Raw genomic sequence first — 144,179 nt, 5'->3', positions numbered from 1 at the left:
ATTAATCAAAAATTAAGTGTATAAATTACAAAATTAAAAGTTTAGAAATGCATTACTTTTATGCATGATATTTCTAATCCAATTCTAACTTCAATTCCTATACTTCAACTAAATCAATTTTTGGTATTATTCAAAATACTAATTAATCTAATTGATAATAAAATTAATGAATGAGAATTTTGTCATGCATAATAAGAGTATGATGAGTACTCTTATGTATTAACTTTCAATTAACTATGCATAAGTTAATACTTAAGATGTAGTAACTAGAGAGAGTAGGTATAATTAGAGAGATTAGGGTAAGAGAGAACACACCCACATCCTTTCTAAAACTAATTGAATCTTACTAATCCATTAGAGAGATTAGATTAAGAGAGAATATACACACATCTTTGCTAAAACTAATTAAATCTTACTAATCCATTAGAGAGATTAGAGTACTTTCTAAAACTAATTCAATCTTATTAATCCATTAGAGAGATTAGAGTAAGAGATAACACACACACATCCTTTCTAAAGCTAATAGAATCTTACTAATCCATTAGAGAGATTAGAGTAAAAGATAACACACACATCCTCCCTAAATCTAATTGAATCTTACTGATCCATTAGAGAGATTAGAGTAAAAGAGAACACATACACACATCCTTTCTAAAGCTAATTGAATCTTACTAATGCACTAGAGAAATTAGAGTAAAAGAGAACACACACACATCCTTTCTAAAACTAATTGAATCTTACTAATCCATTAGAGAGATTAGAGCAAGAGAGAATACACACACATCCTTTCTAAAACTAATTAAATCTTACTAATCCATTGGAGAGATTAGAGTACTTTCTACAACTAATTGAATCTTACTAATGCACTAGAGAAATTAGAGTAAAAGAGAACACACACAACCTTTTTTAATACTAATTAAAGTTTACTAATCCACTAGAGAGATTAGAGTGAGAGATAATACACACACATCCTTCCTAAAGCTAATTAAATCTTACTAATCCATTAGAGAGATTAGAGTAAGAGATAATACACACACATCCTTCCTGAAGCTAATTGAATATTACTAATCCATTAGAGAGACTAGAGTATGAGAGAATACACACATCATTTCTAAAGCTGATTGAATGCTTAATTAATATGTACCTTATTAATCCACTAGAGTTTTTGCTCTCTTAGTGGTTTGTGGATACCTTCTCTCTAAGAGAAGTGGCAACACTTCGTGAGTGTTACAGAGTCAATCTATATGTCTAAAGTGTGAGTATGGATGTTTTATTTATAGCAAAAAAGAAAAACGTTCAACTTTTTTTTCAAAAAAATTAATATTTTTTTATTTTTTTTATTTTTTAAAAAAATAATTTGTTTTTCTAAAATTCATATCTGCGTATTTGGTCCCCTTGTGGTACCCATCAGCTTGACCAATTTGTCCTCATCATCAAGAGATAAGGCCACATAGCCCCCCTCATTAAGATTAGTCCCACTTTGACCCCTCCTATTTGAGTCCAAGTGAGTCCATGTGCCTTCATGTGTCATCCATGTGTATTCTTTTGACTTTATAATTATTTTATTTATTTCTTTAATGATAAATTACTTTACATTCTTAAGTTAAACTTTACAGTCTTAGAATAACCTTTACAGTAGTAAGAGAAAATTATACAATCAGTAAATAAGTCTTGTAATAAGTTAGTCAGTATTTTGTATAGCTAAACATGTCAGAATTTTGTAGCATAAATTTTAAATTCTAGGTTTTCTCAGCCTATAATCCATAATTTGAACTTGAATTTTTTATATAATGAGCGATGGTTGAAAAATTCAAATGCATAATAGAACTTGTGTGAAATTCGGAAGTAGAGACCTTACAATCTCCCCAACTTAGAGTTTGAGATGCCCTCATCTCAAGAACAGTGAAGGGTAATCCTTAAGAAGGGTTGTCTCATCTTCCCAAGTAGCATCTTCTATAGGAAAATCCTTCCATAAGATAAGATGTTCTTTGATAGATCTATTCCTAAGCTTTCTTTCTCGAGTTTCTAGGATAGTATCAGGTTGAAGCTGTAGAACATCTTGAGCAGATAAAATGATTTTCTCATCATCAAGGACATGGTCATGGTTATGTACATAAGGTTTTAATAGACTTACACTAAATACATCATGCACTTTGAGATGGGAAAGAAGTTTTAGTTTATAAACTTGATCACTTAGAACCTTGATTATTTCATAAGGTCCACAATATCGGTAGCTAAGCTTCTTATACCTTCCGAGAGACAGATTGCTCTTTTTGGGCTTTACTCGTGAGAAAACTTTGTCACCTTCTTTGAAAATTTGATCAAATCTTTTCAAGTCTGAGTACTTATTTTGTCGATCTTGAGCCACTTGAATATCCCTTTGAATAGCTTTGGCTTGAGCATCCATTTCTCCGAGCATTTTCTTTGAGGCTTATACCCTTATAGTGGGGTCAGAAAAGTCAGAGGTGATAAGACCGTAAAGAGCATTAAAAGGTGTCATTCCAATACTTCTATGAGTAGAGGAATTGTATGCATACTCTACCAAGGGTAGGTATTGAATCCTCTTGCGAGGTTCTCTATTGCAATAGGCTCTGAGGATGTCTTCAATTCTTGATTAACTCTTTTAGTTTGGCCATCAGTTTGAGGATGATAAGCAGTATTGAAACATAATTGAGTTATAATAGCTTGAAACAATGGTACCCAAAACTTTGAAGTAAACTTGGCAAGATGATTGCTGACAATCCTCTTGGGTAAACCATGAATATTGAAAACCTCCTTCACAAACAGACGAGCAATATTTTAAGATGTAAAGGTTGTCTTGACTGGGATTAAGTGAGCCACCTTAGTAAGCAAGTCAACTATGACCATGATTGAATCATAGACAGCTTGAACAAAAGGATACCCGATGATAAAGTCCATGCTAATACATTCCCGTTTCATTTGGGGTATATCTAAAGGATGTAGTTTACCTAGCATCTTTAGTCTCTCCGCCTTAATCCTTTGACAAGACAAACACTGCTTGACATAGTGAAGGACATCACCCTTCATACCTTGCCAATAGTAACTTCTATGAACTACATTGAGGGTTTTGGCATAACTTGGATGTCCTGAAGTTGGGCCATCATGTGCTTCATATAGGATAGCATTCCTTAGGGCAAAATCCTTAGGTATGCATAGTTGATTCCTATAGTAAATTTTCCCATCTTCTAAGGAGTAATGTAGAGGTTTAGGTTGATTTGATGATACCCTCTCTTCACGTAGGATACTAGCAAGCATCTAGTAATCTACATCTCTGACACAGCAGCATTCGAGACCTTGTCTAAAATAGGGTTGTTAGCCATGGAAATTGTCCCCCATCAAAGCTTTACGGCTTAGGGCATCTGCCACAACATTATCATTGCATGGTCTAAATTTAATATCAAAATCATATTCGTGCATGAGCTCTATCCATCTCCTCTGTCTCATGTTAAGGTTAGATTGGGTTAGATCCACTTAAGGCTCTTGTGATCTAATTGGAATTTGCATCAAAATAGTAGATAATGTCTCCATAGCTTGAGAGTGTGAATAACTACTAGCAATTCTAAATCATGTATAGTATAATTCACTTCATGAATCTTAAGATTCCGAGAAGTGTAAGCTATAGGCCTTCCTTCTTGAGTAAGGACTCCTCCTAATGCAAGGTTACTAGCATATGGGATCACTTCAAATTCTTGGGTGACGTTTGGAAGTTCTAAAAGAGGTTCTGAAGCAAGATACTCCTTAAGTTGTTTGAAGCAAGCTTTATGTTGTTCTTCCCAAAGTATCGTAGCTCCTTTCTTTAGCAAGTCGGTTATTAGTGGTGTAGCTTTAAGAGCATAGTCCTTTACAAGGATCATGTACCACTCTGTGATACCTAAGAACCCTCTGACTTCAGTTTGTGAAGTGGGTTGAGGCCATTCCACAATATCCTTGACTTTGTCAGGGTCAACAAAGACTTCTTCGGGTGAAATGATAAACCCTAAGTAACAGACCTTAGGGGTGAAGAAGGTACATTTGCTTTTCTTTGCATACAGCTTATTTTGGCATAAAAAGCTCTAACACTTTCCTAACATGTCCTTCATGCTCTTCCTCTGATTTGGAATAAATAAATATATCATCAAAGAATACTAGGACAAAATTGTCCAAGAATTCTCTAAAGATATCGTGCATCAGACGATTGAAAGTTACAGGAGCATTTGTAAGTCCGAAAACCATCACTGTAAATTTGTAATGACCATAACGAGTGTTGAAAGCTGTTTTGGAGATATCAACCTCCTAGATTCAAATTTTATGATAGAAAAATTGAAGATCGAGTTTTGTGAAAATTTTGGCTTCATGTAGTCTATCCAGTATCTCGTCAATACGAGGAATTGGATATTTATTCTTGATGGTAACCTGATTTAAGCCCCTATAATCTGTGCAAAGTCGAAGAGATCCATCGTTTTTCTTTTGGAAAAGAACAGGTGCACCCCATGGAGACATACTAGGTCGGATAAACCCTTGCTCAATCAATTGCTTGAGCTGCTCCTGCCTCTGGAAGTGACATATTGTACGGTGCTCTTAAGACTGGTTCACTCCCTGGAAAAATTTTGATTTCATTCTCTACCTTCCTAGTAGGTGGTAGTTCAGAAAGTTCTGCGGGAAAAACATCAGAAAATTCTTCTAGCCACATTGATTCAAGATTGAAAGAAGATTTTCCTACTTTGTTTCCTACTTATGTAACCCTTTCAAACAAAAGCATGCAGTGTGAAAGATGGTGTTGATGGGTGCTTCAAGGAACAAGTGTAGCACATGTGATATCAAAGGACGTTGTAATAGCTTCAATGTTTCCAAGAAGGGTTGTCGATGTAGAAGCTTCTCGACTCATACCTCATTGTTCTTAGTGCATGAGTGTCTTTTGGACTTCCTTCTCCATTTCACCAGACTTAGAATACATCTACTTTATGCTCACCTATACCAGCATGAGTGACACAATGTGATTATGCTTAACTCTTCCACTTGAGTAGTGCCTAGAATAGCTAAGGCGCTTAGACCATAGAGATTATTACTTGAAGCTTTGGGACTAATGCCTCACTCATTTCTTGGCTTAGCTTCCTAACTCTAACTCTTATGCCATGTGTTTTTCATGGAGACTTAGATGTACTTGTTCAAGTCCAGAAACCCAAGTCCATAAGTTCTTGGAGATTTAGGCCTCTTTCATAGTGTTGGTCTATGGATACCACCATTTTGTCTAGTAGGCTAGCATACTTTGGCTCCTCTTGATTTGCTTGTCGTATGTTGACACTACTTTGTGAAGTTGGTTCTACGGTTGTAGTAGGGAGATGGAGCCTTTGCCTTATCTCCTATGTGAAGCGGTTGTCAATGTGTGTGGATTCTTTGTGATTGATTTCCCACTAGAGATTTTGGAACCCACCTTGTTGTTGGTCGTTGTGTGACCATATTTGTCATTTTCTCTTCTGCTTTGGCTTGATGGAGACTAGGCTTTGGTATCCATATTTGATTGTTTCCATTATAGAAGTCTTTCTTTTGTAGTTGGATACAAGGTATATATCTAAAGGTTGCATCACCCTAAATTGTGATTGGTTGTTGATGGCTCTTGGTTGTCCTTGCTTACCTTTGGGTGGATCCCTTAGGTACATGACTAATCTTTGTTGTTCCAGGTTGAGCTACAACTTTTGGTAACCATATTTGAGTGTTACCTTCATACAATCCTTGTGATTTAGGTAGCTTATCTAGAATCATTCGTTGTTGCACCTATCTTTGTTGGGTAGCTTGGTTGAAGTCTAACTTTGATACCCATATTTGCCACATTGCTTGCTTCTTTAAAGGTCCTCGCTTTTGTCATTCTTTGCATTTGTGCTTTCTCCTGATTGAGTTGCTTGTCTTTTGTTGATAGCTTGGCTTCCTCTTTGCAAAACTTATTTCATGAGGTGGGTAAGTCCAGGCTATTATCTTAGGCTTTTTGGCCCAAAAATTCTTATTTGTGTGAAAGTAGCCTTGAGTAGTGATTGACTCATTTTATGTGACCCACCCAGTGACCTTTGGTTGTCTTCCCCATTTCTCCCAGATTCCCTTTATAGCAATGGCTACTTTGGGCCCACTATCAAGTATTGTTATCATTTTCAACCCTTTGTACTCTAGTGGTAAGGTGGTGTTCCCTTCTTCTCCTTTGCAATAGTCACCCACCTTATTCACTGGTACATGCTTTACTTTTGGTCTCTCGAATTGAGTTTTACCCATGTTGTCATCTAAGGGGATGTCTTGATGAGTAATTTTCACTCCCATTCTTTCCAAGTGTTTGCCCATCTGGCCCCATAGATGCGGTATAATTTTTAGCAGCTCTGAGAGATAATCTTGCACTGTATAGGAGAAGGCACCAATTCATGCAAGCTTTTGGTATCCATCATTTTTGGTGTGGCTTTCTATTAAGAAGGTACTACTCTAACCTCAGATTTTGCTTCGTGTTCTCCTATGAAAGATGAAAAAGTCTGTAGAGTGTGTGGTTTGCTCTCTTTAGATACTATAGAGGCAGCATCTCCGTATAGAGATTGTATGTCTCCATGCAAAAATTCATGTTCCATGTTGATCGTAGGGATAGGTGTTGATTGTAAAGTAGCACTACCATCTTTGTGGTTTCTAATTGTATCCCACAAGGATTGTGGCCATGGATCATCCACTTCAACAATTGGCTGCATCTCATGAGACTTTGCCTCGTCCGTAGTGTTTGCCACTACCCTCGTATCCAATGGTCCCTTGTTTGGTTTGGTTGGTTTGCCAATTTTGTTTTCTTTTTGTGCGCTTATGTTCTCCTTTTCTAGTACATGCACTACTTGCTTAGGGATTTTCAATGTTTATGGCTCCATTAGAGCTTGAGTTTTCTCCATGAGCCGTTTGCACATTCCATCCGTTTTGTTTCAAATTTTGGATGCGGATATGTTAGCAATCTCTATTCTAATGTTTGATTGAGTTTCAATCTTGCCTCGTAGGCTTGCAATACAGGATCTAATTGCTCATTAACTTTTTCTACCACACCAAACCTCGCAATGAAGTTTTGGATGATGTTTCTTTTTCTATTCGTTTCCTATTTTCCTTTTCTTGTTCAATTGCTCTTTGATTTGTTTTGCTTTTCATTTTGTCTCGTTTGGCTTTCCATGATTTTCTTCCAATCCTCACTGATAAGTCCTTGATTTTGGTTTGAACCTGTAATTTTTGTTCCCCCTCAATAGGCATTTTTGGCAGCTTCTTGTGCTTTTGTCCGAGTCATCACCTTTATAGGAATCGTGGGTTAGATCTATCTCAGATCCACTTGAAGAAGGCATCACTGCTACAACGTTCATTGTTTCTTTCCCCTTGTTGTTTGGATTCTTAGCACAGTGTTGGAGTAGATGGTCTCTTCCACAACCGTTACAAAATCCAAAGATTTTTGAATGTCGACCCTTATTTAGACAACCTCGTGCCCAATGGTCACCTCCACGATCATAGCATGGACCTTCTTGTTGCATAGCTAGTGATCCAACCACGGGTTGTTCTTGTCTAGTGAGGATGGTCTTTGAACCATACTCTTGATTGGCTATGAACATGAGCATATTCTCATCCATGGAATACTGATTTCTTGTGGGTTGTGGCACATGTGTTGACTGAGTGTAGTTGACTACTACCCTATATAGCATCATTCACAACATGTGGATGTTTCCCTAGCATACGTTGTGATCTTGACTGAGTGTTACACCATGGGATGGGGTGATCCCCTCCACATATGTCACATCTTCTCATGGGTTGTTGTTGTTCATTAAGGCTTTGTCTGTAGCCTTGGTGTATTCTTCTAATCACCTCCTCAATCACTTGATCAATGCTTGGTTCCGTAGGAGTTTGAAAATCTCTCTTTGTTGTGGATTCTCTCTTCAGAGATGAGGCACCACCAGTCACATTTTCTACGTCTTTTGTCACCTCTCCGTAGACCTTACAATTATCAACTATATATAGAGCTTCCCTAGTGACCTACTCAAACGTCGTGCATGCTTAAAAATGCAAGTCCTTTTTTAGAGTCTTGTTCTTTAAGCCCTCTATAAAGAGAATTGATAGCCTCTCATCTTGTGGTGGTTTTCTCACAAAACATCTCTCTATGTACTATTTGAAGCAAAGCAAAGCTTCCTTCACTTTCTTGTTCTTCACCTTTTGTTTGAAAGCGTAGATCTGTGACACTGAGTTATGCTTGATTCCCCTTTTTGAGAACTCCTCTGTGAATTCCTGCAAGAGTTGTGTTATGTTTGAAAAATCATCTCTGTTTAGTGGTTGGAACCACGTCAAATCCATCCCTTCTAATGTCAACCCAAATCCCTCATACTGAGTATAAAAATCTACAATTTGTTTAGCTCTCAAAACTTGCGTGAAGAGTGAGACATGAGTGTTGGTGTAAAAGCAATGTGCCTTGCGTGGTCGCCCAAGTTATGGGCACCTACCCACTACTCACCTTATTGGTTGTACATATATACAACAAAAATGAGCTCCTTACTTGAGTCTTGCTCCACACACACACGGTCTACTCTCTCCCTCTCCCCTTCCCACACGCACGCATGTATTTGTGCTCACTCACTCTTCAACTGGTATCAAAGCTACAATGGCAAAATAGCACGCACGACAACTTCCCAATGAGATGCAAAAGCGCGGAGATCGGCTATGGTAGCTTGAGATTGGCGGCAACAAATGTCAGATCTTACGCAACAGAACCGGATTGGGGCTTGATCGGATCACACCGTGTGCATAGCCCCTCTTGAGGTTCAAGGGAATCTCGAGAGCTTTAGCTTGGCATCTCTGTAGAAATAGGGGAATCTATAGGGAAAAGAGCTAGGAGCTTGAAATTGAGTGTGCACTGACAGTGGTTGAGCACCGTGCAAGGGGCAACCAAGCAGAGTCGAGCTTGCAGGCTTGGGGGCTCCTCTGTTGCTACTAACAGTGTTGCAACTGATTGGAGAGAATCAGACATACCACTGATAAAGTGGCAAAGATAGCATAGAGCTGAATTCAATATATTTTTTTTACTCTCGCTTGAGTGTGTGTAAGGGGGCATACACACACACTTCACATACTGTCAAGTATCAATTGTGTGTGTGTGTGTGTGTGTGTGTGTGTGTGTGTCAGAGAGAGAGAGAGAGGGATAGCAAGCAGGATTCCCTTTATTGAGTGGAAAGATAGAGCAAGAGAAAGAGTTTTGAAACTCTCTTGGTCATGGCAAAACAAGTGATGATGCATGCACTCTTGACGCACGTGCATACACACATAGGCATGTGCAAGACGGGCGAGTAAGCCCGAATGTTCCCCAGCATCGACCCAATTTTTAGCATGGGTGGTTTTTCCTTGGCTTTCGGTGGCTCGGCATCGATTTCAACACCAATTTTGGCGGCTACGACATTAGTGTTTTTCATCCTTTCGACATTGGCGGTTCGCGATAGCTCTTGGCATATCAGAGAGCTACAACATCCCGGTTGAGAGAGCTTCTCCCGGACGACTTCTTCTTGATAATTCTCTACGGCTTTGCATTGACGGCTCGGCTTCAAGTTTGACATTGATTTTGGTAGCTACGATTACTGCAATCGCTTTCGTCCGGTGGTGGAAGATGGCATTGACCTAGTTTTCTTGACTTCGACATAGCGAGAGCGAGCGAGAGCAATTTGGCTCTGCTCTAGTGTAGCTTGCAAGTGACTCCCCTCCATGCCCCATTCCGTAGCGGATCTGCTCCGATGATTTTCCCCAGCATCCCAGCCTCGACACAGCATTTCAACTTCGACAGTACTCCCAGTTTCCAACTTCGACGGCATATACTGGCACATAGCGGCTCCAACGGTCCATTTTAGAGCACTTTTTCCCGTGAGCATGGCTCTCGGACAGCGATTGTGACCACAAGCAGCTAAAATTTCCAAATGTTTTCCTTGCAGTGAAGACATGTATGATTGTGTGGGGCATTTCCAAAGAGCAGTTTCTAGCATGAGTTCGTGCGGTGTTATACTATGTATGCATATGCACATACAACTTGAGCTAGCTATAGCTTGTAGATAGCAGTTTCATATGTTTACAGCTTTTTTAGATAGGTATAGGTCCATAGAGCAGCTCGTTCAGGAGTGAACAAGTTTGCCAAGGTTTTGATAGTGCATGTATACTTTTTGTGGATCTGTTTACTGGGACACCGAGTGTTTGTATGCTTTATATGGTATTCGTGACATTTTTTGAGCTTTCACACAATTTTCAAGGAAAACTTTGTCAATTTTTTCCCAGTTTCTTGCCATAATTTATGCATATCTGCAATTTTACTCTTTCATGGTTTAGTGGTCTAGTTTGACTCCCACTTTGACAGTGATCGAGTCTTCACTCTCACTTTGACAAGTTTTGTCAGCTTGGACACAGTTTAGTGTTCTTGTACCCACTCTGGCAAGAGTGAGGATTGCATGTGCTTGTGTGGCTATAATTTTGTCAGTCACAGGTTTTTTGCAGATTTTTACAAGCAGTTTCTCTTGTGGGATGCGTTTTGAACTATTCTACTCTCTACTTGCGTATATGGTTATGCGCTTTACGCTCAATTGAGCAGTTTGTCCCAGATTGTGTGCTTGCAGAGTTTGTAGATTGTGGATTTGGTTCTATGCATATGTGAACATCAGTTTTGATGCAGTTTGATCATGGTTTCATGATTGTGTAGTGGTCCAGTTATCTCCCACTATGTTGCCAGTTTGGCATGGTTTATGGTAGAGATTGTACTTGAGTTTTTGATTACTTTATAGGGGATAATTTGCCATATTTCTCCAGGTTTTCTTGCCATATTTTGGTTTCTTGACATTCACTTATGGTTGCAGACATGTGTGATAGTTTAGAGTCTACTGTGATGACTCGTGAGAGACGGCAATCTCGTAGTTCCCGATACATGCGATGTTGGCATTGTGGTCACACAGGGCACATTAGACACCATTGTTTTAGATGTATGAGGCAACAACAAAGATCTATGTGTAATGAAGATGAGGTTTTGACACATGCTATAGTGGTGGCTTCATATGCCAGTGACGGTGATGTCATGTTTGCCTTTAGTGGTCCTCCTGATTACATGTCTTTTAGCGGTGACACTTCTCCACGTTGGTTGTTAGATGAGGATGCAATTTTCCACATCACCCCGCATTGTGGCTGGTTTAGCACCTTCTCTAGTGGGAGCTTTGGTTGTGTACACTTGGCCAATGGTTCAGTGTTTGACACTGCAGGTGCAGGAGATGTTTGCTTGTCATTGCCCAGTGGTGCATTATATACGCTACAACCTGTGATCCATGTTCCTCACCTGAGACAGAGTTTGATCTCAATGAGATGATTAGCAAATTTTGGGTGTCAAACACTTCTTAGAGAGAAATCTTTCTAAATTCATTACAGTTCATTAGTGATTGCTAGAGGAGCCTGCAGTGGCCTGGTATATCCCATGCATGTGTCTGAGGTTCGAGACGGCATGTTCTCAATTTTGTTGCTAGCAGGCTTTGAGTGAGAGGCGAGACATGTCTCCTTCGTGGCTTCGCAGGGTAAGCTCCACCATGCTCACGAGATAGAGAATTTAGTTGTGCAAGACATGCCAGTAGACTCTGTAGAGACAGAGGTAGAGCAACAATGCTCTAATGAGATAAAGCAGGTGTTGTTAGAGTATGTGCAGGTAGAGGTAGAGCGGGTATGCTCTCTAGAGACACAGGTAGAGATGACAAACATGGGGTTCTTTGATATGCTCATGCTAGAGGTTGATGAGTTGGTGCTAGGACGCATAGTTTCACCTTTGGGTGAGAGGGACGTAGCCATCCCAATGTCGGCATTGACACATCCATACACGATGGTGGGTATTCTTGATGATGCAGTACATGCACATAGCACAGGGGAGATGAGTTGGTGCTAGGACGCATAGTTTCACCTTTGGATGAGAGGGATGTAACCATCCCAATGTTGGCATTGACACATCATTACATGATGGTGGGTATTCTTGATGATGCAGTACATGCACATAGCACAGGGGAGGCAAGTACAACCAGGTTTGCACAAATTTTGTCATTGTTTGGGCATCTCATGTATGACCTACTAGTGTCCAGGCCCGACCTAGCAGCTGCAGTGGGAGCATCTGCAATAGAGATTGTCACTCGTACCGTGACTGACACTAGCATGATGCATAGTGGAGTTTTTTAGACCATACAAAGTAGTCTGCAGGATTTACATGCAAGATCTAGAGTGGGTACGCATGCTAGCCTACCACTAGAGTTAATATGGGTGCATGTAGATCGATTGAGCGAGCTAGTGGGTGTAGATTGAGAGAGTATCTCACCAATTTTCTTTTACATATTAGTAGTTTAGCTAGTAGGACCACTTATCAGCACAATCCCCTTTAAGTGGAGATTGTTGAGGTAAAGGCATTGTGCATTGCTCAGCCGCCCAAGTTATGGGCGCCTACCCATTACTCACCTTATTGGTTGTACATATATACAAGAATAAGGAGCTTCTCACTTGAGTCTTGCTCCACCCACACACGGTCTACTCTTTCCCTCTCCCCTTCCTGCACGTACACTGCACCATGCATTCACTCAACCGCACACACACACTCTTCAATGAGCAAATGGATCCCCCGACCCATTGTACTTTGCTTTGACACATTAATCTACTTGATATGGTCTCATTTGTCATGGTTCAGTCACCAATCTATCTAGTTTGGAGTCTCTTACAAAGACGTCTCTCACTCTCTCTTCTCATCTTGGAGAAAATACTGGTGGAATCCTCTCTGATATATGCTCTGGCATCGTCTTGGATCAAAATTATGTAGAGATTGGATTACACCTTTATCCATACCTTTCTAGGTTAAATGGATCAACAAGTTTGTACTCTCATCCATACTCTTCTTGAGGTAAAGAATGCCTCTCCTCTATATACATATCTTTGAACTGAGTAGAAAACCTCGGTGGTGGATGATTTGTCATGGTTAAGGCTCACTCAAAACTCTCAAGGTAGTCCCAAATAATTTCAACCGGATTAGTGCAACTTATATCCCTTATTGCCCCTAGTCAAGTCTCTCAAAATCCAAGTCTTTGTGTATCTTTGGTCTATGGAAATTGGTTTTGGGGTACCCTATTGCTCGCAAGATTTCTTCCTGGCTATCCTTGACTCAATTTGGAGTTGTCTATCAAAAGTTACAATAATTTTGGTCAATTGTACTGGAAACAACACTCAAAACAATCTCAGGACCATGACATAGGAACTTTGGCTTGTACCTTGGGCTCCATAAGGTATTTTTAGTTTAAACTTGAGATTTGAGAGTATAGACATCTACAAGCTCATAAAGTTAGATACCCCCACTATGAAGAGGTACACGAATCGTAGTCCATGACCCCCTATCAAATTTTTACTCCAACTTTTGATAGTATGTAGACCAAGTCATATGCAGACTCTTTGTCAATTTTCATCAAATTCTGAGATTGGGGGACATGGATTGTGATCCATGTTCAACCACATTTGGAGTGGATCTCTTGGTAGCTCGTTACTCACTTTGTCCATAAGCTAAATCTCAAATATTTTTAAATTTGGACATGTGTTGCTAGGTCAAATTCCCACATTGCGGGTTTCAGTGTGTCACATGTGTTGATGTCTTTGAGTCCAAATTTGTTCAATGTTTTCCAAAACTAGACTTGGGGATATATTTCCTTGTGTATGCACTACTGATCTAGAAAATTTCAAATCAAGCTATCACCATCGGTACACGATCCATGTTTAAAGGCCAATTTGACTTTTCTTAGTACCATCAGGTTCAGCATGATTAGTAGATGCTATGGTATCACAAATTTTTGGATTTGGACCTCGGGATTGAGAATTAGGTCAATTCTTAAACTTTGTCAAAATGCTTCACAATTTGGGCTTTTAACTTGGTTTTTAATATATTTAAATTCAGTTTTGAAATGACAAGTACACTCATTTTGACCTACTCTAGCTATGGTGCAAATCTGGTCTCAGCCTATGATAGGGAGACATGGATCGCGATCCATGTACCCTATGTCAATGCAGCACTAAAACTTGGTACGCAGCTTGCTCTTGGTCCCTTGATGCTATCTATATGGTTTTTGTCTGACTTGATTAGGTCAATCAAAAGTCAAGCCCCGGGGGCTTGTTTTAGCTGTTTTTAACCTTGAACTGTTTTTGGCCTTTTTAGTCGACTTTTTGAACATGTTTGGCGATCCTTCTTTTGGATGTTTGGTTCATAATGGTCTCTGCTACATGCTGGTATAGTTTCTGTCCAAAAAATCACATGGGGGACATGGATTGTGATCCATGTTCTATCACTTCTAGACTTGAGATTTGGTGAGCTAATAGAATATGATGTTTATAGCCTGCTCCCCAAAAAAAAAATTTGAATTTGGATCAGTTTTGACTAACCAAAGGTGAAATCTTGACACTCTTGTGATACTTTTAGTAATGTTTTTTTTGCTCTTTTGACCACTTTTTTCAACTTCTTTATCCTTCTTTTGGGAAAAGTGTTTGTCTATATCTCAATTACCTAGTACTCAAATCTCCGTCAAAAATCTTGATGGGGGACATGGATCACGATCTATGTTCCATCGGATCTGGACACCAAATTTGGCATGTTGATTACTTGCAATATCAGTAGTCTACTCCACGCCTTATTTTTTAATTTGGAGCACTTTTTGTTAGTCAAAAGCAACTTTTTTTGTCTGCCCTACGGTTTTTGACTAGTTTTTGTGTTTGACACTTTTGACCAACTTTTTTAAGTTTTTTGCTATGGTGCCATTTGGAAAAGTTGTTCCAAATGGTATTATCTACCTACTAGTCAAATGTTAGTCCTAGATTATTAAGGGGAGCATGGATCGTGATCCATGTTTGGAAACATTTTGACACCAAGTTTAGCGAGATGGTTGTCAATGCCCTGTAGATGCTATGCTCAACTTTTTTACAAAAATGGTCTCAGGGGGACATGGATCGTGATCCATGTTCCTCCACAGAATCTGGTCAAACTTTCGAAATTGCTTCTAAAGAAATTGCTAATGCCCTTGATCAACAAACTTTTGAACTTGGATCAGCTTTCAGGTCTCTACCATTAGATTTTTAGAATTTCATAGTTGTGGTTATTTCAACCAAAATGTGTTTTTTATCCTTTTTTGTCATGATCTTTCAATCCAAATTTGATGCTTGTAGTTTCTATTACCCTACTCCTAAGTACTGAAATGAAACATGAAATAAAAACAAACAAAACAATACAAAATAAAGTCAAAACAAAAAACGGAACAGCACTCTGAAGACATAAAGAAAATTGAAGAACAAAATAGCAAGTCCCTGACTTCTAAACTCTACGAAGCACTATTGGAATTAGGGTTGCAAGAAAACACACACAACTTGGAGAAGACGATGGAAGCTCAAGGCACACAATAGAGACTGTATTACTTTGCGTACAATGGAAAGATAAGTTAGCCCTAGAGTGATGGACATATATACAATGCACGGGGGAAAAACCTCCTAGTGAGGGAAAAAATGCCCCGGCGGTCCTAAGTGTGTTCACACACATCACTACCACATGTATATGGTAAAAAATCCCCCTTGGAGTGATGCAGTGAATGAGAGCTAGCATATAGAGTAAAGGGAAGTGCCAAGTTGTAAGGTCTCTACCTTTCTAGCTGCAGAGGAACCTACTTAAAGCTTTAGGGAAAAGCATTGGACATACAAACAAGTAAAGCACTATCTCAAAAGCAGTTAAAAATGGTAATTTTGGAATCTTAAGCACAGCAAACCCAGGGCTAGAAATTCTCAAAATTAAGTTCGGACCAAAACTGACCCGGCTAGTCCTTCCGAAAGATTCAATGTAAATTAAATTATGAAGAAAAATTGAATGGTTGCAGTAATCATTTAAGCATAGACTTTACTAAAGGCCTCGCATATATTTTACAGATATTTATCATATATTTACCAATTAAGCAAAAATAGGTCAAAATATAGTAGATTTGATTTTTAAAGCGACGGGTGATGGGAGGGGTCATCACTGACCTTCCATGGACAGCAAAAGCAGCAGGGGACGCTAGGGGATTTGTGGGGCTGCCTTGGGATGCAAGCTACTACCATTTCCAGCATGTGAGTACCCAAAAATCTATAAATATCACCCCTTGCTTCACAATTTTACTCAGACTCAAAGTCCTAGTCATTTCTCTCTCGCTAGAGAGAACTCTACTCAAAAATCACTAGAGGGCAAAAACTCTAGCTGATTATCCACGGTAATTAAACTAATCCCTTTTCAATTAGCAAAATTATGATAATTTACCTCTATTTTTTTAATTAATCTAGTGAATTGAGAAGATTAATTATTTTTAATTTATAAACTACTCTCTTAAATCTTAATATTTTGTTGATTACTTAGATTAAGATTAGGGATATTAATCTAATTAATTATTAAGTCATAGTAAGACTGAGATTAATCTTTTTTGTCTTAAATTAAGGATAATTATATTAATTAAACCTAAATTAGTATAAGATAATTATCAGAATTGGATTAGACTGTCAAAAAGCTAGAAAAATTATCTCTTAATTAGTTTTATTAATTAGGCAGAAATTAGTTGTTTTATATCAAAATACTGATTGGAAACCTACTTAATTAACTCAAAAATTCTTAAGTTAGTTATCACAATTAGGAAATACTATTAGAAACACGAGGTAAATTATTCATTAACAGATAATTAATCTAAGTATTTAATTAAACTAAAATTAGCTATTTTTAGCTAAAAATAACACGAGGAAATTTGTAAATCATGCTAGATAATTATGTGCTATTTATTAGAGTTATTTTACATGGTAAAGAAGCCGTAATAATTATCTTAAGGTTAGAAAATTAATATAGATATTTATCTAAGTCAAATTACACTAATTCTAGTTGAAAAATAAAGGGGCAAATTAGTAAATCATGTTAGATAATTATGTACTATTTATTGGAGTTAGTTTACATGTAAAAAAAAACCATGATAATTATCTTAAGGTTAGAAAATAAATATAGCTATTTATCTAAGTCAAATCATACTAATTCTAGCTAGAAATTACAAGGAAAATTTAGTAAATCATGTTATATAATAATGTGCTATTTATCAAAGTTTGTGTACATGATAAAGAAGCCGTGATAATTATCTTAAGATTAGAAATTTAATTTAAATATTTATCTATGCCCAAATAAACTAATTCTAGCAAAAATTAAAAAGAAGAAATTAGCTAATTAGATTAGATAATTATATGCTAATAATTAGAGTTAGTTTACATCATAACTAAGCTGTGATAATTATCTTAAGATCAAAAAATATCTTTAGCTATTTATATAAACCAAAATAGACTAAATATAGTTGAAATTAAAAGAGAAAAAATTAGCTAATTGTGTTATAATTATGAGAGCTAGTTTACATTATAAGTAAGCCATGATAATTATCTTAAGGTCAAAAAATTAATTTAGATATTTATATAAGCAAAAATATACTAATTATAGCTAAAACTAAAAAGGAGAAACTAACTAATTAAGTCATATAATTATACTATAATTATCAGAGTTAGTTTACATCATCAGTAAGCTATGATAATTATCTTAAGATCAAAAAAATATGTTTAGTTATTTATTTAAACCAAAATAAACTAATTATAGATAAAATTAAAAGGGGAAATTAGCTAATTAAGTTACATAATTATGTTATAATTATAAAAGTTAGTTTACAATACAAGCTGTGGGAATTATTTTAAGGTCAAAAAATGAATTTAGATATTTATCTAAGTCAAAATAGACTAGTTATAGTTGAAATTAAAAGAAACTAGTTAATTAAGTTAAATAATTATGTTATAATTATTAAAGTTAGTTTACATCATAAGTAAGCTTTGATAATTATCTTAAGATCAAAAAATGTGTTTAGTTATTTATCCAAGTCAAAATAGACTACTTATAGCTGAAATTAAAAGGGAGAAATTTACTAATTAAGTTAGATAATTATGTTAAAATTATCAAAGTTAGTTTACATTATAAGTAAGCCATGATAATAATCTTAAAGTCAGAAAATTAAACTAAATATTTATCTAAGACAAAATAGACTAATTATAGTTGAAATTAAAAAAGAGAAACTAGCTAATTAAGTTAGATAACCATGTTATAACTATCACAGTTATTTTATATCATAAGTAAGATGTAATAATTATCTTAAGGTCAAAAAATGAATTTGGATATTTATTTAAGCCAAAATAGACTAATTATAGCTGAAATTAAAAGGGGAAAACTAACTTATTAAGTTAGATAATTATGTTATAATTATTTGAGTTAGTTTACATCATATGTAGTCCGTGATAATTATCATAAGGTCAAAAAATTAATTTAGAGATTTATCATAGTCAAAAGAGTCTAATTTTAGCTGAAATTAAAAGGGAGAAACTAGCTAATTAAGTTAGATAATTATGTTATAACATCACAAGTAAGCCATGATAATTATTTTAAGGTCAAAAAATTAAATTATATATTTATCTAAGTCAAAACAGTCTAATTTTAGTCAAAAATAGAAGGAGAAAATTACATAACTAATTTTTATATTTACAAGATAATTACTAGAGTTATGAGATACCATTATCTACGTGTGATAAATATACAATAATTAGTTAGTTAGTTTAATAAGTTATAATTGATCAAAAACCTTATTTTTATCTAAAGATTAATTAGGATAAATAGAATCTATTGTCAAAAGTCTCTAGAAAAATTATCATAAGCGTAACCATTGGTTTAAAGCTGAGGAAAAGTAATCTTTAAGAGGAAATGAATATAACAAATATTAAGCTTAAAACAAGCAAATTTCAAGCTTAATAAAGATGGGGAAATTAGAAAAAAGATAAATAATTTTATTTTTAAAATATGGGAGATTAGAAAACCCTTAAAGAAGCTAGGATAAAGTTATCTTGTCCATATAAGCAATTAAGAAATTATTAGGTCAAGAAATTACCCTCTAGGACTACAAATTTAACCTTAGTTCGGTTAGAAAGAGGAATTACATTGAATACAAAGGTTAAGTCAAGTTTTTGAATGATTTACCTAATAAATAGACATCCTTTTTTTATAAGAATAAGAAGTCATGGCACCAAAAAGGACCTGAGCCAATCCTCAATCTGATGATGAGGGTAGTATTCCTAAAAGAGCTAGAGCGTCACACGACGACGAGGCCGGGCCTAGTAGTAGACCTACTGACGAGAGCGTTCAGGCCCCAATGCTACAATAAATTCCTGATCAGTCCCAAGTGGGTTTTCATTATAATTTAAGTTTTGAATAATTTAAGTTCTTCTTTAAGTAATGACATTGCATACATAAAAGAGCGAGTATAGAATTAGAAAAGGTGAAATTGGCTTAAAAATAAAAGGCATCTTCCAAGAAACCAACGTATACTTGTTTGTAAACTAGGAAAGAAATGTTTGGATTAGCCTGGACTGAACTAGGAAAGATATGTTTGATCATCGTTAAGACAGCTTGTCTCAAGACACCTCCGACTCCTTGGTATATTTTGATGAATAATGATGGCTTTCCAACCACAGATAAGTCGGTTACCCCATGAACAATGAGTTTCTACTCCGTGTCATGTCTTGATGTTTCTACATAAGTAAGGATACCGTTTTTATCCTAGGGGAGCCGCCCGGTTGTATGGGCAATTGGTTTGGTGTATGGGCACCTCGAACCTTCGGTGGGGGTTTATCCACCCCGGATTGTGAATAAGGAATGGGTGTCTTTTTTTCACCCTTTGGTGGTCTTGAGACAAGAAGAGTACTGGTCATGGTTATTATGGTCAATGTTTTTGATTGACGGTACCCTATCTTAAGTTTAAAGATGTATGTTTGCTAAAAGAATGCTTTTCAATGTTGTCTTTAATACTTGATTGAAGGAATCGCTGTGATGAAAACTTAAAAGGAACCATTATTTTAAATGTTAAAACAATGTGGTATTAATTTAAAAACAAAAGAATCATGTGTGAGTGCGGGGTGGTAAGTGGGGATTGACTAAGGTTGTCAATCATGGACGGGTGGACATGATTGGTCAGGTAATTATCCATCGCTGCGCACTGAAAAAATTTAGAAAACTTCTTCACTTGGAAGAGGAGTCCACCAGCGGCTATGCCTTCACATCTGTTAGGGTGAAAAAAGCGTTGGTTGAGGATACCTTAGCCCAACTTGTGGAAGTTATAGGGCCGAAATAGTTTTGGACTTTTAATATGTTGTTCCATTTTCGCTACGAGACAGGACTAGGTCTTCCTCTAGGCTATAGACCCAAGCCATTGACAATGGTAAAGGTCTATTCCTTGAATTTTTCTTGTTTAGAGACTCTGATTTTTATTAGGCCTAGAGACCTATCAAGGACCCCATCCCAATTTTGGTATTGGTGGGTTGGGGATCTGACACATGCCATAAGGACATGATCAATCCACAAAGGGAAGTAAGCCCAAAGCTTTTGGAAAGCTTCGAACTTCTCACGAGACAATACCTTTGTGAAAAGATCTACAAGGTTGTCTTGTGTTGGCACATATGCCAAGCTGACCTCTCCTGCGAGAGCCTCTCCCTGACATAGTGGTAATGCACCTCAACGTGCTTTGTGCAAGCATGAACTTGGTTCCTTACAACTGCCAATGCGCTCTGACTGGCAATGTAGATAGTGTTGGTAGTGTCCTGTCAAACACCCAAATCATCCATAAGGCGTTTGAGCCATACACACTCAACCGCAATTGTGAAGACTGCCCTGTACTCAGCCTCACAACTAGAAGTGTCCACAGTAGGCTACTTCTTGCTCAACCATGATTTGCATGAGCTGCCAAGCAACAAAAACCACTTGTGGATACTTGTGTGTCGAAACAATCAGCCCAATCTGAGTCCAAAAAAGCATGCAAATCTGGCGGCAATGATTCCCCCTTGGGATAAAACAAGCCAAGATGTAAAGTGCCACTCAAGTAGGAAAAAATCCTCTTGTCAGCCTGCCAATGCTTGGACCCTAGGCTATGTATGCATGAATCTGCTGACCTGTGAGACTGCAAATTGTATATCCGACCTTATGTTGCATACATAAATGAGGCATCCAACAGCAGTTTGGTAAAGAGTGACATCTGCAAGATCACCAACATCATGAAGACTCAATTTCAAACCTGTGATTATGGGAGTGGCGATAGGTTTGCAATCCTCAAGTCCAAACTTACATAGCAATGTCTCTATGTAACTTTTCTGACACAAGGCAGTACCCAAGTAATGATGCAACAACCTCAAATCTTTCACCTTGAAATTAGCATTCAAATCAGCCTTAAATTCAGCAATATGTCTCTCATTTGGTCCAATGATCAGCAAATCATCCACGTAGAGAACCACAATGAGAAGTACATCACCCTCATGCTTTACATACAATGTGGTTTTTGTTGGACTGTTACGAAAGCCTCATTTGGCCAAATGAGTGTTAGTCTTCTCGTACCAAGCACAAGGAGATTGCTTCAACCCATACAAAGCTTTGTTACATTTGCACATGTTATCCTCTTGTCCTTTCTTCACAAAACCATGAGGCTCTGTTACATAAACTTCCTCAAATATGTCACCATTCAAGAAAGCAGTAATAACGTTTGATTGATGTACATCCCAACCAAAATGAGCTGCCAATGCACATAGAAAACGCACAGTAGTCATACCACAAGTGGGAGCAAAAGTATCTTCATAATCTATGGATTTTTTCTGTGCATAACCCTTTGCAACAAGCCGAGCCTTATAGCAATCAATCTCACCATCCGGATTGCGTTTCAACTTGTAAACCCACTTTGTACCAATGGCCTTTTTGCCAGAAGGCAACTCACATAAAGTCCATGTGTCATTTTCTATAAGTGCATCATATTTTGATTGCATGGCAACCATCCAATTTTTTAAATCATGTGCTTCATCAAAAGACAAAGGTTCCTCAACATCATGTAAGCTAGACACTGCCAAAGCATAACAATCTGATGCATAAGATGCATGGCAAGAGCTTTAACGAGTGCGACTAGACAAAGGTGCATCCAATTTACTATCACGCAATGTATGCACCAGCCATTTTGGAATACCTCTAGCTTGCTCATTTTCAGTCCTTTCCTCATCAAGTACATCATGTACATCTGCATCAGTAATAGGATGATTTGTAACATTTTCAGAAACCCCCATAGGTTGTACTTTGCCTCATTGGAATTTACATTCAAACTTCCACCATTGAAAAGAGACAACAAAGTGTCATAAATGTCTTGTGAGCTTGCATTACTATCTCTAGTACATGACAGCAAGGGCTGAACATAATCTTCCACAACAACATCCCGTGAAACCAGAATACGCTTTGTTTGTGGATGATAAAACCTATAACCTTTGCTTTCAGCACTATAATCAACAAAAATACATTTGACAGCCTTATCATCCAATTTTTTGCGTTGTGTTTGTGGCACCAAAGCATATGCCAAACAACCAAAAACATGCGTGTGCTCAATAGAAGGCTTTCTATCATGCCAAGCTTTCATACGACACCTGTTAAGTACATAAGTGGCACACATGATGGCCTCAAGCCAAAACAAATGCAACAAAGCTTGACTTTTGACCATACATCATGCCATTTTCATAAGTGACATGTCAGCAACACCATTTTGCTGAGGCGTATAAGACACTGTACATATACTCCCCCCCTCAAACAAAATGGAGGGTGCCCATAGTACATTTCTAGACATTTTCACCCATAGCTAGAAATTGTTTGAAGCACATAAACACTTTGAACTTTGCCTTAAGCGAACACACCCATGCATGCTTGGAGTAATCATTAAAAAAAGTCACGAAGTAAAGGTAATTGCCCAAGGATGGAGTTTGCATGGGCCCACAAACATCACTATGCACAAGCTGCAAGCTGCATGTGGCCCTAACTAAACCATCCTTAAGAAATTTAGAATGCTGCATTTTACCCAAAATACAGCCTTCACAAACATGTTTGACAGGTGCTTCAAGAGGCGGCAAAGAAGCAACCATATCAGATTTCTGGAAATGGAGCAAATTGGCAAAATTCACATGTCTAAAACGTGCATGCCAAAGTTTTGAATCTGAAATAGCCTTTGAATCCACAACTACATTTGCAAAATTTTGCCCACACTTGTCATACAAAGTGAGCTTATACAACCCACGGCATAAAATGCTAGATGCAACAATTTCATCACCAAAACTGAGATCATGAACTCTACATCTATCATCCACAAATTTGACTACAAGACCAAGTCTAGCAAGTGTAGATACAGACAAGAGATTCTTCTTTTGGGGGGTCTCTTTTGACAGTCTTCTTTTGGGGGTCTGTTCAAGAGGCCTCCTAAGCTCTCTCTCTCTCTCTCTCTCTCTCTCTCTCTCTCTCTCTCTCTCCTCTTGGAGAGGAAGGGAAATCCCATAAGTGCAAAGTTGTTGAGTAACTTCGGCTTGAAAAGCAGGGTTGCCCATAGCTTTCTGCAACCTAGTAACGAGATAATTGGCAAACATGGGAGCAACATCACTAACACCTTCATGTGAAAAATCAAAGCTATCAATGTTCATTCTACTCTCTTGGTTATTGTCAACCATTTAACAAAATTTGTGAACGTACTTAGTGTATGCTTTGGCAATTCAAAACCTTAGTTGCCACTCCTCTTAGCCTTTGAAAATCGGCTCTTAAGTATCTACACCCATGGCTCAAAGTGGTTAATTATAGAGAGTAGTAGAGTGGGTCTAATATTGCAAACTTGTCGAGGGCTACCTCCTTTTGGACTTCTTATGGATCAATAATGGTAAAGCCATAGGCAATTCTAAAAAGACTTGCCTATGGTAAAGCCATAGGTAAGTCTAAAAAGACTCCATTATTAAGTCCAAAGCTCCCAAGATGTGCACCATATCCCACATAATGGGCTCAACAAAACCGATAATAGATCTTAGTCCCACTTACCCTAATATAATTAACAAAACCATTTATAGGCTACTTAATGACCTCTCTTCTTAAGCAAGAAAAGAGAAACCAAATGCTCTGATACCAATGTAATGGAATTGGCTTATTAACTTGAGAGTAACAAAAATTAGAGAGAGTACTTTTGTGAAATTACTTTGTGAACATAGTGGGTGAACATAATTGACGGTAGAAACATAAACATAGCATTTACTTAACTTGGCATGAACAATACTTTTGCAAAAGAGAGATTTTAGAGAACATGAGAATAGTTGAGGACTGGATTTATGTGGAGCCGGTCCCCCCTCCAATAGGCATTTGTATTATAGTTTCTCCCATCAAGAGAGACTTGTTACAATACAATATTTTTGTTCCTTGTGACCTACATGATGCAATGAAGATGGAAAGCTTCATGCATCACGAGCATAACATAAACTTTGTGGACATCATTAACTATCCCAAGCCTCAATCCCAAGACCTCAAACACCTTCGAAGGTGGAGAGAGCTAGTAGGGAATGAGGGTAGGGAATAGGAAGAAGAAACATTTCATAGGAGAAAGAACTAGTTCCTCACTTAACATCACTCTTCTTGCTAGCATACATAATACATAGTAATGAAGATGGAGAATATGGAAAGCTTAAGCATTGAAGCATGGCTCTTGGTTGGATTTACATTCCATAGCCAAGAGTGTTGGTGTAGGCTCTCAACCTCTCTACTTGCTTGGAGAAGGAGAGGGAGCTTGCACTTTGCACAATACACAATGAGAGTGTGTGTGTGTGTGTGTGTGTGTGGGGGGGGGGGGGGGGGGGGGGGGGGGGGGGGGAGAGAGTATACCCCTCAGAAGGCCCTTACTTGCTTTGGTCGACCCCCCCTTGTAGCTCATGCTTGAAGCTCATTGGACCCCTCCAAGCCTAGACAATCACAAGCAACAAGGTTAGCCTTGGGACAAGTGTCCCCTTTGAGAGAGAGGGCTTGATAAATGCTAAAACACTTTATTAACTCCACTAATTGGAAGGCCAACCAATAGGCTTTAGGCACACCATGAGGGTAACCTAGCTTGGGGCTTGACATATGTCCTACTTGCCTCTTGGGCAAGGGGTGCCCTTTGGGGGAGAGAGTGGTCAAGCAACCACCCCCCCTTCTTGCATGGCTTGCCCCCTCCTTGTAGGGGTTTTCTTTGACTTTTGTGCCACCTCAAGCCCCTCAACCTTGGGCCTAGTTCTCACCACAAGCTTGGCCCTTAAGCCCCTCAAGCTTGGATTGGGTTCTCACCTCAAGTACAGCCCTATCATCTCAAGCATGACAAGCATCTCAGTCATCAGGCATGACAAGCACCTCAAGCTTGGGCCGGGTTCCCACCTCAATCACAGCCCTAGCTTACCTAAGGTCAAAGGACTTTGAACACTAACTATTGGAGGTCTTCAATGAAGCTAGACCTAATGTCTTTATGCTCCATTGGTTAGCCTTTCTCTTTAATAGACCATCTCTCATTTGGGCCCCTTTACCATTGGCCCCGTGTTGAGATAGATCTATAAGCACATGTCTATATCCTAACCCTTGTTCCCATTTATTCTCCCACATTAAATGATCACTTTAATATGAGAAAATCATTTGGGGTGGTTAGATATTAGATTTTATGACATTACCTCTCTCTTGAAATCATAGTCGTCCTCGACTATGAGGTAGAAGAGATAAAGCCTTAGTCATTAGTCAATCTTACCTAGCGGGTAGAGGATCCCTTTTTACCCTACGACATCTTTCCAAGATGGATGACTAATCCATTTGGTGCTTGGGAGACATAGCTGCCACAAGCATGTCTGCTCTTTAGTCCATTTCGTTCTCCCAAAGTAGAGTGACAAATTCTACTTGGTGTTTCGTCATCACAAACATGATTCTAAGCATGCATACTATTTAAATTTGTGCACAATAAAAAGAGAACCAATATTATAAGACAAAAACATTGGTCATTTAAAAGAAATTTGTACATGTGCTTACTCTAATGTAGCATTGTAAGCATTGACAAGGTTCATACTATCCTTAAGTTGTATTCCTTGCATCCATCTAGCATCTTCGCAAGGTAATCCATGGTGTTTGAAAATTTGTGATATGAAGAGAGTTGCCATTTAGTGTGCCTTAATAGTCTTTTTGACAGGAATAAAGTGTGCTTGCTTGTTAAACCTGTCGACTATTGTCCATATTCCCGTATTCCCATGGATAGACTTGGGTAATCCAAAGATGAAATCCATGGATATACTCTCCCATGGTGAATTTGGGATAGGCAATGGCTGGAGTAATCTAGGTTGCTTCCCTCTATCATACTTGGTCTTTTGGCATACTACACATTTTGAAACATACTCTTGTATGTCCACTTTCATGATAGGCCAATAGAAATATGTCTCTACTCCTATGAGAGTAGGTTGAATGCCTCTATGCCCCGTATAGAGAGGAGCATGGGATTCAAACATTACTTTCTCACGAAGGGAATGGGTAACACATAGCCTATTTCTGTGGAGAAGATAACCATCTTACAAGGTGAATGGTTCCTCTTTCTTTCCCAAAGCAAGGGATGATATTATGTCTCTAAAGGCAGCATCAATAGCATACTCATCTATCATAGAAGATAGATCATTGTGAGTAGCTATAGACATCGCATTAACTTTTGGTCGTCGTGAAAGTGCATCGGCCATTTAATTGTGCTTACCAGCAATGTGAGCAATATGGAAATTAAATTGAGAAAGAAAATTTGCCCACCTCATTTGTTTGTCAGAAAGCTTGGTTTTCATCATGAAATACTTGAGACTTTGGTGGTCGGCTCGTAGAATAAATGGAATCCCCAATAAGTAGTGTTTCCATGTGTCTAGGGCATGTAGAACATCTAAAAGCTCTTTCTCATAAGTGCCCAAGACTCGTTCATCCATATTGAGCCTTTGGCTCTCATATGCTATGGCATGCCCTTCTTGAAGCAAAACTGCTCCAAGACAATCACCACAAGCATCACATTGGACCTCAAATGGCTTTGAGAGATCCGAAAGCATGAGGAATGGTTGGGAAGTAAGCTTCTCTTTGAGCTTATCAAAAGCATATTGCTCCTTAGCGGTTCAGACATACTTAACGTTATTCTTAGTTAAGTCATGTAGTGGTCCTACTATTTGACGGAATTTTGCTATATAGTATACACACATACTAATAAAGCTTCTTAGCTCATGTAGATTCCTTGGATTAGGCCATGCTTTTATTACCTCTAACTTCGATGGATCCATACAGATACCATCTTGAGAGATAATATGACCTAGGTATTGAATCTCTTGAAGGAAATTTTGCTTTTCTTTTGGTTGAGAAAAAGCTTGTTTTTCCTCAATGCTTGAAAAATCACTTGGAGATGTTGCTTATGTTCCTCCAAGGACTTGGAGTAGATGATGATATCATCAAAGAACACTCCAGTGAGTTTGTGGTAGGGTCTAAAAAATTCTCCATTAGACGATTGAACATGGCCGGTGCATTAGTCAAGCCAAAAGGTATGACTAGATATTCATAAAGACCAAACGTTGTGTGAAACGTGGTCTTTAGGATATCTTCATCCACTATCCTTATAGCCATTTTTAAGGTCAATCCTACTGAAGTAGATAGAGCCTTGTAGCTTATCAAACAGATATTCTACCCGAGGCACGGGAAATCTATTTTGGATAGTGATATGATTTAGTGCTTGATAGTCCACACACATACGGTATGTACCATCTTTCTTTTGTACTAAAAGGACTGGAGAACAAAAGGGAGAGGAGCTAGGCCTCACCATCCCTTTGTCTACCAATTCCTATACTTGCCTCATGATCTCCTCTTGTTGAGATTGAGAAACTCTATAAGGAGGCTTGTTAGGTGGTGAGCTTCCTGGAAGGAGCTCAATGCGATGGTCATCATCCCCTCGTTTTGGAGGTAAGTCCATAGGGATATCATCGATAAACACATCTTGGAACCCTTTTAGAAAATTAGGCAAGTCTAACTCTTCTTGATTCCTACTATTTACATTTGACGAAACATTAGGATCTTTCAGGGATTCTTTGACAAAAATCATATATGCAGAAATTGAGCTCTTTATTGATATATCAAAAGCAAGAGGATTTACTAGAACGACCACACTCACTAGCATCTATATACATTTTCTTTCCCCTATAGGTGAAGTAGATTCTCCTTTTAGGAAACTTCATGTTGGCAGCCATGCGATCAAACCATGGCGCCCCTAGGATAGCATCCTCATGTTGGAGAGGAGAGATGAAAAAGTCTTCTTTGTCGACATAGCTTTGGACATGACGCCTCAACTTCCCACTTAAGGGAGTAACGGAGGCTTGGTGTCCCTTGAAAGCTGTGTCAGTCGTTACAATGTCTCCCATCTAGAAAGCTTGAATGCCCAACTTGGTGGACAACTCCGTTGATATGAAGTTGTGAGTAGAGCCAGGGTCAAACAAGATGAAGGCATCATGCTCCCTTACCTTTCCCCAAGCATAGGAGACTGATGATCCTTTGCAATGAGCATCCTCTTTTGGAGCTTTAATGGTGGAAGCCCTAGGAGTCTCGTTGCGAGAATTTTTCTTGGGGCAAGAACGATAGCCATGTCCTTCCTCCCCACACTTAAAACACTTATTGTCCTTGTGAAAAGCTTCAAGCTCTTCAGGAGAGAGTTTGTTTTTGCCTTTGTAAACACCCTTCTCGTTGGAAGATTGTTGTTGTTGTTGTTGAAGTGCCTTGGAAAGAATTTTGGGCATTGGTTTTTCTTTTTGCATCATTTTTATCTTTGTTTTCCATGGGCTTGGCATTTTGTCTAGCCCCTTTTTGGAAATTGATGTGTGAAGCAACCACGGTGTGATGGATTACTTCGGTGATAGAACCAGGCCATTGAGAGTTAACATATTCGGCCATCTCTTCATGTAATCCCACACAGAATCATTGCTTTTGCTCGACAAAGTCTATCTTTTGGAAGACAGTAGCCTTGAGATATGAATCCTATTACTTGTCTACATATTTGTGGATAGACTCATGGGATAGAAGCTTCAAACTATGCCATTTGGTGAGCACTTTGTCCTTTGCAGCGCTTGCAAGGAATTGCTTCATGAAGTAAACTCGTAGAGTTTTCCATGTCTTTGGGGCTTCATCGTTGCCACAAAGGCTAGCCCACAATTGACAAGCCATTTTTTGGAAATGCATAGCTACATGGCGTAGCTTGGAGGACTCCATAAAGCCCTTGCCTCCAAAGGCCGCATCAAGTTGCTAGATGAAGGCCAACACTTTGTCAGTAGCACCAAAGGTGCCATCATAGGTGAGAAAAGAGATGCTCTTTCCTCCCTCCTTGAACTTCTTGAGTGTGACCTTCTCCATGCAGGGTATGATTTACGATGTCCTCCCCTCTTGTATTCTCTAGGAGAATAGCCATAGCTTTCGTCAGAAGATGAGGAAGGTGAAGAAGAAGGAGAAGAGGGTGACCTCTTTCTTGCCCTTTTATTCCTTTGTTTCCTCTCTTCCCTTTCGGAATGACAAGGAGAAGGAGTGTGTTGATCTTTTCCTCTTGGGAGGAGTTGGTGGTCGTCTAGATCGTTGTCTTCGTGGAGCCACATCTTCAGAGGAGCTTAAAGTTTCATTGCTTTCTTGCTCTTTGGATTCCTCCTCTAGTATGGGAGAGAGTCTTCTTTTGGGGGTCTCTTCAAGAGGCCTCCTAAGCTCTCTCTCCTCTTGGAGAGGAAGGGAAATCCCATAAGCGCAAAGTTGTTGAGTAACTTCGGCTCACAAAGCAGGGTTGCCCATAGCTTGCTGCAACCTAGTAATGAGATAATTGACAAACATGGGGGCATCATCACTAGCACCTTCATGTGCAATCAAAGCTACCAATATTCATTCTACTCTCTTGGTTATTGTCAGCCATGTTAACAAAATTTGTGAACATACTTAGTGTATGCTTTGGTGATTCAATACCTTAGTTGCCACTCCTCTTAGCCTTTAAAAATTGGTTCTTAAGTATCTACACCCACGGCTCAAAGTGGTTAATTATAGAGAGTAGTAGAGTGGGTCTAATATTGCAAACTTGCCGAGGGCTACCTCCTTTTGGACTTCTTATGGCTCAATAATGGTAAAGCCATAGGCAAGTCTAAAAAGACTCCATTATTAAGTCCAAAGCTCCCAAGATGTGCACCATATCCCACATAATGGGCTCAACAAAATCGATAATAGATCCCAGTCCCACTTACCCTAATGTAATTAACAAAATCAACCATTTATAGGCTACTTAAGGACCTCTTTTCTTAAGCAAGAAAAGAGAAACCAAATGCTCAGATACCAATGTAATGGAATTGGCCTATTAACTTGAGAAATTACTTTGTGAGCATAGCAGGTGAACATAATTGACGGTAGCAGCATAAACATAGCATTTACTTAACTTGGCATGAACAACACTTTTGCAAGAGAGAGAGTTTAGAGAACATGACAACAGTTGAGGACCGAATTTATGTGGAGCCGGTCCCCCCTCCAATAGGCATTTGTATTATAGTTTCTCTCATCAAGAGAGACTTGTTACAATACAATCTTTGTGTTCCTTGTGACCTAGGTGATGCAATGAAGATGGAAATCATTAACTATCCCAAGCCTCAGTCCCAAGACCTCAAACACCTCCGAAGGTGGAGAGAGCTAGCAGGGAATGAGGGTAGGGAAGAGGAAGAAGAAACATTTCATAGGAGAAAGAACTAGTTTCTCACTTAACATCACTCTTCTTGCTAGCATACATAATAGCATAGTAATGAAGATAAAGAAGATGGCAAGCTTAAGCATTGAAGCATGGCTCTTGGTTGGATTTGCATTCCATAGCCATGTGAATCTGCAGTAACTGACATACATGCATCATGGACATCAGGATTATAAGTGCACTCCGCACTGAAAGCCCATTCTGCATCAACATCAGCATCACAGTCTCCTTTCACAAAAGACTCAACAATAGCTGCATTTGTAGTGGAACCAGCATTAGTAGTGGAGCCAACCTCTTTCTTTTTAGCATCTTTGGCCTTCAGCTTAGGTCACTCCTTGATCAAGTGATCATTAGCTTTACAATATTGGCAACGCATCTTCTTTTTGCCCTTATCACCAAAATTTCTAGACAAATTGCTGCCAACAGAAGCATTACGAACATGTGATTTTCCACTCGCAAAAGAACCACAAGTGGTTGCATTACTGTTACCACCTTTCCTTTGAGCAGCAATAAGGCCTCAGTTCTGTCTAGTACCGGTTTTTTTTGGAAAGTGACTCTTGCAACAGCAATGTGCATAATGCATCAAACTTGACAACTTCAAGATTTCCTTGGGCCATAAGTCTCCAAGTACTAGCAAAAGGCTGGTAAGAATTTGGCAAGGCATCAAGAACAGTCTACACAAGGAAACTGTCTGTAATGACTTCACCTGTAGAAATAAGTTGCTCATTGATATCCTTGACGTCAGCAAGGAAAGTGTCCATATCATCTTCCTCATGCATAATCTTCGACTCCAACACTTTACACAGCAATGCAATTTTTGCCTCATTGCAACTTGCATAAAGCCTAGCCAAAATATCCGAAGCCTGTTTTGCAGATTTCACTGAATAAATGTGAGAAGTAATAGTGTGCTTCACAAACAACGCAATCAATGCATGAGCCTATGCATCTTTTACATCCCAACGAGCTTGTTCTGTCGTAGGCAAAACAACAATAGAAGCAATCCTTGCAGCAAGACCTGCAACATCCTCAACATCGCCTACATCCTCAGAACCAGGACGTACATCAATGCCCTGCACAATATTCCAGACACCCTTTGACAGAAGAACATGGTGCATCATGTAAGCCCACATAGGGTAATTGTCTCCATCCAATCTGTCCTCAATACCAAACATCTTGAACACATATGTGTTGTTGTCGACAATGGCAAATGCCTACACCTGACGTGAAAACTACCCGAAAAGAGGAGAAACAAAGTGAGAACAACACGTGCTACATAGCACAAATCATAAAAGACTATAAGGGACCTATTATGCAGAAAATGACACTGATAAAAATTCGGCACAAAATGACAAAATAGCCTGTGCAATGCTAGCAACCTGTAGTGAAAACAGAGGCCGAAATGAGCCTAAATCAGAAATCTAAGTGAATTGTGCTCTTAGAGCTCTCCCATAATATTTGTCAACACGTGAACACTCGCTAAAGCTCATTGAAATCAGATAAAGGAGCAGGCGGAGGAGTTCTAAATTTTTGTGTTTGTGTGTTCATGTAGTGCTTTCTTCTTTATTTTGTTAAAACCACTTCCACAAAAGTATATGTATACCAATTAGGTGATTTCTCAATGATCTACTGGTAATTTGTGTAGTGTTTGGTAATCTTCACAAATGGTGCGTGATAAACAATGGATGAATTTGATGTTGGTGCAATGAAATCCTTTGAGCTAAAACAAACCTATGTATAGGACCAGAAAAATTTTGAATGAGACAAAAAATACCTTTCCTAAATAGCCAGAATTGATAAGTACTACTCCTTGAAGTCTATTTAGGCAAGGCCAACCATAAGCCCTGGACTCTTAGCAATTTTGCACCTTGCTCCCCTAATTGAAGGGATCTTGCTCACCCTTATCAATGGCAGGGCAAAGATGCTGTGAGGAGAGTCTTACCATACACCGAGCGAAATTTTTCAAGCGAACCAAAATCCAAGTGAATATTTATACAACATGGGCCCATCTTGCCCTATGTGGTGTGGTGTAGGCAATTGCTCCAATTGAAAAAACCATGAGGAGCTTGCCTTTAAGAAAACTGGGAAATTTACACAAAGTCTTATTGTAATTACTGGAAAAAGCTTCAAATTTTAACCCAGAAACAAGGAGAAATTCAAGTTTTCCCTTATTTTCACCGGTTTGGAAAAATGTATTTTTCTAGTCTTGCTCTCTCTCTCTCTCTCTCTCTCTCTCTCTCTCTCTCTCTCTCTCTCTCTCTCTCTCTCTCTCTCTCTCTCTCTCTCTCTCTCTCTCTCTCTCTCTCTCTCTCTCTCTCTCTCTCTCTCTCTCTCTCTACTAATTGTAAAAGTGAATACACTTTTCTATTTTAAAGGACATCGAAGATCTTTAAAATAGAAAAGTGTATTCACTTTTACATTTAGTAGAGAGAGAGAGAGTAAAAAGAAAACTCTATTCACACTATCGATCTATCCTCAAACAATGCTATCTATTTGTCATATTCGATTACAAAAGGAATCTTTCTAGTGGAAGAAAAAGCGCCTGCAACCGATTCCCATGTCGCCTTTGCAACCCCACGCTTCTTCCTCACTTTCCACCATTTGTGTCTTGCATGTTTGAATCTTGCTACACCTCCCTCATATTATGCTCAACTCCCATGTGGCTCGTGCACGCCCTCCAACAATGCATACTCAGTCCAAGACACAAACATGAGGTTTGAGAGGGAGCCCTACAATACACCCTCACGTGGGAAAGAGAAAAAAATGTGCTTTTCCTACTTCTTGCACTGTTGCGCGACAATGTCATTCACCCTATATGTCGCAGAGAGGTTGCAACACACTTTTGTGAGGGCAAGGCAAACAAAAAACATCTCTTCCACCTCATGTTGGTCATTAGGCACAACAAAAATCTCCGTCTCTTTGTATGGAGATCCCAATGCATGGCATTGCTCCCTCTCTCTCCCCCCTTCACGCGACACCTGCGTGTTTTCCCCCACCAAAACTTATAAAACCAACCTAAGCATTCACATTCCCTTTAAATGCATCTCCAAGCAAAACTTAACTTTTGGTTTCTCATTCACAATAATCAAGTGGGAATCTTTGTTGATTCTCCCTAATAAGACTAGAAAAAAATGTTTTGCAAGTGTCCATTCATACCACCTACTTGGTCTAAATTCACTAGAATTCATTAATTTCTTAGGGATATTCATAGGGAATCTACGAATTGCAAAGGAAAATTATTGCACGCATCTGTCATCATCATAGCCTCCTTGTCTGCAGGAGCTCTGCACTATGGCTTGTCTGCCTCCAGCCTGTTCTTGCATCTACCTGTGCGAGAACTTTCACCCATTGGTCAAATGAAATAAGCTTGACAAGTGACAGACTAGAATCTTTTGAGGCATCAACAATTGTTTAAACCTGAAGCTTCACTATCTTGGATACATTTCAACACAAGTAGTGTAACATTTAATGGTCTAGTAACTTGTGTGTAGCGGAAAACAGCATGAACATAGTGAGCATTTCATTAGAATAGATTCCTAATGAGAATAACAAGAGTGCTTGGGTGGAGAGAGCAACAAAAAGTTACAACATCTAGTTAGATAGCATGAACAATACTTCAAAAGAGAGAGAAATTAACTAGATGCTATCTAACATCTAGTTAGATAGCATGAACAATACTTCAAAAGAGAGAGAAATTAAGCTATTGACAACAGTTGAGGACCGGATTTTCATGGAGCGGTCCCCCCTCCAAAAGGCTTTGTATTATGGTTTCTCCCATCAAGAGAGACACTTTGCAATACAATTCTTTGTGTTCCTTCAATACTAGCTAGTGCAATGAAGATGGAAACTTCAAGCACTAAGCAAAACACTTATTAAACACAACATCAATTCCCTCACGGTCTCATACCCAAGACCTCACACACCTTCGAAGATGGCGAGAGCTAGCTGGGTATGAGAGTAGATTGAGAGGAAGAAGGAGTAGTCTTACGAGAAAGATGTACATCTCCTCACATAATCACTCATATTATCATAGCTTAGCTTAGTAATTAGCATGGTAGAGGAGATGAGCATGCATTGAAGCTTGGCTCTTGGTTGGATTTGCATCACAAAGCCAAGAGTTGTTGGTGTAGGCCTCCCTTCTCACAAGCTTGGAGCAGGTGATAAGCTTTCCATTAAAGCTTGAGAAGAGAGAGAGAGTCTTCTTACTCCACACATAGACTAGTGTGAGTGTGTAATGCAATAATGCCTTGAGAAAATCAATCCCCCTCTCTCTCTTGGTCGACCCCTCTTGCTATTTGCTCATGCAGACACCCCATTGGACCTCCCCAAGCTTAGCCAATAGGATTTCAGGAGCATAAGTGATAGCTTTCTGACATGTGTCCCCCTTTCCCCTTTTGTGAGAGCTTTAGGTAATCAATAAATGCAACTGAACTCTCAGTGGACCCCTTTTCCTCCTGGCCAATAGGAATCAGGAAAGCCATTGGGCTATTGAATGCTCATTGGACCCCTTGGGAGGCTGTCCAATATTCCTCTAGAGAGCTTAATTCTTATTGGTTCTTTTATTAAGTGTTTTTAAATTGATTAAACTAGATTTACTCTAGCCTAATTCTCATTGGTCCACTTCTATGGCCATCTAATAGAGATTGAGTACACCCTGTGGGCATCTAGGCTAGGGAGCTGACATGTGTCCCTCTTTTCCTTTGTGTAAGGGTAGCTTGTGTGTGTGTGTGTGTGTGTGTGTGTGTGTGTGTGTGTGTGTGTGTGTGTGTGTGTGTGTGTGTGTGTGTGTGTGTGTGTGTGAGTTTGTCTCTCATCCCCTACTTCTTGGGATTGCCCCCTCCTATATAGGACTTGAGAAGACTTTCTGGGACACACACAAAGCATTCAACTTCCCTAGAGTTTGACCTTTGGACACAACCTTTGAATTTTGGAACCTTAGCATTTTGGAAGTCTTAATGGGTTGAACCTTAGGGTCTTTTTAGCCCATTGTTGCACCTTGCTCTTTTGCAGATGGCTCCCCCTTTGAATCCCTATTTTCCCTCCTTTGGATCCCTACTGTGGCCGGTCTGCCAGCTTAACCAATATTCTAGCTTTTTCTCCCCTGGCACTTCCTTATATTAAATGATCAGTTTAACATGAGAAAATCATTTAGGAGAATTAGATATTAGTTATTATGACAAGTAGAGAACCAAAGGAGAGGAGTTCCATAGGGAGAGTAAGACCTTGGGAAAGGGAGACAGTATGCAAAGATTTTAATAACAAAAGTTAGATTAACACCTTTTTGACGAGAAGAGTAGACAGACCAACATAGATTATACAGAGAGTAACATCTTTTTGAGTTTTACAGCCCTGAAGATAGGGCCTAATCCTAACTGAGATATTTGGAAAGACATTCTCTAATTCTCTAGCAAGTCGTAATTTCTCCAAAATCAAAGCTCTTTTGACTAGGTCAGAGCAGACCTTCATTCTTGCTTTGAGTTTTCAAGTATCCTGGTGGACAGAAATATATAAATAGTGAAAAGACAAGGCAAAAAGGACCTTAGAAAGAGAGAATGAGAACAGTTAGAATAGAATGGTAGTGCTAGCAACCTTTCACCAGTCAGGTCAAAGGGGACCACTACGACTGTGTGATAGCACCCTTGCCTATAAGAGTATAATAAATTATGTTGTAACATGCGCTAAGACCTAGAACTAAGGTTTGAGAGAGACAAACAAGTCAATCTCTCTTTTGCGTTTATTGTGTGTGTAGCAGTTCTAAATATATACATACATGCAAAAGAACAAAACTTGTTCACAGACCAGAAATTATAGGTAAATACAATGTAATTGAACAATAATTCATTTGTTGTTGAAAAATATATTTTGTACAAGGTAGCGAAGAAAACAAAGTATAACAAGGGAGAAAGTAATCCCCAATTTTGGAGTGATGCTGATGTAAGGTAAAAGATAAGCCTCATGTCATCAACCACGTCGAGCAGTATGTTTTTATCAAAGAAGGTAGCCCTCACCTGCACCCATAGTAAACAAGAAAACGCTCGGTTAGCAATTGTTACTGTGTACAGGTGACGCATGGGCATCCCAGTTGTTATCCATGTCCCAATGAAAAAAACAACACTTCTCACAATGTATTTGTAATTTGATAAAAATATTAGGAGTATTTTTAAGCCAAGTTCTTACTATACAAAAGTCTTTGGTATTTTGCAAATCTTTCTTAGAGAGTGAGATTCCCATAGTAAATGCTACCATTTATCAAAGCATTTTCCAAATTTTCAAAACATTCCAATGGCTATCTTAAGTTTAAAAAGTTTTAAGGAGGTTCTTTTAATCAAACTATGTTCAACACTAAATCATTCTTAAAACCGCATTGGGAGAATTTTACCCCATATGAGCAAGCACAAGTTGGCTTGAGACAAAACATCTTATAGTAGGCATCGGTTTTTTACAGCTAATCAATTTCAACACATCTCATGAAGTGTTAGAGGATATCCGGTTACACATGAACCATGTCAAACCCAGATTTTATTTCACTAATAGAGCTTGAATGGTTACTGTAGCATTATAGAGAAAGCAACGCCATTAAAAAAAAATTCCAACTTTCTAAGGTGATGTCTTCAAAGAAAAACCGACACAGTAATGTTCAGGTCTCTGGAAACCAGCAAAATGACCAAAGGAGTCCCAGCCCATATGTCTAGAATTTGCAATTATCCCTTTATGATTTGCGAATTGATTCAATCATATTAACTGCCATCATCAAATACCACAGTCTCTTATCTTATGTCATGTCCGACATATATTTTTTACAAAGCCTGTTACATATTCCATTTTATTCCATGCTAGAATATAATACAAATTCCTTCCCCTGTTACCAGAAAAAAGAAAGCGACAAATTTATTCTTCTCGGTATGGAAAATGAAAAAGTACAAAAAATATGTATTGATAGTGTAGGCCAAAGTGCTAAAGTTTGAATCACAACTAGACCAGGCTGGCAGGTCTGAGCACTAAGAAAAGCATTAACCCAAAACCAGCACAAAGAAAACCAGAGAAAAGTTAAAGTAAGGCTAAAAAACAGGGACCAGCAAAAGCATAGTCGAGAACCATCTCTTACATTAGAGAGTACCCATTAAACCATCAACCCATATTAGATATCTAAACACTAGCTGGAGATACCCAGTTTTATACTCCTTGTAACCGCATCATGCGGGTAAGTGATCATCCTCCTACACACTAAAATGATATGAAATGTGAGCAAATAAGGGCAAGTTTATAAGATTAAAGCTTAGAATATTTTACAGCAGGGGGGCCAAACCATAACCAGGCAAGCAGTAACCGGCAACCATATGTCAGCAATACCATGCAAGTGGTGAGCCACAAAAAAGGCCAGATATCTTACGGGTAAGTGATGTAAGGAGGTAAAAGTGATCAAGCTCAAATATAAAAATACTACATCATTAGGGTATGTGATGCTTTTCAACCACTACAAATCTTTTCAAGAACTGGCAACACCTCAAAAACCAGTAATCATACGACAGTGAGCTTCCTATTTTCTTAGAGAATTTAGTGGAAAAGATCCCTCGAAACCGAGCATCACATTCGATCTTAAATTTGTCCAATTAGCCAGATTAAACATACCAAGATTGACTATTTACTCAAGTTTTTCACAATCGTTTTAGACAAACCAGCCCCGCACATTCTAAACAACCGTGATGTTGTTTATCCCTTAAGAAACTATTCAAAATCTGGCAGTACCTCAGTACCTAGTACTCACTCCATAGTGAGCAACTTCATCGAAAAAAATCGCCTAGAATCAAAGCCTCCAATCTATCACAAAATTGTTCAATGAGCAGGAGTTAAAACCAGTACTCATTCCATAATAAGCAACTTCATCGAAAAAAAACCCGCCTAGAATCAAAGCCTCCAATCTATCACAAAATTGTTCAATGAGCAGGAGTTAAAACCACCAAGCATGCTATCTACTTAAGTTTATCACAATTATCATAATAATCTTAACTAAATCAGCCCAACCCCATCTAAAAAGCAAGCTGAGTGACGACCACCACAAAAAATAAAGCACCTATAAACTCGGAGGAGATGACAACTCCACCACAGCTTTCTCCTTAATTTTAGGCATGTTGTAGTCCCCACAGCTTACAATTGAGAACTCACAGGCACAGAATAACAAATGCTAAGTGAGTCTAGTACTCACCTGATCCACATCAGAGTGGGATTTATAGAGGACGAATTCCAGCCGTAGGTGATGGGACCCGACTTTAGTCAGACTTCCCTGCAATCATGGTATCTCTTACAGCCCATGTCTCTAGGGATTTTATTAGCACAAGATCCGTGAATTGTGAGCGCAGTAGCCGCGTGTCTGTATACACTCCATTCATATGTAGAAGGTAGCGTGGGACAAAGCAGAAGTACGGGCAGGTTTAAAGTTTGCAGGCGATATTACATTACGTAAGAAATGCTACACAGGAGTTAAAAAAGGTTAGGGTTTATAGGTAGCAAATAATAACCAGCTTGAAAAATTACAAAAAAAGTGGCTTCAATGAATCCCATATTATTTACTACTACTAGTGAAAATAAGAGAAATAGTAAATGTGTGGCAATAGCCAGTTTGGACACTTCAGACTATATTCAATGCACGGCTCGAAAAACTTCTTATGAGGTAAAGCCTCCGACTCTGGATGGTCGCAGACGAACAAATACTAATAGCACCGACATTTTTTAAAAGACTATTATCGATAGGATGGCCAAATGGGTACGTTCTTAGGAGAAACATATGTCGTGAAAACAAAAGGTGAGTTAAAGCGTTACGGGATCCAAAAAGAGTGGGCAAGTAGGGAGGGTATTTAGTACGGATAGCCACTGAATAGAGGTTGCAATGTGGGTTATATAAGACAGGCGTATTATACCTCAGAGTGCATTGTAACAGACTTGAGCAATTCTTATCACACCAACAGTTTACAAGTTTTTTCAATAGCTTGTCTTAAGCTGTGTCTTTATACTTCATCAGCTATGACTTACAATCAAGAACAGGTATTAGTGATATCCCTTGCTCATCTGCAACAGTCAAGAGACTCCATCAAGAGAAACACCATACTCCATTATGAGTGTCTTCTATTTTCTCAATTAGGAACATCAGTTGCGCAGACGAAATGGTGGACATATCAAAATAGAGTAACATGGGTGACCCTTGGCGGTCGAGAACACTTCACGAACAACATCCATCCGGCGAAGGTAAAGGAAGCCCCGAGATTAGGGCCACAGTATTATTATGTGGGACATTTAATGAAGTGTGGATTTTTCGAGCGGTTATATTTGCTAGCACAGTTTCTACCACATCATAAAATATATTTGTATCCCCATTTTGGCCTACCCTTACGAGGATATTTTAACCAAACACTCCACACTAGGGAGTTAAGTGTAATTTTAGTCAACCGTATCTTACCTTTGGCTGAGCGTCCAAACATGTGTTATTATTGTGACAGCTGTCTGTGTGATCATGTAATGAATGGGTTAATTGAGATGTAATGGTGAACAAAAAGGAAAAAAAGGAAAGGGGTTTTATAGACTCTAAGCCATGCTCTTTCTGTCCAATTTTTCTTTGTAGTGAAGCATGAGTAAGGACCCATGCAATTTTGTGTGTGTATGTGTGTGTGTGTGCGCGCACGCACCCACCCATTCCCAAGCACCATAGTCTAAGAGGTAGTAGACCCATAGAATATAGGCCTACTACCTCAACAAGAGAGAGAAAATTTTATCTTTCGGAAGTAAAAAGGATTTCCTTCAAGAAAATACTTACTCAAGTATCTCATTCTAGTTTGATGAGACTAATCAAGTTCTGCAGGTCAAACTTAAGGCCGGACTATTTATGCATTTTTTAAGGAATTGCAGATACATGCAACAAGGTCTTTTCTAAGAAACCCAATATTGATAAACTTGGTAATCAGAGTGTTGATTTCTTCATATGCTGGAAAACTGTCTGACAAGGCATACAATATAATAAATACCATTCCTAGATATGTATGTAAGGAATTTTAAAGGGTCTATTGCTTTTCGTTTTTGTAAATTCAGAAGATTCGAGCTTGAGATTTTCTCTTTTCTAGAAGAAACAAGTATAAAAACTACCCAAGAATGGGGGACTTAAAAGTAATTTCGATATTCAAGAAGTGAGTCCTAGAGACAAACCATTTATCAAGCCTCATTATTCTATCAAAGTAGGTAGGTTCAATATTAAGATAGGTAGGATATATCTCTCTAAGCGTTTCGTCGAACGTGGGATTGTTAAGGCTACACAGCTCGTCCATAAACTCAAACGTATGAACAAAGTGTGAGAGTAACGAAGCCCTGGGAGGGTCACTCATCATTTTTAAGAGCGATTGGTATTTGAAGTGACAAAGATGAAGATTATACATAACAGGAGAGCAAGAAAATCCCCTTGGGATCCCTAAAAGTTGTTTGTAGCAAGTAATCCATATTTGGAGACAACAATTATTAGGAGCCAAAAGATATATCTATATAGATCATCTTCTCTAAAGACGACACGTGTCGACATTTGACATTTTTTTACGCAACCTGTATTCTTTTTTGTTGAGATACAAGTATATCCAAGTGTCGCTCTGTAGGAGAAAGCAATCTTTATAAGATTTGATAGGGTATTAAACAGACCAATAGACCCTGTTAGAGGAATATTTTCATAACATTGTGTTATGTCTGCCGTAAAGATAGAAAAAATGTTTTTTGGGATGTTAATAGAAACCTCAGTTGCATTCTTTACAATCCAAAAAGGGCAGCAGTCTAAATTCACAAATCGTTTTAGATCATTACGCTTGATGGTGCAAATTGCTTCAATTTCTAGTAAAATAAAGTTTAAGCAAAAGGTTATGTCATTAGTAATACAAGAACACAGGATATTAGACGCATCAGAGATCCATCTGAATTTATGTTTATGATTTTTATATGTTTGGAAGAGTACATGTATTTTTAGAGAGTTAGGATAATAGCCAAGTTCTGATAATTCATCATTTAGAAGTGTAGACGTTCTAAGAGGAAAGGTATCAAGTTTAAAGAAATCGATACCATTGAGTCTGGAAAAGGCAGCATCAAATGCTAGTTTTTACAGATAAAGGAAGCAGTGTTAGAAGCTTTATCTAGGCCTACAATGAACCACCTCTCCTTAATATCAGAGGTGGGAGTCTTAATATTGGGAGTCAGCCAAGTAGTCTCAATACTTAACCACACATGCAGTAAAAGACTGATCTTTTTTCGAAAAATTTCTTTGTGAACATCAACCTCCAGTTGGAGTTTTGAGGCCAAGTCGGTCAGGCATTCGAGTAGAGCCAAGAAGGCAAGCTGAGGATTTAGCGAAAATGGAGGAATATGATTCAAGCCCTTACCAAGAGGCTCCTCACACGTGTATCAGATATGATTTCTAAGTTCAAAGTACAAACATGTACGCCTAAGTTAGTAAAAGACTTACAAAACTTAGGATACAAGTGACAAACACAGACAGGAACCTCTTCATTGTGGAGGAAATCATTAGAATAAATAATATTTTTGATAAACGGCAAGTATTTCCAACCAATCATAACATCTTTTAGCAATAGATTTGATCCAAAAACGTTTCTAAAGCATTAAGTAAAAATAGATTGGGGAGTTAAAAAATCCAAAATCTTGCTAGTAAACAAGCAGTATGTAAGTATTCTATTACATGCTTCTTCCTTCGGAGGTAGGTAAATTCTGCCACACAGGCGTTCCTTTGTACCTGCACGTCACATATCAAAAAAAAATTGGATTGGTAGGTTTCTGCCACGGCCTCTAGTAAAAATTTTAGCCCTCCCTCTACCAAATAAAGACTCACTAGAGGAGGGAGTCAAGAAAGAGGTGTAAGAAGCCGACGGGGAGACAACTGTGTTGGGGCATTTGGATACTTGAGTATCTTCATCATCAATATTTGCCTTGATTTGCCCAACCATACCTTTGATTCCTTTATAACCTCCATACGTGGTTAACATTGTGCCACAACCTTCGAAACCCAGCTCTTGGAGGATGTCGCACATAATAGATCTGTAATGTATAAAGGCGATTTGAGCTAAGACCAGATCCCTAGCTTGTCCACGCAGCCATGAACAGAAGAGGGAAAGATGAAACTCTTCTGCTTTGTCAGGAAAGATATCTAGAAGATTGTTGAGGGCATACCAAATAGCATGGTCAAACCAAATGATGCTCGACTCACAAGCACCTTTCGGATCTAAAAATCTGTATGCACACTTAAGGTAAGGCCTGAACACATTCCACACCATTTTCGTGTAGTAATCACCATTATTTTTACTAAAGTTCATCACACCTTTGGTTCTTGAATATAAACGTGTATTAGATTTGCATTTTTTTCGTCAAGGAAATTCATATTGAACGGAGCTTTAATCATATCACCTTTGTCTAAGAGCTGTATCCCTTTAAGAACCTTAAGCTTGCATTCTTCAATAGTGGCAGGTGCCAGGTTGGCAAGGAAGACCCAAGCTTCCATAGAAATGGGAGCGAAAAACCCTTTATTCGGGGACAACCAAAGTCTGTGTTCTACACCCAGGGATTCAACTTCAATCTGACGTGAAGGTAAAAAAGAAAAGTCTCTAGAGACTTTCAGCACCATATCCAAAAGGGAAGCCTCACTGAGTGAACAAAGGTCCTTTTGAAATTCTTTTACAGCTTCTAGAGCCACAACATCTCTACAAAAGTGGCTGTTAGGAGGAGGGACTATTGGAGTAGAGGGAGTAGTAACAAAGTTAGGACTTAGTCCACAAATTTTTTTGAGGAGATTGGATAATTCAGAGCCTTTAGAAGAGAAGGAAGCTAAGTCCTGAATATGGGCTTTGGACAGATTAGCCAAGTTAGAAGTAAATTCGAGCAGCAGGTTGATACCCTCGGTTTTATTCTTAACGAGGAGAGCGATAACTTTCACCCATTGGTCAAATGGAATAAGCTAGACAAGTGACAGACTAGAATCTTTTGAGGCATCAACAATTAAAGCTGAAGCTTCGTTATCTTGGATACATTTGAGTGCAAGTAGAGAAGCAAAGGAGAGAGGTTCCATAGGGAGAGTAAGACCTTGGAAAGGGAGATAATCTGGAAAGATTTTAATAACAAAAGTTAGATTAACACATTTTTTATGAGAAGAGTAGACAAACCAACATATATTATACAGAGAGCAACTTCTTTTTGAGTTTTACAGCCCTATGAAGATAGGGCCTAATCCTAAGTGAGATATTTGGAAAGACATTCTCTAATTCTCTAGCAAGTCGTAATTTCTCCAAAATCAAAGCTCTTTTTACTGGGTCAGGGCAGAACTTCATTCTTGCTATGATTTTTCGAGTATCTTAGTGGACAGAAATATATAAAATAGTGAAAAGACAAGGCAAAAAGGACCTTAGAAAGAGAGAACGAGAACAGTTAGAATAGAATGGTAGTGCTAGCAACCTTTCACGAGTCAGGTCAAAGGGGACCACTACGACTGTATGATAGCACCCTTGCCTATTAGAATATAATAAATTATATTGTAATAGGCGCTAAGACCTAGAACTAAGGTCCGAGAGAGACAGACAAGTCAATCTCTCTTTTGTGTTTATTGTGTGTGTAGCAGTTCTAAATATACACATACACGCAAAAGAACAAAACTTGTTCACACACTAGAAATTCTAGGTAAATACAATGGAATTGTACAATAATTCATTTGCTGTTGAAACTAAATTTTGTATAAGGTAGTGAAGAAATCAAAGTATAACAAGGGAGAAAGTAATCGCCAATTTTGGAGTGATGCTGCTTTAAGGTAAAAGATAAGCCTCATGTCATCGACCACGTTGAACAGTATGTTGTTATCAAAGAAGGTATCCCTCACCTACACCCATAGTAAACAAGAAAACGCTCGGTTAGCAATTGTTACTGTGTACATGTGATGCATTGGTATCCCAATTGTTATCCATGTCCCAATGAAAAAAACAAAAGTTCTCAAAATGTATTTGTAATTTGATAAAAAGATTAAGAGTATTTTTAAGCCAAGTTCTAACCAACTCAAATTCTACATTAATTAGCATCTTGTAGACAATCAATCTTCTTATGAAAAGCTACAACTATTTTTATTTTTGGAAATATCGAATCTCACAAACAGGGGTATTTTGGGATTTTTGGAGAATTTGAAGGGCATTTTGGGAATTTATGACAAAATATTGGGGGTACTTTGCTAATTTTTGAAATTTGAGGGGTATTTTGGGAATTTCCACAAATTAGAGGGGTATTTTTGTATTTTTCTCTAATCTCAATGTTCGAAAGTATTCTAAAAACGAGGACTGAAATGAACTGGAGTTGAGCGCTAAGTAGACCTGTGAGTTTACTTGAAGACCTGTGTGTTCCTTTGCGACAATGCCCCGCAAAAATTGAACCCCAGTCGAACTGCAAAATCAGCAAAATCTTTTGTATCTGCAAGTGGTCTGAGAACCCTCTAAATCTGTTCGCGGCGCCGCGGATGGATTTGGGGGGTGCTGTTGTTGTCAAACAAGGCTACGAAATGCTGTGAGCATGCAATATTTGCTTGCTGATTAACGATATCAAATCCAGCAAATTTCATTATTTTTTAGTACTCAGCTATTTTGTGTATTGTTTACTCAGCAGAATTCTGAAAAGGGAGTGAATTTGTTCATATCTTATGCTTTTCAATAGGTGGTCGATAGACCCCCTAAATCTATCCGCAGCGCCGCGGATAGATTTGGAAGCATTTCTGATGGAGAGTGTTGAGAGAACGTGGCTCTACCACCTCGGCACGGGTATTGACTACGACTAAGATGCAGGTGGTTAGGGCCTGCATGTTGTTGCTGCTTGTAATGTGGAGCAGCGGCCGCACTAGCTAGCCAGTTGCGGAGGTGACTTCTTGCCCCAGCACGCTGCAGCTAGCAAACGCATGCAGCAAGTACGTGGTGGGTGCCAATCCTCCCATGCCTACCGCCTCCAGAAGTTGCTGCACCTTTCTCAAGTCCTCCAGTGCTTCTTGCCTCTGCAGCTTTATCCCCGCCAACTTCAAAAGTATCATCTCCCAAAAGGGCATCTCCAATGTCCACTCCGTTTGCAAGCTCGCCTTTTCCTGCTAACTAGTGTACGTTTGCATCCTCTCTCTCTCTCTCTCTCTCTCTCTCTCTCTCTCTCTCTCTCTCTCTCTCTCTCTCTCTCTCTCTCTCTCTCTCTCTCTCTCTCTCTCTCTCTCATATAAATTGGTAGAGGTGGCACCATACTGACTCAACAACTCAATAGTAGCTACTTTTTGAAGATGATCCTATGATAAAGATTGTTTTAGGGAAAGTGCATATTGTTGCTTTCGCAGATCCCACCATCACCCATTTTTTTGTATTCATCTTGATACACATATCTATTGCTTATACCAAATGCAACCCATGTTCATATTGTAGTAGCTCATCACTTTATATTAGGTTGGTTCCATGTCACCTAAATTGAGTACATTTGGACAAGTGCCAGATGTCTAATGTTGCATCTGTTGAAATATCTCTAGACCTTCCTTGGATAGCCCTTTGCTTAGAACATCCACCTAAAAGTGCAATTCAAGGGGTTAACGCATCACTAGGCATAACATATTTTTTCAATAGCCCTTGAACAATAATCTGATCATGTAGTCCAAAGCATTGCCAAGCTTGGTGTCCTTATCAAATAGCCTCTAATCAGTAATCTGATCTTGAATTTGTTTGCTCATATCAATGCCCATTTTCTTAAAACTATACCATAGTTGACAGACATGTCAACCAGTCCAAGGATGCCTTTGCATTGCATTTGATGAAAACAATCAAAATTTAGTTGGGCTTGGTCATTTTTAGCAAATCCTTCAATCAAGTTATACCACAATCTTCAGGAATTTTACCAGCTTCTTTTAGGCTCATCCACTATTTATAAGCTTAGGGCCTAAGGTCAGATTTGCTTTGAGCATATGGTACTTAGGAGCATTTGAAAGCCTATGCAAGTCTTTCCATTTATGGAAGAAGGTGTAAACAAAGTCTTTGTTTTTGTCTTTTGGTTCGTGTGCAACCACCTCGGCACGGGTATTGACTACGACTGCCAGGTCTACCAAAGTGAAGGAAAATAGTTTCCGTAGTGACTGAGACTACGAGGTTTTCCATAGTGTATATTCTAGAAGAATAGTTGTTGAGTTGAAGCCCCCTACAGGCTGAGCACATGGGCCCAGCCTTTTGTTGAAGATCCCAGCCCCTACAATAAAACTCCCATCATTCTACTATGGAAATTGCAGAAACTGGCACAAACGGTCCCACCAATTTCACCAAACCAATAATGGGACGTAACCCCTCCTCCCTACTTCAATCTCATGTCAATGCATACATATGTAACTTGATTGCATCTTATTTCCACATTAAAGAGTGGTTCCAAATCCTTATTGAGTGGGCAATCCGGTGTGGACATACTGACATCCTTAGACTCATGTTGTGTACCCTCCCAAGCATTTTGAGATTGTTTACAACCTTTACTAGCAGGGCCGTCTTTGACCTTCCTCTCGTCCTGGTTGTCCATAATCAAAGCCATCTAGAGGTTTTGAATCGACTACTTAGGGCGGTCCCAGGAAAACAGTAGGATTTGCAGCAGGCCGGTTTTGCAATCACAGCATGTACAAAGGATGAACTCAGATCAGCCTCATGCCAGCTTTGAATACAAGGTCTTTGGATACTAAAGGGGTGCATGATCTGAATGTGAATACAATGTCTTTTTTATAGATGTTTACTCCCTTACATGTTGATGCCAGATGAGGTTACCTAGAAGTGGTGTTACAAAGCTCATCGCTGGAGGTTGTCGTTCAAGTTTTGCTAAATCAATGTAGATCAAGTGAGATGATCAACATTGCAATGTCGTGGACCATGATGGGCTTCACCAATTCATTTGATCAAGTGAAGTGGGATTTTGGCTTTGCACATGGCAGGCCATTCGAGGGCGTAGTTGAGAATTTACCATTCGCCTACAAAATCTGCAATGCAAGTAATGTGAGGCTCACTAATGCTCTACCATGTATGAGCTCACTAATGCTTTGCTAGGTGTGTAAAGAGGTAGCAGGTGTGGGGGGAATGATGGTACCAGAGACTCCCCTAAATCTATCCACAGCACTGCGTATAGACACGAAGGCCTTTTTTATGTAATAGGGATGGGAGCGATGGATCGTGATGGTATTGTGAAACCAAATCAAATTTTGTGAGGGTGTGAGTGATATAAAATTCAATCTAGGACTCACAACCCCTCTAAATCTATCCGTGGTGCCACAAATGGAATTGGAGCAATTTTTGTTGGCGAAGTTTTTGTCATGCTTTGTATTCGTGATGCGTTTAGTCACAACCAATGCATTACAAATGAAAGCATGCCAACAAAGAATAGAGCCCCCTGATTGCACAATTGATATGTATTTTGTTCTACCAATTGTAAATTTGATTTTCTTAATTGGTTATATATTTTTATTACACCTCATAAAAATTTGTTGGTTTTCTTTAGGAGATACTCCCTGATGGGTTGAGAGGTTATGTGGAGGTGTTTATATGCATGCACATCGTCCAATTATTATTATGCACCATGATTCGTATGCCTACATAGAGAGCTACGCAGAGAGATACAACTTCTTTGAGTATATGTTGTTGTCTCCTAATACTAGGGACAAATCATCATATATTTTTTACCCTTTTAGATACTTTGATGACATTCTATGAATAGATTATCATAATCCAAACTTCTTTTTTATTGACATGAGGATTTATCCTTCTGAACTTATTATTGAAGGACAAAAATCACCATATGCATATTTTCTTAACATTTGCTTAACTATCAAGAATGTCAAAGTGCATAAATCTTTGACCCAAAAAGATGCCTTGTTACCATTTGCTCCTATAAGATATATTCACAGGGCTAGTAATAGACCTAGGATGTGGGCCCACAAAGTTATCCTCTCACAACTAAATCCCATCTTGTTTTGCAATAGCAACTCCCTAAATGATTGTAAGGACGTCATTCAATTGGTGACTGATTTTTGTAACAATGTTTTTGAAAAGCTAAGATTTGGAGACTTATAAGGCAATTCCTACAAGGGTACAATTCCTCCATCTTCACGTGTGATTCTTTAGAATTCTTGCATAACCTGTCTCTTCATGATGGGCACTAGGACCCCTAAGAGGGGGCCTAGTGACCCCTCTCATTCCTCTAGTGTGGGTACAGATGGAGGGACACACAAACTGAGCCCAAAATACTTAATCTCTACCTTAAGGCTTGGGCACCTTGGACGTGGTAGTGCCTTGACATAAGAGCCTACTCCTATTTCTCTCAAACACCAATTAGGTGTGCATGCCTCCTTACTCCAGTACACTAAAGTCACTTCATGGGCCAACATTTTTTTACATGTGGTTTATTGAAATTTCTCCCCACTACTCCTCGAGGGATGACTTGTATATATCCCTTCTATACTCCCCACTTCCTACAATGCGTAGCTCCCACTCCCCGACAGTTACACTTGGGGCTGGGCTCCACCTTTTTGTAAGCTTGTGCTTGTGGCCATGGATTTAAAGGAGGTCTGGTTCTCATACTTGATGTAGAGAGAGACTTATTATTTGAGGGTTTTTGTGCATTACATTACCACCTTGGAGTTCACAAAGAAGCTTCTTGGCCCTAGTCCTACATACAACCTAGGTCAACCATCGAGAATTGTGCTCAGGTTTCCCCTGAACGCTTTGAGTATATTTTTGCACTATATTTTGAGCTAGTAACACGTGGGTTACTTTGTTGACACCTTCTTTCCACTGCTTAACTCATCCCTTTGTTGTTGTTGGCAGTGATGGTGACAGGTATAGGAGGAACCCTTACTCTTAGCACTTTTGCAAAGATCTACTCTGCTAAGGATGGAAATCCCCTCTCTTGCCCTGCTTTGTATTTCAAGACAATGTCACTTTAATTAATTAAATTATGTTGTTATGGTCCTTCTGTACTTTTTTCATGAGTGAACCCAGCTATTGGTGTGTTCCCCCACGGTTCTAAGTGTGTTCACACGCATCACTATGATGTGGTGAGGTGAGAGTTGGCATGTAATGTACAGGGAAGTGCCATGCACTAAGGACATGATCAATCCACAAAGGGAAGCAAGCCCAAAGCTTTTCAAAAAGCTTTGAACATCTCACAAGACAATATTGGCCTTTGTGAACAGATCTGCAAGGTTGTCCTGTGTCGGCACATAAGCAAAGTTGATCTCTCCTGCTCAGAGTCTCTCCCTGACATAGTGATAATGCACCTCAATGTGCTTTGTGCAAGCATGAAAAACTAGGTTCCTCATAGCTACCACTGTCCTTTGACTATCATTGTAGATGATGTTGGTAGTGTCTTGTCCAACACCCTAATCGGCCATAAGGTGTCTGAGCCATACACACTCAATCGTAGCTATGATGACTACCATGTACTCAACTTCACCATTGGAAGTGGCCATAGTAGGCTGCTTCTTGCTCATCTCCAGCATCATGAAGACTCAATTTCCAAATTTATTTTATTGGAGCAGCAAGAGGTTTGTTGTAACATTTAATGGCCTAATAACTTGTGTGTAGTGGGAAATAGCATGAACATAGTGAGCATTTCATTAGAATAGATTCCTAATGAGATTAACAAGAGTGCTTGGGTGGAGCGAGCAACAAAAAGCATAACACCTAGCTAGATAGCATAAAAAAACTTCAAAAGAGAGAGAAATTAAGCAATTGACAACAGTTGAGGACCGGATTTGCATGGAGCCGGTCCCCCCTCCAAAAGGCTTTGTATTATGGTTTCTCCCATCAAGAGAGACATTTTACAATACAATTCTTTGTGTTCCTTCAATACTAGCTAGTGCAATGAACATGGAAACTTCATGCACTAAGCAAAACACTTATCAAACACAACAACAATTCCCTCACGGTCTCAGACCCAAGACCTCACACACCTTCGAAGATGGTGAGAGCTAGTGGGGTATGAGAGTAGATTGAGATGAAGAAGGAGTATTCTTACGAGAAAGATGTACATCTCCTCACATAATCACTCATATTAGCATAGCTTAGCTTAGTAATTAGCATGGTAGAGGAGATGAGCATGCATTGAAGCTTGGCTCTTGGTTGGATTTGCATCACAAAGCCAAGAGTTGTTGATGTAGGCCTCCGTTCTCACAAGCTTGGAGTAGGTGGTAAGCTTTCCATTAAAGCTTGAGAAGGAGAGAGAGTTTTCTTCGCTTCACACATGAGATTATGTGAGTGTGTGTGTGATCATGCCTTGCAAAAATCGACCCCCTCTCTCTCTTGGTCGACCCCCCTTGCTAATTGCTCATGCTACAGCCGTATTGAACCTCCCTTGGCCTAGCCAATGGAAATTAAGCAGCATAAGTGATAGCCTTCTGACATGTTTCCCCCTTTCCCCTTTTGTGAGAGCTTTAGGTAATTAATAAATGCAACTAAACTCTCATTGGACCCCTTTGCCTCCTGGCCAATAGGAATCAGGCAAGCCATTGGGCTAATGAATGCTCATTGGTCCTCTTGGGAGACTATCCAATAGTCTTCTAAAGAGCTTAATTCTTATTGGTTCAAATATTAAGTGTTTTTAAATTAATTAAACTAGATTTACTCTAACCTAATTCTCATTGGTCCACCTCCATGGCCATCCAATAGGATTTGAGTACACCTTGTGGGCATCTGGGCTAAGGAGCTGACATGTGTCCCTCTTTCCCCTTGTGTACAAATGAAGCTTGTGAGTGTGTGTGTGAATTTCTCTCTCATCCCCTACTTGCAAGGCTCGCCCCCTCCTATGTAGGGATTATGAAGACTTTTTGTGACACACACAAAGCATCCAATTCCCCTATTGTTTGACCTTTGGACACAACCTTTGAATTTTGGAACCTTAGCATTTTGGAAGTCTTAATGGGCTTAACCTTAGGGTCTTTTAAGCCCATTGTTCCACATTGCTCTTTTACAGATGGCCCCCCCTTTGGATCCCTATTTTCCCTCCTTTGGATCCCTACTGTGGCCGGTCTGCTAGCTTGACCAATATTCTAGCTTTTTCTCCCCTGTCACTTCCCCATATTAAACTGATCAGTTTTAACATGAGAAAATCATTTAGGAGAATTAGATATTGATTATTATGACATTACCTCTCTCTTGGAATCATAGTTGTCCTCGACTATTGGGTACAAGATAAAGCATATTCATTAGTCCTTTTTCCTAGCGGGTAGAGGATCCCTATGTTACCCTACGACATCGTTCTAGAATGGATGACTAGTCCATTTGGCGCTTGAGAGCCTAAGTTGCCGCAAGCATGTCTACACATTAGTCCTATCAATCTTCCATAGTAGAGTGACAAGCTCTACTTGGTGTTTGGGAGACGTCGTCTCCGCAAACTTGATCTAAGCATGCATACTACTTCATTTTTGTGCACAATAAAGAAAAAGAGAGTCTTATAAGACAAAAAATTTGTTCATTTTTAACATTTGTACATTTGCTTACTCTAGGGAAGCATTGTAAGCATTGACAAGGTTTAGGTTATCATTTAATTGTATGCCTTGCATCCATCTACCATCTTCAAAAGGATAATTCTTAAACTTAATAGGATATCGTCGGATAGTCTTACCGCCTCTTAGTACCTTGTCTTCATGTCGAAGAATGGACTCGAGCTGCAGCACCTCTTCTTGGTCCTTAATCTCCGGTGGGTCTTCAATAGTTGGTTCTTGAGGTGGCTCTCCTTTGTAAGGCTTTAATAGGCTCACATGGAAAGCATTGTGTATGAGCAAATGATTGGGCAACTTGAGTTGATAGGCCATCTCATTGATTGGCCTAAGAATCTAGAAGGGACCATAGTACCTTTTTGCTAACTTAGCATAGTACTTTTGGTGTCCCGTAGGATTCTTGCCCGTCGTGTGCCTTAATCGAGCCTTGGGAAATTTGAGTAAGACCCAATCATTTTCTTTAAAGGCTTGGGCTCTTCTGTGCTTGTAGCAGCCTTTTGCCTTTGCTGTGAGATAGAGATAGCATCCTTAATCTTTTGGAAAGTTCTTGTAGGTCTCGGCTATACTCATCTGCAACAAAGATCTTCCCGTGTACCTTAAGTAGCAAGGGACTTTTTTATCTTCCCTCAATTACCTCAAAAGGTGCTTTTCCCGTGGAAGTATGTACAGTCTTATTGTAGGCATACTCCACTAAGGGTAAGTACTTCTCCCATTGGGATCTTTGATCTACTTCCGTTACATAGACTTTTAGTAGATCGAGATTTGTTAGGTTAGCTATTTCACTTTGGCCATTCGTTTGCGGGTGATAGGACGAAGAGAAGTTTAGCCTTGTTCCTAAATTCTCAAAGAGACCCTTCCAGAAATTACTGGTCATTCTAGGATCTCTATCCAACACTATGGACATTGGCAAGCCATGGTACTTGAAGATTTGGAAAATGAAGAGGGTTGCCATTTGATGGGCTTTGATAGTCTTTTTGACAGGTATAAAATGAGCTTGTTTACTGAATCTGTCTACTATCGTCCATATTCTCGTATTCCCATGGATAGACTTAGGCAATCCAAAGATAAAATCCATGGATATGCTCTCCCATGGTGAATTAGGGATTGGCAAAGGTTGAACAATCCAGGTTGCTTCCCTCTATCAAACTTCGTCTTTTGGCATACCACACATTTAGAAACATACTCTTGTATGTTTGCTTTCATGGTAGGCCAATAGAAATATGTTTCAATCCCCTTTAGAGTAGACTGAATCCCTCTATGCTCTGCATAAGGAGGAGCATGAGATTCATACATTACTTTCTTACGTAGTGAGCTAGTAACATATAGTCTATTGCCATAGAGAAGATAACCATCTTGTAAAGTAAATTGTTCCTCTTTCTTCCCTAGTGCAAGGGCTGAAATCACAACTTTAAAGTAGGGATCAATAGTATACTCATCTATCATAGAAGATAGATCATTGTGAGTTGCTATGGAAACCACATTCACTCTCAGCTGTCTTGAGAGTGCATCGGCTACTTGATTATGCTTGCTAGCAATGTGAGCAATATGAAAGTGAAATTGCGAAAGGAAGTTTGCCCACCTCATTTTTTTGTCGGAGAGCTTAATCTGTGTCGTGAAGTACTTAAGACTTTGGTGATACGTTCGCAGAATGAAAGGAGTCCCCAATAAATAGTGCTTCCATGAGTCTAAGGCATGTAGAACTACGAGGAGGTCCTTTTCATATATGCCTAGAGCTTGCTCAACAGGGTCAAGCCTTCGACTTTCATAGCCTATGGCATGCCCTTCTTGAAGCAAAACAGCTCCAAGGCAGTCACCGCAAGCATCACATTGGACCTCAAATGGCTTTGAGAGATCCGGTAGTGTAAGCAAAGGTTGAGAGATAAGCTTTTCGAAAGCATTGTTCTCCTTGGCAGACCATGTGTACCTAATGTTTTTCTTTGTTAGGTCATGTATTGGTCCTGCTATTAGTGAGAACTTTTCTATGAAGCGTCTATAGTATGCGCACATACCTATAAAGCTTCTTAACTCATGAAGATTCCTTGGTTTAGGCCATCCTTTTATTACCTCTAACTTTGATGGATCCATTTGGATGCCATCTTGAGAGATAATGTGACCTAAATACTGAATCTCTTGTAAGAAAATTTCACTTTTCTTTCGATTAACATAAATATTATTCTCTCTTAGAACTTGAAATATTACTTGGAGGTGTTGCTTGTGTTCGTCTAATGAATTAGAGTAGATGATGATATCATCAAAGAACACTCCAGTAAAGGTTTGGTGAGGCCTGAATAGCTTCTCCATCAAGCAGTTGGATGTGGTTGGTGCATTGGTCAAGCCAAAAGGCATGACAATGTATTCATAAAGACCAAGCGTAGTGCGAAATGCGGTCTTTACAATGTCTTGATCAACTATCCTTATTTGATGATAACCACTTTTTAGGTCAATCCTACTAAAGTAGGTGGACCCTTGTAGCTTGTCAAATAGGTCTTCTACCCGTGGAACGGGAAACCTATTTTTGATAGTGATCCTATTTAGTGCTCTATAGTCAACACACATACGATATGTGCCGTCTTTCTTTTGCACTAGTAGCACAGGAGAACAAAATGGAGATGAGCTAGGCCTAACTATGCCCTTCTTGACTAACTCATGCACTTGCCGCATAATATCCTCTTGTTGAGCTTGAGAAACTCTATAAGGAGGTTTGTTAGGCGGTGAACTTCCTGGAAGAAGTTCAATTGCATGGTCATCATTACCTCGTTTAGGAGCTCACAAGGGATGTCGTCAATAAAGACATCCTGAAACCCCTTGAGAAAATTGGATACCTCTAATTCCTTTTGATTGTGTATATTTTGTTTTGCTAAAACATTAGGTTCATTTTGAGAATCTTTAACAAAAATCATGTACACGGAAATAGAGCTCTTTATTGACTTGTTGAAAGCTTGTGTATGTAAAATGGTTATAGTGTTACCCATTTCCTTAGCATCTATATACATATCTTTTTCCTTGAACTTAAAGGAGATTCTCCTTTCAGGGAATTTAACATTGGTAGCCATGCGATCAAACCATGGTGCCCCTAGGATTACATCCTCATGCTTGAGAGGAGAGATAAAGAAGTCCTCTTTGTCCACATAGCTTTGGACATGGAGCCTCAATTTCTCGATTAAGGGAGTGACTGAAGCTTCTTGCCCCTTGAAAGCACCGTCTTCTGCGGGTAGGACATCTCCCATCTCGTAGGCTTGTATGCCTAGCTCAACTCTAAGATATAAAGTTGTGAGTAGAACCAGGGTCAAAGAGAATAAAAGCATCATGTTCTCTTACCTTTCCCCAAGCATGGCATAGAGGAGATCCTTTGTGGTGAATTTCCTCCTCTTGGATTTCGACCAAGGTAGCTATAGGAGGTTCCTGGTGGGTGTTCTTTTGGGGACAAGCGCGGTACGCATGCCCTTGCTCGCCGCACTTGAAACAACGGTTATCCTTGCGATAATGCTCAAGCTCTTCAGGAGAGAGTTTATTTTTGCCTTTATAAACTCCCGTCTCTTTAGCTTTGTTGGAGTTGCCCTTAGGAGACTTTTGGAGACATTGTCCTTCCCCTTAGGCTCATTGGAACCCTTGTTTTCCATGGGCTTAGAATTTGTTTTAAGCCCCGTTTGGAAATTGATTCGAGAGGCCACCATAGTATGGTGTATAACCGCCGATATGGTGCGTGGCCTTTGGGAGTTAACATACTCTGCCATTTCTTCAGTTAAGCCCACACAAAATTGTTGCTTTTTCTCTCCAAAATCCAACTTCTTGAAGACAGTGGTTTTGAGAGCTTCAAGCTTTGCCATTCAGTGAGTACTTTGTCTTTGGCATTGGTGGCCAAAAACTGCTTCATAATGGAAGTTCTTAAAGCTTTCCATGTTCGCGGAGCTTCACCATTGGGGTCTTTTAAGCCCATTGTTGCACATTGCTATTTTGCAGATGGCCCCCCCTTTGGATCCCTATTGTGGCCGGTCTGCTAGCTTAACCAATATTCTAGCTTTTTCTCCCCTGTCACTTCCCCATATTAAATGATCAGTTTAACATGCGAAAATCATTTAGGAGAATTAGATATTGATTATTATGACATTTGTAGTCCTCAAGTCCAAACTTACATAGTAATGTCTCTATGTATCAGGCTTGACACAAAGAAATACCTCCATCACACTCCTTAAACTGTATGCCCAAGTAATGATGCAAAAACCCCAACTGTTGTGTCTTGAAAGTAGCACTCAATTCAAGAATTCAACAATATGCATCTCGTTTGGACTAGTAATCAGCAAATGATGTACATACAAAATGACTATGAGATATACATCACCCTCACGTTTGTTAGGTTAAGGTGGATAGGTTAGTGTGCCATTCATGCTAATGGCATTCTTGAAGATGTTAATGTAGAGCTTGAGAGAGAAACTATTGCACAATAAATATAGAGTATAATTGCAAATGATAGACTTACTTTTATTAAGCAAAATGTGCCTTTATATAGGCATAAACAAAAGAGATAGCCTTTTGACACATGAGCAGAAGATGTGGCTGCCTTTGCACAAACACAAGTGGATTTTCTTTACACGTGGGTTGTAAGGGGTTCTTCACATGGGCTACTGACACATGACTTTTCTAGGTGGAAAAGATTGTTCACACAAGAGATGCAACAAAACCTCGCGTCCCAACAATGGTTGACATACAAAGTGCTCTCAATTGTACTGTTACAGAAGCCTTGTTTAACCAAATGAGTGTTAGCTTTCTCATACCAAGCACGAGGAGATTGCTTCAACCCATACAAAGCTTTTGTATTTCTTATCCTTTCTTGACAAAACCATGAGGTAGTGTTAAATATGCTTCCTCAATATATTACAATTCAAGAAAGCAGTAACAATGTCTGAGTGATGTACATTCCATCCAAAATAAGGTACCAATGCACATAGAAATTGAACAGTAGTCATACAACAAGTGGGATCAAAAGTATCTTTGTAGTCAATGCCTTTTTGTTGCACATAACCCTTTTTTGCAAAACAAATATAGCCTTGTAGCGATCAATCTCACCATCTGACTTACGTTTCAACTTTTAAACCCACTTTGTACCAATGGCCTTTTTGCCTAGAGGAAAATCATGCTTGTCAATGGATATTGGTTGTGCTCTTATTATGGTCCCATGCCAAAGCCAAAAGCCTCCTCAAAGTGTGTTCAAACACATCACTACCATAATATGGTAATAAATCCTTGAGGAGTGATGCAGTGAGCATGAGCTATCATTCATGTAAAAGGAAGTGCTAGAGCCTATGTGATCAATCCATAAACACGAGTAAGCCTTAAGCATCACAAAAAGCTTTGAACTTCTAACAAAGTAGAGCATTTGTAAAAGGATCAGCAATGTTGTCTTGTGTAGGCACATAGGCCAAGTTAGCCTCTCCAACAAAGAATCTCTCCCTGACACAATGAGATAATGCACCTTGGTGTGCTTTGTGTGAGCATGGAACACGAGGGTCCTTGCACTTGGTGAAGCACTCTCGACTATCAATGAAGATCTCAATGGTAGCAGACGACCTCAAACATCCAAGTTAGTCAATAGGAATCTAAGCCAAACATACTTAGCTTAAGGTTTGAAAGTTGCCCTATACTCAATCTCTCAACTAGAAGTGGCCATTATAGGTTGGTTCTTACTCAACCAAGGTACAAGCTATTAAGCATGAAACAAAAACCATTAGTGGACACTCATGTGTCATGGCAACTAGCCCAATCTGAGTCTGAAAAAGCAAGTAATTTGGAGGAAATGATCCTCCTTTTACATAAAACAAACCAAGATGTATTGTGCCACTCTAGTAGGAAAATGTCTACTTAACCCCCTTCAATTGTATAGATCCTAGGCTATCCATATATCTACTCATGTGTGTGATTTCTTATTGAACATCTGGCGGTGCAATGCTTAAATGAGGCAACCAAAACCTATCGATAGAAAGAGACATCAATGTGGTCAAAATTATGAATACTAAACTTCAAACCTCTCTGCTTAGAATTAGCATTAGGCTTCCAATCTTCAAGAGTAAAGATCCATAAAAATCTTTGAATGTCCTTTGTCTAACACAAAGCAATACCTCCATCAACTTGGTTAACTGTATGCCCATATAATGATGCAAAAGCTCCAAATCTCACATCTAAAAATTGTCTTGTCGTTTACAAGATGCCTCCAGTTTTTTGAGGTTGAGGGTCACGTGTTCTATGGATTATGTGAAGTGTACATAATGAAAAAGATATCAATCTACACATAAGAGATGACATCACATTCTAGGAGGAATGTTAAGCTCAAGGAAATCTAGCTAAGACACTCAAGTGAGTGCAAGGTTAGGTATGCATACTAGACTCCTGGAGTCTGATCATTTGATAAGCTCCATTAGACTTAGTTCATTCAAGTTTAAACAACCTACATACTTGGTTGTTATTAAAAAAGTTTCAGTAAGTTTATTCTTCTCATAGTTTATACTACGAGGGGTAGTAGGTATGAACCATCTGTGATCGTCTCGAAAAAAAACATGATTAAGGTTTTTACTTGAAGAGTCTTCAAAGCATGAATCTTGGATTGCTTGTAGAATATGATTTCCATGCCGACAAAAGGGTGAGAACATTTTTCTCCATGAGGTGAGAGAAAAAAAAGTGACTTATGTAGATGGCATGATGTATGGTGAAAAGTTAAAAAGTTGTCATCTCACACTTCATATGAGGCTTGGCTTCATAAGAAGCCATCCATTGGTCACTTTCATGTGTTTAATTGCTTGACTTATGCTTCAATGCCTTGAGCAAGAATGCAAAAAATTGGATAAGGCTATAAAATGTATCTTTGTTGTTTACATTCTAAAAAGCAAAGGTTGCAATTGTATCATCCACTAACAAAGTGTATCTTTGTTAGTTAAGATGTTGTTTTTTGTGGAAGATGTAGCTCATCCCTTGTTAGCATTTACCAAAGAGACATGTATGAGTTCATAGAATGTATACGATAAATTGTTGCATCCGTTTAAAGGTGGCAGTATGAATGTAAACCCTAATGAGACACATGTGCAACCTATGCAAGTTTCAAATGATGTTACAAATCAACCATTTTTTGATGTAGATTTATAGGATGTAATTGATGTGGGTAGGGTTGAAAATGTTTAGGCTAGAGGTGCCAAGATGGATGGTGCAAACCTTAAAAAATTGGGTGCACCCTTCTTTTGTTGTACTCGTTCAATTTCTCAATATGCCTCGGGTGCATACGACTGTTATGTTTTGGTTGTTTTTAGTATGTATAATGAAATGATCCTTTGTCAGCGAATGAAGCACAAAATTCAAAAACGTGGTTATCTAAAATGAAACTTGAGAATGGTGCTATTACAAAGAATGGAGCATGGTCTTCATGTGACTTGTCTCCTACCAAATAGGTCATTGGTACTGAGTGGGTTTTTAAGTTAAAACATCTCAATCGAGATGCAGGCAAGCTCAATAGATACAATTGGTGTGTCAATCACCTTTGTGTAGCCATCCGTGAAGGAATCTCATGCATGCAGAGCGGAAGAAGCTTGCCACTGCTGCTCAACCACCTTGCCTATGTTGATGTACCACCTTGCTACTCGATCATCGTGCCCTCTCTCTCACACTCACACACTCATCGTCACACACAACATGAGATAATTGTTGGAATTAGGGTTGCAGAGAAACGCACACAGCTTGGAGAAGACGAAGGAAGCTCAAGGCACACAATAGAGAGTGTGTTACTTAGTGTGCAATGGAAAGATAGATAGCCCTAGAGTGATGGGCGTATATACAATGCACGGGGGAAAAAACCTCCTAAAGAGGGAAAAAATGCCCCGGTGGTCCTAGTGTGTTCACACACATCACTACCACATGTATATGGTAACAAACCCCCCTGGAGTGATGCGGTGAACAAGAGTTGGCACATGAGTAAAGGGAAGTGCCAATCCCTGAGGACATGATTAGTTCACAAAGGGGAGTAAGCCCAAAGCTTTGCAGAAAGCTTCGAGCTTCTCACAAGACAATGCCTTTGTGAAAAGATCTGCAAGGTTGTTCTGTGTTGGCACATAAGCCAAGTTGATCTCTCCTGCTGAGAGCCTCTCCCTAACATAGTGGTAATGCACCTCAATTTGCTTTGTGCGAGCATGAAAAAATGGGTTCCTTGCAACTGCCAATGCGCTCTGACAGTCAGTGTAGATAGTGTTGGCAGTGTCCTGTCCAACACCCAAATCAACCATAAGGTGTTTGAGCCATACACACTCAGCCGTAGCTGTGAAGACTGCCCTATACTCAGCCTTACAACTCGAGTGGCCACAGTAGGTTTCTTTTTGCTCAACCATGATATACATGAACTGCCAAGCATGAAACAAAACCACTTGTGGACACTCGCGTGTCAAAACAATCAACCAATCTGAGTCCGAAAAAGCATGTAAGTCTGGCGGCGATGATCCCCCCTTAGGATAAAACAAGCCAAGATGTAAAGTTCCACTAAGGTAGCGGAAAATCCTCTTGACAGCCTGCCAATGCTTAGACCCTGGGCTATGCATAAATCTGTTGACCTGTGAAACTGCAAATTGAATATATGGCCTCGTGCTGCATACATAAATGAGGTATCTAACAACAATTTGTTAAAGAGTGACATCTACAGGATTACCAGCACCATGAAGAATCAATTTCAAACTTGTTTCCATGGGAGTGGCAATAGGTTTGCAATCCTCAAGTCCAAACTTACATAGCAACGTCTCTATGTAACTTTTTTGACACATGGCAGTACCACCATCACACTGCTTAAACTGTATACCCAAGTAATGATGCAACAACCCCAAATCTTTTATCTTGAAAGTAGCATTCAAATCAGCCTTAAATTCAGCAATATGTCTCTCATTTGGTCCAGTGATCAACAAATCATCTACATAAAGAACCACAATGAGAAGTACATCACCCTCACGCTTTACATACAATGTGCTTTCTGTTGGACTGTTACGAAATCCTTGTTTGACCAAATGAGTGTCAGCTTTCTCATACCAAGCACGAGGAGATTGCTTCAACCCATACAAAGCCTTCTTACATCTGCACACTTTGTCCTCTTGTCCTTTTATGACAAAACCATGAGGCTGCGTTACCTAAACTTCCTCAAATATGTCACCATTCAAGAAAGCAGTAACAATGTCTGATTGATGTACATCCCAACAAAAATGAGCTGCCAATGCACATAGAAAACGAACAGTAGTCATACGACAAGTGGGAGCAAAACTCTCTTCATAATCTATGCCTTTTTGTTGTGCATAACCCTTTGCAACAAGTTGAGCCTTATGGCGATCGATCTCACAATCCGGCTTGCGTTTCAACTTGTAAACCCACTTCGTACCAATGGCCTTTTTGCCATGAGGCAAATCACATAAAGTCCATGTGTCATTTTCTATAAGTGCATCATATTCTGATTGCATTGCAACCATCCGATTTTCTGAATTCTGTGCTTCATCAAAAGACAGAGGTTCCTCTACATCATGTAAGCTAGACACAGCCAAAGCATAACAATCTGATACATAAGATGCATGGTGAGAGCCTGAACGAGTACAACTAGACAAAGGGCTCAACAAGTGCTTGCATTAGGCAAAGAGGTGCTTAAATGGATAGATGGCACATAATCTCTATCACATTGGCCATGGGGATTTTGAGAATCCCCAAAAACTTGTGATTTTATAAAATCTTGAAAGCTTTGACAATGCTTCCCTATGTTTCATATGACCAATACCCTCCTCTTTGATGACACTTTGTACGAGAACTTCTTGATTGAGGAGGGCACCTACCTTATCTTGACCCCCTTGGAGGAGTATTCAAAGGAGTAGTGGAAAAATTTATTGCTCAACAAGCCAAGGACCTTGGAGATGGGGACCGCACAACTAAGGGTAGGATTCAAAATCTATGCCACCATGGATTTCTAGCGACCTATTAGTGAACCTTGTTGAGATATTAAGCTTGACACATGGTTTGTATGGATGACTTTGTGCCTACATTCATCATGGGCATGAGGTAGCATCCATGAGGATCATTGCTAGTGGTGTTATAGCTAGACTTCACCAACATGGTCTACCTATCAGGCGTAATGGACCTTACCCTGCAAGCTCACTCACTAGCGATTTCATATTGAAATTTGCGTGTAATCACCTTATTACGTTGTAACCCAAACCTCATTTCTTTTGAAGACTCTCCAAAAACCCAAGGGGGATGCCATCATTTCTTTGCTAGAAGAAGAAGAGAGAGATTTTTTTCACGTCTTAGGAACAATCCCAAGAGGCCTCAAATATCTATTCAACAAGTCTTGAACTCAAGACATGTTGTTCAAGAGGGAATTTAGATAAACAATCTACCACACTTGGGATCTGATATCTTCTTTAAATCCTTAGTCACATCAATGGCAAAGAAGCTGCTTCGAGATAGATTTTCAAGTGTCGTCATAGACAAGTATCAGATTCCACTGCTAGACAGCCTTGTCCTTCTCTATGCCACAAATAAAAGGAGGCTTTCAAATCTCTCAAGAAGAATAAAAGTCTAGGCTTTCATGGTTTCTCTATAGACTTTTTTCAAAACTTTGGATCCTAAGCTTTTGGCCTACTAGAAGGAATCACTCAAATTCCAAGCTCTACCCATCTCTATTAACACGAGTATTGTAACGCTTCTTCATAAAAAGAGAGAGGCCTATTACACTTTTACCATGTCCATACAAGGTAAAGCTAAGGTCATAGATAATACTCTACCACCTTCAACACTGCATTTTTAAGGAGTAGAAGAGCTTTATTAGAGGACGATTCATCCTAGATGCAATCATAGGACTTTGAGAGGGCGTGGAATCTACCAAGAAGTCCTGTCACGATATTATTTTTGCTAAATTTGACTTTGACAAGTCCTATGATCCTATTGAATGGGATTTTATTCTTTAGTCACTTCAGGCTTTGGGTTTGGGTTACGAACTTATTCTTAGTGCTTGAACAATTTTGAACAATGCTTGCTTCAAAGTGGTTATTTATGGAGCATGCATTGAACACATAGAGCTAAGAAGATCAATCCAACAAGGATGCCCTTTAGTCCCCTTGCTTTTCCATATTTTCATATATGATCTGATCTGTCTGTTTCATGACATGGTGCATGAAGGCCTTCTCAAAGACATCTCTCTTTTAGAAGGAGATCAATGTGTCCTCAATTGTTTGTTGATGACACCATAGGGGTATTACACAACACAGTGATGAGAGGTCCAAATTCTTGGTTTGTCTTGACACATTTTGTAGAGCATCTGGATCAGTGATCAATCATCCAAAAGTAGGAATATATTCTGCTCCAAAAATCGTACTTGAATGGTTAATGGTTAAAGGTGCAAGGATGCTAAATGTTGGTAGAAGGAAAATTCTTTCAAGTATTTGGCATTGTTGTGCAATTCGACATAAGTCTTAAATAGAGGTGGGAGTGGGCCATGTCACATTTTGAAGCCAACGTAGAGAGATGGGATGGCCAATATCTCCTCCTTATCGGGTAGGGTGCTAGTCATCAATCGTATCTTGATAGCCTCTCTACTCTTCTGTATCTCTAGCTGGCCAACTCGCCTGTAATGGAAATGGCCTATGAACTTTGAGAGTAGTGGAATTAGGAAATTAGGTGAAGCACTTTTGAGAGATTACTTTGTGAGCATAGCGGGTGAACTTAATCGATGGTAGCAACATAAACATGGTACTTAGTTAGCTTGGTATGAACAATACTTTTGCAAGAGAGAGAGAGAGAGAGAGTTTAGAGAACATGACAATAGTAGAGGACCGGATTCATATGGAGCCGGTCCCCCCTCCAATAGGCATTTGTATTATAGTTTCTCCCATCAAGAGAGACTTGGTACAATACAATCTTTGTGTTCCTTGTAACCTAGGTGATGCAATGAAGATGGAAAGCTTCATGCATCACAAGCATAACATAAACTTGAAGAAAGCCCAAGCCTCAGTCCCAAGGCCTCAAACACCTTCTAAGGTGGAGAGAGCTAGCGGGGAATGATGAGAAACTATAATAAAAATGCCTATTGGAGGGGGGACCGGCTCCATATGAATCCAGTCCTCAACTATTGTCATGTTCTCTAAACTCTCTCTCTCTCTCTTGCAAAAGTATTGTTCATACCAAGTTAACTAAGTACCATGTTTATGTTGCCCGCTATGCTCACAAAGTAATCTCTCAAAAGTGCTTCACCTAATTTCCTAATTCCGTTACTCTCAAAGTTCATAGGCCATTTCCATTACATTGGTATTAGAGCGTTTGGTTTCTCTTTTCTTGCTGAAGAAGAGAGGTCCTTAAGTAGCCTATTAATGGTTGATTTGTTAATTATATTAGGGTAAGTGGGACTGGGATCTATTATCGGTTTTGTTGAGCCCACTATGTGGGATATGGTGCACACCTCGGGAGATTTGGTCTTAATAATGGAGTCTTTTTAGACTTGCCTACGGCTTTACCATTATTGAGCCATAAGAAGTCCGAAAGGAGCTATTCCTCGGCAACTTCGCTATGTTAGACTCACTCCACTACTCTCTATAATTAACCAATTCGAGTTGTGGGTGTAGATACTTAAGTGCCTATTTTCAAAGGCTAAGAGGAGTAGCAACTAAGGTTTTGAATTGCCAAAGCATACACTAAGTAAACACCTAAGTTTAATTAACATGGCTGACAATAACCAAGAGAGTAGAATGAACATTGATAACTTTGATTTTGCACATGAAGGTGTTAATGATGATGCCCCCATGTTTGTTAATTATCTTGTTACTAGGTTGCAACAAGCTATGGGCAACCCCTCTTTGCAAGCCGAAGTTACTCAACAACTTCGTGCTTATGGGATTTCCTTTCCTCTCAAAGAGGAGAGAGAGAGCTTAGGAGGCCTCTTGGTGAGACCCCCAAAAGAAGACTCTCTCCCATACGAGAGGAGGAATCCAAAGCACGAGAAAGTAATGACTCCCTAAGTTCCTCAAAAGATGTGGCTCCATGAAGATGGTGGTCTAGACGATCTCCAACTCCTCCCAAGAGGAAATGGTTAACCCATAGTCCTTCTCCTTGTCACTCCAAAAGGGAAGAGAGGAAACAAAGGAAGAAAAGGGCAAGAAAGAGGTCACCCTCTTCTCCTTCTTCTTCACCTTCCTCCTCTACCTATGAAAGCTATGGCTATTCTCCTAGAGAATACAAGAGGGAGGACATCGCAAATCTTACCCTGCATGGCGAAGGTCACAAAAGCTAAAGAAGTTCAAAGAGGGAGGAAAGAGTATCTCTTTTCTCACCTACGATGGCACCTTTGGTGCTACCGACAAAGTATTGGCCTTCATCCAACAATTTGATGGGCCTTTGGAAATGAGGGCTTCACAGAGTCCTCCAAGCTACACCATGTAGCTATACACTTCCAAAAATTGGCTCGTCAATGGTGGGCTAGCCTTTGTGGCAACGGCGAAGCCCCAAAGACATGGAAAACTCTACGAGTTTCCATCATGAAGCAATTCCTTGCAAGTGATGCAAAGGAAAAAGTGCTTACCAAATGGTGAAGTTTAAAGCTTCTCTCTCATGAGACTATCCACTAATATGTGGACAAGTTTTGGGATTTACATCTCAAGGCTACTATCTTTCAAAAGATAGACTTTGTCGAGCAAAAGCAACAATTCTGTGCGGATTACCCAAAGAGATGGCCGAGTATGTCAACTCTCAACAACCTGGTTCTATCACCAAAGTAATCCACCACACCATGGTTGCTTCGCACATCAATTTCCAACAAGGGGCTAGATGAAAATAAAGACGAAAATGATGCCAAGGGGAAAACCAATGCCCAAAATTCTTACCAAGGCTATTCTAACAACAACAACAATTGGTCCAAGGAGAAGGGAGTTTACAAAGTTAAATATAAACTCTCTCCTAAAGAGCTAGAAGCTTTTAGTAAGGAGCACAAATGTTTTAAATGTGGGGAGCAAGGCCATGGTTATCGTCCTTGCCCCAAGAGAATTGCCCGCAATGAAACTCCTAGAGTCTCTATGTTTGAAGCTCCAAAAGAGGATGCTCATTGCCAAGGATTTCTCCTTTCCTATGCTTGGGGAAAGATGCAAGAGCATGATGCCTTTATTTTGTTTGACCCTAGTTCAACTCACAACTTCATATCCACAGAGTTGACCACTACAAGCCCACAAGATGGGAGATGCATTGAAAGCCAATGGAGCTATCAAGGGACAAGACATCTCAGTTACTTCTTTCATTGGAAAATTAAGGCTTCATGTCCAAAGCTATTTGGACAAAGAGGATTTCTTCATCTCCCCTCTCAAACATGAGAATGTTATCATTGGGGCACCATGATTTAACCGCATGGCTTCCAACATGAAGCTCCTTGAAAGCAAAATCTACTTCACCTACAGGGAAAAGAGCATGCACATAGATGTTTATGAGTTGGGAAACACCATATCCCTGCAATAAAGGGAATCAAGATGAATTAGAGTTGTCTAATTTCCTAAATGGATTCCAAGATGTTTTCATTGATGAATCATCCCTAGTGAGCTATCTCTAAAATGAGGGATAATGACCATGCAATTGAGCTCCTACCAAGAAGCTCACTGCCTAACAAGCCTCCTTATCGAGTTTCACAAGCTCAACAAGAGGAGATCATGAGGCAAGTGCATGAAGTGGTGAAAAGAAAAGGGATGGTGAGGTCTAGCTCCTCTCCATTTTGTTCACCATTGCTTTTAGTTCAAAAGAAAGACGACACATATTACATGTGGGGCGACTATAGGGCACTAGATAAGATCACTATAAAAAAAATAGATTTCCCGTGCTGCGAGTAGAAGATCTATTTGATAATTTACAAGTTTTGGCTTGAAAAATGCTCCAGATGCATTCAAACTCATGATGGGCAAAAAAATATTCAGGCCATTCAAATTCTCTTGAAGAGTACAAGCGACACCTCCAGGTAATCTTTCAAGATTGTGAGAGAGAATAAGCTTTTCATTAATAAAAAGAAAAGAGAATTTTTTCTACAAGAGATTCAATATTTAGGTCACATTATCTCTAAAGATGGCACCCATATGGATGCAACAAAATTAGAGATAATAAAAGGATGGCCTAATCCAAGGAATCTATAGGAGGTACGAAGCTTCATAGGTATGTGTGCATACTATAGATGCTTCATAGAAAAAATTCTCTCTAATAGCAGGCCCATTACATGACTTAACAAAAAAAGAATGTTAAGTATTAATGGACTGCAAAAGTGCAAGAAGATTTTGTGTTGGGAGAGGAGGGGGAGATCGACCGCTTAAAGTACTCAACATAAGCTTTCAAGCCATCACCATCAAACTGTCCACCTCTTCTTCCAATTTCCAAGCACACACACTCACCTAGACTATGACACACACACACACAGTAAACAGAGAATTGATATAGACAAGCTTGTAAGGAGGTGTAAGAGATGTGTAAGAGATGGAGACTAGATTAGAGAGTACACATCAAAATAACCATAGCTTAAGAGAGTAGAGAAGAGAATCTGCAAGAGAAAGGCTTAAATCTAGCCCCAAACTCCACCACGGCACCTCTCTTGTGGAGTTGGTATTTAATATATTACTTTGAGTTTAAGGTGCCAAAAATTGAGGCCCCTCTTTTACAACCACTTTACTTTTGCAAATGAGTGAAGCTCATTAGTTCTTGCATGACCCATAAGGGGAGTTCCCACTACAACTATTTACAGAGCCATAGTGGCTTATTGAAATGATGTTCTAAGATACTGTGCAAATATAAAATGGCCAAGAGTAATTGCCGTCGCCTCTTCATCAACTCCTCGCATTCCACTCTACAAAATCATCATCAACTCAATTAGTAAAATAAATAGACAGCACATAATTAACCATTACGCCCAGCTATCCCAATTGCAGTTAACCACTACAACAGGAGGGTGCCCAGTCTCGTAACATCCCTCCCACCAGGGATAGCAACTGTTCTCAGTTGCTCAATAGAGAAATCAACTGGACCGTGAGTGATGGAAAGTGTGGAGAAGGTTGGGAAAGTTGTGAAAAAACTTTTCAGGCATCCATTTGGCATCCTCTCTAGGGTGGCCCTTGAAAGTCAAAAGGTAACGGTTATAAACCATTCCAGTGCGTGTAGTGGTGGTCTCATGGTCAACTATTTTGTCAGGGATGAGTTGCTCTTCTTGGTCTACAAGTGAAGGTGGGTCTTCGTAAATGTGGTGTGTAGGTAGGGGTCCTCTGAATGGTCGTAAAAGACTAATGTGAAATGCATTGTGAATGTGCCAATGTGCAGGTAATTCTAAACGAAAAGAAACATCATTAATGACAGCTGAAATTTTGAAAGGTCCATAAAAACGAGGAGCAAGCTTAACAAAGACATTAGTATCGACACTTTTGATCCTTCGTTTTTCGATGCGAAGTAATACATGATCACCTTCTTTGAATTGGTGTGCCTTGCGGTGCTTGTTAGCATGCTTGGTGTAAAGTTCTTGTGAGTGTTTAATGGCAGAATGCACACTTGCATAAATAGCATGAAAGTCAGTAGTGAAATCATCAGCGGCAGGCACAACATTAGAAAGGCGTGAGGCAGGAGTAGGAAGTGAGTGACCATAGACAATTTCAAATGGAGACTTACCCGTGGCAGTGTGAGTGGTGTTGTTGTAGGCAAATTGCAAAATATGAAGGTAATCATCCCATTTCTTAGGTTGAGAAGAAACATAAGCCTTTAACAAGTCAATAATAGTGCGGTTGGTGACTTCGGTTTGACCATTAGATTCAGGATGAAATGCAGAAGTGAAGTCAAGTGTAGTGCCAAGATTTTCAAACACAGTAGTCCAAAAAGCACTACAAAATTTTGAATCTCGATCAGAAATAATCACTTTAGGCAAACCATGATGTGGGAAAACAGTCTTACGAAACAAAAGTGCAGCTTGATGTGCTGTGAGTGTTTTCTTACACGGAACAAAGTACGCTTGTTTAGAGAAACGATCAATAATAGTCCATATCATGTCATGTTTGTGCGTTGTGAGTGGGAAACCAGTAACAAAATCCATTGAAATATGTTCCAAAGGTCTTTCAGGAATGAGGAGAGGGTGTAAAAGTCCCAATTTCTTACCTGTAGCTGCTTTGATTTTTTGACAAATCAAACAAGTTGACACATACTGTTTAACATCCATTAGAGAGTACACATCAAAATAACCATAGCTTAAGAGAGTAGAGAAGAGAATCTGCAAGAGAAAGGCCTAAATCTAGCCCCAAACTCCACGGCACCTCTCTTGTGGAGTTGGTATTTAATATATTACTTTGAGTTGAAGGTGCCAAAAATTGAGGCCCCTCTTTTACAACCACTTTACTTTTGCAAATGAGTGAAGCTCATTAGTTCTTGCATGACCCATAAGGGGAGTTCCCACTACAACTATTTACAGAGCCATAGTGGCTTATTGAAATGATGTTCTAAGTTACTGTGCAAATATAAAATGGCCAAGAGTAATTGCCGTCGCCTCTTCATCAACTCCCCGCATTCCACTCTACAAAATCATCATCAACTCAATTAGTAAAATAAATAGACAGCACATAATTAACCATTACGCCCAGCTATCCCAATTGCAGTTAACCACTACAACAGGAGGGTGCCCAGTCTCGTAACATTTTGAGAAGCTTATCTCTCAACATGTGTTCGCACTACTAGATCTCTCAAAGCTATTTGAGGTCCAATCTGATGCTTGTGGTGATTGCCTTGGAGCTATTTTGCTTCAAGAAGGGCATGCCATAGCATATGAGAGTCAAAGACTTAACTTCAATAAGTGAGTATTGGGCAAATATGAAAAAAACTACTAGCTATTCTATATGCCCTAAACACGTGGAAACACTATCTCTTGGAGACTCTATTCATCCTACGAATGGATCACAAAGCCTCAAAAACTTCATGACGCAAACCAAGCTCTCCGACAAACAAATGAGGTAGGCAAAATTTCTTTTGCAATTTAAATTTCATGTTGCTCACATTGTTGGCAAGCACAATCAAGTGGTCGATGCACTTTCACAACGACCAAGGGTAAATGTGGTGTCTATGGCACACACACACACTCATTTGCAAGGCCATTCTCACTTGGTGAAAGTGGAGAAACACCACCTCCTTCTCCAAGCTTGTGAGAGTGAAAGCCTACACCAATACTCTTGGCTATGGAATGCAAATCCAACCAAGAGTCATGCTTCAATGCTTAAGCTTGCCATCTTCTCCATCTTCATTACTATGCTATTATGTATGCTAGCAAGAAGAGTAATGATAAGTGAGGAACTATTTCTTTCTCCTATGCAATGTTTCTTCTTCCTCTTCCCTATCCTCATTTCCCTCTAGCTCTCTCCACCTTCGAAGGTGTTTGAGGCTTTGGGACTGAGGCTCGGGATGGTTAATGATTTCTTCAAGTTTATGTTATGCTTGTGATGCATGAAGCTTTCCATCTTCATTGCATCACCTAGGTTACAAGGAACACAAAGATTGTATTGTACTAAGTCTCTCTCGATGGGAGAAACTATAATACAAATGCCTATTGGAGGGGGGACCGGCTCCATATGAATCGGGTCCTCACTATTGTCATGTTCTTTAAACTCTCTTTCTCTCTCTTGCAAAAGTATTGTTCATACCAAGTTAACTAAGTACCATGTTTATGTTGCTACCATCGATTAAGTTCACCCGCTATGCTCACAAAGTAATCTCTCAAAAGTGCTTCACCTAATTTCCTAATTCCGCTACTCTCAAAGTTCATAGGCTATTTCCATTACACGCCAATCAACATTACAAGATATACATAAGCAACTCTTCCAAAAAGGGCATTGTCAAGGTAGATCGGGAATACTACTTTCTCCCTAAGGACAAAGCAGGTTTAGGGATCACTAACGTTTTAGCATAATTGACAGGCTTATAACTGAGTAGATGGTAAGATCATTCTTTGATCCTATCTGCATGGAAAAATCTTCCCTAACTTTGTATCTTTGTTAGCCCCTTCAACATTCAACCTAAAAGCTCTAAACTAATTAGGGTTTTTTGAAAGTCTAGAATAAATATAAATCATCTATTTCTTTTGATCTAGATAGAAGAAGCTATGGGATGCCATCAATTTTGACTCCATTTGGTGGTCGGTGTTGAATATTCCGCCATTTTCCAACATGGATATGAGGTAAAGTGTATAAATGGCATAAAAAAGGTCTTTGTTGTTGGCAAGATGTGTGGGATTGAAAATCTATAAAATTCTACTCAAAAGCTGAATTACATGTGATTTATTCAGTTTGTTAAGTAGCAATGCTGCTCTCATCAAAGTGAGAATAGAAGCCTTTCCAATTCGACGTAGTTGGAAAATTAGTTCCTCTAGCAAATTTTTAGTACACTAGGTCCAGTGGAGAGGTCTCCCTTTGGGAAAAATCCCCAGCTTCACCCTCCTCCTTCAAAATCAATACACAATTAACTCAGCAAAGAAGTGGCGTGCTTACATCAATGGAATTGGAAATTTATGAAACATGGGGTCTCGTATGGGCGTATAGAATGTAGTTAAGGCTTTTAAAACGAGTATAGGCAATGGCCTATGTCATATATGCCAGTCACGCAAGAAGACATTTTTCGTTTATTTATTTTCTTTAGATATAGAAAAGATGATATGGAAATCCTTGGAATAATGGCGGCTATTAAATGCTCAGATTCAACATGGCAGCACATTCTTTTAGGAGATTTTATGGGCTTCCCCTCTATGTTGTGGAACATAATAAAAGGAGAGTACCTTTGGCATGCTTGTATAAAAAGAGATATTAAAGTTTTTAACAATAAGTGGTTGCTAGTTGGCAATGATTGGCTTCAATGTTTATCTTTGCAGGCAATTGATGTAAAGCACAAATTTTGCAACCAGGCCCTCACTCGCCTACGCCACCTCGAGTGATGTATGAAGTTGGAAGAGAACAAACACTATGATGACATGGCCTAATATGCTAAGACTTTTCTTAAACTTGCGTACAATTGGGAAACCGACTTGGTGAAACAGGTGGATGTGCTACTAACATGTATGGACATCTTTCATGCTCATATTGAGAAAATGACTCATTTGTATGCCAAGCTGGCTACTAGTGCTAGGGATGACTAAAAGAAGAAGTGAAATCGGAAGATCTTTTGTAATTCTTTTTGTAATGGAGTGTCTCTGTGAGATAGTCCACCTCTTTTGTAATGAAACGGCAACAACGACCATAAAAGTGATGAGCGAAATCAATGAAAGGGAGCATTGTCTCCCGACGATGTAATTGTTTGCTTCTCTCTCTACCCAAGAAGAGAGAGAAGAAAAGGAAATTGGAGTAACATCCAACTTCCAAGTGTGGTAATTCCCTCTAATAAGACTTTTACATCTCTTGGGATTGTTCCTACGACGTTAAAATCGCCTCTTCTGAACAAAAAACGTATTACAAAGTAAGGTTATGTTTAGCTCTAACAATACCCGGTGCCGAAGGACCTTTGCACATTTCTGCGATAGGGCTTCCGTAATTGCTGTCGGGAGTTTCCGGCAAAGCTCTGCGTTTTCGTGTCTCATTTCATTGAGAAATGCAGGATTTTTTTGCGCAGCAAAATAGGAGGTGCATGGAGATTGTCTTCAACTTATCGAGCCCCTAATTTCGAGATCATGGCAAAGATTTCTGACTGTAGCAAGAAAAGATATCAAAGGCTTAATGCATCTGCAGATATGGAAGCTCCCACTATCTTGGAAGACAAGCAAATGCAGTGGCAGGATGGAGATTTGGCCAATGGGATCTTGAGCGCAACAGAGTTGACACGAAACTCAGGCAAAAGGGGAGTTATCGGTAAAGATGTTGCAGAGCATGACAGACAATCTCAACAGAATGAGGTCGGTGTTAGAAAAGAGAGCACACAGTTGGTTTTTCAAAGGCTCAAACAAACAGAGAAGCATGGAAAGAAAGTAATTGCAAAGCGGAAATGGCTATCAGCCAACTCGCCGACAAATCCCTTGGATAATGAGAAAGATCCAGCCGGTTTACAACAACTACGTAAGCTGAAGGTCACGGTGGAGAGGCTCGGGGGAAAGCTTGACGATGGGTGGCATGTCACCTCACAAAGGAGGTCTAAGAATGGTTTACCTTTTTTCAGGTTCACCTCACCAACCAAAGAAAGGTTCCGGTCAAGAATTGAAGTGGTGAGGTATCTTGGTCTACCTGCCAGGCCAGCAAAGAATAGATTTATTTCAGGTACACATAGTCTGCTTCCAAACAACCAACTTGCCCTTGTTCCATTCGATCAACAAAAAAGGGATTTAATAAAATCTTCAAAAGATCAGCAGATCAAAAATCATGAAGGCCTTGGGCATGTAGGGAAGGTGAGTAGAAGTCTGTCATAAGGTATGCATTCTTAATCAGTAATGCCAAACTTAACTGTGTGGTGGAGTCAACTACTGAACAGGTTGTATCCCATGCACCTAAGGCATCAGAGGATGTGAATGATCAACAATTGACCAGCGCACCGAGCTTTTCGGCATCTGTAATAACACAACGATGCCAAGATATTTTAAGGAGCATAATATCGACAGAAATTTTTGCAGCTGTTAGTAATATGGTTAGTCGGGGTGCGCCATCTCCATCAATGGATGCTACTTTGCAACTTAAGGGACCGTCATTTCTTGCTAGCTCATTGGATTTAAAGTTGATCCACCTACGGCTGTCTACAGGAGCTTACGGACAAAGCCCGGAGCTGTTTTCAACAGACATTCAACAGGTAAGGTGTCGCTGCTGCCCTGGCAGTAAACCACCTGCTTGATTATTTTAATTTAGAACTCCCAGGTGCTTAAATTTGTCAATTTAGGATGCAATAGATTGCTCAAAGTATGAGAAGGTGTGTACAGGTTCCACTCACAAACAGTGAGCCTTTTCATACCGGCAAATAAAGCTTACTGTATCTTGCTATCTCATTGCCTTTGTCTGGTGCTCTTAGTGATAATAGACACTTATTCTGTACTTGCATGTTTGGGTGTGCCTGCAAGCGCCTTACCATCCCCTCAAAATCATCACAGCCATCTGAGAGATGTTGGGTGCCAAACAATTTTTACACTCAATAGCAAATACAATTGCACCGGAGATGTACTAAGCCTGAGCCAGCCTTGGAAGAAAACATCAGAGAGGAATTGGGGACGTTCTGTTTCATGGTACGGAGAATACATTTGCTACAGGACTCCCTAAAATGGCTTGAGTACCCAGAGTTTTCAAATTCAGGGTTAGAGTTTCTCAAAATCTTGTTCGATTCCAGGGATTTCTTAGACAGGGTAAGTACCTAGAGATGCAGTTTCTATGCCTTGGAGATTGGCATGGTTGTTTCCTTTTGTTTTTGAACAGTAAGAATGCCTTTCCTGTCACAAGACGGGCACCACGTGCCATTAGAAAAGAATAGACTGAACAGACTTTTAGCACTTCAATAACAACTGAACTGGGAGAGAGAGAGAGAGAGACGACACGCGACACGGAGTGGCGGAATTCCACCCGAGAGAGTATTGGCCCCAAACCTTGGCGCCCCTTTTGGTATTTCTTTTTATTGCATCAACACAGGTACAAGCCGGTACTCCAGACTCTGCACCTTCTTTAGGAAGCATACCAGAGAATGAGCCCTAGCCTCATATTTAAAGGCCCTAGTTTTACATGAAAACCCTTCAAACTCAAAAACTTCTAGTCCAAAAGCTATGCTGGCGTAAATCATGGAATTCCGTACAACTGCCACGTCAGCACTGTCAGCGCAAATTGTGGAGATCCGTACAGTTCTGCCACGTCATCAGCTGGTTGCGCAAGTGTGCGGGTCCTGCTTTATTTTAATCCTTTATGTCACTTGGGGCCCCATCAGACGGGGTTTCCATAAGTTGGTAGGACTTCTTCTTCTGTTACTTGTTCTTCTTACCACGTGCCAATAGAAAAGAACAGACTGAACAGACTTTTAGCACTTCAATAACAACTGAACTGAGAGAGAGAGAGAGAGAGAGAGAGAGAGAGAGAGAGAGAGAGAGAGAGAGAGAGAGAGAGAGAGAGAGAGAGAGAGAGAGAGAGACGACATGTAACAGACTTGGACACTCCAAGTCAAGAATCAACTGCGACAGCACCAAATAACCACTTCAAAACAATTCACAGATCACAATAGATTTGCACTGGCCCGGTGGAGTTCCGTGCCTAGAGATATTGGCCCCAAAGACTGGCGCCCCTTTCGGTATGTCTTTTTATATTAATCAGTTCAAAGTACAAGAGAGTGGCTAGGGTTTCACTCTCAGACTCTGCGTCCAGATGCTCTGAGAAGTGAGGCCCTCACCACTAATTTAAAGGTTACAAGGGATGCCCAAAAGCAGAGCCCCAAAAGCTTCAAATAAAAAACAATTGCTCTCTCTCTCTCTCTCTCTCTCTCTCTCTCTCTCTCACAGAGAATCAAAACATGAAAGCAAAAGCATTCTCTCTCTCTCTTTCTCATTAAGTAGAGAAAAAGCGAAATTTGCGTCACTCATCATTTTTCATTTTTTTTTTTTAATAGCCTCCGCGATCTCCGGAAATTAGGGTTTCTGGCAAAAATTAGGGTTTGCAGGAATTTTAGGTTTTTTGGCAGAAATTAGGGTTTTTGCTGTTCGCCACGTCATCACTTTGTGACATACCCCCCTCTTGAAAGCATTGTAATCGACCGCGATTACGCCTACAAAACTGACAAAAGCCATAAACCGTCTTAGCAGACTCTGACTGTTAGTACCTACGTACTAGGAACACACATCTAGCACATGTACAAAATCGACAGTCACATCACACGACATCACCAGACATTCAACATTCATTCGGATCTTAGACCATGATTTATCGGCAATGTAGCTAGCAATCACATCTAGGTCCAATCGGGACCTCATCGATGTCCGATTGACTAACCCCTATTGCAACCATGTCTATTCGAGATCAATCAGACCAAAATGCTGCAGTCATTTCGTCTATCAGTTCCTGCACTCACAAGAAGTCAAGAACAAATCAGTATCATAATCAGGAATTCCATTTCATAAAGTCATCCAGCAGAATACTGTCAGCTCTCAGTATCCCTGAAGCTTAAAGAGACATCAGTGACTTTAGTATCAAAATCGAGGCATCTGTTGACAAAGGAGTGGAGTGACTCCCCTCTTGTGCATCCCGCTGCACCAGATCTCCGGCCAAGCTGAATTCTGGGTTCCATTTGGAGTAGACTATGCTAAACCAAAACATCGAGGTAAAGTTTCACAATCCGAGGAGTATCTGCTAGGTCCTCCTCCTCCATCCACTTCGCATCAAATGCAGGAAAGTTCTTGAACTAAACTAAGAACTGCCTTCGGACTTTACCTTTCTTCGTATCATTATGTGCCAAAATCTGTTCAGGAACAAGGATCTCCTTGTTTTCTTCCACTGCGGGTTGCTCATCAGGCTCCCCATCATCAGGCACATCACCCTTAACAGGGTTCAAGAGACTCACATGCAATGCATTGTGAATCCTCCAAGTATCTGGCAGTTTCAATCGGAAGGAGACATCATTTATCTTTTCAGTTATCTGGAAAGGTCCGTAGTATCGTATACTAAGCTTTGGAAAAAGCCTCTCCTTTACCTTTTTCTTTCGTAGGCGTGCCTTCTCAAAAGTAAGAGCACCCAATCATCCTCCTTTAGTTTCAAGTCGCGACGATGGCGATCCGCTGCCTTTTTCTGTCGTTCTTGAGACTCCTGCAAAGTCTCGCGAACCTTGGCAAAAGCCGTATCCAAATCTCGCGAATATTCATCCGCTTCAAATATCTAATCTTCATGCTCAGGAAGGATGGAACCTTCGCAGCACTTTCAACAATCTCACATGGCGTCTTCCCCGTCGAAGAGTGTATCGTGTTATTGTAGGCAAATTCCACCAAAGGTAAGTTCTTTTTCCATTGAGTCTTCTGATCCGAGATACAAGACTTCAATAAATCTAAAATCACTGAATTGGCAATCTCAAATTGCCCGTCAGTCTGCAAGTGGAACGATGACGAGAACTGCAACTGCGTGCCAATGTTCTCCCAAATTGCCTTCCAAAACAAACTCATAAATCTGGGGTTTCTGTCGGAGACAATCGTCTCAAACGTGCCATGTAATCGGAAAATTATCGTGATCATTCTGTGTTGTCGGGAGATCAAAAATGAAATCCATTTCAATATTTTCCCAGGGCCGGGTGGGTATGGGTAAAGGCTGTAACAATCCCTGTGCCTTATGCTTGTCAAACTTGACCTTCTGGCATACCAAGCAATTGCGCACAAACTTTTCCACATCCTTTTTGAGTCTCGGCCCAAAGAAGTATCTCCCTACCCCCTTCATGGTGGTAGCAATGCCGCGGTGACCCGTAAAAGGTGGACAGTGTCATTCAGTCATAACCTTTTCCCTCAACGGCTGTGTAACGCACAACATAGTCTTTTTCATCAAGTAGCCTTCCCGAAGGGAGTATCCCGCTACTGTCTCCCCATCCCGTATCCGTGTGAAAATATCTGCAAAATCTGTATCTGTGGCATACTGATCGACCATATCCTCGAAGCTCCTATGATGTATCGCGGAAATAGCCAGAACCAACGGTTTCCGAGACAAAGCATTTGCCACCACATTCTTCTGTCCCTGCACATGGACAATCTGGAAGTGGAACTGTGACAAGATGTTCGCCCACCGCATCTGCTTTTCCAAAAGCTGCTTCTGTGACAAGAAGTAGCGCAAACTCTGATGGTTTGTAAAGACAGTAAAATCCGCTCTGAGTAGGTAATGCCGCCACTGAGTAAGAGCATGGAGAACCGCCAAAAGCTCTTTCTCATAGATCTGTGTTGTCATCTCCGGCCTAGAGAACAAACGGCTCTCGTAAGCTATGACATAGCCTTCTTGCATCAAGACCGCACCCAGACTACGACCACAAGCATCACAATATACTTCAAATGACTTTTGCAAGTCCGACAAAGTCAAAATAGGTCCCGTAGTCAATTTCTCTTTCAATGTCCGAAAGGCAGTCACCTCTGTGGGTCCCCACAAAAAAGGTACTCCTTTCTGTGTCAAGGCATGTAAAGGAGAAGCAACCTCTGCAAACTTTTGTATGAACCGCCTTTAGTACGAACACAGTCCCAAGAAGCTTCTAACTTCATGGACATTCCTGAAATCGGGCCAATTTGCACTCTTGCTGCTGACACAATGTGTCCCAAAAAGTGTATCTCTGGTAGGAAAAATTCACTTTTCCTTTGCATTAATCACTAACGTGTGATCTCGTAATGCCTGAAAGATTTGAAGCAGATGATCTCTGTGTTCTGCCTCATTCTTGGAGAAAACAATGATGTCGTCAAAGAAAGTGCCAACAAATAGCATGTACTCTCGAAAAATCCTGTCTATCATCCGGTTAAATGTCGCAGGAGCATTGGTTAAGCCAAAAGGCTTACCAAAAACTCAAATAACCCAAAAGTCGTCCGAAAAGCTGTCTTGTAGACATCTCTTGGTGCTATCCTGATCTGATGATATCCACTCTTCAAGTCAATCCTGCTAAAGCACGAGGATCCCTGTAACCTGTCGAGTCTATCATCGATCCTAGGTATCGGAAATCTGTTCTTGATGGTGATTTCGTTGAGAGTGCTATAATCAATGCACATTCTCCAAGATCCGTCTTTCTTCAAGACCAACAACACTGGAGAGCAATACGGTGAAGTACTAGGCTGGACAAGACTCTTTTCCAAGAGGTCTTTCACTGGGTTTATAATCTTTTCATTCTGTACTCGGCTCACACGGTAAGGTGGCCGATTCGATGGCGTACTTCCAGGTATCAGGTCAATGGTTTGATCTTCAGGCCCTCTGAAAAGCAATCGGCATGAGTGTGGAGAAAAATCTTGGTGTTCTTTTGATCAGGTCAAAACATATTCAACCTTTATCCAGCGTTTAGTTCTCTTCCAAAAGAATGAGTAAGAAACTGAAGTTCATAAGTACAATCTCTAAGCCCTTCATTTATCAAAGTCGCTTTCTCGGCCCGGTAGTCAACCACGGCGTAGTTCTTGTGGTACCAAGGGATCCTGAGTAGAACGTCACTCGCGTGCCCTGAACACCCCTGTCATTGCAAACAAAGTTTGCCAATGCTCGGTGTAATGGCAACATCCCATCCGGGTGCCAGTCGAACTACCACCGCCTGTGGCGTCAGTCTGTTGGGTGTATTTCCAAATCGAGCCGCCAATTCCAAGTGAAAAGAAGTTGGCCTTGGCTCCTTCAAAAGAGCTTCTTGATCCTTTACTTTGCCCCAAAAGTGGCAAAGTTTGTACTTTCATTCATTTAATTTGGTTCAGGTCCCACGCCATGTGGCACCAGTTCTGCTTTTCTATCTGCCCTTTCTGCCACATTCCTTAGCTGCTCTCGAACTCTCAGGCCTGTCGTTGTCTTTATCATGCTGTTCTTTCTGTGCCTTTTTAGGGCACTTTGCGGAGATATGTCCTTGTTCCCCGCATCCAAAGCACTTCCCCTCTCTGATGAAGCGAGCTCTTTCCTCAGGAGTAAGCTTGGGTCGTGCATCAGTTTTCTCTTGGTTGCTCTTTTTTTCTTTCTACTTTCATTCCTAGAAGTCTGTTTGGCTCGTTGTGTCATGGCCTCATCTGTGGGGTAGGTCAGACTGCCAGAGTGAATGGCAAAGCCCCGCTTCGCATGACTCATCAACTCCTAAATAGAAGCTGACTTCTATTCCAAGCAGCGATCTCGGATCTCTGTAGGTAGACCCAAGGTAAACCGTTCAATCTGTTCTCTGAACAAGATCTTCTTGAATGAAGAGGCGGGTAGAAAAGAGCTCCAGAATCTTTCACAATAAGCATTCATTGTATCTTTCTTGGTCATCCGAAGATGGTTCCAAGCAGCTGGTATATCTCGCTCAAACTCTTGAGTCAACCAAGAAGAAATAAAAAGCCTCTTGAATTTCAGCCATGTAACTAGCACAGTCTTGCTTAATAGAAGCGTGGACCACCAAGTGCGAGCATTCCCCTTAAAATAAGAGGCAGCTAATCTTGGAGTGCTATGAATAGCGTCCTCCCGCGAAAGCGATGTCAAACTGCTGTGTAAAAGACAAAGCCTTCGAAGCATCTGAGTATCCTGAAAAGGTATCAAACTTGATCGAGTGGCCACCTTCCTTAAACTCTCGGACTTTCTTGCTTTTATCTTCGAGAAAGTCATAGTGGTTGGCTTTGTAAAAATTCTTCTTGTTCGCATAAAACTTTCCGTCATCGGAATCTGAGCTGTCTGTAGACGAGTCCTTAGTAGAACTGTCAGTCTCTGGGCGAGATGTAGCCTTCTTTGCCTTTTTCTTGCCCTTTCCGAAGCGTTGTTAATGGCTTTGCTTTTTGCTTTTCGTGTCTTCTTCGCTCGAGTCCGAGGAGCTAGAAGAACTATCAGAAGAAGAAGAAGAAGAAGAAGAAGAAGAAGAACTGGGTACTCCTTCAAATCGAACACGCTTCTTCTGTTTCTTTGCCTTTTCAAAAGTCGACTGACGACCCAAATAACTTGGAAAGTCAGTGCTTTTCTTCTGCTTTTTGCCGTGCTTTTTGGCTTTCTTTTGCGTGTCAAAAAGCTGAGCAATCCGTGCATCAACCACGTTCTCCAGTTCCTTCTCTGTATATTTTCTTGGAGGCAGAAGGTTTCTTGAGAGCGGGTTTCGGGAGTGGTGTTGTGGTTCTCTGCCACTCTGTCTGTACCTCTTCCAAAGAGGTCTGGTTCATATATTTTGCCATCTTCGGGTCCTTGGCAAAACTGAGCATCATCTTCGTTGCATCGCCGATCAATTGACGACGCGTCATCTCTCTTTGCTCCGCTTGAGTAGGCCGAGGCGGGTCATACTCTCTGCCAGAATCTTCGTTGTGATCCCAGCCCGCATCTCCAGATGCAGAGGGAGTCGACTGATCATTGCCTGAAGACATAGGTGTCGCGGAAAAAAAAATTCGGGGATCGGATTTCCTGTAGAAGAGAAATCGGCTGTGCTCTGATACCACTGTAACAGACTTGGACACTCCAAGTCAAGAATCAACCGCGACAACACCAAATAACCACTTCAAAACAATTCACAGATCACAATAGATTTGCACTGGCCCGGCGGAGTTCCATGCCTAGAGATATTGGCCCCAAAGACTGGCGCCCCTTTCGGTATTTCTTTTTATATTAATCAGTTCAAAGTACAAGAGAGTGGCTAGGGTTTCACTCTCAGACTCTGCGTCCAGATGCTCTGAGAAGTGAGGCCCTCACCACTAATTTAAAGGTTACAAGGGATGCCCAAAAGCAGAGCCCCAAAAGCTTCAAATAAAAAACAATTGCTCTCTCTCTCTCTCACAGAGAGTCAAAACATGAAAGCAAAAGCATTCTCTCTCTCTTTCTCATTAAGTAGAGAAAAAGCGAAATTTGCGTCGCTCATCATTTTCCAAAATTTTTTATTTATTTTTTATTTTTTAAAATTTTTTAATAGCCTTTGCGATCTCCGGAAATTAGGGTTTCTGGCAAAAATTAGGGTTTGCAGGAATTTTAGGGGTTTTGCTGTCCGCCACGTCATCACTTTGTGACACGACACGCGACACGGAGTGGCGGAATTCCATCCGAGAGAGTATTGGCCCCAAACCTTGGCGCCCCTCTCGGTATTTCTTTATATTGCATCAACACAGGTACAAGCCGGTACTCTAGACTCTGCACCTTTGTTAGGAAGCATACCAGAGAATGAGCCCTAGCCTCATATTTAAAGGTCCTAGGACCCAAAAAGCAGTTTTACATGAAAAGCCTTCAAACTCAAAAGCTTCTGGTCCAAAAGCAATGCCAACATAAATCATGGAATTCCGTACAACTGCCAGGTCAGCACTGTCAGCGCAAATTGTGGAGATCCGTATAGTTCTGCCACGTCTTCAGCTGGTTGCGCAAGTGTGCGGGTCCTGCTTTATTTGAATCCTTTGTGGCACTTGGGGCCCCATCGGACGGGGTCCCCATAAGTTGGTAGGACTTCTTCTTCTGTTACTTGTTCTTCTTAGGGTTTAGGCCCCTCGGCCAGGTACTGCAAGTTGGCTCCATTCTTCAAGGCTTTGACACGTCAGCAATTTGTGACATTTCCTGCCTTTTTTCTTTGCCTTGCTTGTTTGTCCTAGCATGGCTAAAAAACCCCGTTGCTTTATGCAGAGTGCTTCGACAAATACTTTTGCGATATATTTTCTCTACATTCTGATGAAGTAAAAAACTGAGGAAGTTGAAAGTTATCTTATCTGCTAGTAAATCCCTTTTTGTGAAGTTTTGCAGAATCTGTAGGACTTCTTGATGCCTAGGGTTTGATGTTCTTAGAGTTTTGGAGGTCATCTCCTTGGTTTCCCCGTCTAGATCTCGTGAGTGAGGACTTCTTTGTGGCTGTGCCTCAACTTGTGGGTTTTGCTAGAGTCTAGGCATCTTGGGAATCACTGAATTATGTCTGATGTCCCCAAACTCAAAGAACCTCTCCCAATTTTTTTTCCTAAAAGAATCTTTGAGTCCCGACGATGAACTTAGCAGATCCCATCTTCATTGAAGGAAGATCGACACGGATACACGAGAACCCGGGCCTTGAGTACCAAGATCTATTGCTTCTTATGCGGATATGGAAGGAGTTGGAGACAGGATCCCTGACCCTCTTCTGCATTCGCATTCGCATGTAGCGTGCATCCACTTCCGTCGACAAGAAACCCTTGGAAATACCTCCCAACACCCTTACCTTTCAGCTTCACCCACAATGTTTTCACAGCAGGACTATTCGAGTGGTAGTACTTGCTCGCAAGGCAAAGCCAGCACCAAGGCTGGTATCTGCGGCTAGCAACTCGTATGGTCGGTGTCTACATCGCAACAGTACCTACATCCGCAGTACCCATCATTTGGAGGAGTTTTCATCGGTTTATGCATCCACAAGCATCAGAAGCATTCAACATCAGAAGTATAGATAGAAGTTCGGCAGTTGTGCCTCACCTTTAACAGGGGGGATGTCACGTGCGCACTTCACTTGCGCTACGTGGACATGTTCTAGCCATAGTCAAGCATGATTCAGTAGCTTAGGACTGAGACTGTCACCTCTGTGAGCCTCTAGCGGGACGTGCATGACCAAGTCGGTCACAATTGTGTTACCCTCTCTTGCACATAACAATTATTCTAGCATGAGCATGTTTTACCACCGCATGAACCCAAAGTTGCAGGGCATATGAACCACCTCTTGAATGAAGTCATTTTCTAAGTGGCTTTTTGATTAAATGAGTCGTGGGGGCTGATTGAAGGTTGCTCGACCCAGTAATTGGCAGGTATATAAGGAAGGCTTTGGCGCATGGAAAAGGCAGAAGGCAAGAAGGAGAGCACAGTGCAATTAAGAGCAGCAGGCCCTCCCAACGTTTTCTCAAGCAACCAGCTTCAGCATTTTCAACAAACCTCAGCGTTTTTGAAGATTCAGATCAGCGTTTTCAGCCCTTGGCCATTTCGTCAGCAGTCCACCCCCATCCTTGTGGTACCACACCGTCCGCAATAGTTTCCCTCGCCAAATTTCTCCCAGCGCTATCAATGCAGCCAGCGTTTCAGTTTTCAGCCATTAGTTTTCAGCATAGACTTGCCGTCGCCATCATCATCGTTGTCGTCGTTGACAACTGCAGATTTCAGCCGTGGGACAGCGCTCTGATTTCAGCCAGCTTCAGCCCTAGGGTTTTTCATTTTCAGCCTTCAGTCTTCGTCGCCTCGTCGTCGACATCATCATCGTCAAGTACCACAACATCTAGAAGCATTGTATCAGACCTTTTTGCAACATAAAGCAAATACCTCTCTAGCACTAGAGAGGGGGGGGGGCCTTGGAGGGGGTTTGGGACCCCATCTGGTGTCGTCTCTCTCTCTCCCCCCCCCCCCCCCCCCCCCCCCCCCCCCCCCCCCCCCCCCCACACACACACACACACACACACACTCACTCAGTTTGCATTCCACTCTTGTTTTGGTCATTCCACATTCTCTCACTAAAGCACGAAAGGCTCTCCCTTCCACTAAGTACAAGGAACCTTGTACCATTGAGCACTCATCTCGAGCCACACACCATCATTCACTTCCACTACACATTACAAAATGATTCTGTAATTAGCTCAAAATGTGCAAAGCGAAATCGTTAGAGAGGGTCTATCTGCATGTGTGGTTTGTTGCAAAGGAATGGTAGGAAACTTGGTCGCTTGGCTTGATTTGACAAGAAATGCTATTTTCACCTTTGTTTTAGATTAGCAAATTTCGAAACATGTTTCATGTGTTTCAAAACGTTGCAATCAAGTCCGAAACGCGTTGCGAAACAACCCTGACTTGCACTTGTAGGATCTCTCTTGGATACTTGGTCCCAACCCCTGTGCTCATTGGGTCGACTTAGTAGTTAGCTAGGATCCTCCAAATATGGTGTACTTGTCTTGGAAGGGCATATCATTTTGCAGCTTATGTTTCCTCCAGGCATCTTCCTCCCTCATGTGCTAGAGACGCCTTGACTTGGGACTTGTTGCCGGTTCCAATAACCTTGGTAGCTTTCTCTACTCCTGATCGTCCAATAAGCGTCAATAAGCGTAGGCTGTGATACAATGTCTTGAGTGCTGTGGAACGCGTGATGACATGGGACCACTGTGCACGGGGAAGGAGAGAGAAGAAGAAGAAGAAGATGAAGAGAATTTTAACGTCGTAGGAAACTATCCCAAGAGGGGGAGAAAGAGCTTATGTTTCCTCGAGACATCTTGCTCCTTGCTACGCTAGAGACTCCTTGACTTGGATTGGTTGTCAGTTCCAATAACCTTGGCAGCTTTCTCTACTTTGGATCCTCCACTAGGCGTCGACAAGCCTAGGCTCTGATGCAATGTCAAAGAGCAGCGAAAAGCGTGGTGACATGGGAGCGCTCAGCATAGAGAGAGAGAGAGAGAGAGAGAGAGAGAGAGAGAGAGAGAGAGAGAGAGAGAGAGAGAGAGAGAGAGAGAGAGAGTTGACAAGCCCTATGGGCAAACTCTGTAACTCAAGTGTACAATTTGCAACACGTGTAAGGTGCGGCGGAAGTGAATGTTGAACTTTGCTCAAGATGAGTGCTCCGAACTATGCTCAAGGTTCCTTTTACTTAGGGAAGGGAGAGCCTTCCGTTCTTTAATGAGAGAGTGCAATGGACACAAACAAAGTGATGAACACTGTGAATGAAGGTGCTGAGACTGAGAGATAGAGAGAGAAGAATACGACACCAGGCAAGTTGTCAAACCCTCCTCTGAGAGCCCCATTCTCTATGGCGAGAGCGGTCTACTTATGATTGCACAAATCTCTACAATGCTTGGACTTGTTGATGATGTCGACGACGATGAGGACGACGACGAGATGGGCTGAAATCTGAAAATGCTAAGGGCTGAAATCTGCAAATCTTTATCTGTTGAATTCTGACTCTATGTCGATGACGACGACGCGCTGAAAACGCAGATGCTGAAATCTGCGTTTGCCGGGCTGAATCTGCAAACTTCGGTGGATTTGACCGTGCGGCGAGGATCTGCTGCGAGAAGGTGAGATCTGCGAGGTTTGGGACTTCTACTGCGGGTACTGACTGTTGAAAGCTGAAAACGCTAGTGTTCTTGATGGTCTTGTCCCGAAGATCTGCAAAAACGCTGAGGATCATGCTGATGCAAAAACGTTGGGCAGAATCTATATTTTGCTCCAAAAACGCTAGGCTGAATTCTGTCCTATGAGGGAATCTGCTAACGCTAGAGGATCTGCTGGTCTTGCTGTCGCCAAGAATCTGCAATTGCAAAAACGCTGGCTGATCTGATGCAAAAACGCTAGGTTCTCAGATGGCTGAAAACGCTAGGTCTACTGCGGGTGTTGGTCTTGCTGAGAAGTTACCTGTTGACCAAGGTGCTCCTGCTGCCTCTTCTACTAGAATTGCTAGTGCTAGGTTTTTCTTATATATTATCTTAGCTAATTTGCCCCACCTAGTTTCCAACAAAAGTCACTTAAAAATAATAAGTGAAAAATGTCTAAAATAGGGAAAATAGGTCTATGCACTGTAAAAATGCTCCTGATGGGTTCTGATTGAAATTTGATGATCATGCTGTGTGCAACCAGAGGATATGCATGTAATCTAAGTGTCTGGACATCCACGGTCTACGAACAGACTCACAAAAGTGCCATATCACTTCCTATCCTAGACTGACTTGACTGAATTGAACCCTGGTCATGCTGTAGCTTGTCCACGGACACATAGGGTTGGATGTGTCACTTGACAACATGAGCCTTGGGAGACGGGGTGAAACCTATCTGCCTGACTCCCCACAAAAAAAACGCCACAACCCATAAATGAAAGGAATGTGAAAAGTCATTAGCAAAAATAGAGCACGTCCAATCATAAGTGGCTGCTTGGGTTCTTGGTTGTCACGTGACACATCCAACCCTATGTGTCCGTGGACAAGCTACAGCATGACCAGGGTTCACTTTAGTCAAGTCAGTCTAGAATAGGAAGTGATCTGGCACTTTTGTGAGTCTGTTCGCAGACCGTGCCTGCCCAGACACTTAGATTAGATGCATATCCTCCGGTTGCACACAACATGACCATCAGATTCCCATCAGATCCCATCAAGAGCATTTTTACAGTGCATAGATCTATTTTCCCTATTTTTGACATTTTTCACTTATTATTTTTAAGTGACTTTTGTTGGAAAGTAGGTAGGGCAATTTTGCTAAGTTTGTATACAAGCAAACCAAAGTTAGCACTTTCTGGCAGAAGAGGCAGCAGGAGCACCTTGCTCAAAAGGCAACTTCTCAGCAAGACCCCCCACATCAGCAGGGCTAGTGTTTTTGCATCTGCAAGGACCTAGTGTTTCCATCCACAGGCAGCCTGGCGTTTTGTGCACAGCAGATCAGCCCCGGCAGCAGCAAGACATATCAAGAAGCCTAGCGTTTTGCATTTGCTGGACAACCGGCAGCAGTAGGACAATTTTCAGCCCTAGCGTTTTTGCATCTGCAAGACAACTCAGCGTCTTTGCAGATCTTCGCGACGGAATCCCCACAAACACCAGCGTTTTCAGTTTTCAGCAGTTAGACATTGCAATAGAACCCCCGAACCTCGCAGATCTCACCTTCCCGCAGTAGATCCTCGCCACACGGTCAGATCTCGCAAAGTTTGCAGATTCAGCCCGGAAAACGCAGATTTGAGCATCTGCGTTTTCAGCGCGTCGTCGTCGTACCGTCGCCATTGACATCGTCACCGACATAGAGTCAGAATTCAGCAGATAAAGATTTGCAGATTTCAGCCCGTCTCGTCATCGTCCTCATCGTTGTCGACATCGTTGGCAAGTCCAAGCATTGTAGAGATTTGTGCAATCATAAGTAGACCGCTCTCGCCATAGAGAGTGGGGCCCTTGGAGGAGGGTTTGACAACATCCTGGTGTTGTATTCTCTGCTCTCTCTATCTCTCAGTCTCATGCACCTTCATTCACCAGTGTTCACCACTTTGTTTGTATCCATTGCACTCTCTCATTAAGAACGGAAGGCTCTCCCTTCCACAAGTAAAAGGAACCTTGAGCACAGTTCGGAGCACTCATCTTGAGCAAAGTTCAACATTCATTTTGCTGCACCTTACATTGGTAGTTCTTGGTGGTTCTTCCCTTGAGTTTGCGAAGCCGAAGCACGCACAGACTCTAGAGCTCTTATACCAATGTAATGTGCAACGGAAGTGTGATGATGTATGGCTCAAGATGAGTGTTCAATGGTACTCAAGGTTCCTTTTACTTAGCGGAAGGGAGAACCTTCCGTGCTTTAGTGAGAGAATGTGCAATGACCAAAACAAGAAAGTGGAATGCAAACTATGAGTGAGAGTGCAAGAGAGTGTTGGGGGGAGAGAGAGAACCAGATGGGGTCCCAACCCCCCCCTCCAAGGGCCCCCCTCTCTATTGCTAGAGAGGTATTTGCTTTAGATTGCACAAAGGTCTGGTACAATGCTTCTAGATGGTGTGGTACTTGACGACGATGATGTCAACAACGATGTCGATGACGACGATGATGTTGACGACGACGGCGACGAAGACTGAAGGCTGAAAATGAAAAACGCTAGGGCTGAAGCTGGCTGAAATTTGAGCGTTGTCCTAGGGTTGAAATCCGCAATTGTCGATGACGGCGACCGCGACGGCAAGGCTATACTGAAAACTGATGGCTGAAAACTGGAATCAATGGCTGAAAACTGAAACGCTGGCTGAACTGATAGCGCTAGGAAAAATCCGGCGAGGGAAACTGTTGCGGACAGTGTGGTACCGCAAGGATGGGGCTGAACTGCTGGCGAAATGGCCAAGGGCTGAAAACGCTGATTTGAATCTTCAAAAACGCTAGTTGATCTGGACTGAAGCTGCAAAGCGCTGGCTGCTTTGGGCTGAAACCAAAAATGCTAGGCTGATTCTGCTATTGATGGTCGATGCGGCGAGGATCTACAACCGAGAAGGGTGCGGTACAACGAGGTTCCGGGCTGATCTGAAAACGCTTGTTTTATGGGCTGAAACGTTGGTAATCTGATGCTCAAAATGCTGGGCTGATCTTGAGAGGAACGCTAGAGAAGCCTAAGGTGCTACCGATCGGGTGCTTGTCTCCTTGTGTCTCTACATTCACTTGCGTTATGTAGGTGCCATAAGCTGGGTCGAGTAGCCATCAGAGAGACCCCACGACCAATTAAATCATAGGCTGAAATCCACTTATTACTCAAGTGACCAAATAAGAGGTGGTTCATATGCCCTGCAACTTTGGGTTCATGTGGTGGTAAAATATGCTCATGCTAGAATAACTGTTCTGTGCAAGAGAGGGTAATGCAACTGTGACTGACCTGGGCATGCACGTCCTGCTAGAGGCTCACAAAGGTGCTAGGCTCAGTCCTAAGCTACTGAATCATGCTAGCCTGTGGCAGAACATGTCTACGTAGTGCAAGTGAAGTGCGCACGTGACATGACTCTCTTTGTCTCTTTAAATCCCTAATCTCTCTCTCTCTCTCTCTCTCTCTCTCTCTCTCTCACACACACACACACACACACACACACAAACACACACACGCATAAGTACTTATTTAGCTAGCATTTTTTTCTCTGGGATACCTATCAACTATGGTCAAAACCCTAGGCGCTTGGCATTAATAATAATAAAAAAAAAACCCAAAAAAAATCCTTCTTTTCTTCCCCATATGGGCACCCACCCATTACACTAAGCCCGAAGAAAGTGACATTCATGCATCTTACATGTGGACAACTAGCCACTCAAGATGGCGAGGTTTCTTGCCTGTTTCCCTCTTGGCTACCCTTAGATACTCCCACTGTGTGAGGCTGTCCTTATAGAGGATGCATTAAGGAGAAAACTTAATAATTGTAAAAAACGTGCAAATAACTTCTCTCGCTTAACGAGGCCGGCTTCACGCCCTGACTATTGACCTTTGCCCTTCCCCCTGCCGTATTACTGGCTCATAGGCAGCTCTGCACACCGTGACCTAGCCCCCTCGGAGGTTGCTACATTTGTAACCTTGATGAGAATGGCATCCTGCCAAATCGGGCATAGTGTGATGGAACTTACTGCTCGCAATACGCCATGATTGTTCAAGCTCGCCTTGCTTCTATTTAAACAGGTGAGGGCGCTTTTTCCTCTCTCTTAGCCTTGAGTGTGTTTGATAGTGTGTGATTTTGAAAGAGAGGGTTGTGCGCATTGTTGCTTGCTGTGGAGATATGGAGCTCACGGTGCAACCCACACAGGTTTGTACCTGGCTTAAATTCATTCTTTTACTGTAATATGTTAACCTCTCTATGGTCTTCTATCGAAAGGGTTGTTCTGGGTGATGTAAGCACCTCTGCTTTTTTTTGAACTTCGGTAAAACACACTGAAGGATGATTTGTGGTAACTGCATGGCGGTTTGGTAAGTAGGCTTGATAAGGCCCATATACTGATTAGAATAGCCTGAGAATGTTTATAACATCACCTTAATAAGGCTGCTGACAGTAATTTTGGACAATGTTAGTGATGGTATAAAGGTAAATAGCACCGTCTTTTGATGGCTTTCTTTGGCTCTGTGTATGTATGATGACACCTAGAGGGACTGGTTGTTAGGAAATATTGGCTGATACAACACCACAAGGGGTGGTTCCTTGCTAAGAATGGCGTTGGGTATGATGACAAACTGGGTGTAGGGTTGTTTTGTTCCAACCCTGCTTTTTAACAATACTGTGCACTATGGTATTTGATTTTGTGGTCGATTGGGTTTTGCACTTAGTGTATGTTCTCACATCACTTACATAAATTTTTTCAGAAAACTAAACGAGTTCATACAAAAAATGCATGGCGTCTCTATTTGTGTATACTAGGATGTTTTAGGTCTAGTTTCTTTGACTGAGCGCCAAAGATATACAAATAATGGTTTTTTAGGCTGCTAAGGTTGATATTTTTGCAGGTTTTTTGACTAGACCTGTAGAACTTGCATCGTTTTTGGTTTTTTCTTGTACTCTGAAAATGATTTGAAATCTACTGCGCTGATAGTTTCTTAATAAAGAAAAGGGGAGTGATGTCAAAGGTTGGTATTGTATGCCCTTGGCATTTGCAGGGACAACGATGTAGTATTATGTAATGAGTGATGGTGCTCAAGGGGCGTCAAATATCTGGCCCCTGGTTTGGGGTTGATGGCTTATGCCGCTCTGTTGATTACGTTCTGTTGATACCATCTTTTATTGACTTAAGTGTTGGGCTGCTTATGCAATAAGGATGCTGATTTTTTTTTCGGCTCACCAAAGGTCGGCCTTTTACTGTAATTCTTATAGCTGAGTAGAATGGGTAAAGTAAAATCTCTTTATTTTAGATATGACACTTATAGATACAATCCAAGGTATGATGGGATACCTCTGACCCTATTGAGGGGCTGTAAAAGTTTAATTTTCTGCTTGATTTACTTAGGCTATGTCTGATGACTAAATCATGCAAAGGTATTTCTTATGGGTATGTGATGCCGAAGATTAGGTCACTCTAAAATGGCTTTATAGATAAAAACAATAAAAGGTTTTTTACCCCACTAAAAAGATTTGAATTTCCTCGACTGATTAAGGAAAGAACTTGACAAATTTTGCAAAGTAATTGAAGGGCTGACTCTTTTGTGCCGATATGGATATTAAGACACTCGGATCAGAAGGGGTGGTGGCCTTTTGATCAAAATGATATGTATGATAATATTTATTTAAGGACTCATAAAAATTGGGACTATATAGAAGCCATATTTATAACTATTTCCATATATCAAAGGAAAAATACTTTTTTACTTACATCAAAATATTTGGATTACATGAGCTCTGTGGACATTTGTTTTAAAGTTAAAAAAGTTGTAAGGTGGACATGGATAACAACTGATATAGTCCATTGACACCCGTAAAACACATTCAAGGCTAACATGTAACAAACTTGGACATTCCAAGTCAAGATTCTACCGCGACACAGCAGAGATTCACTTCAAAACAATTCACAGTTCACAACTGATTCGACACGGCCCGGCGGAGTTCCGTGCCTAGAGATATTGGCCCCAAAGATTGGCGCCCCTTTTGGCATTTCTTTTTGTATTAATCCGAGTTCAAAGTACAAGGGAGTGAGAGGGTTCTCACTCTCAGACTCTGCGTCCAGATGCTCTGAGTTGTGAGAACCCAACCCACTTATTTAAAGGTTTACAAGGGATGCCCAAAAGCAGAGCCCCAAAAGCTTTTAGTAAAAAGCTCTTCAAAAATAATAATGCAAAGCTCTCAAAGCTTCTCCAAAAGCTTGCGTAGAAATCAGCCCACGCAAAAGCAACTTCCATATAGCCTGCCACGTCATCGTTGAGCAAAAGTAAAAAGTTTGTACAACCTGTGCGTTTTTCCCGCTGCAAATCGCAGAGATGTCGTACAATTGCCACGTGGCGCAGCCTGCGCATAGTTACCCGGATTGGGAAACGGGAACGAGGAACGACAATGGGCATTCCATACCATTTCTTGTTATGGATACTCATGTCTGAAACACAGAACGCGGATTCAGAATGGGAAGTTGGGATGAGAACGGGAAACGGAGACCTGAAAATGTCCATTCCCTGTAACTATGCCAGTGCTTATAAATACTTTCCCTTGGAATCCTCCATAGAGCAAAAAATGATTTTTTTTCTCGATAATCAGCTTCCTTCTCCATGGTAACAGAATGTTAGGAGGAGTTTGCTTGATAGAAAAGCAAATGATTGATTTGTGATACTGTCAGGTGCAGCGGAATTGAAATGGTGAAGATCTAGGTTTTACACTTCCACAGATCCTTTTCGTTATCATCTGATCATTGTATGGGTCTCATGCTCTGGTAGTCCTGGGGGGCTGATCGCCCCCTCTTCCCCTCTTCCACATCTAGCGTTTGTGTTCTCTGTCCCTCTCTCTCACTCTCTCTCCTCTCTCACACTTCCGCACACGCGCACTCGCATGGTATCAAAGCTTCATGCTCTTCATGGTCTGGGTGCTTCCGCATCAGGTTCTCCTCCCAAGGGATTAGATCTGCCAGCATTTTCTGCAGATCTACCAACTTTTGCAAAAACCAGGCACGCGATGGAATCTGGCGTTTTTTTGTCGCGGAGGACCCCACCTCCACCCGCGTTGTTGCTCCCACGCCTGGTGATCACCTTTTGGCAGCCAAGGCTGGCCCTTTTGGACATTTCCGTCGCCGGAAAACCCTCTCTACAACCTGCGTTTTCAGCGAGCAATTTGCGGTTTTGGCAAATCTGCGGTCTCAAGGCTGAAATGCCTGCGTTTTTGGACAGCAGGGCAGCGTTGGAGCGCTAGCCACACCCACTTGGATCTTGCCTTCCTACGTGGCTTGGCCACCGGAGCCTTGCCGGCGAGATTCCTCTTCATATGTTACAGATTTCAGTCATATACCACTGCTGCTTTTCTCTGTTTTCAGCCCACCAGGGGGTTGTGACTTTGATTCCCCACCCTCCCCATACCCTCTGCACAGCTCCGGACTCTGCCCAGAGCGTATGAGCACGCTGAAAATTGCTAGACATCACATTTTCATCACCTTGCAGTTGCGTTTTCAGGTGGACAACAGCCACATCGTTTATGTTTTTTACAGAGGATGTAATCACCTCCTGCCAGGACACCATCCAGTGGTGGTTCATGTGGTGACTGGTCTCTTAGTGACTGCTGCAGTACACGGTATCTTCAACATCGGCTTGATCATATATGGGCGTATGATCCTTGGGAGATCCATTCATTCCAGCCATCATTCGGCGGTTGCGCACTCCAGAGGGGGTGGTGACTCGTGATTTGCTATGGACACACTTATGCACTCATCAGAGGAGTTCACACGAGATATGCCCATGCTCATGGCATATGGGATTTCGACATTCTCGGAGAAGACGCCACCATCTTTGGTGGACAAACACTTACCACTTGACCTCGATACGTCAGATCCCTTGCTTACACAAAAACATCTACATGGACTTAGGGAGAGGATCTTGGATCTCTTCTTGGACAGGTTCGTTGCTTGGATCTACAGACTAGAGTGGGACTTCAATACTTTGGACTCTCTTGGAGAGTTTACCCGTGAGATGCAGGAGATCAGGCATCCCACGACTACATTCGGTGTCACCCGGAGTTTGGCTTGGATGGTAGTGCAATTGCTCTTCTACACTCCTGATCATTTGGATTGCTACCTTCAAAGTTGCTTACACTCACCCTCGATAACCTTATAGCAGACTTATCTCGACCTGGGCAATAGGCCACTCCCAGCTCATTCACATTGAGAGCCACACTGAGTTGCGGTTTGGTGGCGTTGTTGGGGCGGATTCTGTTTTGGTTGACACCGGAGGATTGGAGGCAGGAGATACATGCAAGACGACGCAGACAGATTTGTCTAGCCTTTCCTCTTCTCAGAGATTATTCATAGCACAGACTTCTCAGTCTGGCTTTCCTTCTTCATACAAAATGATCACGGTGCAGACAGCTTGGTCTGACCACCCCTCTTCTCACAGGCCCTTCACAACGCAGACTGTTGAGTCTGGCTTTCCCCTCATCTTGGATTACCCTCCTACTGACAGGACACCATCTGGTGGTGGTCCGTGCGGTCTCTCGGTGATTGCTGCAGCTTACGTTAGCTTCTACAGTGCAGACTGTTTAGTCTGGCTTTCCTTGTTTCGGAGGACGTTTACGACGTAGATTGCTACATTTGGCCTTCCTGGAGTTTTACACATCTTAGTCACCTGGCCACACTGGGTTACATGTTCATGCATCGACAGGCTTCCGGTCATTCTCATGACGGTTCCTGGGCTTCTCCATTTTCTCCAGACAGTTTGACTACAGACACCATTCATCCTATTGGGCAGGACACTTGCATGTCTATTGGCACTTCTTTTACGACAAGGAGTTGTTTTCACACTCAGTTCGGGGCCTTCACGCAGTATCTTCAACCTGTATCGGTAGAGTATAGCAGTTTGCTACACTGTTCATGAAGGCACTTCACCATGGAGATCTCTCGGAGGTTGTGACACTCCAGACTGCTGCCACACTCATGGAGTCCCCTTTAGTGGACATTGTAGCAGACATCTTCATCATTTGCCTCATCTTCTGCTTCATGCTGTTTGTTCAGCATCAGGTGCTGAGAGGGGGTGTTAGACTTACACCACTATGCTGCTTCACACAGGTCTATGGCACTTCCTTGTACGGCTAGTGTCTCCGGACTGGTCACCCATAGCATAGGTTGTACCTTGTCCGGCCGCCCGAGTTTGGGGCTGACCGCCCACTTGAGTTGGGTGCCCATCTTGGGCACTCCTATATAGGGGGGCTGGGGGGTGCACATTTCATTATCATCTGATCATTGTACGGTCTCATGCTTTGGTAGTCATGGGGGGCTGATGGCCCCCTCTTCCCCTGTTCCACATCTAGCGTTTGTGTTCTCTCTCTCTCTCTCTCTCTCTCTCTCTCTCTCTCTCTCTCTTCTGCACACCTGCACTCGTACAAAAAAGACGATGCAAATCTATGAGAAAGGGCTACCGGCCGTGATTCATGCGCTTTCTAGTTGGAAGCACTACCTGTTAGGTGCTTAGTTTGTTGTCCAGGCAGATCTTCAGATCCTACGATACTTCTTGAGGCAGTCAAAGTTATTCGAAAAGCACATGCGATGGGCAAACATTCTCTCTATGTTCCACTTTCAAAATTTGCATGTGGAAAGGCAAGAAGAATGTTGTGGCCGATGCGTTATCCAGAAATCCACAAATTTCAGTTGTGTCAATTCCTTATCATCATGAGCTTGATGACATGAAGGAAGAATATGCTACTGATGAAGATTTTGTAAGGATCTTTGAACAGTTGCAAGATGGGCAATGCCATGAGCACTACCTCCTTAAGGATGGTTTTATCATTCCAGGTTCAGCAAGCATGCCTATTTTATTTGTCACGAGGCTGTGGCAACCACTAACCTTAGTTGTCAGTTTCTTTCCCCTCATTTTTATTTAATTTTTGGGACCCTCTTTTTGAAGTGACAAATGGCTGGACATTGTGTGGCAAGTGTGAAACGGTCGACTGCCGAGAGTTTCACCCGCAGTCAGGAAGGGCAGGTTGCCACGAGATGGTCGGGTATGTCGGCACTGGAATTCAAGCAGTAAAAGGGTGTCTAGGCTCAGTTCTAAGTCATTTACGCCTCTCACTACACTTTATAAGTCGGTGGATACTAGGAATTAACTCAAAAGAGGCAAGCTGGACACATGCATAGCAACTAAAATACGCGTATTTTATTTAGAATACACGACGTCCCGTATTGAAACGTACAATACGTCTCATAACGTTTTCTATCCTAACGGTTTTTTGCTCAAAACCTATGTCTTTTCCTAGTTGATCAATTGTGTTTTAGAGCTTCATGGTGCTTGTTTATGTATGCTATGGTTAAATATTGAAGCGTCATTGAGGAGGTTTATGAACCGCTTCATTTGTTCTTATTAAAGTATCATATCTAAAAAAGTTGATGTATTTTATTTTTGATTCTCAAAAATACGTCTAGTACGCGTATTGTACACCGCTATTAAACGTCCCGTCCTGTACCGTAGCTGCTATGGACACATGGCGGCTCCAGATGCATTTTCCCAATCCAGCATGAAGAGGGGGCGCCCAAAATGAGAGGAGGCTGATTTTTATTCCATAAGTGTTCACAAGTGTGTGTGAGTAGTGGGTGCAGGTGATCACAACTATAATGGAAAGCTTGCCTTCTCCCTTGTTTTATGTAGCGCGATGATTCCGCCCTCGCGCACCTCTCTCCCCCTTTGAATACAGAATAATGCCTTGCTCGAGGGCTTTCCATTTGTATGTATAGTTGTGTGGGTTCATGCGCGTATGCGGAGACAAGATGCTCTTGTCCAGGTATTGGATTAGCTAATTGCTAATCCCCCGCAGGTACAGGTGAATTCATAGAGATTTCATGCGAGAAATTTCGTCCGATTCAAAGGGCAAGTAGCCCTATAGGTGTGGGAGTACGAGGGCTTGCTACGGATGCGACCGGCGTGCGAAACAAAGCCCAAAACAGTAAATTACAGCCTGGTGTGTATTTTTGCAGGTTTAGGGTTTTGACCCTAATTGATCCCTAATACCCCCAGGAGCTTCGGGGACGTGATGGGATCACTGTACAGGTAGTCTGGTGCATTTTCAAGGCAGAAAACAGAGAATTTAACATGCTTGGAAAAGCGTCTGTATGCGCCGGGCAAGTCACCTTTGACATGGGGATTTTGTTTGTGAAGCCTCCTATTGCGGTTATGTTGCCGAAATCGGGCTAGAGTAGGCCATTTTTAGCCTCGTAAAAGTCGGACAGCTCGTAGGAACTTGTAGGTTTTCTTCCAACTTTTATAAGAATAACGAAATACCGAAAGGGGCGCCAGTCTTTGGAGCCTACAGGGTGTCATTGTCTGCTTGGTAGCACTCTGGCTTCCAAGCCGTGGTTTCTGTGAAGTGTTAATTCTAGTCACAGGTTTATTCGTGAAGTTTTCTTGTGTGTCGTAATGTCAAGTAAAGTTTATCAAGTAAAGATTCGGGTGAAAGCTAAAGTCTACCGCCCTATTGTCGGTTTCATTATTCCTTTCAGGAAGATGATAAAATTTGACCAGATGGTACGGTTGTTTATGTACAATGTTTTCAAGTACCCATGGTATGCCATAGTCTATTGTTAGTGATCATGATCCTCTACCTATGCTTGAGTATGCATACAACAATACGATGCATTCGTCAACAGGTGTTGAGGGTGGCAAAAAGGTTCCTCCTATTTTGCACACAAAGGACAATTTTTTTAAGCAGATTGATATGTAGAAAACTTGGATGAAATGTATAAGAAGATCAAGCTTGCCATGGAGAAAACTCAGGCAAAGCAGAAAAGGGCTGCTGATCATCATCGTCGTGAATTGTTGCTTTCACCTGGTGATTGGGTACTTCTGCGGTTTGAGAAGACGAGGTTAAAGAAGATGAAGGGCAAGGAAAGGTTGTTTCCGAAGCTCAACATGCGTTACTATGGGGCCTTTTCAAGTACTTGAGAAGACAACGATGTTGCTTATAGGCTGAAATTGCCTTATACTTGAAAGATTCATAATGCATTTCACGTGAGTCTTCTAAGACTCTTCGTGGAAGATGTGTCAGAAGATATGCCAGATGAACTTTGAAGATCAGCCAGAAGTTGAGGAACTTGATGAGATCTTGGTACATGAGCATATTTTGGCACATAAGGAAAGAAAAGTGGAAGACGCTACTTGGTGAAGTTCAAGAACTATCCACCTATGGATGCAAAGTGGATGGAAGAGCGTGAACTTTTGGAATCACCAAATGTATTGTAGCTTTACCTTTGGGTTACAACCTATGTATGCCCCAACTCAACGTGCTCAAAGGAGGGGTAATGATGGAGCTGGTACATCAAATGTACATAGGGATTCTTTGCAATAGAAGTGGACACTACCCTACAAATGCTAAAGGTATTATGCTCATTTCTATCGTAGATGAAATGACAAAAGTATGAAGGTCTCATTAAGTCATTTGTATCTATGTTTCATGACCTTTTGTGCGGATACATGTGATGATAAAAGAGTGCTAATCACACTAAATCATCTATGGCATGTATATCTAGCATGCAATCGAGGACGTTTTGCGATTTCAAGAGTGGGGTATGTCACGAGGCTTTGGCAACCACTAACCTTAGTTGTTGGTTTCTTTCCCTTGATTTTTATTTGATTTTTGGGACCTTCTTGTTGAAGTCACAAATGGCCGGACATTGTGTGGCCAATGTGAAACGGCCGACGGCCGAGAGTTTCACCCGTTGTCAGAAAGGGCAAGTCGCCACGAGATGGTAGTGCCAGTCGGCACTGAAATCCGAGCACTAAAAGGGTGTCTAGGCTCATTTCAAAGTCATTCAGGCTGTAATTTTCTGTTTTGGATTGTTTTGGGCGGAGCGAACACGTCTATGTGTGTCTCACGTGCTCTCGCACGCAATGGGACAATTTCCCTTTGAATTGGATGAGTTCTCACGCGAGAGAACTCCCCGATTTTGCACTCCTTCGTGATGGAACTCTGCATACCTGTGGGGGATTGACAATTAGCTAATCTGGTACCTGTTTAGAAGGCTCTTACCTTGGGGAACGCGGATAAAACCCTAGAATTGTACATGGTCATTTGAGAAGCCCAACTAGTGGGGCATTATCATATGTGCAAAGGGGAGAGAGAGATGCGCAAGATCAAATCGTCGCGCTACATGAGGCAAGGAAGAAGGCAAGCTTTCCATTAAAGCTGTGATCACCTGCACCCACTACTCACCCACACACTGTAGTCACAATGAATTGCAAAAATCAGCCTCCCTTCTCAAATTGGGCGCCCCCTCTTGGGATGAGTCTAGCAAGTTGTTTTTCTGCAGGTTTTACACCTTAAGTGCAGGACATTGCCAGGGGAGCCTCGGGAAAGCCTTGGGATGCGTAAACAGGGCTCTGGGCACCTGACAGTGACAAAACAGGGAATTACAGCACACTGAAATTGATGTGCAGCTCAATGGAAAGCTTCCAAATTGCAAGGGAAAGGGTCCTTGGCGTGTACTTTTGACCTACAAAGGTTTTTGCATCGTTATGTTGGTGAAATTGGGTCAAAAACCTACAATTACAGCCATGGACAACTTGGTGAAAGTTAGGTGAAAGTGTTCGGATCCGTCTATTTGCAATAAGAAAAAAGAAATACCAAAGGGGCGCCAATCTTTGGGGCCTAAAGGGTGTCGTTGTTTGCTTGGTAGCACTCTGGCTGCTAAGGCGTGCTTTGTTTGAAGTGTTAACTCCAGTCACAGGTTTATTCGTGAAGTTTTTCTCTGTGTCGTAAAGTTTGAGTAAAGTTTTTCAAGTAAAGAATCGGGTGAAAGCTAAAGTCTACTGCCCTACGGGCCAGTTTCACCTTCCCTGTATACGAATGTACAATATTGTTATATGCATAAACTTCTCCCATTTAAGACTTTTTGTCCGACCATAGGATTTCAACATATCAAATACTGTGGAATTGGTGATCTCACTGTGCCCATCTATTTGGGGATGATATGTAGAAGAAAAATTCAACTTTGTACCAAGGTTATCTGTAACAGACTTGGACACTCCAAGTCAAGAATCAATCACGACAACACCAAATAACCACTTCAAAACAGTTCACAATTCACAATAGATTTGCATTGGCCCGATGGAGTTCCGTGCCTAGAGATATTGGCCCCAAAGACTGGCGCCCCTTTCGGTATTTCTTTATGTATTAATTAGTGTTCAAAGTACAAGAGTGGATCGGGTCTCACTCTCAGACTCTGCGTCCAAATGCTCTGTAGAGTGGGAGCCCAAACCACCTACTTAATGTTTACAAGAGATGCCAAAAGCAGAGCCCCGAAAAGCTTCAAATCAAAAGCCTAAAAATAAAAGCAAAGGCTCTTTCCTCTCTCAAGCTCTCTTGAGTTTTTAAAATAAAGCAAAAGTACTCTCTCTCTCTCTCTCTCTCTCTCTCTCTCTCTCTCTCTCTCTATTTCCAATTGTGTAGAACAAAAGCTGCTTTTCCAGCGCGTGATTTCCGGGCAGTGCCGTACGGTGCCGCGTCATCATGTCAACGCTTTTTCCGGGTTCAGCCTGCTGCCCTAGGGTTAGGGTTAGGTTTTCTGGCAGGTTTTAGGATTTACAGGTTTTAGGGTTAGGGTTTTGGCAGATTTTAGGGTTTGCAGGTTTTAGGGTTAGGGTTTTGAGAATCAGGGTTTTCAACAGCAGTTAGGGTTTCGGCTCTCGGGCAGACACGTCATCACTTTGTGACATACCCCCCTCTTGAAAGCATTGTAATCGCCCTCAATTACGCCTGCAAAACAGACAGAGGCCATAAACCGTCTTAGCAGACACTGACTGTTAGTACCTAACACACATCTAGCACATGTACCAATCAACAGTCACATCACACGACATCACAGGACATCACATGACATTCAACATTCATTCGGATCTTAGACCATGATTTATCAGCAATGTAGCTAGCTACCGCATCTAGATCCAATCGGGACCTGATCGATGTCCGATTGACTAACCCCTATTGCAACCATGTCTATTCGAGATCAATCAGACCAAAATGCTGTAGTCATTTCGTCTATCAGTTCCTGCACTTAAAAGAAGTCAAGAACAAATCAGTATCATAATCAGGAATTCCATTTCATAAAGTCACATTCTCAGTGCGGCTCCACAGCTCCTTCAGGATATCCTCAGTGCCATTTGGCTAGACACCATTCACACCTTGATTTGGCAGTGGGATTCGTCCTCCGGTACATCTAGAGCAGCCGAGGCTCGTCGATTTGCCTTCCTTCGGCGTTGGGCATGATCCCCACTTTTCTTCACACTGACAGGTGGTCAGATTACTTGGCATTATGCCCCTCCTCAGTGGTTTCTCCTCCACTCCTCACACTGACCACCATGAGATTGTTCTAGTCGAGTAGTCACTATAGTGGCTCTCCTCCTTTCATTCAGCATGTACACCCCACGTGATAGGCTACTTTGGCATTCGCTGGGATTATTTTGTACTCAGTAATATACAGCCCTGACTTTTTCCAAAAAAAAAAAAGTATCATAATCAGGAATTCCATTTCATAAAGTCACACAACAGAATATTGTCAGCTTCCAGTATCCTTGAAGCTCGAAGAGTCATCAGTGACTCTAGTATCTAAATCAAGGCATCTGTTGACAAAGGAGCGGAGTAACTCCCCTCTTGTGCATCCCACTGCACGAGATCTCCGGCCAAGCTGAATTCTGGGTTCCGTTTGGAGTAGACTATGCTAAACCAAAAGCCTCGAGGTAAAGTTTCACAATCTGAGGAGTATCTGCCAGGTCCTCCTCCATCCACTTCGCATCCAATGCAGGGTAGTTCTTGAACTTAACCAAGAACCGCCGTCGGACTTCACCTTTATTCTTCGTATCCTTATCTGCCAAAATCTGTTCAAAAACAAGGATCTCCTCGTTTTCTTCCGTTTTGGGTTGTTCATCAGGCTCCCCATCATCAGGCACATCAGCTTTAAAAGGTTTCAAGAGACTCACATGAAATGCATTGTGAATCCTCCAAGTATCAGGTTGTTTCAGTCGGAAGGAGACATCATTTATCTTTTCAGTGATCTGGTAAGGTCCGTAGTATCGCTTACGAAGCTTTGGAAAAAGCCTCTCCTTTCCCTTTTTCTTTCTCAGGCGTGCCTTCTCAAAACGTAAGAGCACCCAATCATCCTCCTTCAATTTCAAGTCGCGACGATGGCGATCTGCTGCCTTTCTCTGTCGTTCTTGAGATTTCTGCAAAGTCTCCCGAACCTTGGCAAAAGCCGTATCTAAGTCTTGCGTATATTCATCCGCTTCAAAAATCTTATCTTTTGTGCTTAGGAAGGGTGGAACCTTCGCAGCACCTTCAACAATCTCAAATGGCGTCTTCCTCGTCGAAGAGTGTATCGTGCTATTGTAGGCAAATTCCACCAAAGGTAAGTACTTTTCCCATTGAGTCTTCTGATCCGAGATATAAGACTTCAATAAATCTAGAACCACTGAATTGGCAATCTCAGATTGCCCGTCAGTTTGCGGGTGGAACGATGACGAGAACTGCAACCGCGTGCCAATGTTCTCCCAAATTGCCTTCCAAAACAAAGTCGTAAATCTGGGGCCTTTGTCGGAGGCAATCATCTCAGGCATGCCATGTGATCTGAAGATCTGGGCCACAAACAGTCTCCCTAAGTGATCCGGCTTGACTATTTTCTTCACTGGAATGAAATGAGCTTGTTTGCTAAATCTGTCAATAACAGTCCAGATACCATCGTGACCACTCTGTGTTCTCGGGAGATCAAAAATGAAATCCATTGCAATACTTTCCTAGGGGCGGGTGGGTATGGGTAAAGGCTGTAACAATCCCCGTGCTTTATGCCTGTCAAACTTGACCTTCTGGCATACTAAGCAACTGCGCACAAACTCTTCCACATCCTTTTTGAGTCTCGGCCAAAAGAAGTATCTCTCTACCCCTTTCATGGTGGTAGCAATGCCGAGGTGACCCGTAAAAGGTGGACAGTCGCATTCAGTCATAACCTTTTCCCTCAACGACTGTGTAACGCACAACATGGTTTATCTCATCAAGTAGCCATCCCGAATGGAATATCCCGCTACTGTCTCCCCATCCCGTATCCGTGTGAAAACGTCTGCAAAATCTGTATCTGTGGCATACTGGTTGACCATATCCTCGAAGCTCCTATGATGTATCGCGGAAATAGCCAGAACCAACGGCTTCCGAGACAAAGCATCTACCACCACATTCTTCTGTCCTTGCACATGGACAATCTGGAAGTGAAACTGTGACAAGATGCTCGCCCACTGCATCTGCTTTTCTGAAAGCTGCTTTTGTGACAAGAAGTAGCGCAAACTTTGATGGTCTGTAAAGACAGTAAAATCCGCTCCGAGTAGGTAATGCCGCCACTGAGTAAGAGCATGGATAACCGCCAAAAGCTCTTTCTCATAAATTTGTGCTGTCATTTCTGGCCTTGAGAACAATCGGCTCTCGTAAGCAATGACATGGCCTTCTTGCATTAAGACCGCACCCAGACTACGACCACAAGCATCACAATATACTTCAAATGACTTCTGCAAGTCCGGTAAAGTCAAAACTGGTCCCGTAGTCAAATTTTCTTTCAATGTTTGAAAGGCAGTCACCTCTGTGGGTCCCCACGGGAAAGGGACTTCTTCCTGTGTCAAGATATGCAAAGGGGAAGCAACATCTACAAACTTTCGAATGAACCGCATGTAGTACGAACATAGTCCCAAGAAGCTTCTAACTTCATGGACATTCTTCAAATCGGGCCAATCACGTATAGTCTCTTTCTTGGTCGGATCCATTTGCACTCCTGCTGTTGAGACAACGTGTCCCAAAAAGTGTATTTGTGGTAGGATAAAATTCACTTTTCTTTGCATTAATCACTAACTTGTGATCTCGTAATGCCTGAAAGACCTGAAGCAGATGATCTCTGTGTTCTGCCTCATTCTTGGAGAAAACAATGATATCGTCAAAGAAAGTGCCAACAAATAGCATGTACTCTCGAAAAATCCTATCCATCACCCGGTTAAATGTCGCAGGAGCATTGGTTAAGCCAAAAGGCATCACCAAAAACTCAAATAACCCAAAAGTTGTCCGAAAAGCTGTCTTGTAGACGTCTCCCGGCACGATTCTGATATGATGATATCCACTCTTCAAATCAATCCTGCTAAAGCACGAGGATCCCTGTAATCAGTCGAGTATATCATCGATCCTAGGAATCAGAAATCTGTTCTTGATGGTGATTTTGTTGAGAGTTCTATAATCGATGCACATTCTCCAAGGTCCGCCTTTCTTCAAAACCAACAACACTAGACAAGACCCTTTTCCAAGAGGTCTTTCACTTGGTTCATAATCTCTTCATTCTGTGCTCGGCTCACACGGTAAGGTGGCCGGTTCGGTGGTGTGCTTCTAGGTATCACATCAATGGTATGATCTTCAGGACGAGTAGGTGGTAACTCGCGTGGTAGGCCCTCTGAGAAGCAATCGGCGCGAGAGTGGAGAAAATCTTGGCGTTCTTTATCAAGTTTAGACATATTTGTCCTATCCCTATCGCTCAATTCTTTCATAAAGATCGAGTAAACAAACAGATTGGATTTCATTAATTTAGAAATGGCCGAAGCCGATACAATAGGGACAGACACGCCCTTCAGTTTAATGTCAAGTACAATAATTCTGCCCTTCTCTATAGCCAATGTCGCTTTCCTCGCCTGATAATCGACCACGGCGTTGTTCTTGTGGTACTAGGGAATCCTTAAGAGAACATCACAACCTTCCAAAGGCATTATGAAAAAGTCCTCATGCCCCAATTACCCCTGACAATGCAACCGAAGTTTGCCAATGGACAGGTGTAATGGCTACGTCCCTGCCGGGTTCCGCTAGAACAGCCACCGCAAGTGGTCCCATCCAATCGGAAGTGATCTCGAGCCGCGCCGCCAATTCTGGTGAAATGAAGTTGACCTTGGCTCCTCCATTAAAGAAGATCAGGGCCTCTTGGTCTTTCACTTTGCCCCAAGCTCGGCAAAGTTATGTACTCTCGTCCATGGTGTTGGGATCGGTACCCACACAATCTGGAACCAGTCTTGTTTTCATCTTGCCTTTTCTTCCACGTTCCTCAGCTGCTCTTGAACTCTCAGGCCTGTCGTCGTTTGTCACGGGGACGTGGCAGCTGTTAACTATGTCTCGAGGACGTGGCAACTGCTAACTTTAGTTGTTGGTTTCTTTCCAATGGGTTTTGTTTTATTTTTGAGACCCTCTTCTTGAAGTAGCAAACGGCCGGACATTGTATGGCCAATGTGAACGGTAGTTTCACCCGTAGACGGAAAGTGGTCGGCACTGGAATTTGTATAGTAAGAGGATGTCTAGGCTCAGAGCAAGATCATATAGGTCCCCCCGTCGCACTTAGCAAGTTGGTGGATACTAGGGAGTGAACTCAATAAAGGCCTAAAGTCAAGGTGTGACTACCAACGGAAAGTATCTGACAGTTGGGCGATGCGGTCCCAATGAGGATAGATGGTCAGATGACTGGGCGAAGTCATCTGGGCGACCAATCGGGAGATTTTTAGGCGGCAAACCCGAAATGGGCAAATGCTTGTAAATGCGCCAAGTGGCAGTTTTTCATGAACTTGCCTCATGCAGAAAAATGGGCGCTGAATTTTATGCTGGGAGAGGCCTCCTTTTGCATTTTGTCACAGGTTAAGAGCTATGGAGTGCTTCCCTTCCCCCTTATGTACAGTGCGGTGTCAGGAGTGATGCCCTGCACGCTACGCACTGCTCTCTCTCTCCCCTATGAGCAGTATGTTATGCTCCTCTAGTGGGCTTTTCATTTGACCAATGTACAATTATGTGGGTTCATGCGCGATTACCGAGGCAAGAGCCTCTTGCATAGGTACTGGATTAGCTAGCAGCTAATCCCCCACAGGTACAGGTGAATTCGGAGAGGTTTCACGTGAGAAATCTCGTCCGATTCAAGGGGCAAGTAGCCCTATAGGTGCGGGAGCTCGAGGTCTTGCTACAGATGCGACCTGCACGCGAAACGGAGCCCAAAACAGGGAATTACAGCCTGCTGTGTATTTTTGCAGGTTTAGGGTTTCGGCCCTAAATGGACCCTAATACCCCCGGGAGGTTCGGAGACGCGAGGGAACCGCTGTACAGGTGATCTGGCGCATTTTCGGGGCAGAAAACAGAGAATCCAGCGTGCTGCAGATTCTCCTAGGTTTTGCAAAGTGTCCGTATGTGTCGGGAAAGTCATCTATTGCGTGGGGATACTGACGGTGAAGCGTCCTAGTACAGTTATGTTGCCGGAATTGGGCCAGAACAGGTGTTTCTTAGCCTAGATTGTGCGGGGCAGCTTGTAGGAGATCACAGGTTTTATTCCCTCTGTTAAAGAATAAAGAAATACCGAAAGGGGCGCCAATTTTGGGGCTTACAGGTTGTCGGCGTCTGCTCGGAGCATTCTAGCTTATGAGCCGTGTGTGTACTTAGGTGTTAATCCCCGTTACAGGTTACCTTTGCAAAGTACTCTGTGTGTGTCTAAAGTAAAGAATTTCGGGTGAAAGCCAAAGCCTACCGCCCTACGGGCCGGTTTCATGGTTCCGTTGCCGGGATATCAATCACCTTTTCCTCAAAGAGTGAGCCTTGGTTGTTTTGGGTAAAGACACAGAGTGCAGTAACGTGGGATTACACTATGGCCGACAAGGGGAAGGGCATTATGGAAGAGGGTTCCTCTTCAAAGGACAGGCAGGAGATCCCTATGGTTTTCGAGATTGGCGAGAGCTCACGGCCACGTTAGTCTGTACCTCTTGTCAATGTGAATGTCCCTCTAGTAGTACAGGGCTTTATGACTGGGCAACTTGAGGATGATGCGTTCAAGACTGAGTTAGTTGCCGCGGTGAATGTATTTTTGCAGCTGGTGCAGAATCCAAGGTTCATATATGGAGTTCTTACAAGCGCCACCAGTGCAACAGCAAAATAGGCAACCTACGCCGCGTACGGAGCTTGTCGAGGCTCAAGCCCAGGTTCTTCATGCGGGCCAGGAGGATAGGGAACACTCACATGTTGCGGAGTTAGGGGCTCCAAAACAGGTTCCTCCCGTCCTTGAACAGGTGGCTAGAACGCCTATTCCACAGGTTATGCCAGTTCAACCCGCCACCTTTCAGAGCCAGCATGCTGTCTTGAATGGACAGGGAACTGGATACCAGGCTATGCACCTAGTTTTTCCACCACCCACGGTACATCCTGGATATTTCGGGGGTGGATCAGTGTTCCAAAGTATGGCTGGTTATGCGCCTAGAAGTCGGCCGTACATGCCATGAACAGTGTTCGGGGGTATGCAAGGCATCATGCCAAACCCCATGTATGGTAGTATCGGCATGCAACAAGGTCTTCACTACAACCAGGGCCAGTTTGGGGTACCACAGGGTCATTTTGGCATGGCTGGTTTTTCTGGACAGCAGCTAGATATCGCACCTCTGACGCAAAATGTCAATGGCCAAGATGTGCCGATCATGCCTACTACAGTGCCCATGTTGCAGACCATCCCTTATGACAACTTGGGGGCACTAGAGAAGCCGAAGGCTTACAAAGAAGGTGGTGCAACTGTAAAGTTCAGTACCTTTAGTGGTTCGAGGATAAGACAAAGGCTCTTACCTTCCTCCAACAGTTTGATACAGCATATGCAGGAGGGAATTTTACAGAGGCCTCGAAAGTCAGGAAAGCTGCCTCTTTCTTAAAGGACAATGCGCTCACATGGTGGACAACATTGTTAATGCAAGGACAGGCACCCGCCACTTGGGGTTTACTTCAAGCAAATGTTTGTATCTGCTTGGTTGTCAAATGAATTTGAAGCCGACGTTCATGACAGATTGGCACCAGCTTACTTCAGCTTCCTGCAAGAGCTTGCTGGAGTACAAAAGGAGGTTTTGTAAAGCGTTACTCTTAGTGACCTCCTACAGATTTGTGCCATTGACAGAGCAGATAGAGAAGTACTGTTGTGGGTTGCCTAAAGGGCTTCGCGATTACTGTACAAAGCCTCACTCAGCTTATGGAAGTTGCGAACATTAGTCTTGCCTTGTTGAAAGGAGAGGACAGTGGATTTCCGAGCAACGACAAAGGAGGGCAGCAAAAGAAAAATTCAGCAAAGAAGCCCTTTGTGAAAACGGCTCCTGATGCGTCACAGGGTTCAAAAAAGGCCACCAAATACAAGGATTCAGCCGGGACTTTTGGAGCACAGGCAAAGAAACAGAAAAGGAAGCCTTTTGTGCGCAAGTCGCTCGAGGAAAAGAAGGTCCTAATGGCTGAGAACAAATGCTTTATATGCGAGCAGCCTGGTCACTTTGCTCTCAATTGTCCACAAAGGAAAAGACTAGCTGACTCAAAGGATAAAGAAGACCAGAAAGGCAAGAAGCCTAAACCTATGACAGGTTTAGTGCCAGACTGAAGTGCTAGAGGGGCTAGCGATGGGTGTAGAAGACCACACGAGCAGAGAGAGAGAGACCACTAACGCTGTTGCAGAGAGAGGGAGAGAGAGAGCGTACGATTTTCTTAGTGTGTTTCTTGGGCACACAACTAAAAGCCCTATGTTTTATTATTATGTAAGGGTTCAAATTTATGACCATTTAAATGGCCTTTGGGTGTGAACACACCCAAGTATAAAAGAATGAATAAATGAGTAAGAGAGGCTATAAGAGGGCCTTTAGACCAAACAACCTCCCACTTAAAGGCCCGATGTGGTACCTTTAAGTAACTCCCAGTAAGTGTAAGCAATGCTGATGTTGTGTCTTAGCAAGACACTTAGTGAGAACATCTGCAGGGTTATCCTGTGTCTTGACCTTTGTCAGTGTGACAAGGCCATCATCCAATACCTGTCGTATAAAATGGTACCGCACATCAATGTGTTTGGTACGAGCATGGAACATGGCATTCTTAGCCAGGCATACAGCACTCTGACTATCACAACCAAGCACTAGAGCATATGCAGGAAGACCAAAGTCTTTGACCAACCTGCCAAGCCAAATAGCTTCCTTAGAAGCCTCTGTGGCTGAAATATATTCAGCCTCTGTAGTGTCAATGCCACAATCTTCTGTAACCTTGAACACCATGAAATAGCACCTCAAGCAAGTGTGAATACATACCCACTGGTAGACTTTCTAGTGTCAAGATCACCTACCATGTCCAAATCACAGAATCCCCGCAATAATAGTGTACCCTTGCCATAACATATACATGTGTCCAGTGTACCTTTTAAGTACCTGAATATGCTCTTCACTGCCTCCCAATGTGGTTTGCCAAGGTTAGACATGAACCTGCTAACAACTCCCACTGCATAAGCAATGTCTGGTCGTGTAGCAACCATGGCATACATCAATGAACCACAAGCTGAAGCATAAGGAATGCCTTTCATAGCATGAGCAGCTATATCATCTTTTGGGCAATCAAGCTTGCTAAGCTTTGTGTGCGTAGGTAAGGGCACACCAAGAGGCTTAGCATCAGCCATATTAAATCTCTCAAGTACTTTCTTGATGTACTTGTCTTGAGAAAGAAATAAAAGACGCTTCTTTCTATCCCTCCTAATACGCATACCCAAAATATGTTCAACTGCACCCAAATCTTTCATCGAGAAAGTTGAATTCAGCTCCTTTTTCAAAGCATTCAAAGTCTCCTTATGCTTGCCAGCAATCAACATGTCATCCACATATAGGACTAGCACAATAAGACTACCATCAGGAGCCTTTTTAGTGTAAAGACAGTGATCTCCTTGACTGCGTTTGAAACCATGATTGAGCATAAAAGTATCAAACTTTTTGTACCATTGTCTAGGAGCTTGTTTCAGCCCATACAAGCTGCATTTTAGTTTGCATACCAAATGCTCTTTCCTTGGAATGACAAAGCCCTCAGGCTGCAGCATATACAGCTCCTCATCCAAGTCACCATGTAAGAAAGCAGTGGTCACATCCATTTGATCAAGCTCCAAATCCAAGATAGCACATAGAGCAAACAACACACGGAGAGTAGACATCTTCACTACAGGTGAGAAGATTTCCTGGAAGTCAATGCCTTCCTTCTGTGCATAACCCTTAGCAACTAAACGCGCTTTGTATTTGGGTTTGTCATCAATACATTTGATCTTATAAACCCATTTGTTAGGAATAGCTTTCCTACCTTTGGGCAAATGCACAAGCTCCCATGTATTATTTGCATACAATGATTGCATCTCAGATTTCATAGCAAGCTCCCACTTACTTTTGTCGTCACAAGACTGGGCCTCTTTGTATGTAAGAGGCTCTCCCTCATCAGTCAACAAAACACAATCCAAAGATGGCTGAAACCTCTTTGGCTGACGTCTCTGACGTGTAGATCTCCTCACCCAATGATCTACATTTGCCGGTAAAGGGTCTACATCCTCGGGAATGATTCCGTTATCATTTAGCGGCTGATTTTTAGCATTTATACCCTGCTGTAAATCATTTTCAGCTTGTTGGTCATTGTGTTCTATCCCATTTTGTGCATCTATTTGCTGTCCATTCTCTTCTGGCTGTTGCACAAATGGTTGCTGCTCATTTTCAGGATCAATAGGCACCATATTTTCAGCCAAGGAAGGCTTTATGGCTGGCTGGTCATTATGAAATCTGACCCTCTTTTTATCATGGTCTACATGTGTAGCATTTTGGAGCAATTTAGCCTCATTAAATACTACATCTCGGCTGCGTACAACCTTCTTGTAATCAGGTAGCCATACTCTGTAACCCATCTCACCCTCATCTCCATAACCCATGAAGATGCCTCTGATGGATTTCATGTCTAGCTTAGTCCTCTGATCTACAGGCACATGCACAAATGCCTCACAGCCAAAAACACGCAAATGGTCATATGAAGCAGGTTTGCCAGACCAAACCTCTTCAGGGATGCCATTGTCCAAAGCACGATTTGGAGAACGGTTGCATACATGAACTGCAGTTTTCAAAGCCTCTCCCCAAAATTCTTGCGGAAGATTAGCTGTGGACAATATGCAACGTATCCTCTCACAAATTGTGCGGTTATATCTCAGCCACACCATTAGATGATGGATTATAAGGGGCTGTTAACTCCCTTTTAATACCATGCATCTCGCAAAAAACATTAAATTATACGTGATACATACTCTCCCCCATTATCTGTTCTTATGGCCTTTAACTTGAGACCCTTTTGTGTGGTCACAAAAGCATGAAATCTTTTAAAAGCGTCAAAAACATCACTCTTGTTTTTAAGTACATACACCCAAGTCTTTCTACTGAAATCATCAATGAAAGATACAAAATAGCGTGCACCACCATGTGAGCTCACAGGCATAGTGCAAACATTTGAATGTACTAAATCAAGAGCATGCAACTTTTTAGAGACACAAGACGAATAAGAGAACTTCACTTGTTTACCATAGATACAATCTTTACAAAATTCAAGGCAAGGACCTTTTACATCAAATCTCCGAAGAGAGGAGAGAAGCTGTAGTCCTTTCTCACTCATATGGCCAAGTCTCTTATGCCAAAGTTCCATTGGAGAATGAACTTCAGCCATAGCAACAAACTTGCCAGGTAAGGCCTTGCAATGCAAATAGTATAAAGTTCCCCTTTTGCTGCCCTTCACAATCAACATAGAACCCTTTTGTATTTTCCAAGAGCCACCACCAAAAGTAGTGAAGTAGCCCTTTACATCCAGCTGCCCAACTGATAGCAGACTCTTCTTAATGCCAGGCACATATCTAACACCATGCAAAAAAAGTTCTTGGCCATTTTCCAAAGCCAAGTGAATGGTGCCAGCACCGTCAATGTCACATGCATAGTTATTACCCAAGTAAACTTTACCCAGGTTACCTGCAGTGTATGTGGCAAAAGACTCCAAAGAAGGAGTTACATGAAATGAGGCACCGCTGTCTACTATCCAAGACTGGGACAACCCATCATGAGTTGAAAGCAAAGTATCAATAAGGTCTGGCTTCGTGATATACATATCACTTGCCATAGCCACAACATCATCAAAGACACTCGAAGCTACGACAAGTGCTTCGTCCACATCAACAATTTCCTCTATGACCACACTAGAGGCCACATTTGCCTTGCCAACATCCTTGGAAGAAGAGGAGGTGTCATCATCACCTTTAGCATCTTTTGCATCCTTCTTCTTCTTACCCTGCTACTGCTTCTTCCTCTCAAGCTCTTGCTTGTAAAATCTGCAATCAAGCTTTTTATGCCCTTTGCGTCCACATTGATAGCAAGTTATATCTTGAGATTTTCCCTTGCTCTTACTTCTACTCTTGCCCCTGTTAGCTACATTGTTCCTTTTCTCTGACCTGCCCCTTACATGATAAGTTGTGCCACTGCCTTCACCACTGGCTTTCCTCCTAATCTCCTCATTGAGAATGGAGCCTCTTACGCCATCATAGGTTAAAGCAGCATTGTTTGACAATGACACAACAAGTGCTTCCCAAGTGTCGGGCAAAGTCATCAAAAGAAAGATAGCTTTCAACTTGTCATCAAATGGTTGCAGCCCTGAATCTTGAAGTTGACTCAAAACACCTGTAAACGCATTCAAATGCTCAGATGCAGGCTTTCCCTCATCCAATTCCATGTTTACAAGTTTCCGCATGAGATGAACTTGATTCACAGGAGTTTTATTCTCATACGAACTAGTCAACTTCTGCCAAATAGCATGTGAAGTGTCAAGACGCTTAATATCGGTAAGCACATCATCTGACACAACCATTTTTATATAAGCAATAGCCTTTTTGTTCAGCTTTGCCCAATCTGCATCTGACAAGTTTTCAGGTTTTGCTGCAAGTAATGCATCTTCGCAATCTTTAAGAAATAGAATGTCTTGCATTCTTTCCTTACACAAATCAAGGCCAGTGTCATCAAATCTTTTGATTTCCATCAAAGACTTTGACTCACTGCTACTTGTAGATGCATTGGAAGCCATTTCGATGCAAAATAGACCAAAAATTCACTGCTGTAATTTTATAACAGCATGCTGCAAGTTGCAATTTTAGCCTCTTACAGGCTTAGAGAACACTATAGAAGTGCAAGGAGACGTAACACTTGGTTACAAACACTTTATCCAAAGTGTACAGCAGTAAAAGAGATAAATTTCAGTAGTAAATACTGAAATTTCAGCACACACATGAAGCATACATCCTGTGCATGAATGCTCCCACTTTAGCAGTAACACCAAAGTGCATTTGCAACAACCTCAAACCTGCAACTGAGGTAAAAGCTGCTGCAAAATGTATTTTCAGCAATACATAGACTCAATAGGAAGCATCCACAAGTAAATACATGTGTTTATTGTCACATAAACCTCCTGTATATGTGAGAGAGGTCTCAAACTCTGCCCAATTGTACCACAAATTGCAATACATGACACAAAATGTCCAGAATTGCATCACATTTGCAAAAGCCCCAAAAGTTACTGCACAATTTGTTGGAATTTCTGAAAAATCAGCAAAAGTCCTCAATTTCTCAACTCGAATCCCCGAGAATTTCTCCTGTAATTACACCTGTAGACGTAGACTTGAATAATCTAGCACTAATGTGCAAAACCCCCAAGTTTAAAGTGAAAACTTGCTGAAATTTACTGAAATTTTAGCAAATAGGACAAAACCCCCAATTCTTCGGGTGGATTGGTGTTGCCTAAAGTGTCCCAAATGTACTTGTAACACTTGTGCTTGCTGTAATTAACAGAAAAAACCTGGTTTTGAAGAGAAACAACCCGAAATGACCTGTTTTCAACTTGTTTTCAGCATATAAGCACTTGTGGGCTGAGGTATTGTCTTCCTTGAGTCCGGGGAGGAAAGAGAAGACACCTGCGGTTGTTGTTTTTAGAGAGAGAAAACTGCGTAGGAGAGAGAAAATGAAGATTTCTCGCGCGGGAATGCGCGCGGGAGTAGGGAACTTGGCTCTGATACCGGTTTGAAGTGCTAGAGGGGCTAGCGATGGGTGTAGACGACCACACGAGGAGAGAGAGAGAGAGACCACGAACGCTGTTGCAGAGAGAGGGAGAGAGAGAGCGTACGGTTTTCTTAGTGTGTTTCTTGGGCACACAACTAAAAGCCCTATGCTTTATTATTATGTAAGGGTACAAACTTATGACCATTTAAATGGCCTTTGGGTGTGAACACACCCAAGTATAAAAGAATGAATAAATGAGTAAGAGAGGCTATAAGAGGGCCTTTAGACCCAACACAGACATGGTGGGTGAGAGGCCCAGCACAGATGCCAGTGAGTTATGCAGGGCATGGGGTAAAGTTAGGGATTAGACGGCACTCATCTTCTTTGATCCAGGTGTCAAAGCCAACTTTATCTCACAGAGTTAGCTATGAAGCTAGGCATCAGAGCTGAAGAGATGGGGTACACAGCAGAGGCAGGGATGGCATGTCCTGGCCACTCAGAGTGTATTACTCCCATCATTGGAAAACTGCGTCTGCATATTCAGTCATATGTGGACACAGAAGAGTTCTACATCAGGCCGCTGGAAGGATGTGACGCCTTGTTGGGGATCCCGTGGATGTTCCGAGTGCATGGAGTCTTGGATGCCTACAACAAAAAGATCACTGTACAGCATAGGGGCAAAACTCACATCTTGGATGTAAAGCTTAAAGGAGAGTCAGTCCCTATTGTATCTGCTTTTGCTATCACTTCTGTAATAAAGAAATCATCTTTCTGTGTACTTGATTTTTGCACGTGATGTCTCAGATAGTGATCAGTCAAATTTATTTGTGTTAGATAAAGAAAGGTCAGCATTTTTGCAAAACTTTAGTGTCTGTTTTTCTGATTCATTACCGCCGCAATTGCCGCCAGAGAGACCTGAGGACCATCGGATAGATTTGGTGCCAGGGTGTAGCCCACCAAATAGACCTCCCTACAGGGTTAGTGCGGCGCAGCAGAAAGAGATTATGGGCCAGGTTGAGGAGTTATTAGAGAAGGGGCTGATTCAGCCTAGTTCTTCACCCTTTTGCTCCCCAGTGCTCCTAGTGCAGAAGAAGGATGACTCATGGCGCATGTGTATTGATTACCGTGCTTTGAATAAGAATACCAACAAGAATAGGTTTCCTATTCCTAGAATTGATGATATTCTCGATCGTTTAGAGGGTGCTGCAATTTTCAGCAGGATAGACCTTAAGAGTGGGTACCATCAGATTCGTATAAGGCCAGAAGATGTGCACAAGACTGCGTTTAGAACGACATTTGGTCTTTATGAGTTTCTAGTGATGCCGTTTGGGCTAACAAATGCTCCTGCCACGTTCAACAGAATGATGGACCGGATTTTCCGCTCGCATGAACAGTTTGTTGGGACGGTCTTCGATGACATGATAGTGTATTCGAAGAATGAAGAGGAGCATAGGCGTCACTTGACCATTGTGTTCGAAGAGCTGCGCAGTCACAGGTTACTTGTCAATCCTAAGAAAGTGAATTCTTCCTCGAAGAGATCCACTTTCTTGGCACATAGTCTCAAAGGATGGTGTTAGACTGGATCCCGCAAAGGTCGAAGCTATCAAGACATGGCCAGACTTGAAGACTGTGCACGATGTCGGAAGCTTCTTGGGATTGTGTTCCTACTATAGAAGGTTTATCAGAAATTTTGTAGAGATAGCATCGCCTCTTCACGCTTTGCAAAAGAAAGAGGTCACTTTCAGATGGACCCAAAAAGAGATTTCAGCTTTTAGTCTCTTAAAGGAAAAGTTGACTTCAGATCCAGTTATTGTTTTGCCAGATCTCAGGACGTCATTTGTGGTCCAGTGTGACACGCGTGGCAGTAGCATCGGAGCAGTGCTAATGCAAGACGGACGGGTAGTAGCTTATGAAAGCCGAATTTTGCAAGGGCCAGAGAGGACTATGCAAGTCTATGAAAAAGAGCTCTTGGCCGTGATTCATGCGCTTTCTAGCTAGAAGCACTACCTCTCAGGTGCTGATTTTGTTGTCCAAACAGATCATCAGACCCTGCGATACTTCTTGACACATCAAAGTTATCCGAAAAACATATGCGATGGGCAAACATTCTTTCCATGTTCCACTTCCAGATTATGCATGTGGAAGGCAAGAAGAATGTTGTGGCTGATGCGGTATCAAGAAAGCCACAAATTTCAGCTGTGTCAATTCCTTATTATCATGAGCTAGATGACATGAAGGAACAATATACTGCTGATGAAGATTTTGCAAGGATCTTTGAAGAGTTACAAGAGGGGCAACATCATGAGCACTACCTCCTCAGAGATGTTTTTATGATGATGCATGGCAGACTTTGTGTCACTAGGCCACTGCGACATAAGGTCATGGAAGAGAGTCATGTCCCACCGTATGCAGGGCATCGTGGCATTGATGCAACAGTTAAAGCGGTAGAGACATTCTTCGATTGGCCTACCTTGAGGAGAGATGTGGATGCCTTTGTGCGAGCATGCATAGTTTGCCAAAAGGTCAAGTTTGATAGGCAAAGGGCACCAGGGTTGTTACAACCACTGCTGATTCCAGATAAGCCATGGGAAAGCATTGCTATGGACTTTATCTTTGATCTTCCAAGAACGCCAAGAGGGAATGATGGTATATGGACCATTGTCTGTAGGTTCAGCAAGCAGGCCCATTTTATCCCTGTCAAGAAGAAGATAAAATCTGATCAGATGGCACGCTTGTTCATGTACAATGTGTTTAAGTACCATGGTATGCCACAATCGATTATCAGTGATCGTGATCCTCGCATGACCAGTTTGTTTTGGAGAGGATTGTTTGAGAACGTGGGCACTATACTCAAGTTCTCGTCTTCATTTCATCCACAAACTGATGGACAGTCAGAAGAGGCTAATTCCACTATCTTACATAAGGACAGAAAAGTTAAAGGACAAGTTGCAAGACGCTATTTGGTAAAGTTCAAGAACTATCCGCTTATGGATGCAAATTGGATGGAAGAGCATGAACGGTCAGAGTCACCAAATGTATTGCAGCTTTACCTTGAAGCCTTTGGGTTATAGCCTACTTATGCCCCAACCCAACGTGTGCAAAGGAGGGGTAATGATAGAGCTAGTACATCAAATGTACATATGAATTCAGTGTAATAGATGGAAATGACCAAAGTATGAAGGTCTCATTAAGTCATTTGTATCTATGTGTTATGACCTTTCTTGCGGATACATGCGATGATAAAAGAGTGTTCATAGCACAAGATCATCAGTGGCGTGTATTTATGGTATGCAATCGAGGACGTTTGCGATTTCAAGAGGGGGGTATATCACGGGGATGTGGCAGCTGTTAACTATGTCACGAGGACGTGGCAATTGCTAACTTTAGTTGTTGGTTTCTTTCCAATGGGTTTTGTTTTATTTTGAGACCCTCTTCTTGAAGTAGCAAACGGTCGGACATTGTATGGCCAATGTGAACGGTAGTCTTGTTCCGCAGACGAGAAGTGGTTGGCACTGGAATTCGTATAGTAAGAGGATGTCTAGGCTCAGAGCAAGATCATATAGGTCCCCCCGTCGCACGTAGCAAGTTGGTGGATACTAGGGAGTGAACTCAATAAAGGCCTAAAGTTAAGGTGTGACTACCAACGGAAATTATCCGACAGTTGGGCCACATTGCACTTTTGGATGCGGTCTCAATGAGGATAGATGGTCAGATGACTAGTGGGAGCCCAACGAAATCATTTCCTAAAATTTAGGGAACTGCTATTTTGGGCCGCGAAATGTGTTCGCGTCATTACCTCCGGTATGACTAGGGGAACACTTTACAACTCTGCCGCGAAGTCAACTGGGCGACCAGTCGGGAGATTTTTAAGTGGCAAACCCGAAATGGGCAAATGCTTGTAAATGCGCCAAGTGGTAGTCTTTTATGAACTTGCCTCATGCAGAAAAATGGGTGCTGAAGTTTATGCTGGGAGAGGCCTCCTTTTCCATTTTGTCACAGGTTAAGAGCTATGGAGTGCTTCCTTTCCCCCTTATGTACAATGCGGTGCCAGGAGTGATGCCCTGCACGCTCTGCACTGCTCTCTCTCTCCCCTATGAGCAGTATGTTATGCTCCTCTAGTGGGCTTTTCATTTGACCAATGTACAGTTATGTGGGTTCATGCGCGATTGCCGCGGCAAGAGCCTCTTGCACAGGTACTGGATTAGCTCGCGGCTAATCACCCGCAGGTACAGGTGAATTCGGAGAGGTTTCACGTGAGAAATCTCGTCTTGATTCAAAGGGCAAGTAGCCCTACAGGTGCGGGAGCTCGGGGTCTTGCTACAGATGCGACCGGCACGCGAAACGGAGCCCAAAACAGGGAATTACAGCCTGCTGTGTATTGTTGCAGGTTTAGGGTTTCGGCCCTAAACGGACCCTAATACCCCCGGGAGGTTTGGGGACGCGAGGGGACCGCTGTACAGGTGATCTGGCGCATTTTCGGGGCAGAAAACAGAGAATTCAGCGTGCTGCAGATTCTCGCCAGGTTTTGCAAAGTGTCCGTATGTGTTGAGAAAGTCATCTATTGTGTGCGGATACTGACGGTGAAGCGTCCTAGTACAGTTATGCTGTCGAAATCAGGCCAGAACAGGTGTTTCTTAGCCTAGATTGTGCGGGGCAGCTCGTCGTAGATCACAGGTTTTATTCCCTCTGTTAAAGAATAAAGAAATACCAAAAGGGGCGCCAATTTTGGGGCCTACAGGTTGTCGGCGTCTGCTCGGAGCATTCTAGCTTCCGAGCCGTGTGTGTATTTAGGTGTTAATCCCCGTTACAGGTTACCTTTGCAAAGTACTCTGTGTGTGTCTAAAGTAAAGAATTTCGGGTGAAAGCCAAAGCCTACCGCCCTACAAGCCGGTTTCATCGTCCTTGTCATTTTGTTCTTTCTGTGTCTTTTTAGGGCACTTTGCGGAGATATGTCCATGTTCCTCGAATCCAAAGCACTTCACCTCCCTGATGAAATGAGCTCTCTCCTGAGGAGTAGGCTTGGGTCGTGCATCCTTCTTTTCTGGGTTGCTCTTTCTCTTTCTACTTTCATTCACTGAAGTCTGTTCGGCTCGTTGTGTCATGACCTCATCGGTGGGGTAGGTCAGACTGCCAGAGTGAATGGCAAAGCCCCGTTTCACATGACTCATCAACTCCTGAATAGAAGCTGATTTCTGTTTTAAGCAGTGTTCTCGGATCTCTGTAGGTAGACCCAAGGTAAACCGCTCAATCTGTTCTCTGAACGAGATCTTCTTGAATGAAGAGGCGGGTAGAAAAGAGCTCCAGAATCTCTCACAGTAAGCATCCACTGTATCTCTCTTGGTCATCCGAAGATGGTTCCAAGCAGCTCGTATATCGCGTTCATACTCTTGCGTCAGCCAAGAAGAAGTAAAAAACTTCTTAAATTTCAGCCATTTAACTGGCGCAGTCTTGTTTTAAAGAAGCGTGGACCACCAGGTTCGAGCATTCCCCTTAAAGTAAGAGGCAGCTCTCCGAACCTTGGAGTGCTCTGAGTAGCGTCCTCCCGCGAAAGCGATGTCAAATTGCTGTATAAAAGACAAAGCCTTCGAAGCATCTTTATATCCTGAAAAAGTGTCAAATTTGATCGACTGTCCACCTTCCTTAAACTCTCTGACTTTCTTGCTTTTATCTTCCAGAAAGTCATACTGGTTGGCTTTATAAAAATTCTTCTTGTTCGCATAAAAGTTGCCGTCATCAGAGTCTAAACTGTCTGTAGACGAGTCCTCTGTAGAACTGTCACTCACTGGGCGAGATTTAGACTTCTTTGCCTTTTTCTTGCCCTTTCCGAAGCATTGTTTCTTGCTTCGCTTTTTGCCTTTTCTGTCTTCTTTGCTCGAATCTGAAGAGCTAGAAGAACTGTTAGAAGAAGAAGAAGAAGAAGAAGAAGAAGAAGAAGAAGAAGAAGAAGAACTGGGTACTCCTTCAAATCGAACACGCTTCTTCTGTTTCTTTGCTTTGTCAAATGTCGACCGACGACCCATACCGGGAAGTAACACGGGAAGTCAGTGCCTTTCTTCTGCTTTTTGCCGTGCTTTTTAGCTTTGTTCTGCGCGTCAAAAAGCTAAGCAATCCGTGCATCAACCACCTCCTCTAATTCCTTCTTTGAATAGGTTTTGTGAGCGGAAGGTTTCTTGAGAGCGGGTTTCGGGGGTGGTGTCGATGTTTTCTGCCATTGGTGCACTTCCTGAAAAGAAGTCTCGCTCATATATTTTGCCAATTTTGGGTCCTTCGCAAAACTGAGCATCATCTTTGTTGCATCGCCGATCAATTGATGACGCTTCATCTCTCGTTGCTCTGCCTGAGTAGGCCGAGGTGGGCCATACTTTGTCGGAATCTTCGTTGTGATCCCTGCCAGCATCTCCGGATGCAGAGGGAGCGACTGATCCTTGCGTGAAGCCATAGGTGCCGCGGAAAAAAATTTGGGATCGGATTTCCCATAGAAGAGAAATTGGCCGTGCTCTGATACCGCTGTAACAGACTTGGACACTCCAAGTCAAGAATCAATCACGACAACACCAAATAACCACTTCAAAACAGTTCACAGTTCACAATAGATTTGCATTGGCCCGGCGGAGTTTCGTGCCTAGAGATATTGGCCCCAAAGACTGGCTCCCCTTTCGGTATTTCTTTTATGTATTAATCAGTGTTCAAAGTACAAGAGTGGATCGGGTCTCACTCTCAGACTCTGCATCCAGATGCTCTGCAGAGTGGGAGCCCAAACCACTTATTTAATGTTTACAAGGGATGCCAAAAGCAGAGCCCCTAAAAGCTTCAAATCAAAAGCCTAAAAATAAAAGCAAAGGCTCTTTCCTCTCTCAAGCTCTCTCGAGTTTTCAAAATAAAGCAAAAGTATTCTCTCTCTCTATTTCCAATTGCGTAGAGCAAAAGCTGCTTTTCCAGCGCGTGATTTCCGGGCAGTGCCGTATGGTGCCACGTCATCATGTCAACGCTTTTTCCAGGTTCAGCTTGCTGCCCTAGGGTTAGGGTTAGGGTTTTTGGCAGGTTTTAGGGTTTGCAGGTTTTAGGGTAAGGGTTAGGGTTTTTGGCAGATTTTAGGGTTTGCAGGTTTTAGGGTTAGGGTTTCCAGAATCAGGGTTTTCAGCAGCAGTTAGGGTTTCGGCTCTCGGGCAAACACGTCATCACTTTGTGACATTATCAAACAAGGCACGTCCTGTCATGTGAGGATCTCGATCACTCATAGTAGACTTGGGCATCCCATGATGCTTAAAGATTCTACTAGAAAAACCCTAGCCATATGATTAGCTTTGATTGTTTTCTTGACTGGATTTTAGTGAGCTTGCTTGCTAAAAAGAGAGAGGGATGTGCGAGAGCAAATCGTCGCCTTACATGAGGCAAGGGAAAAGGCAAGCTTTCCACTAAACCTGTGATCACGTGCACCCACTACTCACACACACACACACACACACACACACACACACACACACACACACACACACACACACACACACACACTGTAGTCACTTAGAAGCAAAATCAGCCTCTACTCTCAAAATGGGCTTCATGCAGATTTGGCAAATTGCTCACAGACCGCAATGTGTCGAGTTTGTCTCTTTTGAGTTAATTCCTAGTACCCACCGACTAATAAAGTGCAGTGAGGGGCCTAAATGACTTTGAAGTGACTTTTAATGTTCAGATTTCAATGCCGACTTGCTTGACCATCTCGTGGCAACTTGCCCTTCTCGATTGCGGGTGAAACTCTCGGCCGTCGCCCATTTCACACTGGCCACACAATGTCCTGCCATTTGTGACTTCAACAAGAGGGTCCCAAAAATCAAATAAAAATCAAGGGCAAGAAACCAACAACTAAGGTTAGTGGTTGCCACAGCCTCTTGACACAATCCAATACAAATATGCCAAACCGCATATGGACTCGGAAGACCACATATACTCCCACTATTATAACTTGCTTCCTTAAAATCTTCACCAAAACTGTCCTTTGTACTTGTGCTGAGAGGAATATACTCACAATTGAACTGTGCAATCAATATCCAATACACAACATGACTCCAATACTCAAGGGAAGAGTAAAGCAAGGTGGTTCAAAACGTACTGTACGTGGCGTATATGTAACGCATTGTTCTTGTTCCGTACAATTTTTTTTTTATGTACGTAAAAACACGTACTCTTGTAAAAAAACCTCAATTTACTGAATTGTCTAGGACATTTCGAATAAAAAACAAGAGAGAAGGCAACAACTTATAGAGACATTTAAAGACATGTGTTACAAGACAACCACATACTGCGTAACTACTGCAAGAGACTTCAAAGTTAAGACGACATTGATGATTGAACAGGAATATCAAAGCTCAAATGAGATCTGAAATAACACACCAATACTGAAAACATCAAAGTACCATAGGTGATAGCCTATAGGCTATAACAAAAGGCTCATCATAGAGCATACAAAAGTCATAAATGAAACCATGCTACTTAAAAAAACGAGTCTATATAGTAGTAGAGAGCACTCAATAGCTAGCTAGTCCATGTAACATGGGTGATGGCCCCATCCTCAAAAATCATCATCAGATTCATATGAAGACTCCGTTGAAGAGAGCAAGTCCCTGTCTGTCTAGACATTGCCCTTGTCGTCCTACTCTGGCTCTGCCATCGCGGACACCTGTGCTAGATCTGGATCATGTTGTCTCTGACCAGTATCATCCTCTACTGCATCTGTCGAAGCCTGAATGAGGCGAACAATCTCGTTTGCCCGTTTCCGAGAAGAACGAACATGAAGCTTCTCTTTACAAATGCTCTCCCTTTAAGCACTCTTTGGGCCTGGAGCATGCTCACGCAGAGGAATAGCCAAAGTCCGTGCGCGTGACCTCGTCACATGCTGATCAACACTCTCCAACTCCGTGTAAGTAGTCGAATAATCTCCTCCTGCTCATTTCTAATCTGCAGCTCCACCTCGTCCATAGCACTTGGGTCTGCCACCATCTTCACGCGTGTTGGGTCTGCCTGTTGAAAATCGAGGAAACATTATTTTAGTATTTACTAAGTACTCTAGGGTTGAGTGCTTTGTTGCAGGAAATGTTTCCTCTAAGGAAACGTCAATAGTTAGAAACATAAAACATCAATAGCTACACCAAATGCTCTCCCTTTGAGCACTCTTTGGGCCTGGAGCATGCTTACGCAGCGGAATAGCCAAAGTCCGTGCGCGTGACCTCGTCACACGCCAATCAACACTCTCCAACTCCGTGTGAAGTAGCCGAATAATCTCCTCCTGCTCATTTCTAATCTGCAGCTCCACCTCGTCCATAGCACTTGGATCTGCCACCATCTTCACGCGTGTTGGGTCTGCCTATTGAAAATCGAGGAAACATTGTTTTAGTATTTACTAAGTACTCTAGGGTTGAGTGCTTTGTTGCAGGAAACGTTTCCTCTAAGGAACCGTCAATAGCTACACCAAATCCAAGGAAACATTGGGGTTAGAATGAGTTTCTGGTAATGCATATTTCTTGCTGAAATGTAAATTATTCAGACTACTTAAAGAACTTACTAATTTCTTGAATGAATATGACAAACTGGACAATTTGAAGACCAGCATGGCTGAGGTTTTGAACAAATAGAAAGCACTGTTTCCTGAGACATTTTTAACCTGTTTCTAGGTGTGGAAGAACATAATTGCAGCAGGGAATGAGCTTGTAATGTTGGCAGGTTCTCTTTCAGAGCTTTCCGAAAGCCTTTACAAGCAACAGGTAAACTGTTTCTAGCTGGTTTTGTGCTTGCTTGCTTGATATTATACATTGATAATCGATATGGACTGGGCAGCTTAAAGAGTCTAGTAAATCAATGATGACGAAGGATAACTCATGCACTCAGAAAATATTGCAAAGCTAGAGGGGTTGTATGAATGTGCACTCTTTCTTGGGCAGCAGATAGCCCATGTGATCCATGATGGAGCAGAAAGAATCACTACTCACTCGTAAGAATACACGCTCTTCTTGCGCAGCGGATAGTCTATGTGATCCAAGATGGAGCATAAAATTTACGCTTCAGTTGAAAATTTGTGATACAAATTTGATAGTGGAAGTACTGAAAAGCTGAAGGGCTTTTTCTAAGACAAAGCTACAAAGTTACCTCTCTTCATACTAAAGGCTAAAACAGTACAACAGGTTTCCTTGGAAGTTGTATGATGCAACACTAATTTCTAAAAACTGTACTTCCATACGGAGTATAGTCAGCACTTGAGAGGATCTTTCCTGATTCTAGGATTTTTCCTGATTCTAAATTTGCAAGGAATGATATCGTGCAAATTGCAAACTTATCTTGTCAAAATGTCTCTTCTACAAGCTGTGGGGTTACAAATTAGATTTGTTGATTCTTCATGGGTTGGCTAGAAATTTGTGACACTGTCCCTACATTATTCATAGAGCTCAAAAATGGTGGTCAACATCTGGGATATACGAACTATGTGCCATCAGTTTGGTCCTTTCATCCACATGTCTTTGTAGAAGAACTCCGTCTAAAGGCAAATAGATAGTTTTATGAGTCTGTCGTATCTTGATTGTTTCTATTCATTTAACAATAAATGAGGGTTTCCGCTTCGTTTTCAATATTAATTATACAGCAGTTTGTTTTTTTCAGGTATTGAGCTTGTTTGATGGAACCCCCAAGAGGACTGTGCATGCAAGCAATTGTAGAGATGGGCAATCCATTGATGACACCTACGTGCATGTGCCGTTGCCAGAAAGAATAATTGCAAGAGGACCTGATGACAATATTTTGAGGGAATTTCACGCTGATGTTTTTGTCGAGGATCATGCAAACACTAGAAATGAGCAATCCATTGAGGACACTTGTGTGCATGTGCCGTTGCCAGGTAAAACACTTGCAAAAGGATCCGATGACACTTTTTGGAGGGAATTACCTGCTGATTATATTGTCAAGGGTCATGATGGTCTCAAATGCTTGCCATCAGTGCGTCATGCTGCGCAGGCAAGAGCACAGAAGCAACTTCCTACTAAAGCAAGGTATCAATCGGATAACAACCTGCATAAAACAATTGGGAAAGCTAAAGATCGTCTAACATCACAATGCAGGCTTTCATGTGCCAGCACTGACAGTGTATGTCAAAACTGTGGGCTAAATTTAGGTGCAGAATGCATTATGTGCAGCCATTGTAAAGCAAACTATCACCCAAAATGTGTAACCTTAACTGCTGGAGAATGGTGCTGTCCGTTGTGTTTTTCAAAACAGCATACAGAGATTGCATGTGAATTGGGTACCTTTAATAAGGGGATTTGGGATGAAGAAAGGCAGAAAGAGATTCTTTTAACAAGCAGCAATGCAACTACTGAAATATGCCAAGGTCTTCAAATATCGACTGGGAAAGCAGGAATTTGTGAAGCATGTAAGAAAGAAGATGACAATGTTTTGCTTTGTGATGCATGTGATGCAGCTTATCACATGAATTGTCTGAGTCCTCCCATTGAGAGTGTTCCTGATGGTTGTTGGTACTGCCCTGCCTGTGATGAAGCTGGAAAAAGATTAATGGTATTACAACAAGACTCGGATGTGCACAATTGTGCTGTATGTGAAAGGGTTTCCAGGGAACATATGAATTGTGCAGAGAATGAATCCACAGCTCGGGTTTTGTCGAAAGATACCTCTCCTGCATACCTTGTGCCAGAGCATACCATGGATCACGAATATCAAGATTGTAATCTGGATCAAGGAGTTTCAGAGCTTTGTGTCGAAAATAAGGCAATGGATTCTGATTTTTTCTCAGGAACTGGAAATGTCTGCAAGTTTTGTGGCCTGGATGAAGGGAAAACCAGTATCTCATGCTCGAATTGTCAAAATTACTATCATTTATCATGCCTCAGGCCAGCCCTAAGAAAGCGCCCGCGTAAAACTTGGTTTTGTCCCTCGTGCCTCTGCAGGGTGTGCAAAATTGATGTCGATGATGATAAAATCCTACTGTGTGACGTGTGTGATGAGGGTTACCATACGTACTGCCTCACTCCTCCCCTTTCAAAGATACCGGAGGAAGCGTGGTTTTGTAGCTCATGCATGCCGAGGAACACTCCAGAGCTTAAAAAGAAACTGAAGAGCAATGAGCCAAGAAGGTTGTAAAATGGCTTTTCCTGTATATGATGGGCCTTGGCTCTCATAGACTTCAGATCTGTCTCCTTGAGGAAAGTTTTCTTTTTGGTAGGCGTATCTGCTTATATTTACACGGTGTGTACACATTTAGCCTGCCTAGGCTACTGAATGCAGGACTCTATTTTTGAGCTCGGTATTTTTGTTTGCTTGTTCATGCTTTTAAGCAGAAATGTCATAAGATGGCATCTCAGTGATAAACAAGATGAGAGAGAGAGAGAGAGAGAGAGAGAGAGAGAGAGAGAGTCGGCGTCCACCCCTGCCTCCACTTACAGTTGGTGGCTCATTACGCACCCAAATTAAAACCTAAGCCTCACGAATTTTAACACATGGTTCAACATATCATGCGTACTGGTAGACTTTCAGAAGTATTCATTAATTTGCTATTAAGAGTTCTTCTGCGGATGGTGAAGAAGATTCCCGACCCTCCTAAGGTCTCCCCCTTCCCCGCTACCATGCGCCTGCTCCGTCCCACACACGCTCTAACCCGTGCACCCTCTCCCTATTGGCCATTCTTTACTTGCTTCCCCGTGCTCTGTTACGTGCCCTTGAGGGAGAGGGGCAACTTCAGCATGCAGTTCTTATACACATCATCTAGAATCGTGAAGTTTTTCTATCATACGGAAAATATATTTCCATATTATCACAATATAAAAATATAGAATTAGCCATAATTGTGGCCCAAGCAACTACAAAATTTACTATTGATCTAACTGAATTGGTAGTGCCATATACGTTTTTTAATTTGATTAGAAACCTCAATGTAAGATATAGTTTGTAGGATGTGCAAGCTTGGTTGGTTGAGCATGTGTCCTCCGTAACCCGGGTCATAGGTTCAAGTGTGGCCAGTGACCTTTATAGCACTCACAGACGCTCGTTGTATTATGCAAGTAGGAACAATCGTGCTGCTACCCAAAAAAGAAAAAAAGAAAAAAAGTTTGTGCTTTATATCACGTTTTAGCGAGTAACACTCTAGTATATGATTTTATTTTTATATCTTAGATTACAATCTTGGAAAAATTTGGACTCTTACCATTTGGATTTAAACAGGTTTTAAGCTATTCCTAAGCAGTTTTTCAACTCTATGTTGACTGGTTATGACAATAAGTTTAAGTCAATTTTTTAAAAAGAATAGCGTCTCTATAGTTAGAAAAGTGTTTATTACTTTGAATGTACGTTATTCACAAATTTCATGAAGTTGTCCTATCAAAAGAAGAAGTTATTCTCAAATCATTACACTCCATTTGTAGTCTAAGCCACTTTCTGGCCCAAAGACAACATAACTGGTTAAACTTAAGAAAGATTAGAGACTTTTGGTATTGCATATGCACTCAAAGCTTTTTGTAAATTTGTGTACATTACAAGTCTCACCTATGCACCATTTTGTTTGTGAATGTTTTTTTTGTCGCCTCTTGTCTTGCAGCAAAGATTTTATTGTTTGCCCTTACCAAAAAATGTGTGAATGGTGTGCTCACTAGCAAAGGACTTTGTGATTTCTGATCATTGCGTCGTGCTCCCTAGAAAAGGACTACGTGGAGTGTGCTCACTCCATAGCCGTCCCGAGCACCTTCATGCCATTTGTGGTTGGTTGGAGTGTCAAGGCCAAGGCTATTTATTGATTATACACGAGTTTCTCCTTGTTAAGAGTTTTCACAAGCATAACTTTTGTCTTTGAAGCATTCACCATTCAACTACTATGCAAGCAAAAGTTTCGAAGGATAGTCATGAGCTTTTGTGCATTTTCTTAAGAGTGAGCCAAAAAGACTACATCATTTGCCTTACTGCACATACTTCTTGAGTATGTGCTACAACTCATCAATGCATAGCCCAAAGAGATTGGGCAAAATTGGGAACTATTTCCTATTTCTTGAGAAATACTCTCTCAAGCATACTAGACATATCACTTTTTGACATATACATAAAATTCCATGCATTTATTCGCTTGGTACTAGGAGTTCTTCCATGCGTCTCCAAGATTTTCTTGAGGCTGCATATCAAAAGCCTTCTTGAAATCCATAAATCAACAATAGGAGTCTTTCCCTTTCAATTGAGTTTCTTCCATGAGAATTCAAAGGGTAACAATTATCAATAATGGTGTGAGTTGGAAGTTCACACGGCTTCCATTTTCTCCATTGAGTATATAAGGTATGATGGTCAAGTTCCATGCTCCATTATCTGAATGTAGGACTTGGCCATCAATGTTTTTCCAGAGAGAGAGAGAGAGAGAGAGAGAGAGAGAGAGAGAGAGAGAGAGAGAATCACTTTGAGCAAGTGGAATAGCACGTTATGAGTCTTCCTTTTGGGTGTGTTCAAATTCAACGAGAGCCTTGTGTCCTCTATCCTTGTGAGAAGTCTTCGTAAGAATTCTTGTTTTCTTCTCAATGGCCTCATCACACTTATCTTTGGCTCTGATTGTGCATCATGATTCCTTAAGCTTTGAGAATGTCGTTATATGTGGTTAGAGATCTCTTGGCATGAAGATTCTATTTTGACCGCCCTGACCTCAAAGCGCTCGAAATAATCCAACAGGTCCAGATCCTTGAGAGGTCCCCGGTCACCCCAATGATCTTTCCGATCACAAGCAGCGTTGAGGGGGACCAAGAGGTAATGATCTTACGATACATTCTATAAAATGTTTCTCAAGATGAGAAGCCAGGTTCTATTGACTACTAGGGTTGGAGAATTATGATCTTATCTTGACGTTGGTTCAAAGTTTGATTGGTTAGAGGATTTCGAGGAATAAACAATTACTTCCAAGGATATGGAACATATTGATTGGTTTTTTTTGATGGTGATGATGCTAGGTGTAGAATTGATAAATGTTTTGAAAAGGATGCAACTTTAGCTCTACTATTATATTGTGAGTGTGTTGTACTGGGTATGCTTTTGTGTGTCTTTTGTTTTTTTGGATAATTTTAGTTGTATTTACATAAGTAACAACATAGCCCCTTGCAAAAATGATTTACAATAGAGATTTATAAGTGAAGAGGATAATTAAGTAAGTGTCTCATGAACAACATTCCATAGTGCTCCTTTGAGGACAACTATCAATACTTTTGAGGATGATGGGATCCAAAACATGAAGCAATTTTCAAAGTATCTCCTACTGCAATTGCCATGGTTGCAAAAGTTGCTCGTCAAGAAATATTTAATATTATAGTTTGGGGAGTACCAAAGATTTCAATGCAAGTGTTTCAATTTTCCAGGTGATAAAGGAAGATTAGTAGATACACCACAATGATAAACACACTGGTTTTTTTTGCCTTCTAGGATCTTTCTCTTTTCTTTTTCTTGTACTTGTTTTCAACGCCTTTCATGAAGACTAGCTATGGGAAATAAATAAAAGAGATGCAAGGTTTCTAAAACAATTCTTCATTTTTGATGTGCTCATGGAATTCTTTCAAGAGGAATCGGCATCCTATAGAGCAATGAAGGAGGGAAAGAACTCAATGGCTCACGTGCTCTAGAGCGCGATGAAGATTTCCCTGACATCAATCGTGTTCAGTGGTGATCGATGTTTAGGACTATGCACCCTAGCATGCTATAGACAAGAATTACTAGACACAATTTTCCTTAGAGACAGATGCAAAAAGCAAAAACAACAAGAGGGCAATTTGGAGTAGCACAACGATACAACAAGCAAATGATCTAGGTAGGTAGTTTCCTCTACCAAGATGCAGGACATTTGATTGTGTCAATTATGAGAAAGAGCATGAAGCAGATGGTAGATCGGCATTACTCAGGAAGTAACAATGTTGAACTCAAGCCTTCTGGATGTGAACCTAAAAATCTTTTCAATTGTGCTTTTCTTGGTTGGATAGTCTATATTCTACTATTGTGTACCTGCATCACTAGAGCTTGTTGGTTGAATGGTTTGCACTACCAAATTTGAATGTGTCATTTTGTTTGCTCACTTGAGACAATAATAGCACTTAGTGTATGTTGATCCTATTGCTCATCGCCATCTCGCTTTCCTTCAAGTCTTCCATGTGGAATCATGGTGATGCTCTATGTTGCTAATCAAAGACCTCTATTCCTTGGGCTCTTGTTGAAACACCTCAACTTATGTTACTTCCTCCTCGTGCGATTGCAATCTCTTTGGTGATGTATGTAGAGCATTCACTACATCAATATTGTTATCACCAAATTTGCTTTTAGGTAAGTCTAAACTAATCTAATAGTAATTAAATATCATTTTGATAATTTGAAGATGTTTTAGAGTGATCACAATGAAAATCTAAATCTGAACAAGTAATTTTCTCTCTCAAATCTGGAGAGAGAATATGTTCATATTTGACATGAACTGGGCTACGGAGGAAGCAAGAACTAGACTCATGCTACACATAATCTTAAATTACTCATCCATAGCTTAGAAAGGGGAGGTCAATCCATAAATCAAGGAAAAGGGAAAAAATATAGGAACACTGGCTTGACATACAAGCTTGGTATCTACTAAATTTAGCAGATACCACATATTTCTAACATGAAACATCTCTCTAGCTGGGTGTTTTGTGAGTGTATGCACAACAAGCCTGATCCCTCATATCATTCTTGGCCTCATTGGAAAACTGTCTCGATCATCTCTCTCTCTCTCTCTCTCTCTCTCTCTCTCTCTCTCTCTCTCTCTCTCTCTCTCTCTCTCTCTCTCTCATTTGTTCTTACACTTACTCAGTAGATAGCTTATCATGAATCGGTGAAGAAGGGGATTTTGAATAATTCCAAAATCTTCTTTCTTAAGTTTCATAAGAAAGATTATGTACTTACCTCCCTCTCCGCAAGGCTACATGATTCACGTAATCAGATGCTTTTGAGGGAGTCCAATAATGCATGTGCTAAATGAAAAAAATAGAGCTAATAATCACCTAAACTATGAAGCTCTAAGCTTTTATGGAGTGTGATAATTAATAAAGAGCTTGATGTATAACAATTTCTCATAGCAAGTACTTATAATTTCTCTTTGTAATGGAAAATTCCTTTTAAGAGGGAGGGTTTAGTCACATTGATATCATAGCATTTTGGTCCTCCTTTTTGCTAAAAAAAGGAAGGTCCAAGGACACTACGGATGTGTGTGCCACTAGAAATCTTCTTGATTTGCAAGAGGAATTTAGGATGTTTGATATTCAAGAATTGTTAGAAATGAACTTTGATGATGATGCCATTTTCACACTAGCAATGCATGCAGTTAGATACTTGTAGGTGCACTTACATGTACTAAACGGGAAAAAAAATGCTACTAATTATCCAATTTGCAAAGTTCCAAGCCTTTATAGAGTGCAGGAACTGATATATTAGCATCTCTTGTTGCATGTACTTTAAATGAAAAGTTCTTTTGGGGTGGGGTGGGGGGGGGGGGGTTTGGTAAAAAATTCCAACCCTCTACATTGTGTAAAATTTTTATTGTCAAAAGCATTAGTGCTACCATTACAAGAGTTAGCATTTGCAAGTTACAATTTAGTTATAGTGGTATTAGAGCATTTTGGTCTTCCTTTCTTGTTGAAGAGAGGAAGGTCCAAGGTCACCACAAATGTGGGTGGTACTAGAAATATTCTTCTGTCACAAGATAAACTCAAGAAATATGATATTCAAGAAGTTGACACAAACTTTTTAGGAATCAATTTTGATGACGTTTCTACACAAGGAATGCATGAAATTAGATACTTTACATGAAGACTAGAAAAAGTGCAAAGTACTCCTAACTTGTGAGCAACCATCTAGGCACAACTAAAGGCTAAAATTTTACTTACTTTCACAAGATCAACGTGTTCTTTTGAGACTCCCACAAATCAAGATGATGCAAACCCTAGTTTGCCAAGGACTACCAAAAGGAGAGAGATAAATCTCTCTCAGGATTCCTTTGAACCGATCAATAATAAATGTAGTCCTCTGGAGAGTTTTTGAGCCATGAAAGAGGAGAAGATCAACATCTCCTAAGAAAAACTCTTCTACACAGAAGAGAAAGACTAATCATGTAGCCTACACTTCCTTAGATAATGGGGTAGCTCCTGAAATAAGACATGTTAAACGCTCTTTGGAGCATAAAACAAAGCATGCAAGGCTTAGTCCTTGTCCAAGATTTTCTTCTTCTCTAGAAGAGCCAAGTGATCATAGAAGATCCAAGAAATGAAGACAAAGGACACCACCTTCATCCTCTTCTCCCTTTGATTTGTTAGAAAGCTCTTCTCCTAAACAAGAACATTGTTTCAAAAGACAAGATGAAGAGAGACATCACCTTATCCATCATACATAAAGAGAATGCATTGCATGCAAAATATCAAAGAATAAAGGAAGAGCATAAATTTGACAGAAGCTATGGTAATGTTGACAAGGTATTTAATTTTATTCAACAATTTGATGTTGATATTGGTGAAGAGAATTTAGAGAACGATCCCGATCCCAGATATGCCATGTAGCTATGTACCTCCAGGAGGCTAGTAGGCTAGCCTCAAAGCTTAAAAGAGCCACAAGTATTTGTAAGGAGTGTAGACTTTCTATCATGGCACAATGTATCACTAAAGAAAATAATGCATGATGTTGTCACTTGTTGGAGAAGCCTCAAAGTGGAAAGATGAGTTACTAAAAACAAGTTTGGGATTTACATATCAAAGCCGTTGTTTTCAAAAGAATATCTCATTAGCACTAACAAAAACCATCTCAAAAATAACCCATAGAACTATGGTTACTTCGTTAGCATAGTAGCGTTTTCTCAATCCCTCCCCTCTCATTCACCCACGTGGCAGCGCTTTATAGCGCTAAAAAAAACAAGCTCCTGCCAAAAGCTGCGCCGTCAAAAGCTACGCCGCTATCAAATTAATAAAAACAGCGGAGCAGTTCGGAGGTTGACATCACGAGCAGTTCGCAGTTTCGTCAATCTTCTCCACAGGCAGGTTGACAGTTCGCAGGATTGACAGTAGCTTCACAATTTGCAGGTTGACAACAGCTTCACAATTCACAGCCTCAGGTTCTCTCTCTCTCTCTCTCTCTCTCACACACACACACACACACACACACACACACACACACACACACACACACACACACACACACACACACACACACACACACACACACACACACACACACACACACAGCTTCAGGTTCTCTCTCTCTCTCTCTCTCTCTCTCTCTCTCTCTCTCTCTCTCTCTCTCTCTCTCTCTCTCTCTCTCTCCCCCCCCCCCCCTTATCCACATATGGTGACCATGCTTCCCTCCATGTACAATTGTCGTCTGCGCCTTCCTATCTTCCTCACGTCAAATCCCAAGAGGAGAGCTGTCTCTGTCATGCCCATAACTACTAGCTTGTCCTACCTCTTGCACCATTACTGTCGTTCTCTACATCAGAGCTGGCGCCAGCCGTAAAGGAAAAAGAGCTTGGCACCCTTAGAGGAACCATGGGAGGCCTTCAAGAATGCCATCGGATGGTGAATTTAAGATTAAATAAAACACACATCTCATCAAGGTGCCACAAAGCTAGATTTGGTTTCATAAACAATGTCAAGATGCTCAAAAGCCGGTAAGGGGATTGGGATGACAAAGAGGCTCTATAAATCAAGGTGTCACAGAGCTAGTCCGGGCCTGCAACTCAACAAAGAGCAATACTTTCGAAATCTACTTCTTGCGTTCTTGTTCTAGAGTAGCCGTGAACATGCAAGTGTAGGTGATTATCGTTGTGGATACGTAGGAGCTCTAAGGGGCTCAACTGTGTGACAATGCATTGTTGGCTTTTCCAATCAGATCTTGCGCAATTTGTTGTTCCACTTTGCACTATACATCTCTCGAAAATTCAATGCTCCAGGGTTTGTGGCGATGATGCAGGGTGTGGTAGTAGCGTTGATGCAATACGATCTACTGCATGCTATCGGTAGGAGTAGTTGGAGGACCTCGAGGGCCATGGAGTACACAGATGGCGTTAGCAGACCAGGGCTAGTCACAACGCACAACACTACTAGCAAATCCCTCTTATCAGCTCTAATTGTTTGCTTGGTGATTCCTCGTTTCACAATGCTGCCAATTGTCGTGTAGATCTTCATTACTTGCTAGTGCATCTTGCATGGATAACTAATTTGATGTTTTGAGACCATGTCCACCTTGTGCAACGTCTAGGAGGGGAGAGTTATTATGCACGGGTAGGGGGTGTCCATGCTGAGGATAAAGGGGCCTCACTAGCAATTATAGCAGCTTCGTGTGTATCATGTCCACGTTCAACTACCTTACTCAGCTCGTTTCTGCAGGCCCAACTATTTATGGCCTAACTCTATCGTGTTTCACTGCAAACAAATCAAGAGAAACTTGGACAAATCTCCTCTTCATTTGCAACGGCGACATATTCCAGCGTGCGGTGAGTAAAAAGTGCCACATTTTAATCTTGAACGCTGAGGACACAGTAAAAAGGAACACACAGAAAATTGCATGCTGCCGTGGGAATGGCACGTTCCCTCGTATTATAAAAATTGGGGAGGACTGTGAAAACTCCCCCGTGCAGGGACACTAGCACGTTTTTTTTTTCTATAACATAAGAAGTAAAGAACACATACAAATAATTAGATTACTCTCAGAACCTTAAACATTGTGCTATTACTTTTCTAACGCTTCGTACTTATTCTGTGCAAGGGACATTCAGGATATCAGCTATCGCTTGCCTGTTCCCAGGTCGAAACCCCGCAACAGCGCAATCCAGCACCAGGTACATGGTTGTTTCAAACGCTTGAACTGTCCGTTGCTTAGACATGACTAGTAAGTAAATATCACAAGGTTCTCATCACATTGAATCATTAAGATTGAGCCCGACTTAAGCCTTCAATGGACCATCACCGAAAGTGTAGGATACGCCTCAGTAGATCGAAAGCGAGACATCGCAATTCAATCAAGAAGAAGGCTAGATTTCTACCATGCTCACAATCATGGATTGATATCGTCAATTTAGTATACCGATGGAGTTCAGACGTTGCAGCGATATTCAGACATTTAATCATATGCTTTGTTTGTGGTGTAGTTTTCATCCAAAGAAGTGCCTCTTTTGATTGTACTCGAGCTCCAGACGAGACATCGGTTGCAATGTTTGCTAGTAGTCTATTGGTATCTAGCTTAGAGGCTACACACATAGAAACACAATGGGTGCAGTGCTCCACTTGTGAGAACTCAAGTGCACGTCGCAGGTATTGTGTGCCCTTACTTCCATACTACACAAGAAGAATACTGAATGAAAATCAGCTTCACATACAGCTACATATCTGTCAATGCCATCTCAACAGTGAAAACAATTGCACGAGGTACACTAGGCAGACGTTCAATATTAGATAACCCTCTGCTATCATGGAGTAAAGAGCATAGAACAACCTTCACAGAGCAAGACCTAGCTACATCACAAGCGGTAGACATACTTGCATTCAATCTTGAGAACAACTTCGTACTACAGAAGTACATGTCGATGGCTGAACGACCGAATAAGAAGCTTGGTCTTTGCATACTAAGTCAAGATAGTGTCAGCAATATCATTCATCAACAACAAGACAACGCACCGTTTGCACTGATGGCGCATCTTGACACAAGTTTGATGTTTGGTATCATCGAAAACATCGTTGAACCAGCCAGGAGAAGAGCATTCACCGCTAGCGATACTTACGAATTTGCTTCTCTGTAGCTCCGTGGCCGTCAACAATTGCTTGAGAGAACAGTTACTTTCAAGCCCAACGGCATGCCTGCCGCATCAAGCTCTGTGAACGACATCACAATAGAGATGGCAGCGTTTCCATTCCTGTTTCCTTTTGGGAAAGGCCAATATGATGGTAAAATCAACTTCAGTATGTATGTAAAGATACGTGCATCGACTCTGTTCTCCGTTTACACCCTGTACAAGCCATACCTGCTCATAATGTACCAACTAAAGCAGGCACTTATGTTGGCTAACAATACACACACGAGCTTGTTGCAAAAGGACATTGACAACTACAAGAGGGCCAATCGTACAACAATTGACGAAGATACTGTGAGACATGTGCTTCGGTACAGCACCCCTTCTAGCATGCCAGGTTCTTGCTCATGGCACCGCAAGAACCTAAAGGACTTGATAGCAATGGTGGACGAATGGGGAATGCCTGATTTCTTCTTGACTTTCACTGCCGATGAGGTCACAGATACAAGATGGCTTGAGATTGACACAATCGAGCTAATTGCACGTCAGTTGAACGCCTCCTTCTCTTGGATAGACTGCCCAATCGACCTTCCACTCTAAGTTCCAAATGCTTATGTCCAAATATATACTTGCGAAAGGTGTGTTGGGCCGTGTGCAGCACCACTTGGTTAGATATGAGGTCCAAAATAGAGGATCATTGCATGCTCATGTCATACTGTGGATCCATGAAGAAGACAAAGAGCAACTATCTGCTGAAATAGCTGCATATATCCCGACAGAAACTGGCCCTGTGGTTTTGCCAGAAGAAAGCAGGCTCCGAGAACTCGTACTTAGGAAACAACTTCACAAGTGCCGTACAAGTTGTTACCACGGTCAAAGAGATGGAGTATGTAAACACGGGTTTCCATTTCATGCATAGCCAAATCCAAACCCAGTCTTCAATGAACAAAATCACAGATGGCAATACTTTAGGCCCCGGCATGAAGACAGAAATGTCGTACCGTACCACCCTACACTGCTCTTGCTATGGGGTGCACATATGAATATACAGCGGGTCACCAATTCATCGCTGTCCTACTACCTCTTGAAGTATGCACTCAAAACTGAACCAATGGGCCATCTCAACATCCGCTCAGAAGATGCAGAGCGCTTAGGCCTAGGTGGCCTTGACACTGTAAAATTGAAGCTGATCTCAGCCTCTTTACTATCTAAACCTATCTCAGCAACAACAGAAGTGGCATTAAATTGTTTGCAAATCCCAATCATTTCAAAGAGCGATAGCGTCCAATACCTTGACTCATCACCCCCGGCACTACGACAACGAATCATTTCTCACAACAATGATGTCATGCTGCACCCTGTTGATCTGTATTGCGTGCGACCACAAACTCTGGAGAAGCTTACATTCTACGACTTCCACAAGAATTACATAGTAACAAAGGGAAAAGAAAGGAAAAAAAGTATTTTAGAGGAGAATACCTACGGCCAATCGCTGCAGCGGCAACACCGACTGGTCCGTTTCATAGACTTTCACCTAGGGCATCATCCAGAGGCTTTCTTTTACAACGTGCCTTTAAAGAGCATCACCTTCAGAAACAAATCCCAGCTGCTCTCACTAGAGAACACGTCCAGGTCATACTATCTTGAGTGCAAACTTAGAAATTTGATACTGACAGATGAGGATCTTGAGATGTACATCACAGAGTACACACAACGAAATATGCTCACGACAGACCAAACACACCAATTTCACAACATGATACTACAGAAGACATCCTCAACAAAGGCTTCCTCATTTCAATCTCCAGATGTGCAAACAGACTACGAGCAATAGGACACGTCATCTCGTATCTTTGCCCTTCTAAACGAGCTTCAAAACGTCCAAAATGTGTCACTGACATCTGAACAAGCAGAGATCTATAAGAAGCTCACAGCAGCAAAGGGTGGACTGCATGTGATCACAGGCACTCCTGGGAGTGGCAAAATCTTCCTCATAAGATATATCACAAGCCAACTCATAATGCAAGGGAAAACTGTCACAGTCGCTGCTTTGACTGGTGCAGCAGCCACGAGGTTAAGCAGCATCGCAACAACTGTCCATTACCAATTCAAGACACCAGTGCGCACACAACAATATCCCCTGTCAATCTCTAAAACTGATGACAGATACGTCAGTATTAAAGAGGCAGACACGATTATCATAGACGAGATTTCTATGTTGACAAAGCAAACTTTTGATCTCATAGTACGAGAAATTGTGAATGTCACCTACGGCACATTGCTAGACCCATTCAAAGATAAAAAGGTCTTCTTGTTCGGTGATTTGGCACAATTGCCACCAGTATGCAGGCATAAAAGTGATCAGTGCTACTCATGCCACATCACAAGCTCCACTTATTGGTCCACTGCTACTATGTACATTATGTCTTGCTCAGTGCGCCATGCAAAAGATATCTCTTTCATAGAGTTCCTCAATACAATAAGAGTCAGGCTCCCCACAAAGAAAGAGATCCACGATGCGCTCGGTGACCGCATCATAAAGCAGGATCAAATAGAGCAACACATGGATAGGAATATGAAAATCATTTGCACACACAAGAGTGACGTTCGATATTATAATAACCTTCTCTTGGAACGCTTCCATCGACATAGTCACATCATCCAAATTGGCCTCAAAACGAATGCACACAACGTCCCTGAGCTCCAAGCATGGCTTGAAGATCCCGACCTCCACACAATTGACAGAATAGCAGAAGGAGCAAAGGCGCTGATAACAGAGAAAATAGACTTAACAATTGGAGCAGCCAATGGATCAATATGTCGCGTAGAAGAAATCCTCTAAGATGAAGAAGGAGGTGTCAAAGCAATCAAAGTCACACTGGAAACATCCAAATAGGAACTTACACTTCGACGGTCTAAGCATAGCAGGCGGACATTCAATGGGCACTGGTACCATAAATCCACATTCCCAATAGCTCTCGCCTATGCTATGACTGGACACAAGTCCCAAGGCGCAACAATCAACACCAACGTTTTGCTCATTGTAAAAGAAGTTTTCGCCCCTGGCCTTCTATATGTGATGCTGTCACGCGTCACTGAGCGAACCCGACTACATTTACTAGAGCTCCCTACGCCAGAGATGTTCACACCATCTAGATTTTTGACCATCTAAACGTGATAGTTTCCCTTCCCCTCTTCAGTATCAATTCCTCTTTCGATTAATCAAATTGAATCGCCTTGTAACTGCCTTCTATACAAAGCAGAAATTTTTGTTCAACTGCTCATCTTCTCTTCTGTCGACTTGTCATGTTCAATATGTTGCATTGCTGAGACATCTTCAATATGTTGCACTGCTGAGACATCTTCCCTATCACCCCTGCTCACTCTGATCTACCTTTTGTAAATTTACTACTCTTCCTTTCCTCACTTCATTCATTTGTGTTTAAACGTTTGTCGGATCTTATGCTTCAAAAATACTATAAGAGATCATAAAAATAATTTTTTTTAACGTGCAGGAAACTAAATCAAACAATGGATCACAACACGGTACATTTTGCACGCTTGTCTGATCTTGCATCTGCCTGTGTATACACATGCGAATCAATCACTCATCTTACTGTGCAGCTCTTCAAGCAATACACGAACAACGCAAAGGAAACACAACCAATGATACAACCTAAGAGATTTTACCTCACGACTAAGTAGATGAGATTGGCAAACTCAGCAGGCAAGAAACCCCATGCGTATATTGAGGGGTTCCATACTTTTCAAGAGCGTCGCAACTTCATGAATAAGTGCGATGCAAGATATAAATCTCTAGACCAAACGATGGCCACACCAAACATAGACAGGATGACAACATGTACTATTAGAAAAGGAAAATATAATGCTTTCTGTCTGTTGTGCTAACCAGCTTGCTCCTACATCCTGCAGGTCTCATGAAGAAAATACTTGAAGAGCTTGATATCCAGTATGAGGATGATGAGAGTATGTTGCGTAATGTTGAAGCACAACAACTCCTCGACACAAAAACTGAAGGAATTACATTGTATGCGATGGAGCAGCTACGGTTTGGTTACAACATTGATTTGGCTGAACTTTCAAAAGCTACTCAAGAAAAATGTGCCTCTATATTGACAAATTTCATGACTTCGGCAAACCACACGCACGACGCGACTAATCCACCTATCACAATCCAGAAGGTAGCATGGCACTACGGCGAACACAAGGAAGTAAATTACGGCTAACTAGCCTCCCCATACGAGCTAGTTTCAACAGACCAAGGCAAGTATGGATAACAAGTATTACTAGCTTCCATTCATTTCTCCGTAGCACCGTCATTTTTTTATTCACCTAACCAATCTGCATGGACTGCAGATTTAGACACTCGTCAACAACCAAAGACAAGCATCGTCCTTCCACCCCAAAAAAAGCAACGTCACAGGAAGAATACATAGTCTACAGTATACGATGCATGAAAAACGATAGGAGATATATCGGAGTTACGAATAACATCCATAAACGCATTGGCCAGCACAAGTGCAATCCTTCGAAGAGAATGTGAGCGGACATGCAGACAATATTCCTTTCGAGGGAAATTTTGAAATTACCACTTTAGCAACTAGTACCAATATACATAAAGCTAGAAACTTAGAACATTTCTATATTAAACAACACAAAACAACAACTGCATTAGGTTATAACGTTTGTTCCGGACATCCACCAAGGTTGAGAATATATTATTTTTTGAAAAATCACAAGAAAATATAGCTGCAAACTACTGTCGTCTTTATTTCATTGTTTTGCTCACTGTCTTTGTCACATAACTTTGATCATTGCCTACAACAATGTCTTTTTGTTTCCATTCAAACTATGACAGACATGACAACTTATCAACTGCTTTGATTTAAATGCTTTTTCTTTTCAGTTTAGAATGGGTAGGCCAATTCCAGCTGATCTGATTGAGCAGCAGCCAGAATTTGAGACTGCAATGTATAAGTTGCAATACTGTCTTTACCCAAATTTGCAAGAGCGGGTGTTCAAACACTAGATGCATAAATGGAGTGAGTTCATTCCATGGCCAGTTCAACCACCTACCCCATGGCATCCTCATTACATCACTTGGAATACACTCAATCGACAAATCACCATCGACATCGCCGTGCTGGCTAGTTGCTCCACAAAACACCATTGTATGTTGTTCTTGCAGATTGCGGACGTGCTCGGCCTACTCGAGACTATAGAATTAAATTACTCTAATGTGGTCCCCAATCACCTTCAGTCAGCTAAACAATTCGTTTCGCGCTATTTCTCTATCAACCAGTTACCCACACGCGCAACTTTGAAGAGCATCTTACCGATATAGTCCTCCTCCTCTTCTCCACAAAATTTTTGTCCATTTCATTGTAAAGAAGTCATTGCATGCTACATTCAAAGTTCCGTTCTTAATTCATGAACTTTTTGGCATACTATTTTCATCAAATTGTTTCAGTCACTCACACTCACTTGGCGTAACAAGATTTGTGCAAAACAAATAATAAGCGCTCTCTCTCTATCTCTCTCTCTCTCTATCTCTCTCTCTCTCTCTCTCTCTCTCTCTCTCTCTCACACACACACACACACACACACACACACACACACACACACACACACACACACACACCTTTCATTCCTACAATCTTCTTTACGGATCTATACTCTTGTTCAGTGCTTGCTCTCTCTAATTGCAATCGCCTTGAAGGCTTGTACCTTTATACCAGTTTGTTATCCACTTCCGGTTATAGAGGTTAACGAAGCACTCTAGTTGCCTCATCTTTCCTCCTTCTAGGAAAAGGTGCTTCTTGAGAAGGGATTCTACAAAGGTAGCAACAACCTCTCTCCCGAAAAACTAGACGGATGCAAGAAATAGTATAAATGTTTTTGATACGGAAAATTGGTCATTGCTATCATGCATGCCCTCAAAAAGGAGCCAAAAAGGACAATGCATAAGCTACTCAAGGTCTTTCACACAGTCTCCTATTTCCACAAGGAGCTCCACTACGTTATGCTTGGAAAAGAGTTTGGGATAAAGATGCCTTCATACTCTTCAATCCAAGCTCCATCAATAATTTCATCTCTTGAGATATTGGCTATCAAGTAGGGAATCCACTCTTCAAAGATGGGTCCCTTCAAAGATGCAGATGGAGCTTTTGAGAGACAAGAAGCTCAAGAGTTGTATCTCAAGAAGCCTTATATAAATCAATAAAGAAGTATTTTTGCATATATGGTATGTTAAGCTTAGAGTGTACAACTAACGACTCCTCATAAATCTAACTCAGCAAAGGAAGAACTATATTTGAAAGAATATCTTAATGAGTATGCTTAGTTGTTTACATTCTAGGAACACTCCCTCCTTTTAGAGGAGAAGATGAGCATAATAGTGAGTTTTTTTCTATAAGTTCTCGTCATACAAACCCCTTTATCAAATCTCTTATGTAGACAAGAAAAGATTACGACACAAGTTAATGAAGAACGATTGGAGAAGGATATGATAAGACCAAGCTCATCTCCTTTCTATTATCCAGTGCTTTAGTGCAAAAGAAGTATGGTTTTTACTAAATGTGTGTAGATTATTGTGTATTAAACAAAAAGACAATTAAGCAAAGATTCCTAGTTCCAAGGAATGGGGCTTGTTTTGATAAACTAAAAAAATAATCCTACTTCAGTCGGATTTTTTGAAAAAAAGGAATGTAGCCAAATTTTAATAGTGGCAAAGATATTCATAAATCCATATCTAGAACCACTTTTGTTCTATATGAATATCTCAAGATGCCTTTCAGATTCACTAACTAGATGATGGATAGACTATTTTGTAAACATAGGACTTGTACAAGAGTCTTATTTGATAATATCATTATCTACTCAAAAACTTGATGAGCATAGGGATCTCTTTAATGGGCAATTTTTCAAGAAAAGCATGAATATAAGCTTTACATCAATAGTAAGAAACGTAGATTCCTCTTACAAAAAATACAACAGTTGGATCATATTATATTTTAGGATGGTATAAGGATGGATCTACAAAACCTCCATGGGCTTTGAAGTTTCATTGGTATGTGCTCTTATTCTTTTTTTGTTTTTTGCACTAGCTAGGCTGATTTAGCCAAGAAGAAAGCAAAACATCAATGGATATAGGTAAGATTCTTTCACTACTCTTAAACAAAGCTTACTGCTCAACTCATGCTAGTACTATTTGATCTTGCCAAGCCTTTTGAGATCCATTTTGATGCATGCATTGAATATTTAGAAGTTGTTCTATTACAAGTCTCTCCATGGAAACACTTTTTATTTGGACAATAGGTCCAATAGTAGAAAGTGTTACTATATACATGTGGTAGTGATGTGTGTGAACACACTCAGGACCGCCGGGGCATTCTTTTGCACACTAGGAGGTTTTTCCCCCCGTGCATTGTATTTACGCCCATTCATTCTAGGGCTATCTTTTCATTGAACACTAAGTAATATACTCTTTGTTGTGTGCCTTGAGCTTCCTTTGTCTTCTCCAAGCTGTGTGTGTTTTCTTGCAATCCTAATTCCAACAATTGATATCAGAGCAGGTTGCGTCCTCCCGGCCTTAGTCACCAACAGCTCCAGCACACGCCTGCTCACTTTCTCCGATTTCAATGAGCTTTGGCAAGCGTTCGCAGGCCGACAAAAATTTCGAGCTCATTTCGGCCTCTGTTTTCACTATAGGCAGTACTGCACATGCTATTTCGTCATTTTGTGCATAATTTTTGTCAGTGCCATTTTTTGCATAACAGGTCTCTTTCAATCTTCTATGGTTTGTGCTATATAGCATGTGTTGTTCCTGATTTGTTTCTCCTCTATTTGGGTAGTTTTCATATCAAGTCCAACATTTACCATGGCTGACAACAACACAGATGTGTTCAAGATGTTTACTGTTGAGGAAAAATTGGATGGGGACAATTACCCTATGTGGGCTTACATGATGCAACATGTTCTTGTGTCAAAGGGCGTCTGGAATATTGTGCAGGGCATTGATGTACGTCCTGGTTGTGAGGATGTAGGCGATGTTGAAGATGTTTCAGGTCTTGCTGTTAGAATTGTTTTGCCTACTGCAAAACAAGCTCGTTGGGATGTAAAGGATGCGCAGGCTCATGCGTTGATTGCGTGTCTATGAAGCGCACCATTACTCCTCACATTCATTCAACAAAATCTACAAAACATGCTCGGGATATTCTGGCTGTTTATGCAAGCCGCAATGAGGCAAAAATTGCATTGCTGGGTAAAGAGCTGGAGTCTAAGATTATGCATGAGGAAGATGATATGGACACTTTCCTTGCTGGTTTCAAGGATATCAAGGTGAAGTCATTTCAGACAGTTCCCTCGTGCAAACTGTTCTTGATGCCTTGCTAGATTCTTACCAGACTTTTGCTAGTACTTGGAGACTTATGACCCAAGGAAATCCTAAAGTTTTCAAGTTTGATCATTATGCACATTGCTATTACAAGAGTCACTTTCCAAAAATAGACAACGTGCAACTGAACATGCTTTTATTACTGCTCAAAGAAAGGGTGGTAACAATAATGCAGCCACTTCT

The 144,179-nt window shown here is 41.4% G+C and overlaps 1 protein-coding gene across 1 annotated transcript; it reads left to right on the top strand.

Moving 5' to 3' along the window:
- Nucleotides 1-72,702: 72,702 nt before the first annotated feature.
- Nucleotides 72,703-126,091, top strand: LOC147458514 (uncharacterized). Its single transcript, XM_086513162.1, has 4 exons — nt 72,703-73,633; nt 73,717-74,028; nt 123,456-123,545; nt 124,435-126,091. Exons 1-4 carry the CDS (start codon nt 72,926-72,928, stop codon nt 125,923-125,925), a joined length of 2,601 nt encoding a protein of 866 aa, XP_086369288.1. The 5' UTR covers nt 72,703-72,925; the 3' UTR covers nt 125,926-126,091.
- Nucleotides 126,092-144,179: the final 18,088 nt, after the last annotated feature.

This window comes from Adiantum capillus-veneris, chromosome 5 (assembly GCF_014529385.1).
Source record: "Adiantum capillus-veneris isolate H3 chromosome 5, ASM1452938v2, whole genome shotgun sequence".
NCBI classification, from domain to species: domain Eukaryota; kingdom Viridiplantae; phylum Streptophyta; class Polypodiopsida; order Polypodiales; family Pteridaceae; genus Adiantum; species Adiantum capillus-veneris.
The sequence above is the reverse complement of the archived record's forward strand: the minus strand, read 5'-3'. Positions and strand labels throughout refer to the sequence as shown.

Bases quoted from the DNA above. Each gene is read 5' to 3' on its own strand.
- LOC147458514 (XM_086513162.1), top strand. From the start codon at position 72,926: ATGGCAAAGATTTCTGACTGTAGCAAGAAAAGATATCAAAGGCTTAAT. The intron at 73,634-73,716 runs GTGAGTAGAAGT...ACTACTGAACAG, and splicing joins GCCTTGGGCATGTAGGGAAG to GTTGTATCCCATGCACCTAA. The intron at 74,029-123,455 runs GTAAGGTGTCGC...ACCTGTTTCTAG, and splicing joins TTTCAACAGACATTCAACAG to GTGTGGAAGAACATAATTGC.